The sequence below is a fragment of the Nyctereutes procyonoides genome, unplaced genomic scaffold, assembly GCF_905146905.1.
Source record: "Nyctereutes procyonoides isolate TBG_1078 unplaced genomic scaffold, NYPRO_anot_genome, whole genome shotgun sequence".
NCBI lineage: Eukaryota > Metazoa > Chordata > Mammalia > Carnivora > Canidae > Nyctereutes > Nyctereutes procyonoides.
This window is the reverse complement of record NW_026575126.1, coordinates 54,788,417-54,932,595: the sequence shown is the minus strand read 5'-3', so window position 1 is coordinate 54,932,595 and position 144,179 is coordinate 54,788,417. Positions and strand designations below refer to the sequence as shown.

At 43.2% G+C, this 144,179-nt stretch overlaps 1 protein-coding gene across 2 annotated transcripts; it reads right to left on the bottom strand.

Annotated features, from left to right (window-relative positions):
- Nucleotides 1-73,905: 73,905 nt before the first annotated feature.
- OTOA (otoancorin) lies at nt 73,906-141,439 on the bottom strand. 2 transcript variants are annotated; one of them, XM_055340870.1, is made up of 28 exons: nt 141,349-141,439; nt 140,956-140,984; nt 140,838-140,868; nt 140,695-140,722; nt 139,059-139,146; nt 135,809-135,940; nt 132,457-132,692; nt 129,652-129,755; nt 125,797-125,897; nt 123,480-123,639; nt 120,974-121,125; nt 117,557-117,772; nt 115,356-115,523; nt 114,232-114,372; nt 110,133-110,191; nt 109,812-109,929; nt 106,400-106,473; nt 103,684-103,819; nt 102,476-102,666; nt 101,037-101,130; nt 97,605-97,734; nt 94,243-94,430; nt 90,452-90,607; nt 84,203-84,345; nt 83,844-83,980; nt 83,202-83,299; nt 79,992-80,187; nt 73,906-73,976 (listed from the first exon to the last, which is right to left on the bottom strand). In XM_055340870.1, exons 1-28 carry the CDS (start codon nt 141,437-141,439, stop codon nt 73,906-73,908), a joined length of 3,468 nt encoding a protein of 1,155 aa, XP_055196845.1. The 2 variants fall into 2 exon arrangements, with proteins under 2 accessions (XP_055196845.1, XP_055196846.1); XM_055340871.1 differs by having other exon boundaries at nt 120,974-121,097; nt 123,500-123,639.
- Nucleotides 141,440-144,179: the final 2,740 nt, after the last annotated feature.

The window sequence follows — 144,179 nt, the reverse complement described above, 5'->3', positions numbered from 1 at the left end:
TAAAGAAACAAAAGGCATCCGAGGGGGAGGGGCCCCGCGAGGAGCCGGGCTGAGGCCGGGGCGAGTGTCCCCAGGACAGGAGAGCCCCGTCCCGGAGGAGCAGGAGCTGCACCAACCTTCCCGGGCGGGCGGAAAGGGGCTCGCAGGGAGTTGGAGCAGGACCCAGGAGGGCGGGGATGCCCTCGGGCTCCCGGGGACACTAACAGACACCTGCGCCCCCGGGAGAGTGCGCCGAGCTCCCTAAGGGCAGCAGCGCGCACGGCGGGGCCGGAGCAGCTCGGAGGGGCTCGGGCGGCGGCTCCGCGGGGGGGGCTGCGGGGCGGGAGCGCGAATCCACCAGCGCAGGCCCCGGAGCACAGGGCGCCGGGACACAGCCCAGGATCCGGCCTCCCCCGGGACAGGCAGAGGCCGGGAGGGCCCAGGACAGCGAGGACGCTCCTGCCCCGAGCTGAGCAGATCAGCGGCCCCGCCCCGGAGCCTCCAGGCCCTGCGGACGGAGAGCCGAGAGCCCCGAGCCCCGTAGTTCCTGCGGGGGCTGACTCCAGGCTTCCAGAGTTGCCATAGCAACTGCTGCTGTTCCTCCTGGGGCCCCACGGGGTAAACAACCCCCGCTGAGCCCGGCAGCAGGCAGGGGCAGAGCAGCTCCCCCAAGTGCTAACACCTGAAAATCAGCACAGCAGGCCCCTCCCCCAGAAGACCAGCTGGACGGACCAGTGATACTCCCCCGTGTTCCAATACAACTTGTTTTTGGCCACTCTGCACTGAGCAAAATGACTAGAAGGAAAACCTCACCTCGAAAGAAAGAATCAGAAACAGCCCTCTCTCCCACAGAGTTACAAAATCTGGATTACACTTCAATGTCAGAAAGCCAATTCAGAAGCACTATTCTACAGCTACTGGTGGCTCTAGAAAAAAGCATTAAGGACTCACGAGACTTCATGACTGCAGAATTTAGATCCAATCAGGCAGAAATTAAAAATCAATTGAATGAGATGCAATCCAAACTAGAAGTCCTAACGACGAGGGTTAACGAGGTGGAAGAACGAGTGAGTGACATAGAAGACAAGTTAATGGCAAAGAGGGAAACTGAGGAAAAAAGAGATAAACAATTAAAGAACCATGAAGACAGATTAAGGCAAATAAATGACACTCTAAGGAAGAAAAACCTACGTTTAATTGGGGTTCCCGAGGGCGCCGAGAGGGACAGAGGGCCAGAATATGTATTTGAACAAATCCTAGCTGAAAACTTTCCCAATCTGGGAAGGGAAACAGGCATTCAGATCCAGGAAATAGAGAGATCCCCCCCTAAAATCAATAAAAACCGTTCAACACCTCGACATCTAATAGTGAAGCTTGCAAATTCCAAAGATAAAGAGAAGATCCTTAAAGCAGCAAGAGACAAGAAGTCCCTGACTTTCATGGGGAGGAATATTAGGGTAACAGCAGACCTCTCCACAGAGACCTGGCAGGCCAGAAAGGGCTGGCAGGATATATTCAGGGTCCTAAATGAGAAGAACATGCAACCAAGAATACTTTATCCAGCAAGGCTCTCATTCAAAATGGAAGGAGAGATAAAGAGCTTCCAAGACAGGCAGGAACTGAAAGAATATGTGACCTCCAAACCAGCTCTGCAAGAAATTTTAAGGGGGACTCTTAAAACTCCCCTTTAAGAAGAAGTTCAAGTAACTCTGAACGTGAATGGGCTTAATGACCCCATCAAAAGGCGCAGAGTTTCAGACTGGATAAAAAAACAGGACCCATCTATTTGCTGTCTACAAGAGACTCATTTTAGACAGAAGGACACCTACAACCTGAAAATAAAAGGTTGGAGAACCATTTACCATTCAAATGGTTCTCAAAATATACCCTAAAAACTACAGAACACTTCTGAAAGAAATTGAGGAAGACACAAAGAGATGGAAAAATATTCCATGCTCATGGATTGGCAGAATTAATATTGTGAAAATGTCAATGTTACCCAGGGCAATTTACACGTATAATGCAATCCCTATCAAAATACCATGGACTTTCTTCAGAGACTTAGAACAAATTATTTTAAGATTTGTGTGGAATCAGAAAGACCCCAAACAGCCAGGGGAATTTTAAAAAAAGAAAACCATATCTGGGGGCATCACAATGCCAGATTTCAGGTTGTACTACAAAGCTGTGTTCATCAAGACAGTGTGGTACTGGCACAAAAACAGACATATAGATCAATGGAACAGAACAGAGAACCCAGAAGTGGACCCTGAACTTTATGCTCAACTAATATACGATAAAGGAGGAAAGACGATCCACTGGAAGACAGTCTCTTCCATAAATGGTGCTGGGAAAATTGGACATCCACATGCAGAAGAATGAAACTGGACCACTCTCTTGCACCATACACAAAGATAAACTCAAAATAGATGAAAGATCTAAATGTGAGACAGGATTCCATCAAAATCCCAGAGAAGAACTCAGGCAACACCCTTTTTGAACTTGGCCACAGTAACCGGAGAAGGACAAACAGTGTATGTTCTCATTCATTTGGGGAATATGAATAATAGCGAAAGGGAATATAAGGGAAGGGAGAAGAAATGTGTGAGAAATATCAGAAAGGGAGACAGAACATAAAGACTTCTAACTCTGGGAAATGAACTAGGGGTGGTGGAGGGGGAGGAGGGCGGGGAGTGGGGGTGAATGGGTGACGGGCACTGAGGGGTACACTTGACGGGATGAGCACTGGGTGTTATTCTGTATGTTGGTAAATTGAACACCAATAAAAATTAATTTATAAAAAAAAATAAAAAAAAAATAAAAAAAAAAATAAAAGACAGTGTTAAGTACAATGAAAAGACAAGCCACAGACTGGAAGAAAACATTTTCCAAACACAGATCTGACAAAGGACTTGTATCCAAAATAATGAATGGTTACAATTCCATCATAAGGAGATAGACAACCCAATTTTTTTTCATGGGCAAGATATTTGAATGAACACTGGTCCAAAGAAGATACACCAATGGAGTAATAAGTGTATGACAAGGTGTGCACACCATTAGCCATCACAAAAATGCAAAGTGAAACCACAATGAGATGCCACAACATATATAGAAGGGCTAAATTAAAAGGATGGATAAATCAAGGGTAGCTACAATCTTCATACTCATAGTGGGAATGTAAAATGGTAAAAAAAAAATACTTTGGAAATAATTTGGCGGTTTCTTTAAAAATCATTTAGCATACAACCCAGTAATTTCTCTCCAAGATATTTACTCAAGAGAAATGAAAACATGTACACAAAGACATGTATGCAGTTATGCATAGAAATTCATAACAGCCAAAAACTGGACAGAGGATCCATCAATTGGTGAGTGGGTAAAACGGGGTGTATGTCCATGCCAGCAATGAAAGGCAACAAACTATGGATAAGCGCAACAACACAGACCGATCTCAAAACCACAACTAATTAATTAATCAATTAAGTGAAAGAAGCCAGCCACAGAAGACTATCTGTTGTATGATTGGATCTACAGGAGATTTCTAAAAAAGACAAACTGTAGAGATAGAAACCCACTGGTGGTCGCCTAGAGCCGGCAGTGGGAGCAGGCAACAGCCATACATGGAAATGAGGAAGCCCTGGGGAGTGATGGAAGTATTCTAAAACTGGATTATGGACGTAATTGCGCAATTATATAAATTTGCTAAAAACTAATTGGACTGTACATTTAAAATGGATGAATTTTAATGCATGTAAATTGTGCCTCGATAAAGCTTTTAAAAATAAGCGATAAACTATGAAACCAAAAAAAAAAAAAGAAACAAAGAAACAAAGAACAGGAAACCAATGCTGTTAGCTGGGTTTGTAGAGAAGAACACAAACACACACTATCCCATTTGATACAGTAGGACAGTGAGAAACAGTGACATGCCCGATGTCGCATAGCTAAGTAAGTCACAGAACCTAGATGCGAACCTCAACTCTTTGGCCCCAGACCCATGCTGTGGACCCCTCCATTGAGCAAACTTTCTTCCCTGTTGCACGACCTGCCTCCAGTCAGCGCCGCTGTACGTAGGCCCATCATGAGGGACTCTGGCCACATCGCAACATGACCAGAATGCCCATCTGAATGACATGTAAGCAAGAGATACTCAGAGGCCTGATGTCCTCGGACGGTTCATTTAAGTTGTGGTTGTTACTCTCCTTTGAGCGTGGTGTGCTCGGGTTCATTTGGTGCTTTTTGTATATTGCTCATCTGGCAGAGAATTACTACTCTACTCTACAAGTTCCCACAGATGGCTTTATTTTCCATTGCTATTAAATTGGTTCTGAACAAGACATAATTCTTCAAGTGCCTAGTGAGCTCTCTGGGTTTGCTCAGGCAAGATTCCATAAAAATGTAAATAATCGGAACACCTCTGGGATTATTTATCACAACTGACTTGCAGCTGTAAATTTATGTATTAATTTCAGCTATAAGCTTCAGTGGGGAAAAGATGAACAGTTGAAAATAGACTCTCCCACCTAACATCCTCTCTATGTCCCCATTTCCCTTTGGCTTCCAAGGAACATAATGTAACGGCCCACATATCTGGGTCTGAAAGATACTGGACAGGATCAGAAAGAAATTTGGTGGCAAGCAAGAAAAAAAAATCACCCCTCAGCAAGCTACAAGCTGGTCTCTTACCATTCCCCCTACTCTTGGAACTTTAGCCACATCATCCTTCTTTCAGCTCCTCCTGCTGATTTCTGCCTCAGGACCCTTGCATGTGCTCCCCTGGTTTACAACATTCTTTCCTCCCTTTTTTGGCCTGGCTCAACTGTGCTCATGCTTCAGCTCTTGCCTCAGCATCACAAAAAGCCTTCCATGCTCAGCTATCCACCACACCAGGTCTACTCTGGTGGTAGCATGCCTTTCATCCATAGCATTAAACACAACCGGAATTCCTCACTCTAGTAGGCTTTTTAAAACTTAATGTCTGTCTCCCTTACTCAGCCTTTAGACTGCATAAGGGCTGGGCCCATGTCCTTTGTTCCCTGTATCCCCAGAGCCTGGCACAGGCTTAAAGATGAACATGTGCTGAATGAATTGACAGGTCCGCTTAAGAGTAGGAGAACATAGCTGGGCTTTCAGGGCTCTACCCCCACACACTCAGATCCCTTTATAATTGCACACAAGCACAGGTGTGCAGCACCAGGTGTGTCCTCACTCAGCCAGCACCTGTATTTCCTTATCAGAGGACTGCTCTCATTTTGCCTGAGTTTGCCAAGAGCCTGAAGTGGCCAGGAATTTCCATTTAGGGAATTCCCTTTAGCCCTCAACCAGCTAGTGACAGGTAAGGTACGTAACCTCACCAGCTCTCATCTCTTTGGGAAAACTGTCAGACGTTACCTGTACTACCTGTAGAGCTCCCTTGTGGGACTGAGCCAAGCTGACACTCCATGGGACCTTGCTTGATGACACCACCCTCTTCTTGCATCTTCCAGTCCTCATCCCCCTTTTCCACTTCTCTACCAGTGTTCCCTGAGAACTCCTGATAAATCACTTTATACAAATCCTCATCACAGGGGCTGCTTCTGAGGAGCCCAACCTAAAACAGAGAGCCTGCTGCTGCTGGAAAAGTTTCTCACTGAGCTGTGATTAATATCATAAATTTTAGTGCATGAAAGCACTCCAGCCAGACCATTTGCTGGTTCAGATGAGGATAGGTCCTGCCAGTAACTCTCTAGCTGGCAAGAGTCATGTCTATAAAGAGAGAGTATGAAAACTCTCCACTTTACAATCTTCACCCTATGACCCAGTTCCCCACTAAAAAGGAGTTAAGGAGGCTGTGGCCCCTGGCCTCCCGACCAAACTGGATATGGAAGCCGGCTGGCAAGACTGTCTTGAGGGTAAGCCAAGATCATCTCTACCTACTTCTTCTCCAGGGTTTCAGCTCAGGCCAGGCCGGAGCGGGACCGAGCCTGTGAGTGGAGAGGAGGAGACCCGTCTGGTTAGAGGATCTTAGGGTGAGGAGAGATGCAGGCTGTTAAGGTCTGTGCAGTAAGGGTGCCTTCAGTTTTAGAATACACAGTCAAAATAAGTTTAATAATGGAGCACATTATTGAGGAATTTACAATAAGGCAAAGTCACATGGTGTTCCGAGAGGAAAAGATCAGGGGAAACCTATATAGATGGGGTTGGTTGAAAGACCTGAGGAAGTCCATTAAATTCAACACTAGAGAGTTAGCTACATTGAGAAGTACACCACCCCCACCAGAGATGCCCATGTCCTGATCCTCAGAGCCTATGAATCTGTGACTTCCCAGGGAAGAATGCACTTTGCAGATGTGATCGAGTGTAGAACTGTGAAGTAGGGAGATTATCCTGGATTAGTCCATAGGGCCCACTCTAATCACAAGGGTCCTCATGAGGAAAAAGGGAGGCAAGAGAACAATAGCTGTGACAAGGAAAGCAGAGGTCCAAGTGATGTAGCCAGCAGCCAAGGCATCCAGGGTGCCTCTACTTCTGGAAAAGACAAACAGATTCTCTCCCTAGAGTCTCCAGAAGGAGTACACCTTGATTTCAACCCACTGAGACCCATCTGGGACTTGTGACCTCCAGAACTGTTAGATAAGAAATGTACGTTATTTTAGGCCACCGAGTTTGTGGTTACAGCAGCCAGAGGAAATGAATACAAGCACTGTTACACAGGGGACAGTTGTGTACAAAGTTCAAAGGCAGTGGCCTTTTAGTGTTACTGAGAAATATGAGGGTGACCAGTGTGGCTGGAACCCAGTGGGCCCGACCCTATGACAAGATAAGGGGTAAATGGGCCAGATGATGTGGGCCTTAGAGACCACCGTAAGAAGTTTGGATTTCATTCTAAGATTGGTGGGAAGCCATTAAAATTTTTGATATCATCTAATCTGCATTTTTCCAAGATCACTGGCTGCTTCATGGAGCAATGGGTGGGGAGCTACATGAGGACTAGAAAGAGAGGCACAGAGACCATGAGGGCAGTGGTCCAGGCACCACAGAGCGAGACAGTGAGACAGTGATGGTCCACATCAGGGCAGTGGGGATGCAGGTGGGAGAAGGCTGCAAGATATATTTCAGACACTGATTTCCTGGCTCTGAAAAAAAATCAAATAAAATAATTTGGACATCTTAATGCCAGAGGCCCTTCCATCAAATAAGAGCCAGCTTTTCAGAGACCACATGTTGGCTCCTGACAGTGACAAAATGGTATCACCACAGAAGTAATCCCAGAGCAGAGACTTGGAGATGTTCCAGGTAGAGCAGAGAGGAGTAGAAGGAGAATGTATGTACTTTCCTAAGTGTCCAGCAACAAATGACTGCCTAGTAAGAAAGAAATTTAGCCAAAGTGCAGAAGGATGATCTGGCCACACTGTGGACCCTGGAGAAGTCACATGTTATTTATAGGGACAGTGACTTATTCTCCAAAACAATTCTAAAGTCCTGACCTGAATTCCATGAAAACCTCCAGTTCAACTTCCAATCTGAAGTTACAAAAATAAGCATGGATCCTTCAGGAATTTAGATTTGATGTGAAGTATATCCAAAGATCTGCCAACAGATGTTACAGCATCTTAGAAATGTTAAAGACTTGTGCCTGCTGACAGAAGTGTTAAGTAGAATCAGTGTTCAGGATTTTTTTTAAGCTTTTATTTATTTTAGAGGGAGAGAGTGAGCATGAGAGGAGGGGCAGAAGGGGAGAGAGAACCTCAAGCAGACTCCATGCTGACCACAAGGCCCAATGTAGGGCTCAATCCCATGACCCCAAGATCATGACTTGAGCTGAAACCAAGAGTCTGATGCTTAACTAACTGAGCCACCCAGGCACCCCTGATTTTCTTTTAAGCCAGGATGAAGGGATTATGCTTGTCCTGGGGTGACCTTCCTGAGTCTCTTCTGTTCCTCACAAGAGACAATAATCATATTGATTCTAACAACAAACCAACAATAAAGCTCACATTTCTTGAGCACTTACTATGTACAACAATCCTGTAGACCTATTATTACCCTGTCTTAGATATGAGGAAACTGAATCTAAAGAAGTCAATGTCCTGCAAAGGAAGCAGTGAAGATGGGTCTAACTACAAAATCAAATTCTAAACCACAGATCTGCAAACTATGGCCTGAGGGCAAAATTGCATCTGTCACCTGTTTTTGTAAATAAAGTTTTATTGGAACATACCCACACCCATTTATTTACGTACCGCGTATGGCTGCTTTCACACTCAAGGGCAGAGCTGAGTAGTTGCAACAGAAACCATATGGCCCACAGAGCCTAAAATATTTATGTGGCCTTTACAGAAAAAGTTTGCCAACTCCCGTTCTAGATCATACGTTACACTGGAACGTTACCTCATAATGCATTCTCCTACTCCTTCACGCCACGTCCACAAGTTAGAACCTATTCCACAGCACTGAATAAAATATCCGGGATCCTTCCACTTCCCAGATGCCTCCCACTCCCATACTTAGTGTGGCAAGACCCCCGGCAACCTTCCTCTTTGGCCTGCTCTGTGTTGAGAGGAGGGTAGGGTGAGGACTCCATTACTGCAGGCAGGATCCCTGGTGCCTTTTGCCTCCAGGACCAGTTCCACACATGAGAGAATGAGCCAGAGCTCACTGGGGGACCACTCACTCCAGGCATGGTTTTTTGAGAAGCATGAATGCTATTTATGAGACCATTTACTCTTCTAGCCAACCATAAAGTCCTGACTTCTAGAAGTTCTATGAAACACCCTTAGCATGATTTCTATTACATGAAGACTTTCCATTGGGGGGTCAGGGGGTGGGCCTCCTAGAAAGTCCTAGGAGGTCTACTCAGCCAGAGGGAGGTGCAATGAAGATGGAAGGGCAGGGGTGCTTCTGACTATCTTGTAGCCCTTCCCTGAAGCCAGTGTAGGAATAGAAGCAAAGGGAAGATGGGAGTCAGAGTCAGACACTGTCCTTCCTCTCACTGACTGATAACTATACCCACAACCCATGCTAGCCTTAGTTGCCCTACCTGGTTCCTTCACTCCAGCTTCCACTCCTCTCTGATTTTTAAAAGGTTATCTTTGCATCATTTGTTTTCCACTTACCATCCTTGCTGATTGTTAAGGGATACACATTAAGTGTTTGTTCCACTTACCTAGTTCTGAATTCTTGAGCCCTGCCACCCTGTTTTCATTGTTAGAGCTTTGTAACACATTATTGTATCTGGTGTTTCAAGTCCATTGTTAGGACTCCTTTCCCACATTGTCCTCACTGGACCACAAAATTATTTTCTTAGGGTAGTAAACAATGTAAATTCCATGTGTTAATCTGTAGGCTAATCTTGGAAGAATTTAAATCTCTTTAGGCTCCTATCCAGGCAATTGATACATCTGTTTATCTAAACCATCTGCATTGCTCAGTAAATTTTTATTTTTGTTTTTTAGAGAGACAGAGTGGGCATGCACACACGTGCGCATGAGTGAGGGAGGAACAGAGTGGGAGGGAGACTTTTAAGCAGGCTCCATGCTAAGTGTGGAGCCTGATGCAAGGATCGATCTTAGCACCCTGAAATCATGACCTGAGCCAAAATCAAGAGTTGGCTATTAACTGACTGAGCCACCCAGGAGCCCCTCAGTAAATTTTTATAGTTTTTTTCATACACTTCTTCTCTTACATTCTGGTTATTTTGTTGTTGTTGTTGATACTGCAAATAAGACATGTAATAATAGCTTTCTTATTGGTTATTGATTTTTAAATATCTATGTGAGATCCAGTCATGTTCCTGAACCATCCTATTGACAATGTTCTAGTTCTCATGATACATCACTTATGAACGATATATTGGTCTCTTTCTTTCTCATGGTTGTACTTCTTATCTCTGTAATATCATATAGTTATTGACCAAACATTTCACAACACATGAGTGTATGGGTCTGCTCAGGCTGCCATAACAAAGTACCACAGACTGGGTGGGTCAAACAACAGAAATTTATTTTCTCAGAATTCTGGAAGCTAGAAGTCCAACATCAAAGTGTCAATAGGGTTGGTTTCTTCGTAGGGCCATTAGAGGAAGATCTACTCCAGGCCTTTTTCCTTGGCCTGCAGATAGCCACCTTCCCTGTGTCTTCTATGTCCATTTCTTCTTCTCACAAGGACATTAGTCACACTGGATGAGGGTCCATCCTAGTGACCTCATATTCACTTAATTACCTCTCTAAAGACTCTCTTCCCAAATACAGTCCCATTCTGAGGTTCTGGGGGTCAGGAACTCACCATATAAATTGGGGGGGGGTGGAATTCAGCCCCTAACAGTAAACATCATTATCTCTTATGAGAACGCATCTGATAATATTTCCTCGGCAAGTCTTGATGGGTACCTTGTTCAAAAGAGATAATTTTATCATGCTTCTATTTCTCCATTTTCAAAGAGTTTTTTATCAAAAATGAATCTCAGGTTCTACTGAACGCCTTTTTGGTATCTATTGACATATCATACGAGATATATTTTTTTACCTATTTCTCTGATGTATTAATATATTCCTTGTTATTAGATAGCCCTGGATCAACAGAACATGAAAAGAAATCCTACAAATCAATAGGAAAAGGATTTTTTAATCTAGTATAAATTAGACAACAGGTGTAAAGAGACAATTCACAGAAAAGGAAACACTCTTGATCAATGAACACTGGAAAAATCAGGAAGACACAAATTAAAACAGAAATAAATCCATCCCACACAAGACTTAGCAAGGCTGTGGGAAACAGAATTCTCACACCCAGCAGATAAGAGAGTAAACTATAACCTTATTCACACTGCATGTGGGGAAAAGTATGTACTGTTTGTGGTAGCATTGTTTGTAACAGCTACTAAAATAAGGGAAAAGACCTAAATGTCCATGTGTAGAAAATAAAAGATAAATAGGGGTGACTGGGTGGCTCAGTCAGTCAGTTGAGCTGCCTTCAGCTCAAGTCATGATCCCAGGTTCCTAGGGATCAAGCCTCACATTTGCAATGGGCTGTCTGCTTCTCCCTCTCCCTCTGCCCTTCTCCCACCCCACCCCACCCCCCACCCCACTTGTGCTCTCTCACTGTCTCTCAAATAAATGAAATCTTTTTAAAACAAAATGAAAGAGGGACTCCTGGGTGGTTCAGCAGTTGAGTGTTTGGCTCAGGACATGATCCTGGAGTCCCAGGATGGAGTCCCGAATCGGGCTCCATGCATGGAGCCTGCTTCTCCCTCTGCCTGTGTCTCCACCTCTCTCAGTCTCTGTGTCTCTCATGAATAAATAAAATCTTTAAAATAAATAAATAAAGGAAAATGAAAGATAAATAAAATATAGGGCATTTGTATAATGAACGAGCTAGATCTACTTGTATCAACATGGATAAATCCTGAGAACATAATGCCAGGGGGAGGGGGAAAAATCAAGTTCCAGAGGGACACATTTAGAATAAAGCCAGTTATGAAATTTTAAGGACATACAAAATTATATGTAGCTGATTATTTATGGACACATAAAAATTGTAGGGGTACAAAACATAGATTAGAAGGCTAAATACCAACTTCAAAATAGTTGTTTTTGCAAGGGATGGGGGATAGAAGAAAGGAAGGTGGGCAGAGAATGAAATCCAGGAGGAGTGCCAAAAAAGGTGCCTCAACTAATCTTATGATATTTTCTTTTATTTCTTTTTTAATAAAATTGATCTGAAAAACAAAAGTCTTTGCATTCTAGGGCTAAATCCTACTTGGTCATGGTGAATGATTCTATTAATGTATTATTGAATTCTGTTTGCTATTATTTTATTTAAAGTTTTTCATCTAGTGCCTTGGTCTTCTGTCCCCACCCCACCCCACTCCCCACACACACCACTATAGTCTTCAAGATTGGATTTCAGGGTTGTTCCATCCTCATAAAATGAATTAGAGAGTTTTCAATGCTTTTCTATAATCTGGAACCGTTAGTCAAGTATAGGAAAAATCTGCTACTGGAAAATTTGGGGAAAAAAACACATTAGAAAAATCTCTGTTCAAAGAGGCTATTTTAGAGCTACCATTTAGTAACACTTTAACTTTTTAATTTTTATATGGTGATTTTTCTCTTCACATATTACTTTTTCATGAGTCCATTTCTGTCGTTGAGACTGCACAAAAAATCTGCATCACTCGGATTTTTTCATTTCTTTACAAAGACTTATGCATAGTGATATCTTGGGTTTTAATCTCCCACATGCCTTTTTGAGTTCCTTATTTATAATTTTGTTTTGTTTTTCCTCCCTTCAGTCAATATGCCAGAGGTTTATCTGTATTATTGGTTTTCTTCCAAGAACCACTTCTTGGATGCATTTATTATATCTTGAGCTTTCTGTTTTTGAATCCATGGATCTCTGCTTTGTTCTTGAAAAGATTTATTATTTTTTTACTTCCTGAAATTTTTTTTTCTAATTTTCATACTTCTTGATTTTTAAAGCTAACTTCACTCATTTTTATTTTCAACAATAAAAAGCAATTTAAGGGCTTTGGCTATATCCTGTAAGTTTTCATATGTATGAGTCACATTGTCATTATTCTCTAAGTGGTCTTTGATTATATATTTTATTTTTCCTTTGACTCAATAATTACTTGGGAGATTGTTCTTTTTTCTTTATTTCCACATAGTAATAGCTGTTCAGTACCAATGTGAAAAACACAAAGTACAAGAGCAAGGCCAATGATGTGCCTACCACAGTGCCCAATATTCCATAAACATTTGCTCGATAGATGCACTGGCTGGCCATGACGCAAACATGAAGCCTAGAACCCTGAAAAATAAAATAACTTCAACCCTAGTTATGTCCCAAAAGTGGAAGTAACAAAACAAAATAAAAGGAAAAGAAGCAGAGTCGAAGCCACCTGTCCTTTAGCCCATCACACAGTTTGAATATTAGGCTCTACATATGGTCAATAGATAACCTTAACCCACAACAGGAGCATCACACAACCAAATGAGGCCACTCAGACCTAATGAAGGCTAAAGATCTTTTGGCAACCAGGGCCTGACCTCATCCTCTCTCCATCTGCAAGATAGCATATTTGCTGAACATAACATGCGTGCCCCTACATGACCTAGTGTATCCATTCTTCAGATGGAAGGTCCATCATAACCAGGGTCAGTGGATGATACCATCCCCTTGTGGCAGAGTATGGCAGCACAAACATCACAACCAAAACTGGCCAAGAAGAGCTTTTACCAACCGCATATGAAATAGACCCTTGATAGACTGCAGATCCCTACTAACCCCCCACCTCCATCACACCTACCTGAAGATTTAAGATGGCACTCTGTTGGAAGTCCAAAGTCCATCTGTTGTTATTTGTTTCAGGGACACAGATATACCTTTTGCTTTTTAAAATATGCTTCACTAAATTTTCCTCTCAAACTATAAAAGCAACATATATTCAACATGAGCCCTTCCCTTCAAAATAACTAATGTCAACTATTTGGTATGTATCATTCACATGAATAGATTTTCTTTTTTGTCAAAAATTATATCATCCTAAAAAAATTATATCATCCTATACAAATTTGTTTTCCTTAACAAGACATTCTAGGTATATTTCTATGTTTTTCCCCAATAGCTGCATAAAACTCCAGAGTATGAAATAATCTAATTTAAAAAAAAGAAATAATCTAATTTACTCAATAATTTCGTATTTTTGTATATTTGGACTGTCTCCAGATTTTTGCAAGTATCTGATATGTTGTAATAAATATTTTTCTATTGATCTGGTATTTTTATTTGTTTCCCCAAAGTGAAAAGCTAGGTCAAAGAGATGTCTGTTTTGAATTTCAGTAGCTACTTCCAGATTTTTGTTTAACCAATAGCCTAACTTAAACAAATCACATATTACTTTAAATGGTTAAAACAATTCTTACTCATGCCAGCAAAGTATAAGAGTCCTTATTTCCCCCACATAGTCAGAAGTCATGGATTATGAATCATTTCCACTTTGGCCAACCTAATGAATTTTTAACATGATCTTACTGTCTTTTTATTTACATTTTCCTTATTCCGTAAGAATGAACATAATTTAATTTGCTTATTGGCCATTTGCATTTTCTCTCCTGAAAACTGCCCACTCCTGTCTTTTGCCTATTTTTTCTTTTTCTTCTTAAAAGACTTTATTTATTTATTCATGAGAAACAGAGAGAGAGAGGCAGAGACATAGACAGAGGGAGAAGCAGGCTTCATGCGGGAAGCCCAATGTGGCACTTGATCCCGGAACCCCAGGATCATGCCCTGAGCCGAAGGCAGACGCTCAACCACTGAGCCACCCAGGTGTCCCAGGATTTCTCTTTTAGATTGCATGCTCTCTGGAAAACTCCTGAGGGACGCCTGGGTGGCTCAGTCAATTAAGCGTCTGCCTTCGGTTGAGGTCATGATGCTGAGGTCCTGGGATCAAGCCCTGCATTGGGCTCCCTGCTGAGCAGGGGGCCTGCTTCTCCCTCTCCCTCTGCCTGATATTCCCCCTGCTTGTGTTCTCTGTGTGTCAAATAAATAAATAAAATCTTTTTTAAAAAGAAGAAAGAAAGAAAAGAAAACTCTTGGAGCTACAACAAAATATCTATTTGTAGCAAAACGTTGCAATATCTGTAGCTATATGTCCATAACAGACAGTTTCTGAATTATAACCATTCAACCTACAATTTTTTGAATTTACAATGGTGCAAAAGCAATACTCATTCAATAAAAACCTTTCTTGGAATTTTGAATTTGGATCTTTTTCCAAGCTAGCAATATGCAGCTGGATCCTCTCTCATGATGCTAGGCAGTAGCGGCCACAGCTCCCATTCAACTACACGATCACAAGAGTCAACAGCCATTCTGTACCTGTACAATCATTCTGTTTTTCACTTCCAGTAGAGTATACAATCAATACATGAGATATTCAACACTTTACTATAAAATGGGCTTTGTGCTGGATGACTTTTTAATGTTTCTAGTTTTTATTTATTCATTTTTTACGATTTTATTTATTCATGAGAGACACACAGAGAGAGGCAGAGACACAGGCAGAGAGAGAAGCAGGCTCCATGCAGGGAGCCTGACGTGGGACTCGATCCTGGAACCCCAGGATCATGCCCTGAGCCGAAGGCAGATGCCCAACAACTGAGCCATCCTGGCACCCCTCAAGTTTCTATTTAAATTCTAGTTAGTTGACATATAGTGTAATATTAGTTTTAGGAGTAGTATTTAGTGATTCATCATTTAAATATAATACCCAGTGCTTATCACAAGTGCCCACCTTAATCCCCGTCACCTATCTAGCTTATCTTCCACCCACCCCCCTCCAAGCAACCGTTTGTTCTTAATAATTAATATGGTCTGCTTTCCTCTTTTTTTCTTTCCCTTATGTTCATGTTTCATTTCTTAAATTTCACATAAGTGAGATCACATGGTATTTCTCTTTGACTTATTTCACTTAGCATAATACACTCTAGCTCCATCCACATTGTTGCAAATGGCAAGTTTTCATTCCTTTGGTGGCTGAATAATATTCCATTGTATCTTTTTTATTCAATCATCAGTTGATGGACATTTGGGCTCTTTCCATAACTTGGCTATTATTGATAATGCTGCTATAAACATTGGGATGCATATGCCCCTTCAAATCAGTATTTTTGTATCTCTTGGGTAAATACCTAATAGCACAATTGCTGGATTATAGGGTAGCTCTATTTTTAACATTTTGAGGAACCTCCATACTGTTCTCCAGAATGGCTACACCAGTTTTCATTCCCACCAACAGTGTAAGAGTCTTCCCCTTTCTCTGCATCCTTATCAACATCTGTTGTTTCCTGTGTTGTTAATTGTAGCCATTCTGACAAGTGTGAGCTGGTATCATTATAGTTTTGATTTATATTTCTCTGATGATGAGTGATGTTGAGCATCTTTTTATGTGTCTGTTAGCCATCTGGATGTCTTCTTTGGAAAAATGTCTATTCATGTCTTCTGCCCATTTCTTAACTGGATTATTTGTTTTTTGGGGTGTTGAGCTTGATAAATTTTTTATATATCCTGGATACTAACCCTTTATCAAATATGTAATTTGTAAATATCTTCTCCCATTCTGAAGGTTGCCTTTTAATTTTGTTGATAATTTCCTTAACTGTGCAAAAGCTTTTTATCTTGATGACTTTACCCAATTGTCAGCTAATGAAAGTGTTCTGAGCATATTTTTAGGCAGGCTAGGTTAAACTATGGTATCTAGTAGGTTAGGTGTATTAAATGTGTATTGAATTATATTTTTAACTTACAACAGGTTTATAGGAACATAACCCCATCCTAAGTCAAGGAAGATCTATACTTTCTAAATGTGTAAAAATAGAAAATGCAAGCTTCTTAAAACTCCTCCTAGATGTCTGCTTTAATCACAATTTGGACTTTCCTCACTACCCCCGTTTTCTGTCTGTAACACCTTTCTATAAGAATTCTCATCTTTTTACTTTATTTATTTTAATAGAACTTTCTGCCTCCTGGGCATAAAACTCTTTAAAGTGCACATTTGGCTCAGAGTGGTTGTGCATGTGTGTGTGTGTGTGTGTGTGTGTGTGTGTGTGTGTGTGTTTTCCAAGAGAAGTTTCAAAACCTTCATTTTGCATTCAGGAATAAATGAGAAGTGGTGTTATTTATAATTGGCTCCTTCTAATTCAGACTAAATGTAGATTAATCCTAATTGATAACACATAAAATTTAATTAAACCTTAATAAAGAACCTGGGAAAGAGTTCTCAAAAGATAATATCAATGGTAATGTTGGATGCTGCACACTGCAGTACTTGAGATAAAACACAATTCGTAGGAGTATTTTCAGGGCTTTGTGCAAGTCCAGATATGGGTCATTATCTCAAATAGGACATTCATTAAAACTGTGGATAAATCTGAGAGATGGTGTTCTTCGTGCAGCTCACCGATAAGAAGTTTGGGCTGAAAGAATCCCCAGTGACCTCCTCAACCCTCCTTCCTCTCCCCAGCCTGTTGGTCAGATGGATGCTCAGCTCCCTGACCATGGAGCCACCCCAAATCATTGCCAGGAGCTACCATCCCAGTCCACGATGCATCAGACAAATCCCAAACGACTGAATATCTCATTGTGGAAATCCAATTAACAATGCTACATAAACATCATCCCTCTGATCGATGTTCCTATCAGAGAAACATTTTCATTTCATGTATTCACGAATATTTTTATGTGTTCAGGAGTGATTGAGGACTGATCTTCCATGGTCAATCACACCAGCATCTAATTACGTAAAACACGAATAGACAGCCCAGGCAGAGGGGAGACCAGGCCCACAGGAACGGGACACCTGCCTTAGAGATGGGAGCATACACTCCAGCTGCTGGCAAAGCTAAATAAAAGAAGCAAAACCAGATGCCTCCAAGGGCCAAAAGGTAACCTAAATGAGGACAGTGGGTTGGGTTGGGACTACAGCAAACTGGAAAGAGTCTGCCTGGCCCAAAGGGGACAACCATTTCTCCATTCTACCCAAACCTTCCATTAGAGACTGTGGGTCTAACGTTACGAGATCATTTTAGTCTTCATTAGAACCTTTAAATTTGGATTGTAATCTTAAAAATAAAGTCATATTTTTGAGCTAGTAGCAAATCTTTTTAAATTTTTAAATACTCTGCAGGCCTTGTGATTTCTCATGTATAAGTTGACTAGGTCTTTTTTTTTAAAGATTTTATTTATTTATTCATGAGACACACAGAAAGAGGCAGAGGCATAGGCAGAGGGAGAAGCAGGCTCCCTGCAGGGAGCCTGACGTGGGACTCAATCCCAGGATTCTGGGGTCACGCTCTGAGCCAAAGGCAGAAGCTCAACCACTAAGCCACCCACGTGTCCCAGATTCTAAATCTTTAAAGTTTCTTCCCTTTGGTTCTCTCCTTTTTTTTTTCCTTTTTTGAGAGAGAGAGAGCACGCACATGGGGAGGGGTGACGGAATGGGGGATAGGTAGAGAGAGAATCTCAAGCAGGCTCCATGCTCAGCACAGAGCCCAACACAGGGCTCAATCTCACAACCCTGAGATCATGACCTGAGCTGAAACCAAGAGTTGTATGCCTCACTGACTGAGCCACCCAGGTGCCTCCTTTTGGTTCATTCTTTAACAAATATTTAATGTTCTTTTGAGCATTCTAGAAAGAAGGAACAGCCCATGCAAAGTGCCCAAGAGGAGTATGCCCAGTGTGTTCAAGAAACAGCAAGGGGGTGCCTGGCTGGCTCAGTCAGTAGAGCATGAGACTCTTGATCTCATGGTCCTGAGTTTGAGCCCCATGTTAGACATAGAGCTCACTTAAAATAAAAAAATCAAAGTATAAAATTAAAAAAAGAAACAGCAAATAAACTAGTGTGACTGGAACAGAATGAATGAGGGAGAGAGTAGAAAGTGAGGAGAGAAAGGAACGGGAGAGGGAGCAGATCACACTGAGAGAAGCCTGAGCCCCTCAGTCACTGGAATGACTTTGGTTTTTAGTCTAGGGGAGATGGCGAACCACTGGAAGGTTTTGAGCAGAGAAGAGACATGGGCAGATTTGTGTTTTTACCAAGATCCTTCTAGCTGCTGTGTTGAGAAGACCGCTGGAAATACAGAAGCAGGGAGACCAGTCAGGAGGCTGTAGCAGTATCCAGGAGTGAGAGGTCAGTGTCTCAGACAAGAGTAGTAGCAGTGGAAGGGATAAAGAAGTAGCCAGTTTCTATTTTAAAGGTAAAGCCAACAGGAATACCTAATGCACTGGTTGTGGGGAGTAAGAAAAACAGAAGATTCAAGGACAATTCCAAGCTTTTAGCTTGACTATTTGGGAAGATGACAGGTATCAATATATACTTCCCAGCCCAGATGATTTCAAGCAGCCAGGACACCACATTTATCATCTCCTGTCCAAAAATAATAATGATGTTAAATAGTATTATCTTTTTATTGAGCTCCTACTATATGGCCACACATTTTCTATGCATTATTGCATTCAATCCTAAATACACTCTATGAGTTAGATCATGTTATTTAGTGCGATTTTCTCGATGAGTACAGTGAGATTCAGAGAAGTTAAACAAGTTGTCAAGTTCACAAAGCTAGTCACAGAGCCAGGATTTAAACCCAGGGCCCTACAACTGCAAGCCCATGACTATGACCACCATGGTATCTGCAAATCTACCTTTCTATGGTTATCTCCCATATGTCAAGGACAGGCTAGGTCCTGTCACGTATGTGATTTTACTTAATCTCTCCAACAATCATATGAAGCAGGTCCTCATGTTCCCATTTTCAAATGGAAGCCAACTGAAATACCTACCCAAGCCCTACTTCCCTTATTCAGAAATCTTCATTCTCCAGGAAAATACAATAAGGCAAATGGCATCTTCCCACCCAGCCCAACACTGGCTTGGGTAGAACAACTGAGTAAACTGGAGGAGATATAAAGAGGCAAAGATATTGTCTCCTCTGTTAGGGAGTGTGACTCTCCCTGAGAAGATGATCAGTTACTCAAGGCCAGTCAAATGACACTAGGTCTCAGTATGTGCCTGCCTTCAGCAGGTAGCCTCACATAGCACAGGGAGGGCTTACTCTTTACCAGGCTTTGAGAATAGAAAGATGGACAGGAGGAAGCTCCTACACAATCTAAGGACAATTAAAAATTTCGGAGGCATATGCATTTCTGTAAATGATGTGCAAAGCTTATTTAAATGCATCATAACTGCCACTGAGCCGAGTGTCTATTCCCAGTTCTTTCCCTTAAATGTTAAAGACTAAAGACAGCACTTACCATCTGCTATAGCTTGAGATTGGCTCCTTCCCCCAGGGTCTCCTGACATGGCAAGGTCTGGCTGGCAGCCCCACCTGACACAGCCCACCAGCAACATCTAGAAGCAATCAGAACATCTGCTGGCCTTTTCTCTGCAATATGCAGCTGCTGGAGACTTGTAACCCTTGGCTCTAAGGTCACTTCTGCCCATGGACAATAAGGAACCCAGATCCGAGGGCATTTAGCTCAGTTCTCATCCAGTCTGGGTCCTTGGACTCCTGGCTATTTATTCAGTAAATGTTTACTAAGCACCTGCTAAGCATCAGGTGTGATTATAAATGATACCATGGTAAACGAGAGATGCAGGCGCTTCCTTGATGGAAAAAAAAAATCTAGAAGGGAAACTTTGAATATGTTCAGTGGATATTGGGACGATGTACAGAGTATTTCAGAAACATGTAATAGGTAGATACCAACGTGGGATGTCCTGGAATGAGTGAACTTTGAGCTATGAAATGAAGCAGGCATTAGGTTGGTGAAGGCAGGGACTGGTGAATCATTCCAGGCAGAGAGGACAGTGTGAGGAAAGGTCTTAAGTCTGGACAGAGCACACGATTTTTGAAGAAAAGAAAAGACTGTAGAACAGTGGGAAAGAGTGATATAAAATAAAGCAAAGATACCAGATCATTTAAGGCCTGATCACCATAAAGAGCTCTTTTTATCTCCTGAAGGCAGTGGGGAGCCATTAAAGAGTTTAAGCAATTGAGTGGCTTGATTAGATTTATATTGTTAAAAGATCATTCTGATGGCTGTGAGGAAATTGATGGAAGGAAACAAGAGAATAAGGAGGAGAGGAGTCCAGGCCACTGCAGTGGTCCAGGTGAGAGAGGATGGTGCCAGAAGCCAAAAAGGTAGCAGTGGAAATGAAGAGGATGGGGTCTAGGTCTATTTTTGGAAGACACGACAAAACATAGTGGAGACTGTATGAAGTATGAGAAAAGGTAGAGTTGAGGCTGATTCTACCTTTTAGGAATGATGGTGGTGTTTGTGGTATGGGGAAAAGTGGAAGAGGGGTAAGTTTGGGGAGTAGGGGTGATGAATTCATTTCTAGACATTCTGAATCGGAGAGGACTACAAGAGCAAGAGAATATAAATGTCCAGAAAGAAAACCTAGCCAGCCTCCTATACTGGTTGGTTGGTTGTTCTGACTCTTATGTAAAGATGGCATAGCCAGAAAAGAAAAACTTTCATCCTGTGAGTCCTGCTTGGTTCATGCTGTTGCTTTTGCAAATAAAAACCTACAAACATCCAGTGATGTTTCATGCAACACCTTGGACAGATCCCTGGCTGCCCTTCCCACAAATCTAGGCTTAAATCATTCTATGCATCTTGGTCTATCCTGTCCCTCACTACCCCACTGACCTCCTCAAACACTACTTTCTATGTGTCAATTCATCTCTCCCCCTTACTTATGGCTTAGAATCCAAACAGCATAACTTTGAATTTAAAGTCTTCCACTAGAGGATCCCTGGGTGGCTCAGTGGTTTAACACCTGCCTTTGGCCCAGGGCATGATCCTGGAGTCCTGGGATGGAGTCCCACATTGGGCTCCCTGCATGGAGCCTGCTTCTCTCTCTCTCTCTTTCTCTCTCTCTCTCTCTCTCTCTCTCTCTCTCTCTCTCTCTCTCCCTGTGTGTGTGTGTCTCATGAATAAATAAAACCTTTTAAAAAATAAAAAAATAAATAAAGTCTTCCACTATCTGACTCCTGATGTGAGATGCCATGAGAGAAATCTACAGAAAAGTAGGGTCTGGAGACAGTGAAGATCTTCCCAGCATCTGACAGGGGGTAGAGGACAGAACACCAAACCAGGGAAAGCATGAAGGGAGAGAGAGAGAGAGAGATACAAGAAATCTGACCGAGAAATTAATGACACACAATGGATCCTTCCAAAAGCTAAAGTTTGCTTAGGAGATTAAGACCAGGGTGAGCCCTGCGGGACATGGAGCAAGAAACTGGAAAAAACAACCAGGGATGATCATGGGAGGAAAAGAAGCTGCAAGAGAGGGCTCTTGATAGAGCTTGCAGCAGCACCAAAGAACAACGTATGTTTAAAATGCTGTGTGAGTGGAAGGATGCAGCTTGGTAGTGCATAAAAACACTCCAGTAATGGTATTGATTTAGGTCCACAAGTTCTAATTAGGAGATAAAAGGAAAAGCAAGAGCATAAGGTAATTCTTTGTGTGCCCACATCACATAATGTTCACAATGCACTCTGCTTTGAGAGGGGAGAAAAGGAAAATTTGTGGTACAGAAGGCATAGTAAGGTCTAATGTTTGCACAGAAAATTTAAAGTCTGGCAGGACATACTGTAAACCATTAGCAACAGTACTCTCTGAGAGGTGGAATCGTTGTGAGATTCCACTTTCTCTGTAGTCTAGATCACTGTTTGGCCAGCGTGCACAAGTGCAGCTGTGTGGAGTGCTAAAATACTTCTGACTGGTTGGAAAAAAGTCACTCTCCCAACACCCTGCCCTCAAGAACCTTCCCCAACCTACCCATGATCCAGCAGTGAAAGGTTAACACCAAGTACAGCTGGGGGTGGCCAGGTCCCCTCCAAGGCCAGTGTCCATTCTGATGGATAATTTTTAAAATATGTATTGTTTGCCCCCCCCAAAAAAGTTCATTTTTTCAAAAGTGTGGTATTGACTCCAATCAGAATCGCACAATGACTATGATGCTGGAAGACTTTTAGAACATTGGTTTGCAGTTTTTATTGTGGTCACTACTCACAAGTCAAATGCCATCTACCTAAAGGGCTTACTTTTATAGGATTACCCAAATTCTAAAAATTATTTTTTTAAATTTTTAAAAGAATTGTCCTGCAGAGACTTTGTTTCTTCTTCTTTCTACTTCATCCGGATGTAGCTGCCAAAATGAGAGCCCTGGCCAAGGACTCTGCCTAATGCTGTGTCACAGCCCAAGTGAAGGCTGCTCCTTCCTGAAAACCTGTGTCAGCTCCCTTTTCCCTCTTCACTTTATTCTTGGCCTCTGTTCCTTAATATTTCTTATTATTATGTTCTGTCACTCGGACAGCTTCGTAAGCACTCTGAAGACATATAATTTGGCAGATTTTTTTTGTCCTCGCTCTACCTAACCTACTGCCTGGTTTGTGGAGACTTTCAAGGATATTTATTGTTATTGATACTGAAACGTGTTATTTGCAAAGTGATCCTCTTCCCTGGTTTCTGCCAGAACTGTCCCTGCAGGGTTAGTGCAGTGGAGGATACAAAGCCTGTTGTCAGAGGCTTAAACGTGATGGGGTGGGAAATATTCCCCCTTCTGAAGGAGCAGAAATCATTTGTCTGCCTGCCTGTCCCAAAGGGTATTGCTTTTACAATCCTCTCTTATCTTTAATATCCTTTTCTACTCATCCGATTATCTGGTAACAAATATCATTCTCTTTTCTCTCAGGATGGTTGTTACAGGACAAAAGTTCCTTACCTATCCTCTGTGTTTGATGCTGGATGTTAGGAGTCATTGCTTTTATCAGCATCTCTGTGTCAGGAAGTCAAGAAACCCTAAACCAGATGAAGATCAGTGCCTGGCTGATCAGTCAGTGTGTGGTTAATAAGGGTAATCCATGCAGGTATAATAAGCAAATTCTCAAATTCCAGTGGTTTGGCATAATACGAGCTTATTTCTCACTCACATCAAAGCCCAGGGGGTGTTTCTGGTCAGCAAGCAACTTTTTTCCATGCAGTGACCCAGGGGCCCAGGCTCCTTCCATCTTATAATTCCACTTTCCCCCAAGGCTTTGGATTATCTGCACTCAGCAAAGAAAGAAGAGCAATGGAAAAGGTACTCACTTCTTCAAAGATCCTGACCCAGAAGTTACATGTCACTTCCGCTCATGTTCCCTTGGTAAAGGCTAATCAATGACCACATGTTGATGCAAGGGGAGGTGGGCCTGTGGTCCCTGGTCCCAGGTCCCAGGAGCAACTCCATGCCATCCAAAGGGGATCATTAGGTCTTGGTGGATAGCTAGCCATCTGCCATAGAAAATGAATTTTCAGGGTAGCCCCGGTGGCGCAGCGGTTTAGCGCCGCCTGCAGCCCGGGGCATGATCCTGGAGCCTCGGGATCAAGTCCCACGTCAGGCTCTCTGTGTGGTGCCTGCTTCTTCCTCTGCCTGTGTCTCTGCCTCTCTCTCTCTCTCTCTCTCTCTCTCTCTGTCTCTATGAATAAATAAAATTTAAAAAATCTTAAAAAAAAAAAGAAAATGAATTTTCAAAGGCTTAGAAAATCATCCAATGAGACTCTTAACACCATCTCTAAATGGAGGCAAAGGAAGCATTTTCAGGGTTATTCTCTCCAAGTCCCTTAAGAACACTCCCGTTACTAGCCACAAGATATGAGTTTTCATGGAAATGGGGGAAGTTTTGAACTGGGAGGGGATTATGCAATGTGACAACCCATATAAACCTAGGCTTATAGCATTGTAGGACCTACTTCTGTAAAGCGTGTGGGAATCAGGAAGTAAAAAAAAAAAAATCCTGCAATTCTTTGAACCAAACTGGTCTTCTTTTGGAGTTACCACTGCCCGCCGGAGCATCCCCACATTGTCAACATCCATACATCCAAACCTTGAGGCAAAAATCAAGCCCACGAGAGAAACCTGAAGTAAACTCACAGAACACGTGTCTAATAAAGCTATTTCTTTCAAGAATGTAAGCAACTGCTACTGGTCCATAATGAACATTTTTATTTTTAAAGAATTTTCTTTCATAGGGAAGAAATGTAATTCATTCTTTTCCCAAAAATAATAAAGAAAATTGCTACTGAGAACAGTTTGGCATTTGAAACCTAGTGGGAGATTTCTCCAGCAGATGGTTTTGTGGCAAAAAGCTTTTAAGAATTTCTAACTGCTAGCAAAAAATATATGAGAGAGAGAAAGAGTGAGAGAGAGAGGAAGGGAGGGAGAGAAAGACGGAGGAAGGAAGAGGGAAGGAGAGAGGGAAAGATTGATTTGATATGATCAAGAAAAGATGTACCCAAAGAAAGCAATCCTTATTCAAGTTCTGATGACTCAAATGATCCATAGACTAGGTTGTAGATTCTAAAATCTGGCTGTGCATCAGAATAGAATGGAAAGCTTGTTTAAAATAACCACAGAATCAGAATATCTGTGGGTGGTGACCAGACATGCATATTTTTTTTAAGTTCCATAGATGATTCTGTTGAAATCCAGTGGCCCAGTCTTTTTTTTTTTTTTTTAAACTCTGATGGTGGTTATGCAAACTGGTAGCTAAGTATTCGCTTAGCAAAAATCCTGCCTTCTTGGCCACTTGGCTGTCATTTGCTACATGTGCATGTCCACCAGCAGCAGGCTTTTCAATAGGTCCCTCGTTTTACCACACAAAGCACTTGGATAATGTTCTTAAGAACCCCATGGACAAAGATACCAAAGCAGTTAATTATTTTATTTGGAAGCAAGGGAGACAGATTTCACAGCCAATCTACCCAGCACTATCTGCAGAGAATCAGCTATGCCACAGCCAATGGCTCTGCCAAATACCATTGGCCACCTCCTCTCAGAAGGCAGGGGGGTATCATGGGGGGCTTGGGCCTATCAGCTTTAATTCCCAACACAGCTGCCTGCTAGCTGAAAGCCCAGGACAAGTCCCTCTGACACAGTCTGCTTATTTATAAAATAGTAACTGGAAATTCTGACCCCTGAGTGCTGTGAACTGCAAATGGGAAAAAGGAAGAAAAACCACCTGGAAAAGAATCTGCCATTGAAAAGGAACTTGATTGATGGCACTTTTCTTACCATATTTCTTTTAACCTCTTTCTCCCTGAAAAAAAGGAGAACCAATTATTAAAGGCTGCCAGAAGACATTCACATTCTCCCAGTATTCCATGAATTGTCTACAGAAGGGTTATCCAGGATAGAATTTGGAGACAGGTGTCTATCTCTGTTATTCTTTATGTAAGGCAGCCACCACTAAGTAGACTCTTACTTCTAGTCCCTGCTGTCACCTCAACCAGAAAGCATCTCTTGGTACCTGAGGCCATGGTAGGAAATGCCAGGTATGGTTTTGCAACTATAATATGGGTTATGGGCATGATCTCTTTGAGTCCCACATGGTCAAATACTAAATTATATGGGATTCAAATTAATCATATAGACAGTCATAAAACACCAGACTCTAAATATTATTTACCCAGCATCAAGCAGATGTTTGTTTCCAAAGCTACAATCTCCTCTAATTGGCTGACATTGTGCTGCATAAACACCAATGCAAGCTTATGTTCTCTAATGAATGACAAATGCCTAGAAGAATCCTCTGTGAATTGGCAGGCTCCCCCTCCAGCATGCAAATTATGTGGAAATTCCATCAGCACATGCAGATAAGCTGATCTGCATGATTGGCAGACTAGTGGATAAACACACCCATGGATTCATTGTCCAAATTCAATTTGGTTGGTTCATCTCTGTTTTTAGTGATCATTTGTTAATTTATTCATCCAGCCAACATTTATTGAGCAGCCATTCCACAACAGGCACTGTGTTGGGCTTTAGGAATACAAAGATGACAAAAAATATGGCCCCTCACTTCAAGTAGTCCACAATGAAAGACGGGAGACACGACTGGTAAAGAAATAAAATTAACAATGTGAGAGGTGCAAAAATCAAATGCAGGCAAGCGTCTGTGGTCATACAGAGAGGGAATAAATCAACTCTACCTAGAGGGGTTGGGGACAATTTCCCAGATATTCAAGGCAAAACTCAGAAGACAATCTTAGAGTCAGCTAGAAAGACAAAGCATAGAAAGAGAGGTCGCAGGAAAGAGAATAGCAAGGACACATGATAAAACGTGGCAGGGTCTGGGAGCTGACAACAGTTTGAACTTGATGGAGCATACAGTGCAAGCAACTGTCTGCTGTTTTAGCTCCTTGAAAATGCGTGCAAATACACAGCCCCTTTGAAGGGTAACATGACTGTTATCTATTGAAATTTAAAATGTGCATATCTTAGTTGTATATCAGCAAAAGATAGGGAAAAAGGTGATCCTCTATAAGAGACTAGTTAAATAAACTATGGTAGCTCCACAATAAAGAAATACCACACAAACTAAATACTATGTGAAAAGGCATGGGTATATGCCCTACAAACTTATAGGAGAAGATTTACAGTTATGGGAAGATCTCCAAAAGATACTGTCAAGTGAAAAAATCTTGGGATAAAAAATATAGGATGCTTCCTTTTGAGTAAAAGAGAAGATAAAATACGAATATCTATTCTTCTTTGCTTTTTTCATAAAGAAACCTTGGAAAGATATACAAGAAACTAATAATACCTGTAAGGGTGGGGGAGGGCAGACTAGATGAGAAAAGAGGTGGGGATAAGACTCTGCAATGCAGACCTTGTAGGTCATTTTTAAATTTTTGAACCACATAAATACATAATCTCTTAAAACGTAGGACAAAGAGTGGGGTACCTGGGTAGCTCAGTGGGTTAAGTACTCAACTCATAATTTTTGCTCTGGTCATCATCTCAGGGTCTTAAGATCAAGCCCCACAATGGGCTCCTTGATCAGTGAGGAGTTTGCTGGGAAGATTCTCTCCTTCTGTGTCTCCCCAATCCCCTATCTCAAATAAATCTTCTTTAAAAAAAAAGATTTATTCATTTATTGAGAGAGCAAGATAGTGATAGAAAGAGAGAGCATTGTGCAGGGGGGAGGAGAAGAGGGAGAAGGAGAAGTGGACTCCCCATTGAGTAGAGAGCCTGATGCGGGGCTCGATCCCAGGATCCTGAGATCATGACCTGAGCCAAAGGCAGACGCCCAACTGACTGAGCCACCCAGGTGCCTCAATAAATAAATCTGAAAAAAAAAAAAGGCAGGACCAAATTTTAAAATGTATCTGCCTCATAGTCTACCAGTTCCAGTCTTGGTATCAATCACAATCACTCACATACATGCATAAGGATATTTGTTATAGCAGTTGGGGGGGGCGTGAAAAAAAAAAGAAGAAACTGGAAACAACAAAAATGTCCATAGAAAAAGTATGTTCATACTTTGGACTATCATGCAGCAGTTAAAACGATGAAGTAGATCTTTCTAGTCACATGGACAAATCCAGGACTCTCAGAAGGACAGGATACTTATTACCATAACACACATACCCCAAGTCACACCATGTTATCTAAACTGAAATAATTCACACCAATCTGTTACCGGTGCTTACTCCTGGACTTGGTCTAGAGTGGTAGTCAGTGATCATCTTCTATAAAAAGCCAGTCAAGATTTGTTTTTCCAGACTTACAGTCCTTGTTGTGCCTAATCACATATGGCAAACACAGCCACAGACAATATATAAATGAATAAGCTATGTTCCAATAAAATTTTATTTCAAAAACAGAGAGTGAGCCAGATTAGGACTACAGGCCATAGTTTGCCAACTCCTGATCGAAAGAACAAAGATAGGAGGTTTTGGATAAAGATTCTTTAATTTTTTTTTACAAGGAGAATGAAAGTATCTCTTATTTATCTAACTAAAGTTAATTAAAAACAACATGAGTACATTAGTCGACAGGGGCTCCATAACAAAATACCATAGACTGGGTGGCTTGAATAACATTTATTTTCTAATGGTTCTGGAGGTTACAAGTCCAAGATCAAGGTGCCAGGGTTGGTTTTTGGTGAGAACTCTGAGGACTCTCTTCCTGTCTTGAAGACTGCTGCCCTCTTGCTGTGTCTTCACATGTTTTTCCTCTGTGTGCCTGGAGGGAAAAAAAAGCACTGTGGTGTCTCTTCCTCTTCTTAAAAGGACATCAGTCCTATCAGATCAGGGATCCATCCTCATGACGTCATTTAACCCTAACTACTTCCCTAAAGGCCCTACCTCCACATACAGTCCTATTGGAGATCAGGCCTTCAACTTACAAATTTTAAAGAGACACAATTCAATTTGTAACAGTGTGTCAAGACTTATACCCTATAGTAACAATACACACAGGTTCCTCCTCCCAGAATCCAAAAGAAATCAGTCAAGATCATGATGGTTTTGTGTTGGTTTTTTTTTTAAGATTTATTTATTTATTTATTTATTTATTTATTTATTTATTTAGAGAGAGAGGCAGAGACACAGGCAGAGGGAGAAGCAGGCTCCATGCAGGAAGCCCAACGTGGGACTCAATCCCAGGTCTCCAGGATCACACCCTGGGCTGCAGGCAGCACTAAACTGCTGCACCACCAGGGCTGCCCAAGATCATGATGTTTCTTGACATGAGAAGGCCCAGCTAGGGATTATACTTTCCTTCTGTAACACTCTCTCCTCCTTCTCCCTGGCAGGAATATTCCTCTCCCTGAGGCAGTGCTGCTGTAAAAAGTCTTTACCAGGGATCCCTGGGTGGCTCAGTAGTTTAGCACCTGCCTTCGGCTCAGGGCGTGATCCTGGAGTCCCGGGATCGAGTCCCGCATCAGGTTCTCTGCATGGGGCCTGCTTCTGTTTCTGCCTCTCTCTCTCTCTCTCTCTCTCTCTGTCTCTCATGAATAAATAATAAAATAAAATCTTTTAAAAAAAAAGTCTTTACCACCACCACCACCACCCCTGACTCTGTCTCTCTCTCCCCCCTTCCCTCATCTCTGGATTCCTCCTCACTGTCAGAGGTGCTAGAAGGGCATGTGTTGAGAAAATCATGGCAATAGATCCAGATCCCCTTTGGGACTTATAGCTATATATGTCTTTATCTTCTCATATATATCTATCTAAAATAATCTATCAAGAGAGAGAAATTATAAAGAATTGGCTTATGCAATTATAAAGGCTGAGAAGTCCAGACCCGGGAGAGCCAATGGTATAGTTCTAGTCTGAGTCTGAGTTCAAATGCAATTTAAGATCGATGTCTCGGGATCCCTGGGTGGCGCAGCGGTTTAGCGCCTGCCTTTGGCCCAGGGCACGATCCTGGAGACCCGGGATCGAATCCCACGTCGGGCTCCCGGTGCATGGAGCCTGCTTCTCCCCCTGCCTGTGTCTCTGCCTCTCTCTCTCTCTCTGTGACTATCATAAATAAAAAAAAAAAAAATTTAAAAAAAAAAAAAAAAAGATCGATGTCTCATCTCAAAGACAAGCAGAGAGAGAATTCTTTCTTATTCAGCCTTTTATTCTCTTCAGGCCTTCAACTGATTGGATAAGGCCCACTCACACTGGGGAGGGTGATGTGCTTACTTAGTCTACTGAATCAAATGTTAATCTCACTCAGAAACTCTCTCATAGACAAATCTAGAAATAAAGGGTTTTTTTTGTTTGTTTTTAAAGATTTTATTTATTTATTCATGAGAGACAGAGAGAGAGAGGCAGAGACACAAGCAGAGAGAGAAGCAGGCTCCATGTAGGGAGCCAGATGCGGGACTCGATCCCGGGTCTCCAGGATCACGCCCTAGGCTGAAAGCAGTACTAAACTGCTGAGCCACCTGGGCTGCCCTAGAAATAATGTTTAGCCAAATGTTTGGTACCTTCTGGACCAGACAAATTGACACCTAAAATTAAATGTCACAGCAAGTGACTAGAAACAACTCAAATGTCCACCAGTAGAAGACTGGCTAAATAAATTATGGAACAGCTAAAGGGGACACTGTACAATTGTAAATTTAAAAAAGAGAAGAAAAAAATGAACTTCTCTAAATACTGCTGTGGAAAGATCAAACGTGAAAAAAGCTAAGTGCAGAATATGTGTATGATAGGATACATTTGAGGAGAAAACGAGGAAAAATTAGCATTTATATTTGTATTTTCTTATATATATGTAAAGCACTTCTGGAAGGAGTCATAAGAAACCACACTGCTTTCCTATGAAGATAGGAGCTAGGCACATACAAGCCCAAGAAGGGACGGAGAATTTTTGCAAACCCTTCATATCGTCTGGATTTTGACTCGGAAAATGTAGTATCGATCCAGAAAGATTTTAAATAACTGAGGAGGGGGGAAAAAAAACAAAAAAAAAGTGCTAGGCACCTCAGTAGGTACAATCTGGAAGTCATCAATACCCATCCAGGCAGTAGTGAAAGCCATATAGAAAATGAGGTTGTCCAGGCAAACACGGAGAGAAGGAAAGAATGTGGAAGTCGGACCCTGAGGCACACCAGCATTTCGGGGAGGGGGACAGCAGCAGCTGTGCGGGAGCAAACAGAAAGGGAACGGGACAGTCAGGTGGCCTCGCAGGGTGTGTAACGGTCTCACAATGACGAGAAATATACAGATTTAAGCATTCGGCGGTTGGATCATTTCTGGAATGATATATTTAACCAGATAGTCTGTATTGTGTTTGCACTTTCTGTAGGAAATAGATCATGTAGTTACATCTCTTCCCTGGAATTTCTCTAGCTGCTGTCAGGGCAACCTGATTTGAGATGTAAATAAACTGCGGAGATAATGCGGGGATCTCGAAGCCTCGGCTCTGCCGCCTGCCCAGGACGAGGGCGGTGATGGATGGTGTGAGGGCCGCTGCATAATCTCTTCTGTTTTAATACTCGATTATCATGTCCCTCATCTTCCCCAGAAACTGACTCAACACATGAAAATCTCTTTGTTCCTTCCACAATGCTTGTATCTCCCCTGCATCTCCAGCCTCCTTTAATATTGTTCATTATTGAAATGAACACAGAAAACCAATTACCCGGGTGGCAGCAGGAGCTGGTCATGTGCCTACCCAGCCACACGGGGGGCCTGGCTCCCTGCGGAGATAAACAAGAACCCCCATGCACAGCCGAGCTCTTCACCTGTCCTCCAGCTCCTGGGAGCCACCCCGCCAGCCGACATAGCCGTGGGGTTTTAGACATTCCTGTTCAGCTAATTCAGGGCATGTGTGTTGTCACCAGATGCTATGGGAGGGTGTGGAGTGTCTGAAGTGCCGGACCAGGCAGTTCTGCAGGCAAAGCAGTTAACACAGTGGTGAAGAGCGCAGAGTCTCAGAATACCTGAGTTCAAAGCCAGGCCCTGCCAGCAAAGCTGTTTGACTCTGGGCAAATTCTTAACTTCACAGTGCCTTAGATCCTCATTTGTGAGATGGAAATAATAATAGTGCCTAGGTATTGTGGGTTGAATTGCGCCCCCCAAAAAGTTGGAAATCCTGACCCCTGATATTGAGAATGTGACTTTATTTGGAAAGAGGATCTTGGCAGAGCTAATCAAATTAAGATGAGGTCCTCCTGGATTAGGGTAGTATCTCAGCGTCCTTGTGAGGAGAAAGATTTGGAGCCACAGAGACAGGCACACGTGGGGAAATGCCTCAAGAGGCTTCAGATGGAGCATGGCCTACCCAACCACTTGATTTCAGACTTCTAGCCTCCAGAACTAAGAGAGAATGAATTCCTGTCATTTTAAGCTACCCAATCTGTGGCAACTTATTATAGCAGCCACAGGAAACTAATACATCCCCTCAAAGAGTGGTTTGAGGATTCATTAATTATACAAGCAATCTATTCAAAGTGCTTAGGAGAATGTCTAAAAACCTGTGAGTCTTATAGAAGTGCAGCATTATTGTTATAACTAATTATTATTACTGTGGTAGCCTTGTCCCATAAGCAGGCAAGTGTCCCTCATCACACCGAGTAACAACTGATAAATAAATAGACAGATTGGGTGCTTCGCACCTTCACAGAAACCTAGAGCTTCCAGGCTGTAAGCAAGTCCTCAGTCTACCACTGGAGCAGGTGAAGAGACCAGCTACTCCCATCTACACTGCTTGAGTCACCTTTGCAGGGGTCCTGTGACAGGGAAGATGTCCAGGGCATTTGCACAGGCTGACAACTTTTCAAAGACTAGGCTGGTTTCTGCTATCTATACTGAATCATCCTGGTGGGAAGAACCAATTGTGTAGTCAAGGTTATTGAGGCATGGGAGCAGTGTGGCTACGCATATCGATCTTGGAGTCAGACTATCTGGTTCAAATCCTGCTCGGTGACCTTCAGCAATTCGTTAACCTCTCTGAACTTTAGTTTCCTTATCTGTAAAATGGGCAAAAGCTAGCATAAAGTACATAATAACATACAGGTCAATAATCTAGAAGGTGGGAAAAGGAGCAGGTTGTTCAGAATCAACACAGCCTCTCTTACACACACACACACACACATACAAACACACACACGTGTCTGGTGACACTTCCCAGGTCATTCCTCCAGCCTAGTATAATTATCTGTTCTTTTTGTCTCTCTGTGTAGACTATGTCCTTCAAGATAAAGGATATGTATTCTGAGCATCCCGAATATACAGAGTAGTTGTGACCAAGAACACATATTGAACAAAGTGTCTCAATCCTAAGGCATTTACATTGCAGTTTTATGATTTCTACTATATCTACTTACTCCCTGAATCCTAATTTTAATAAGTTTCTTTATTTTTTTAAAGATTTGTTTTTAATTTTTTTATTTTATTTTATGATAGTCACACACAGAGAGAGAGAGAGAGAGGCAGAGACACAGGCAGAGGGAGAAGCAGGCTCCATGCACCGGGAGCCCGACGTGGGATTCGATCCCGGGTCTCCAGGATCAGGGCCTGGGCCAAAGGCAGGCGCCACACCGCTGCGCCACCCAGGGATCCCTAATAAGTTTCTTTAAATCAAGGGTCAGTAAACTGCAGGCCTAATCTGACCATACTCATTCAAGTACTATCATTCATGGCTGGCTTTTTTTTTTTAAGGTTTTTTTATTTATTTATCCACGAGAGACACACACAGAGAGAGGCAGAGACACAGGCAGAGGGAGAAGCAGGCTCCATGCAGGGAGCCCGACGTGGGACTCGATCCCAGGACTCCAGGATCAGGCCCTGGGCTGAAGGAGTGCTAAACTGTTGAGCCAACAGGGCTGCCCGTCTATGGCTGTTTTTGAGCTACAACAGCAGAACTGAGGAGTTGCAACAGAGGCCACGTGGCCTGCAAGACTGAAGATATTTACTATTTGGCCCTTTACAGAAAATGTTTGTCAACCCCCGCTTTCAATCAACTCATTTTTAATTTAAGTGCATTTTTAAACAGGAAACTTCCTATAACTAATGTAACTGGAAACCAGTATTCCATGCCATACATGGAAGGCGACAATCAAATAAATATGGAACTACTGAAATAAACCACATGCCAGCTAAAAGTACTTACCATGCCTCAGGAAGCCAGGCTGCAGTGCACAAAGCAGAAGGCTCCGATGGAGGTGACATGATGGACGGTGAAAACTGGGTAGACTACTCTGCAGAGGCAAAAAAGAAAGTATGAGAACTAGATCTTGAAGGACAGCCATGCAATAGTGTGGAAGGAGGGAGAATATGCCAGGAAAAGAGCCAAAGAAGAAACATTCAGGGCAGAAGATGAACCAGAATTTGTAAGAGCAGGAGTTCAGAGGACACACAGGCAAAGGGCCCACTGAGAAAGGTAGTGAAGACTCCTCACAGATAATCCCTCACAAAAAAAAAAAAAATTTAAGATCTCAAAGTAGTAAGCATAATTTATAAACTGGATTAGAAATGAACATCTCAGCATATTTATAATGAAAACAGCTGATGCTAATGAGAGCAATAACATTTAAATAGAAATCTGTTTACCTTTGGGAGATTCATACAGAACTTCAATGCTGTACTGATTGATTTAAGGACCAGGGACTGGACTGATTAACCTTCCTGAGTTTTCTGAGTTTAAAGGGTAGCTGGCTGAGGTGCAGAGGCATGCTGAGAACCTAGGAGCCAAACTAACCAGTGACTGGGAGTAATTAGAACCAGGTGGAAAAGAGGTTGCAGCGCCCAACCTGGCCATATGCTCCAGTTCTTCCTTGACGAGCACCAGACTCTTGAAAAAGCTGAAGAAAGCTATGTCCCTCCTTCCCAGAAAACTGCACAGAAATACATACACCAAAACTTTTGCATTTAAATTTTTTCAATATTGGAAATGTATTTCCTACACATGAAGAAAAATTAAAAGCAATCTTTAAAAAAAAACTCTTGGCCTCATTTTTTATAACATGCTAAGATTCAAGGTCTATTTGAGTGGTAGAGGGAATATATCTAAAATAAAACCAAAAAAATTTCAATTCTTCTCAGAATCTCACTTTAATGAGATTTCTGTGATTTCTTGGCCCGAATAGAAAGTTGGAATTGTGAAGTGGTCTTTGATATCCAAATCAAATCAATTTCAAATTTTCATTTAAATGGTACCTGTATGGGATGCCGAGGTGGCTCAGCGGTTGAGCATCTGCCTTTGGCTGAGGGGGTGATCCTGGGGTCCAAGATTGATTTCTGCATCGGGCTCCTTGTGAGGAGCCTGCTTCTCCCTCTGCCTATGTTTCTGCCTCTCTCTCTCATGAATAAATAAATAAAATCTTTTAAAAAAATAAATGGTACCTGTATGGACAAAAACTGCAAACCCCAGAAATGCAGAGGAAAAGAAAAAATTAATATTCTTATTATTGACTTTGCCGACTTAGGGTGGGGTTGTATCAATAAACACCAAATTCTCCAAAATATTTTTAACATTGAATTTATGTCAACTTTTTTCTCTCATCCTGAAGTTAATGAGGCTAAATGGATAAGAGCAGTCCTTATGAATCATGTTTAAATTTGAAGATGGTCTAGGGAATCTGGGTGGCTCTGTTGGTTAAGTGTCTGATTTCAGCTCAGGTCATGATCTCAGGGTCCTGGGATTGGTCTCCCTGCTCAGCAGGGCATCTGCTTTCTTTCTCTCTCTCTCTCTCTCTCTCTCTCTCTCTCTCTCTCTCTCTGCCCCTCCCCTGCTTGTGCTTTCTCTCTCAAAATCTTAAATAAAAAAAAAAAAGTTTTTTGAAGATCGTCTGAGTAACCCGTTAACCTTAGAAATCAAGGTGCCAGTTATCTTACCAGCAAAAATGGGTTTATCTGGGAATAACAAGAGAATTGCCATCTAGGACAAGCACTTCAGCAAAACCGCAAGGCAAATCTGGAGAACAAAGAAGAGAAATGTACTTTTAAAGAGGAAAGAGGGGAGGTCCGGGTGGCTCAGCAGTTTAGCGCCGCTTTCAGCCCAGGTCATGATCCTGGAGACCTGGAATCAAGTTCCACGTCGGGCTCCCTGCATGGAGCCTGCTTCTCCCTCTGCCTGTGTCTCTGCCTCTTTCTCTGTGTGTCTCTCATGAATAAATAAATAAATAAATAATGTTTAAAAAGAGGAATGTAGGAAATGCTGTTCTAAACTAAAAGTCCATTGTAGTAAACTGGGAGTTTGAAGCATAGTGGCTTCTCATTGTCTGTTGCCAGGGCAGGAGGACAGCCTTTCTTCCTCCTGCTGGAGTAAAGTAGTAGCTAGTTTCCTCTGTAAACTGTGACTCTTCCTGTTGGCTCTGCAGTTGGCTGGTGTTGGGCATAGAGTTGCCCCCTGCTGGCCTCCCAACTCCATACTAAACACAGTCCCCTTTTATTGATTTTCATATTTTCCCCCATTTGATTGAGATCTTTCTTTGAAAAGCACTGTTGATCAAGAATCAGGTTTTCCACCTTTAGTGGTTTTGTTCCTCAGTACCAAGGAAGACCTTTGCTGGTTGTGATGGCATACATTGGAGGGAACCTGCATAGCAGTTGGAAACTCCTTAAGGCCATGTTTCAGTAGCAAGGAAGCTTAGGAGGGAGAAACTCTCCAACCCTTCCCAAATGTGATCCAAAATGGTTAAGCACTGGAGATCATCTTGAGGTGTTAAGCCAGCATCACCTTACTGGGTACATCGTTTTGGTTTTTTGTTGTTGTTGTTGTTTTGTTTTGTTTTAAGTTTAAGAGGCAACAAAATGCAAAACCTCAAATAATTATCCAAAATAAAAAGTAACATGACATTCCAAATTGTATGATTCCAAATCAGGACTCTAGGTCTGAAAGTAGGCAACTGAAATACTTATTGGCACTCATTCCAACCTCAGGAAGACAATTCTCCCTATGAAGGCAAATCTGGACTCGTGTATGCCTCCCAGAGGTCTCCACTTAGAGGGGCCACAAAAGCAGAGTAGTGGATCCTGAAGAGCACACTGAAAGAATTTACCAAGTATATTTGGGAAGATGTAGTGTAAATATAAACAGGAAGCTATTGCTGATGAACTTTCTGCAAAACAGCAGCACTCCAAAGACATTTTTAAATAGTACTATTATCACAAAAGAACTCCTTACACCAAGAATTATCAATAATACAGTCTGTAAAGTTGTGAATTCAAAAAACATGAATATGGATAATAATTCAAAGTCAGTGAACAGTTCAAATGACTTTTGTGGATTCCAAACCTTCTAGCCCTTCAGGAAAAGCAAGTGAAAGATGAATTTGTCCTGGGATCAAGATAAGGCTATTTCCAGAAGACCATAATCAAAACGGAGGTTTCTCCCTTTCACCAAGGCTTGGGAAATGCAGACAAGGGTGATACCTTTCCACAAAATAGAGAAAGGAAACAATAGTGAGAAAAAGTATAGAGGCCTAGTGTGGACATCTTGGGAAAGCTGTCTTGTCAGATGTCGCCTGCTTCAATTCTGGGAAATCTTAACTTTCATGTCACCAGATGGTGTGCGGGTCCAGTCAGGGGTGGGTGCTTTCTTTAGATGTTTCATGTGACTCCAAGAGTCTGTTCCCTGGAGTTTGGTGGCACAAAGCAGTTCCTGATAAGGGCTTTTCATTGAGGTTGAAATCTCTCAGGAGGTGTCTTTTGTAATAGATGAAATCTCCAGGTAGGAAGGTGCAATGGCTAAGGTCATTGTCTCCTGGAAGCACACTGTGAAAAAATGGCTCCACCAAAGCATGGTTATTTTTAATAGGAGCAATCAGGCCTCTACAACACTGAAGTGTATTTCCTTTTATCAGCTATGGGTCAAAGGAGGCAGGGGCCAGGTGTACTGGTTCCCCTGCAACTATCTCAAAGGGTGAGAGTCTGTGAGTACCAAAGGGGGTAGATCTGAGATTTAGAAGGACCAATGAGAGTCCCATAATTTGGGTGATATTTTCATCCAAAATATCTGGAAGGTCTCTACAAATTTTACCAATGGAGTCTCAGTAGTGCCATGAGTATGTTCAAGTAATCCTGAGGATTGAGGATGGTGTACACAATGGAAGTGAGGTAAAAACAGCCAAACAACACGGACTTGTTGAAACACCTGACCAATAAAATGGGTCCCCCAGTCACTGTGAAGCTCAAGAGAAGTTTCCCAGATATGGATAATCTTCTCTAACAGAATTTTACCCATAGAAGCTTTGGCCTATCTATAAAAGAAAGCTTTGGTCCTGTAAGAAAACATGAAAACTATGACTAAAACATACATATATCCATGAGACAGCGGAGCTATATAAAATCTATACAAACAGGTTTCCCTGGATTATAGTTAGGACAGGTGGGACAAATGAGGGAGGCGCTTTTCACAGCCTTTTTAATATTTCCCCACCAATACTGGTTCCTAATTGCTATCATTTTGTTAGTAGACCAGTGGTTCAATGCATATAGGTTGGGAAATAATAAGACTTTTAGAATTTCTTGTAGGAATGGATTCTTACCTGGTCTAAACCAGAGTTCTTTTTATTGAGCCAACAACTATTAGATTTCCAGTTACTGTTTTTCCCTCTCTAGGGCCAAGAGTTAGGTATCTCTAATTCCATTTTTCCAAATTATCATTTGGGAGAACATCCCTTTGGAACATGACAGAGGTTTGACTATGAGTTTCCTTGGGAGTGGTGTTTTTGGCAGAAATATCAGAGGGGTAGTTTACTTTGGCCTCCTGGGCTTGGAGTCTGGATTGCCCAGGAACCTTAATGGCCACACCAGCCAGCAAAAAGTATGTCATCTAATAAATTTTGGACACAGGAGCCACTTTTTTTCTTTTTTATTTATTTTTTTTTTTTTTGAGAAAGAAAAAGAGAGCAAGAGTACAAGCAGAGATGGAGAGGCAGAGGGAGAGTCCCAAGCAGGCTTCCTTCTCAGTGCAGAACCGGATGCAGGGCTCAATCTCACTACACTGGGACCATGACCCGAGTCGAAATCAAGAGCCAGACAGTTAATCGACTGAGCAACCCAGGAACCCCCCATAGGAGCCATTTTAAGTTTTATTCCCATTGGAGGTAAGGAAACTTTGTTGTTTCCATAATATTCCAAAGTATGAACTACCCCAAAGGCATATCAACTATTGGTGTAAATGCTTAAGATTTTCTTGGCTAAAGTACAAGCCTCGGGGATCCCTGGATGGCTCAGCAGTTTAGCGCCTGCCTTCGGCCCAGGGCGTGATCCCAGAGTCCTGGGATCAAGGCCCACATTGGGCTCCCTGCATGGAGCCTGCTTCTCCCTCTGCCTTTGTCTCTGGCTCTCTCTCTCTCTCTGTCTCTCATGAATAAATAAATAAAATCTTTATAAATAAATAAATAAATAAATAAATAAATAAATAAATAAATAAAAGCAAGCCTGAGTAGGGGCATATAATTCAGCCTGTAGGACTGAAGTACTCAAAGGTGAAGCTGTCATCTCAGTGACTTCAAAGAGTTGCAATAACATACTCTCAGCACATTTACCATTTTCACCCTTTAAATAAGAATCATCAGTATACCATGAAAAATCTGCATTGGTTAGAGAAGTTTCCTGTAAATTTCCACGGAGAGTCAATAGGTAATCTGTCAGAGTTAAGCAGTCATGAAGGGTTTCATCTGGGTGGAAATGTAGTCCTCCTTTCAAGATCAAATGCCCTAAGTTTAGAACCTAGAGTTTGAGCAAACTGCAATTTTTCTTTGGAAACTTTGTGTCCCTTTAAGGCCAAAAGTTGCAATAGGTGAATGCTGTGTCCTGTGAAGAGGTTTCAGAAGGGGAGCAGAGAAGCAAATCATTTGCATATTTTGACAAAGTAGAGCCTGCAGAAAACTTTCTATCAACCAAATCAGCTTTAAAGGTTTGTGAAAAGTGAAGACCCTGTGAAACCCTGGGGCATTACTGTCCAGCTGTATTTCTGTTCTTACCAAGTGAAAGCGAAAAGATACTGGCTAGCCTTATCAACAAGAATACTAAAAATGCACTGTGCATATCATTTGCAATGAAAAGTTTGCTTTCAGCGGGAGTGGATGTGAGTAGCATATGGGGGTTAGGAAAACAGGGTGTCGAGGGAGAACAATGTTATTTATTGCTAGTAGGTCCAGAACGAACCGCCATCTTCAGCCACTGGACTTTGTCACAGGTAAAATGGGGTGTTTTATAGGGACTAGTGAGGGGATAATGAGGCCCTGAGCTTTGTAATCTTCCAAAAAGGCTCGCTGTCTTGAAGGGCTTCTTTATAGGCTATTAATTCTGGGAAGAGGTTTTGAGGGGTCTATCTGAATCTTGATGGGAGGTGCACAGTGGAAGCTGCCAGTAACAGCTGAGGATTCTGCCCATAACAAAGATGGCAACTGGTCCAATACAAATAAGTGACCAGAGTCCCTAGACTCAGCCATGGTGCAACATCAGAGATGGAACAAATTAGATGTCAAAGGGTCGTTTAATTCCCTCGGTTGGCTATTTTGGTTACCACTGTCAAATTCTAGAATTATTTTTCTCTTCTGGGAGAAAGCAATTCTGGCATATTTATCCAAGAGGTCTTGGCCTAATAAATGAAGAGGGCCAGAGGAACTAAGGAGAAAAGGGTGCATATCTCTCAAAGGGCCTAGAGGAACCTAGAGGTTCAGAGGCAAGAACTTGTTGAGGTTAATTAGAGATGCCCAGTATTTGAACTGTTTTAGTAGCCTGGGGTGGTGGCTGCTTTACGGCAGTGAGGTTGGGCACAGAGAGTGTAGCTCCAGTATAACTAGGGGCTGAGACATATTCATTCTTAATCTGGAGAATGGTTTTCTCCAAGCTGATTAATAGTGGGAATTGTGAAGTTCCTTGGAGCCCATCATTGGGAATTGGGAGAACACTGGAGAGGCTGAGCAGAGGGTTGAAGGGCCTTGAATGCTAATGTTGGTAACATCTTAAGCCAATGCCCAGGCTTTTTGCAATAATAGGAGAAGCTAGAAGAGTTTTGTTTTGGGTTAGGGGCCTTCACCTGCTAGAGATGAAATATTAAGAATTTTAGCAGTCTTCTAGTTGACTCACGTAGGATATGAGAACACAGGTTTGCCAGTTAACTAAATCTGAAGTGCACAAAATTTCCCATTCCAAACACAGGAAAGAAGAAACCAGCTCAGCCCATTAATAAACTTAGAATTAAATGCTACCCTGATGGATTCAATGTCTAAAGGAAAACCAGAATTCTCTTTAAAGGCAATCTGGAGGGATCCCTGGGTGGCGCAGCGGTTTAGCGCCTGCCTTTGGCCCAGGGCGCGATCCTGGAGATCCGGGATCGAATCCCACGTCGGGCTCCCGGTGCATGGAGCCTGCTTCTCCCTCTGCCTGTGTCTCTGCCTCTTTCTCTCTCTCTCACTGTGTGCCTATCATAAATAAATAAAAAAATAAAAAAATAAAAAAAAAAATAAAGGCAATCTGGAGTTGGCTGTACTAGCCATGAAAAGGTTCATCAGGCTTTTGTGTGCAAGCCTGAATCTTATTCCAATCAACAGGCTCAGAAAAGCTACTGTAACAGTTGAGTGGTGCTTTCCAGTGAGTGTTCTAGCATCTTGCCAAAAGTTAGGGGTTTGATTCTCTAAATCCCCTTCAGGATGTTCCCATTGGGCTAGGTCAATCAAATGTTGGCCTGCCCTTCAGCAATAAGCATGTAGAGTCATTGATATAAATCTGAGAAACTAGGTTGGTAAGTTTGGATAACTACGCTAAATTATTGAGCAAATCTATGGGAGTCCTCAGCCATGCTGGGAAACTCTTCAACTATGGCTGCAATTCAGCCTTAGTCCAAGGAACTTAAAGACCTGGGGGTTTATTTGGATTCTCAGAAGACTTAATTTTAAAAGGGAGGTTTTAACAGATTGGGGGGGGGGGTGCTGGGCGAGGCTTGGAAAAGGGAAGTTCTTCAGAGAACAAAAGAAAGGAGGAGGCAGGGCCTGAGCACAGGAGGCTGCCAAATGTTAAGAAACCCGGGAAGGGGGGGGGGGGAGAGGCCTCAGAGACATTTTGACTTCTTTCAATTATTTGTCTGCCTTGGTTAATTTAGAGATACTAGTCTGCAAAGAAGCAAACTTGGAATCCTGAAAACATTTGGAATCCTCAAGGTACCATTTACAATAGGTATCTCATTCAGTTTGTTTTTGTTTTAGGAGCCACGGCTTTCTAATTTGAGTAAAATAAGTTTGGTGAGCTCAGAAGTTCCTCATTATGGCCATTGATGGTCTAAATTACTCTTGGTTAAGTTGGTCCATTTCCTTAGAAATGAGCATGAGGGGATCCCTGGGTGGCGCAGCGGTTTGGCACCTGCCTTTGGCCCAGGGCGCGATCCTGGAGGCCCGGGATCGAATCCCACGTCGGGCTCCCAGTGCATGGAGCCTGCTTCTCCCTCTGTCTGTGTCTCTGCCTCTCTCTCTCTCTCTCTCTATCATAAATAAAAAAAAAAAAAGAAATGAGGAGGGACCATAGTTTTTAAATGACACCAGCACTGTCCCAGGAGGAGGTTACTTTGAAGCATTTGGATGACTAGGATACCATTTTTAAAAAAATATTTTTATTTATTTATGATAGTCACAGAGAGAGAGAGAGAGAGAGAGAGAGAGAGAGAGAGGCAGAGACACAGGCAGAGGGAGAAGCAGGCTCCATGCACCGGGAGCCCGACGTGGGATTTGATCCCGGGTCTCCAGGATCGCGCCCTGGGCCAAAGGCAGGCGCCAAACCGCTGCGTCACCCAGGGATCCCTAGGATACCATTTCTTAAGAGATTTTTCTCTACATCAAAGAGAAAAAATTCCTTAACAGCACAGTTTCGATAGATACAGTCTGGTTCCAGAGGGATCAGACCAAAGGCCAGCACAATTCCAGTGGGCACCACCTGGTCCCCAAAACACGGTGCACCAAAAGCCAAACGAGTACTCTGAGGAAGGACAAAGCCTTTAATAAAGCCTGTAGAGGGGCACCTGGGTGGCTCAGTTAGTTAAGCGCAGACTCTTGATTTTGGCTCAGGTCATGATATCAGGGTCATTAGATGGAGGCCTCACACAGGGCTGGCTGCCTGCTTGGGATTCACTCTCTTCTTTCCTCTCCCACTGCCCCTCCACCACCTCTCCCTCTCTCTAATAAATGAATGAATGAATGAATGAATGAATGAATGAATGAATGAATCCCTTATTGCTCAGACACAAAGAGAGCAGAGCTCAATATCCAGGCAAAAACTTACCTTTGACTCCAGGGCAGGAGAGAAAAGAGTGCGCTCAGTCCGCTCTGTGGGCACCGGCACCTACTTGCTCACCAGCCTCAGAATTGTTAGGGTCTTCTTCATGTCCCCCTGCTGACCACTAACCTTAAAAATAAAACTGCCAGGTGTCTAATGGGGAAAGACAAGCCTTCTCTAGACAAACTACTGCAAGTCCTCAGAACAAAGGACAGGAGCTTTTATTTTTCTTTTTTTTTAATTTTTATTTTTACTTATTTATTTTTTTTAATAGGGGAAAGGAGAGGAGTTAGTGGAGCTGTTGTAAACAGAGTCCACTAGAGCAAACTTGGAGTTCTGAGTATAGTGGCTTCTCATTGGCTGAGTTGTGAGAGTCTCTCATTGGCTGGGCTGTTGCCAGGGCAGGAGGCAAGCCTCTCTCCCTTCCCCGGTGCAAGGTGCATCTCTTCCTTTTGGGTCTGCAGTTGGCAAGGAGTGGTAGAGTGTGAGAGCTCCCTCTGCCTCCTGACTCCGTGCTTTTTTTTTCCCCCCTTCTAAGATTTTATGTATTTATTTGAGAGAGAGAGAGAGAGTGCAAGCACAGAGGGAGAGGGAGGAGAGGGAGAAGCAAACTCCCGCTGACTGGAGAGCCCCTTTTGGAGCTTGATCCCAGGACCCTGAGATCATGACCTGAGCCGAAGGCAGATGCTTAATGGACTGAGCCACCCAGGTGCCCTCTGAGTACATTCTAAGTGAGATTTCCTTTTAGTAATTTTCACACCCTCGAATAAGTTCCCATGATACTATGAGTTATAATAAGAAATATATATTTGGTCTTATCTCATTCCTGGCACAGAGTTTCTAAAACCCTTGGAATTTCCTAAGTGATGAGAGCAATCAAGGTGTTTTTTGTTATGTTACCGAGGTGGCACGTGGACCCACACAGAAGGATGGGGTCTTTTTGCCAGGAGAACCAGTCCTATGATTAGAGGGTTGGAATTTTCATGGACACCTTGGGTGGCTCTTGATTTTGGCTCAGGTCAGGATCTCAGGGTTGTCAGCCCATATCAGCCCCACATAAGCCATGCATTGGGCATAGAGCCTGCTTAAGATTCTGTGTCTCTCTCTCCCTCTGCACCTCCTCCTTTTTCTCTCTCTCCAAGAAAAAAAAAGAGGGTTGGAATTTTCAGTACCACCCCCAACCTCCAGAAAGGAGAGAGGGACTGGAGGTTGAATCAATCACTAATGGCCAATGATTTAATCAATCATGCTTATGTAATGAAGCCTCCGTAAAAAAAAAAAAAAAAAAAAAAAAAAAGACTGGCTTCCAAGAGCTTCTACGTTAGTGAACACATGGAGGTGCCAAGCTTGGAGAGGGTATGGAAGCTCCATGCCCCTTTCCTCAGACTTTGTCCTACACAACCCTTCCATCTGGCTGTTCCTTAGTTACATTCTTTTATAATAGATCAGTGATCACTAAGTAAAATGTTTCTCTGAGTTCTGTGAGCCACTTTAGCAAATCAATCAAAATTGAGAAGGGGTTTGGGGAAACCTCTGATTTCTAGCCATTTGGTCAGAAGCACAGTAACAACTGGGTTTGTGACTGGCATCTGAAGTGATGGGGAGGCAGTCTTGTATGATTGAGCCCTTAACCTGTGGAATCTGATGCTATCTCCAGGTACCTAGCATCTGAATTTAGTTGGATTATAGGACACCCAACTGGTGCTGGAGAATTTCTTGCTGGTAGGGGAATACACCACACACACACATTGGAACTGGTACCAGAATCTATTTAGTTCCTCAGCACTCCTAAGTGTGTTCAGATTTTAACACACCAAGAAATGAATAAGGTTTATCATTCTCAACTCCAGTCTGCAGAAGCACTTTATTTCAGTCTTGTACACTTTGGAGAGGCTGAAAGAGCTCACAGTTTTTCTGCAACATCCGTAATGGTAACTGAAGGACCTTGAGTGGAAATATCTGCTTCATTCAGTTGGCTAGAAAGGCCCTCCAAGTAAATCCAGGGGTGAAAGAATTTGCTGCCACACTGTTCTGCAAGGGGACTTTTCATTCCCTCATAAAGGTGAAAATTCCGTTCAGTTTTCAAGCAAGAGTTTGGGGATTTGTTTTCTAGAAAGGCAACACGCTTGTGCTTAAACAAGATGAATATAATATTATGCATGCATTTTGTGACAAAAACTCCTCAAAAGACCAGCTTTTACGGCACTAGACGAGACTCCTTTCAAGATTTTGGCCGAGTCCTTGATGCCAACGTAGATAGTAATGAAGCATGCAGCATCTCCACTAAAGGAAGGAAGCCATGTGTTGTCAAGCATGCCAGATGCTCCCTTCCATGCCCAGATTTTTTTTTTCAGTTAAAGTTATGCCTCAAAACAAAACAAAACACCTTTCAGCCATTCATGTCTCCAAAGGGACCCACCAAAAGAAAATGTTTCTTGTGATGACACTGGAGGGCACCTAATGGATGAAGAGTAGTAGCTCTGCACTGAGAAGTGTAGGTATTTTCGTGCAATTGCAGGCTGAGGGGAAGGAATGGCTACAATTCCTGCTTTCAAATATCAGGAGGAGATGTTTGTCTGTTAGAGGAGGTGAGGTTGCTCTATTGGTGTCTCTGCTCCAAGTCATAAACCAGTTTGATCATTGCTAGGGCACAGATTTTCCCCAAGACATCCCCTCTGGCACAGATATTCTGCTGTTTGGCAATGTGAGAGGCAGGGTTGTAGAACGGTCCAACACCTGGCTTGGGGGCAGGAGGAAAGGCAAGTTCAGGGGAAGTTTCATCCTTTTCTAATCTAACCTTCTTCTCAGGAAACATACCTACACTGCAGGATACTCTCTGGGGATGCTGACAGTGCTCCTTCAGCTTTGCTCCATGCATCCACTGACAAGTAATTCTCATTCCAAGAACAATTATGGCTTTAGTGACCCATTATGTTCAGTAATGAAACTAAAATCAAGGGATACAGAAGTTGCTTCATGCTTTTATTTCATGATACTTCCCAAATGGGCTAAGCATACGATTTCCTTAAGCACTATGGCAAGGTAAACCATTTCTATCAGAGAAATTAATCTAGGTATCGGCTTGTGACAACCATAAACTTAGTGTATTACCTTACTGAGCAACTGTCCCATTCCGTAGCACAACTGTTTGGAATGAAACAACACCTTCATTATATAATTTGACCACAACTTTTTTTTTTTCCAAAGATGACTTCTATTCAAAACAACAGAAAGAAAACGGGAAGAAAAGTACCGTGCATGCATGTGTACATGCATGTGTATGATTCATAGGACACTTGCCGCTCATCCAAAGGCCCATATCTGGCCCTCCCCTCTCCCTTGTCTGAGGTTAAGAAACTCCAGTTAATATTGACTGGCCTATTGCTGCTTATACAGATAATCAAATGTTGTGAGCTGTTCTGAGCAACCAGACCAAAGGACAGAAATTACAGTCAACATATATTTCAAGCCCAAAGTGGCCCATATTTCCCACCCTTCCCACAACTTTTAGACACTAACGTTGTCCAACTCCCTTTTTATGGATAAGACCCCTCAGTGCTGACTGATACTCCCTTAGTGACATTTGAGACGCCCAGATTGTGAGTGGTAGGACTGTTTTCCTCCAGGGAGGTAACATAGTAACATAGTGTGGTGGTCAAGTGAACACACATGTGCCTGGGTTTGACTTCCAGATCCACCATTTATTTTACTTCTGTCATAGCATGTGGCCTATATAACCTTTCTAAAGCTGTGACCTCATCTGTAAAATGGAAATTAAAGGAGATAACATATCTGTACTAAAGAGTCTGACTCCATTTCTTTTATTTTGACCTTGACATAAGCTCCACACTTTCTCCTTCTGCTTTGGACTCATATCTCAGCAAGCTGATAAACAAGCCTGGGTGTTCCTTCCTTTGGTAACAGTGAGATGTTCACACCACATAATCCCTGGCAGGTGGGCAGGAGCCCTCACCCCAGCCCTACCCCTTCACCAGCACAAAAGCCAAGATAGTCTCTATTCTTTGCTCTCTCAAGACATTTTGTACCTGCTTGGGAAGCTTGCCCTGCTCTTCCCCCAGAAAGCCCTGTTATTTGAAGAATAAACTTTGACATACCCTCTTCTCTGCTTGTACATACGAACTAAATTTGGACTGATGGAGTCCATCCCACTGCTTTAGGGTGACCACAAGAAGTGACACTGTTAGCAGGATGTCTAGGCAACGCCCACCACCAGTGAGAGTCTTTCTTCTCTTGCTTTGGCTTGCAAACTGGCTCTGCTGCCCGCTGGAAGGCATGCATTATGAAATGCTGCCGGCCAGTATGCTCTTTGAGTTATGCTGCTGCCTGCTGGCTAGCTGAACTGCTTTGTGCTATACTTGCTGAGTTCTTCAAGGCTCTGTTATATTTAACCAACCTAAGTCAATAATAGTTGGCATTTAGGAACAGGAATATGGGATTGGGGCCCTCCTTAAAGTAGTTCGGGGCCATGTGTCTTTTATGGGGTGGGGGTGGGGGGTCATGTGTCTTGGTCTTGACCTGTACATGTGTCTTTCAGATTGAATTGTGTCTCTATTCTAGCATAAGCCATTGCTGCCACTAGTTTTAGGGAAATGACTCTTACCCTGTGACCATTATGTGTGTCTCAACCAGGCTTTAGCTCCCTGGAGGGCTCTGGGGAAAAGCTGATGCCCTACACAATATGCATGCCCTTTGGTGGTCATTCATGTAGAAGAATATCCTGAGGTCAACACACCACAGATTCGTGGACCCTCAAAATGCTTTTGCTACTGCCTATGCCTCTGTCATAACAAGTTTTGTCCTCAGAATTATAGGAAAGAACACTCATGGCACCTCTGTGACACAAAAGGTTAAATACTACTTAAATGGGGACACCTGAGTGGCTCAGTGATTGGCCTGAGTGGCTCAGTGATTGAGTGTCTGCCTTCGGCTCAGAGCGTGATCCCGGGGTCCTGAGATCAAGTCCGGCATGAGGTTCCCTGCAGGGAGCCTGCTTCTCCCTCTGCCTGTGTCTCTGCCTCTCTCTATGTCTCTCATGAATGAATAAATAAAATCTTTAAAATAAATAAACTCTATTTAAACTATGGGTCTTAAAACTCAATAAAGCAATCATCTCCCCGGGGGAGACCCCTAATCCTGACAATACTAATTTGAGGTTGTCTGGAGGAAAATTTTTCTAAATATGAGCAGGGTAGAGATGACCTACTCCCCAAAGGATAGTAACTACCACCAGGTGATGATGATGATGATGATGATGATGACGATGATGATGATGATGATACCACCTGGATAGAGAAGGAAACAAAACAACTGAAACAGAGATTTGGCCCAATTGCAAATCCAAAATTTACTAAGTGACTCTAGAATAAAAAGGTAAAAGAGAGTAGATTGGCTTTTATAACCTTACAGCATAGGTTCTGAATTAACTTTAACATCTACTGAGATACACCAGTTGGACTTAGTCAATAATGAGACTCAAATTATACTTATACCTGAGGACCTCACTAAATTAAAATATGGTCCTCCCTATAATCTTATGGGAGTCACTGGACATAAAATACAAGAGCAAAAGGGTGTGCCTCTCCTTCACCGTCAGAAATATTGCCTTGCCTAAATTCCCCATACTCAAAGTGCCCATTGCCCTAAAACATCCCAGAGTGGACATGGACACTCTGATTCAAAGTGTGATAAATTAAAATTCAGTAAAATCTTCACCACTTACAACCAGCTTATCAAAAATGGAGCCCCGGGGACTTCCCTACTCCTGGTTAAAATATTTAATAAGACCCAATATAAATCAAAACAGGGCATTTAAGATGGAAACATGTTATCCAAAACCTATTTAAAGAAGGGAATGATTATGCCCACTACTGCTCCATTTAAAAGCCTGTTCCTAAACATTAGAAGGAATGAATGGTACCTCACCATGGATACTGTAATCTTAATGTCATGGTCCCACCAACTGAGGGCCCCATATCCAGTATTATGTAAATTACTGACTTCATCTAATCAGCAACTGGTAAATACTTTAAAGTCATAGATTTGGCTAAATATATTCAGTGCTTATTTTAACAGCCTCTCATTCACAATTTGTTTTCACCATCAAAGGGACACAATACACCTTTATCTGGCTACCCATGGAGTATCTCAACAGCCCTGCCATTGCACATAATCTTGGCAAGCAAGATCATAACCACAACCAATGTGATGGAACATAGTAGGAAGCTTTCCATCCCTAATGAAGACAGCCCTAAAAAAGGATGGGACCCAAGGATGATCACAATTCATTGAATTTCAGAAAGCTATCTTAGCACTGAATGCCCTGGTTGACAATCAGCCCCATCTGCACACTATTATAGACTTGTGGACCATTGTTAATGGTCTGGCCATCAGTCTTGCCAGTGGCAGAAACAAGTCCTTATCCAAGATTGTCCCCTTTGGGGTAAAGAATTCCATGAATCTCTTGTCTCACAGAGCCCCAAAATGTAAATCAAGGTCACATATGTCTCTGTACATACTAAGCCACAGTACAAGCCTTCACCAAGACATTTTTTATCTCCTTTGAAGTTTTGACCAAAGCACTCATTTCAATTCTCAAAATACACAATGCTGGGATCTTTAATGATTCATTCAATGAAACTTTCATCTCCCCTACTGATCTCAAGATACAGGCTCATAGAGAACTATTAGTGCTTAATTAAACATGCTCAAACTCAATTAAATGAAACATAGCACATTTCAGTCATTAGTCAAACATCAAGGGTGAATTATAATAAAGAGTCTGCCTTCATTTCTGATGTTTGACTGCTGACATCTCCCAAATCTACCCTCCCTCTTCCCCTTCTGCCCCAAATCTAAGCAAGCTGGCAAGGAAGCCTAAATGCTCTCTCCTTTGGAGCCAGCTAAAAGTTGCAAGTCACACAAGACCCCTCACTCCAGCCCTACCCCTAACCACCATAAATACTAAGCCAGTCTCCCCTCCCTCCTCTGTCAAGCCATTTTTGAACCTGCTTGAGACTCTGGCCCTCCCTAGAAAGTCTCATTATGTAAGAATTAAAACTTTTTCCTCTTTGTACATGTGTGGCATCATTAATCTTGACATCTGGACTAAATTGTGGGGAGGAGGTGTCCAAGTCATTTTTGCTAGGTGACCACAATAGTAATGGACGTATTGTGTGTTTAAGAGATGGAAATTAATGTTGTTTTTATTTCCCTATTTAAATTGATGCATATACACAAACCTGACAGCTATCATATTTATGCTTGGATACAAGAGAGACAATGTATTAATCAAAGTGATATCCTTGATGCTAAAGATGTCAGAAACCTACTGTGCCAGTGGCAGATCCCTCATGTCACTGGATGCTAAGAGCTCCCAATAAAGAGCACTGAATGAAAGCTTAGAGGATAAATATTTCCCGATTGAGGGAGAAAGTGGCACATCCTGGGCATTCAATAAATAGTTTTAAACAAATGAAACATTTTTTGAGTGAAGAGACCTAGTATGTGGGATTTGAGAACTAATTAGATATAAGGAAGAGAAAAGGAACAAGTCCAAAATAATTCAGAACACAAAACCTGCCCTGATGTGCTTCATCCAGGGGCACTTGGCAAACTTTAGTGATTAAGAAAATAATGCTTTTAGAAAAAGTTTTTGCAGTGAGACACTCAGGAAAATCTATCAATAAATAGCAAGCATGGTCCTTTTTAAGACACTGTGTAGAAATAATTCCAAAAAGATTAAAATCAGTGCAGAAACCAAGGAACCATTTTTTTATATCATATTGATCATTCCAAGTGGAACTGTTAGCTATCTCAGAAAAATTGTGGTTCTGAATTGCTTTTGCCTCTAACTCTGGACCTCTGTTCCTAAAGGATTGTTTCCTAAAGGAAAACATTCAACCAGAAAATTTTAGCACATCAGAATCTCTCTAAAGATTAAGAAGTCTGTGTTGGGCTGAATGTCTAAATTGAAAAGTTTTTGCTGTCACATTCAGGTATAAATGAAATAGTTCTTCATATCCCCTTCCATTCTGTCTGTAGTTCACCTATGTCAACTTTTCTCTCAGAAGTGAAATAAAATTAAAGCCCATGATACTGAGTGTCAGTCATGGAGGGACACATCTCCAAGTTGTTGTTGTTGTTGTTGTTGTTGTTTGCTAAAGTGTTTCCAGAGACAACTGTCTCACACTAAGTCTCCACTGTACTTCTCTTCTACTCATTTTCACATAATCCAAAAGTCATATTTCAGATGCACAGTTCCCACTGGGCCAACCTCATTAGGCCTGGCCACCTCTGTAACTGTTAGAGAAGTCTCTTACTTGAATGATTAGTCCCCCTCTCCATACTGTGTGGGTTGAGTTTCTCTCCATCCAGGGTTGCTTGAAACAAAAATAACTACCTCAGATCCTTGTCACTACAGCAAGAGGAGGTGGCATTAGATTTCTCAGAACAGGATGTCATTACAGGTTTTCCTTACAGGTAAGACATTTGAGTGGTCCTCCCTCTGCTGACCTTGCTACACAGTCTTCTCATGTCTGGCATTTGACCTTCAGAGTCCTACCAGTAAAGGTACTGAGAGTCTAGCAACTTAATGACTATAGAACACAGGGGTCTGAGCCCCAAAGTTTAGCACTCCACTGGTTTCTTTTGTGCAGCTTTGCTTCTGCGTAACTAAGGGAAGGCTTTTCAAAACAGCAGTCCACCATCTCAGTTGTTTGTTGATCTGAATATGTAAACCTCATCCTCCAAATCCAACAAAAAGTCAGCTATTGGATGGACTTGCCATGGAAAAGCTAGGTTTTGTTGCTGCCTTTGGAACCCTCAATCCTGGCAATATGACATGTAAACTTGGGATATAAGAAAATGCAGGAAATCTGACTTTGTGGCTTTGATTCTTGATTCTTCTTTGAAACCAAGATAATTTTGCTGCTTAAAGTGCTATTTAGAGTAATGAGCAAGATGGACGTGCCTTGCTTCATGCTTTCAGACTTTCAGGACCACTTTCATTGTTTTGGCTATATACCATTTGTTCTATGATTTGCTTAATATTGTTCTTTAAGTCAGCTCATTATTAATTTATATTTTTAATCTTAAGCAATCATATCTAAGAGCTATTGAGTTTGGTGTGTTATGTATATTTCTTTTCATAATACACATTATGCTAAATATCCATTCAAGAATTTTTCAAGTGTTCAACTCGGTACCATTTAAAACAATCCCATATCTCATATGTAACAGTCAAAATTCAGGCAGGACAACAGAAACTGCACAAGTTTATCTTAGAATTTTTTAGACAGTATGGGAGAACTAAAAATGCAAAAAGAGAACACTTGAGTTAACACAGAAATAGTAACTGTATGCAGCAGTTACTGACAGAATAGAGGGAAGAATATAGGGTTATTAGAACTCAGAAGCTTGGAAGAAGAAACCCTCAGAGCTGGAACTCAAACCTCTGAGGCAGAGATGATGTCCAGACAATGCCAGTCTCTGAGGCTGGTTCTAGGAGTATGGGGGATAAAATTGGGAGCTGGAACAATTGCTGGTGTAACTACCTGCCCCTGCCAAAGTATTGCTGGAATAATGGTACCAAAAGAGCAAGCAAAGGAAGGCATCCCTTCTTCCTCCTTCCTTCCCCTCTCCCTATTCATGGAGCATCTAGCTGGCAAAGGAGAAATGTAGTTCAAAGATCCCCAGCCCCAGCATCACAGAGTAGAGTCTAGAAGGATGCTTTAGTTGAAAGATAATATCCTAACAAGCAGCGTACTTTACTTGGCCGAATGCAGTAGTTCCCCCGTATCTGTGGTTTCAGTTACAGGCAGTCCAGAGGCAGATGACCTTCCTTCTGATGTATCATCAGGTGAATAGTCTACACTATGTCATGACGCCTATTTTCATTCACCTTACTTCATCTCACCACATAGGCATGTTGTCATCTTGCATTACCACAAAAAGAAGGAAGTACAGTAAGATATTTTGAGGGAGAGAGAGACCACATTCACAGAACATTTATTACAGTATATTGTTATAATTGTTCTATTTTATTATGTATTATTGCTAATCTCTTACTATCTCTGATTTGTAAATTAAGCTTTATCATTGGTATGTAGTTATAGGATGAAACATAGTGTATATATATATATATATATATATATATATATATATAGTGTTTGGTACTATCTGTGGGTTTGGGCATCCACTGGGGGTCTTGGAAGATGTACCCCACCCATAATGGGGGTACTGTGTACTTCTCTAAAAGATGCTCAGAAGAGAAATGCCTGTTTGGGCAAATATGCTTGTGTGTTGTAAGAGAGAGAAGTCGGAACAGGCTTTCCAGACCCCCTCAAGGCCCAACAAACAAATTATAATTTAGACGAGTCTGGGATTCTTCACAGCTCAGCTTGTGGTAAGGGTATTAGCTTCACAACTCCAAACAAGCTAAGCTGTCTGTGCGAACACCCTCAACAGCACCTCACTGGGAAGCCTGGAGGTGCTGAAAACATAAAGCTTTCAGTTCTTGTTTCCAGCCATGGGAGTTGAGCTGGCAGATGGGTTCTATTCAGCCCTGGGAAAGGATACCACAGATCTTGCATCCAAAGAGTTTATAACCAAGATGGTAAGGCAAAAATTCTCAAAAGTTTCCAGCACAGTGCAGTACAAATCACCTTAGTCATTTGCCCTATTATTGCTAGTTGCTGCTTAAAAATCTCCTCTGCCTTCCAATCACACAAATTCCTTACTTGGTTGCAAAAATGCCCTCAGTTGTTCATCCCTCCTTATACCCCATTGTTTACCATGTGACTTCATAGCTCCTCCTATCATGAGTTGGTGTCTACTTCCTCACCCTGTGAGCTGCCTGTGATGACTTTCTTTGGCCAACAGAATGTGGCAGAAATGATCGAATGCCAGTTCTGAGTAAGTCAAGAGGTCTTGCAGGCTTTCACTTTCTCTCAGAACCTTGTCATCACGTGACCAAGCCTGTCCAAGCTAGCCTAACGGAGAGTAAGGGACCAGATGGAGGACAGCCAAGCTTCCCCAGCCAGCAGCCAACATACTTCCAGAAGCAGAGGCACCTGCTGACTCCATAGCTGACTACAGATGCAAAAGAAAGCTTAGCCTCGATCACAAAAACCACCCACCTAGGTCCAGCCTAAATTGCCAACCTGATGAATCATGAACCAATAAATCATGAGCCTAAATTGCCAACCTGCTGAAACATGAACTATTTTAAGCTACTACATTTTGGAGTAGTTTGATATGCAGAACAGCTAACTGCTACACATGGCCAATGAGGCTATAAGAGAACTTTCCTGCCTCTCTCTCTCTCCAGCCACATTATTTCATTTCTCTCCCCCTCATTCACTGTTCTAATCTCTCTACCTGGACCCTCTTTCCCCTCACTCATCTGCCAACCAACTTCCAACACGCATCTATTTTTTGGTCTTAGTTTAAGTAAGATTTCCTCTGGGATCCCTGGGTGGCGCAGCGGTTTGGCGCCTGCCTTTGGCCCAGGGCGTGATCCTGGAGACCCGGGATCGAATCCCACGTCGGGCTCCCCGTACATGGAGCCTGCTTCTCCCTCTGCCTATGTCTCTGCCCCTCTCTCTCTCTGTGTGACTATCATAAATAAATAAAAAATTTTTTAAAAAAGTAAGATTTCCTCTAAGATCTCCCTCAATCTCTAATATAAGTTAGATGCCTATCTCATACTTCCCCATAAAATAACATTTCCTTCAAGGAATGTATCAGAATTTGTAATTATATATCTAACTGTAAGGTCTTGGGTTAATGTCTACTTCTTCCAGTCTCCTGGAAGCTCTGCGAGCACCTCTCCATACCCAGCACCTATCCAGTGCTTGGTACATAGCTGGTGCCCCATTTGTTAAGATTTTATTCATTCACTCATTTATTTAAGAGACGGAAAGAGTGCATGAGCAGAGAGAGAAAGAGAGACAAGCAGACTCCACAAGATTTGGGCACTCAACCAACTGAGCCATCCAGGCACCCCTAGATACCAGATTCTTAAAGGAAAGAAGCCTATTTGAAGGATCAAAGAAGAAAGTGATGCCATCTCCTTTTCTTCACTATTTTGCCTATTCCTGACACCAGTTCAGAATGCTTGGAACGGATGTGACTGATTCTAGATGCAGAATTATTACCTTTCCTGGACCATGATTCTTCCAGACTCTGATCCTATGTAGCAGAGATAGCTAATTATCCCTCACCATCTATCCTGCCTTCTTCCTTTTATATTCCCAGTTTTAAGAGGGCACATGGCTGGCCTACTGGAATCTCACTTCTCAGCAAGTAGATATGGCCATGTGACTAAATTCTCACCAAGGAGATGTGAGTGCATCTTCAGCACTTTTCTTAAAAGGAAATTGCTGGTCTGGGGTGTCTGGGTGACTCAGTTGGTCAAGTGTCTGCCTTGGGCTCAGGTCATGATCCCAGAGTCCCAGGAACGAGCCCTGTGTTGGGCTTCCTGCTCACTGAGGAGTTTGCTTCTCCCTCTGCACCTCCACCCCAGCTCGTGTTCTCTCTCAAAAAAATAAAATACTTTTTTAGAAAAATAAAATTACTGGTCCTTAACCTTATCTTTCACCCTTCCTACGAGCTGGAGCAAGCTGGTAAGTAAGCTTCAACCACATGAATAAAAGCAAAACTCCAGGGAATAGCAGAGCAATAAGACAAAAGAAATCCAAGACTCTGAATAAGTTCATGGAACCACGCTGCCTACAACCTTGAACTAACCCGGACTTGAACATGGGAAAGAAAGAAGCCTTTATAATTGTATTTTAAGACTTCTATGCCAGCCAGCCTGTAGTCCAACCAATACAACTCCTCAAGTCTCCTGTTCTTGGGGAATCAGGACAGAAAAGTGGATGTAGGACATAACTCCACCAGCCTTGGTTTGTGAGCAGAGTTCAGAACTTTACAATGTTCCTTCACATTTCCCCCATCTAGCTTCTGTCATCCGATAGAACAAATTCCCACTGGTCCTTATCCTTCATAGCTTTTACATTAGACCTGAGATCTTAGCTTTCATTGCCCTGAGTCCTCCTAAGACTCATTCAGAAAAGCAGGACACATAGTCATTGCTAGCATAACACTTTATATTGCTGAGGCTGACACTTTAACTAATGGTAGGAGCTAAAATATTCTAATCACCAACTCATGACAACTCATACAACAAAAAAAAATTTAAGATTTTTTATTCATTTTTAAATTTTTATTTATTTATTTTTTTATTTATTCATTTAGAGACAGAGCATGCACACAAGCTGAAGAAGTGGCAGGCAGACAGAGGGAGAGAGAGAGAAGTCTGCTCACTGAGCAGGGAGCCTGACACCTGGTTCAATCCCAAGACCTTAGGACCCCGGGATCATGATCCAAACTGAAAGCATGCACCGAACTGACTGAGTCACCAAGGCACCCCTCACACAACAAAATTACTTAACTCATTATACATTTTTAAAAAAGATACCTAATGTCTTAACCTAAACAGATTCAGTACTCTGGAAATTCCAATTCCATATACATGGACACTTGCTCTCTTGAACTTTAAGAAAATCTCCATGACACCAACTTGAAGGACTTTCCACTTCTATCAAAGTTTCCTTAACTACATAGGAAAGAGAATTTGTACCCAAAGACTTCTGGATTTAGCATAAAGTAGCCCTCCACAAGCAGGGGATTTCTGTAACATATTATATTTATCTTTAAATTCCAAAAAAAACAAAAACCAAAAAACAAAAACAAAAAAATAATAAATTCCAATGCAAATCATTTACATTCTACTTATTTTATTTTTTTAAGTTGTTGCTTTTTTAAAAAAAGTAATCTCCATATCCAACGTGGGGCTCAAACGCACAACCCAGAGATCAAGAGTCACATGCTCTACCAACTGAACCAGCCAGGGGCCCCAACACTCCACTTATTTTAATACAAAGCAATGTTTCCATTTGCTTGCCATCATTTTTAAGCAGTTGGAGATATTGTTCAACCTCACTCATAATAAAAAGAAATGTAAGTTAAAACTACAAGACAAGCAAATAAAGTTTAAATGCAACATTTAAATTGATCAACCATTCAGCCTCTGGGAATTTACTCTCCAGATACTCTTGCGCTTGCATGGAAAGACATGTGTGCAAAGATGTGCATCCAACCCTAGCTACAGGAGCAAGAGTGAAAGCAAGCTAAGTGTCAATCAGCAGAAGGCCAGATCCAGGAGATGCAGTGTGTGGGTATGTGTTGGGTGGGTTCTCTGAAAGGCAGATGTTGAAACAGAGGGCAAAATGTATATTGGGGAGTAAACACTATGAAGAAAAAGGAGAGGAAATAAAATTGGGTGAGGGGGGTGCCATGAGAGCACAATCTAGGACTAACAAAGTCTCCACCAACCCAAGGGGAAGCAAAGATCATTTGTTAATGAAATAGCCAGGCCCACTTGGGTATCACCAGTACCATCATCCTGCCTGGAAAAGAACATGACTCCAATTCAACAGGTGAGGGGGGGACCCTGAAAAAGCTGCCAGCTCCCCAGTCCTTAGCTGGGCAGCGAGCTCTTTTTTATTTTTTAAGATTTTTTTAAAGTAATCTCTACACTCATCATGGGGCTCAAATTCACAATCCCAAGGTCAAGAGTCGCATGCTCTGTTGACTAAGCCAACTAGGTGCCCCACGAGCCCCTTTTTTAAAGGAGCATCTAAGCAACTCATTCCTTGGTCTGACATAAGAGTCATTTAACCAATAAAGATGAAAGAAATAAGCCTATATTTCTTAGCATGGAACAGTCTCCAGGATATATGTTAAGTGAAAAAATAAAGTGCAAAAAAAGTGCACAGTGTTTTAGAACTACATAGAGGTACAACAATGTGAATGTGCTAAATGCTACTGAATTGCACATTTAAAAAACTTTTTAAAGATTTTATTTATTTTTTTAAAGATTTTATTTATTCATGAGAGAGGCAGAGACACAGGCAGAGAGAGAAGCAGGCTCCATGCAGGGAGCCCAACGTGGGAATTGATCCCGGGTCTCCAGAATCACGACCTGTGCTGAAGGTAGAGCTAAACCGCTGAGCCACCCGGGCTGCCCCATATTTATTGATTTATTTTAGAGAGAGAGCTAGAGTGTAAGCAAGGGGAGGAGCGAAGGGAGAGGGCAAGGAAGAGAAACCCAAACAGACTCCGAACTGAGCACAGAGCCCAATGTGGGACTCAATCCCACAATCCTGAGATCATGACCTGAGCTGAAGCCAAGAGTTAGGTGCTTAGCCAGCTGAGCCTCCCAGGCACCCCTGAATTGTCCATTTTAAAATGGTAAATTCTGTTAGGTAAATGTCACCTCAGGTTATTATTTTATTTTTTATTTTTAAAGATTTTATTTATTTATTCATGAGAGACACAGAGAGAGAGGCAGAGCTGTAGGCAGAGGGAGAAGCAGACTATCCATGGGCAGCCCAATGCGGGACTCAATCCCAGGACTCTGGGATCACGACCTGAGCGGAAGGCAGAAGCTCAACCACTGAGCCGCCCAGGAGTCCCTCACCTCGGGTTTTTAAAGCAAGAACACAACGTGCTATCATTGTGTTAATAAACAAGGAAATGCATTTACATGCACACACGCACAGAAAGGCGTGCAAAATTGCTGGAAGGAGCCACAAAACATTGGTGTTGTGGCTGATACTGAGGAGAGAGACTCAGTTTTCACTGAACATGCTTGGTACTGCTTAAATTTTTACCACATGCCTGTAATTACACCCCCTCGAAAATGAACATCATCAAAGATGTTGTCTAATTGTTCTGATGAATGAATTACTTGCCATCAGGAAAAACAAATGAAAGATTCCCCACCAGATTACTATTAACAAGACCCTGTAATACTGATCTTTCAATTTCAGAAAATTCAACCTCAGTCGAGGTGCATGGACATCACATTCCGGGTTCAGTTCTGCCCTTTCTCAGGGTCAGAGTACTTCAGGAACGTAGACACAGTAAATTTCTGGAACCACATGATGAATATCGATACTTGCTGGAAAAGGAGAAAAATGATATCTTACTGAAAATTCCTTCAGCAGCTGCTATACCATGCAACACTGAGCAAATTAGCATGGCTTCATGGACTTCATTATTTTAAAGATGGTAAAATGGCCAAGTCACTGATGTCTCCCCTTTCATTAAAATGTAAAGGACTGGCTGCCTCCGGGTCTCTCCACCAATTGCTCAAGTAGGTCTTTTGAACCCATTTGATGGTGTCACTCTGTAAGGGCACCTTTTTCAACTTGGCTGCCTCTTTTTGACCCAAAATAATTTCAACCATTTCTACAGCTCCAGGCTCCCAGGTTTTCTATTACTACATGTACCTTTCACGGTGATTCTAAGCTGACCTTGAATGAAGAGACAAACAATTTTTTATCTGTTTGCTTGATTGTACTTCTCATGTATTGCTCCAAGACTTTTCTTTTGAGTTGCAAAAAACACTAGTGCTTTGCCTCTAAAGTCACACAAGTGGTTTTCCAATGCTTTTGCAAGTGTTCTGTTTCATGCAATCAGGGCTCAGATTTTTCTCGATGGAGAGACATATGGTTGGGCCCATTTTAGCAACTCCATAATAAAACCAATTACAAAAATAAGCATCTAAGAATATCTTATGCTTTTAAGATTGACACCACTGCTCACTACTCAATTGCTAGTTGTGGTTAACAGTGCATCATGCAGTGTTTTTGTGGTCAAGTTCACTGTGGCAAACTCAGAGGCAATGTCGGATCATAGCTCAGGAACTTTGGGTTGTATGGGATCCATTCACTATGTGGCACATGTCACAGATTTCAAGATTTTGCTTCAAATTATTAAACCTCCTAGCTGGAAGTGTGACTTTAAACTTACTACTCTTTAAGAAAGTAAATGAAACTGATATAAAAATCCCCAAAGTCCGAATTGTGAGCAATCTTATATGTATTATTCATTCATTCACTCATTCGTCTATTCATTTATTCATTCAGCAAATATTTATCAAGTGCCTGTTTACATGCTAGGCACTGTGTGGGGCCCTGGCAGTATAGGCGTGAGTGATAAGAACAAGTCTCTGGCAACATGGAGCTTATGATCTAAAAGGAGATCTAGATGTGAGATAAATCAACAAACATATAATTATACATTGTGAAAAGTGTCCTGAAGAAAAATATACTACTCTAAATGAATACAGGAGATCCACTTTATTTATTTATTTATTTATTTATGTATTTATTTATGTATTTATTTATGTATTTATTTATTTAAGATAGGGCAAGAGAGAGAGCACACGAGAGAGCGGGGAGGGACAGGGGCAGAGGGAAAAGCAGGCTCTCCACCTAGCAGGGAGCCCAACGCAGGGCTCAATCCCAGGACCCTGGGATCACAACCCGAGCTGAAGGTAAATGCTTAACCGACTGAGCCATGCAAGTGCCCCAGGAGACCTACTTTAATTTGGAGTTAGAGAAGGGACATTTGAGGCAAGACCTTGTCTTAGTGTGTTTGAGCTTCTCTAACAGAATACCACACACTGGGTGGTTTATCAACAACAGAAATTTATTTCTCATAGGCCTGGAAGCTGGAAGTTGAAGATCAGGGTGCCAGCATGGTCATGTTCTGGTGAGGACCTTCTTCCGGGTTAGAGTCTGCCAACTTCTGGTCATGTCCTCGCATGACAAAGAGCAGGAGAGGAGGAAGCATGCTGTCTCCTCATGACCTCATCAAATTCTAACCACCCCCAAAGGCCCCACCTCCAAATACCACCACATTGGAGGGTAGGATTTTACCATATGGATTTGGGGGCAAGAACACACTCAGTCCATAACAGAGAAGTAATTTCACAAGGGCGAAGTGGAAGGAAAAGTGTTTTAAGCAGAAGAAACAACACAAGTGAAGACCCTGGGAAGGAAAGGAAAGGATGTAGTCAAGGAAATGAAGGAAGGTCAACATGGCAGAGGCACAATAACTAAGGAGGGTTACAAAGATATTTCTGAAGAGGACGGCAGGGACCAGACTGTGCTGGGGGTGTGAGCCACAATGGTAACTTGAAGGAAGCCTTTGAAGGTTATAATGAAGGGACTTGCTTTAGCAGACATGCCATTTGTTTGACATTTCTCTGACTTTGTTGAAAGAACGGACAAGGTGAGAGGTAAAGAGGAAGTGAGGGTGTACAGTTGAGACGTGATGGTAGCCTGGAGTGATGACAAGGTAATGGAAAGAAGTGGATGAATTAGAGGTCTGTTTTGAAGGTAGAACAGACAACACTTGGAAAGAGATTGGCTGTTCAGAGCAGAGGAAGAGAGGCAGAGTGTCAAGAATGTCAGAAGAACAGCTAATTGACACCCCCCTGCTCAAAACCCAGCCTTCTCTGACCATCTCCAATGTCATATCCAAGCCTCAACGTCCCTCTCTGTGAAACAGGAACATTGTTACTCACCTTGTCAGGTTGTTATACAGATTGAAGGGGTCAAAGCATGGAAAGCATAAATGGGTAATTCTCAAAATGGCCCTCTTATGATTATCCCCTTTGCACCCCATATCTTCATCTTTGCCCTTGGAAATATCACTATTCTTTGTGTGGACCATACTTTGTCCTCTCTTTGCCCATCCACTGACTTCCATATAAATTTCCTTTCTCTTCTTTTTGTGCAAAATTGAGGTCATGCCTTCTCAGTTCATCAATTCCCCATCATCAACTTTCACATCCACAGCAATTTCTTCTGCAATGCTGAGCAAGGAGTTGGGGTCTCTTCCAGTATCCACGGGTCCTTTAGGTATTATGATCTATTTAACAGTCCCTCAGGTTTTATTATTTTGCATGGCAACTGAGTCAGCTAGACATGGTCTTCTGTTCTCCAATATGGCTGCTAGTGCATTTGCTCCAGCCGATGAAGAAAAAAATGCCCTCCAACAAGGTATCGCGGACATCCTCATTGCCCATACAGATGGTTCTCAAGGAAGAACAGTCATGATGAGGAAACTCACATTAGTGCCTCACAAAAAGCTGATGTCATCATGGGAATTTCTAAAGGATAAGTGGCTGGCTGTTGTCACAGAAACTAACTACAACTTCTTGGGCCAGGAGTTCCAAAGTTTGTGGTACTGCTTCTAGATAACACCCCAACTAAATCAATTAAGGATTAAATAAGTAAATGAAGCTTTAAAATCAACTGGAATAGGATCATGCCAACATCAATCTCCTAGTTTTAACAATGTAGTAGGGTTATGTAAATATCACTGGGGGAAGATAGGTGGTGGGTGTACAGAAAATCTGTAACTCTTATGCATCTTACACTATTTCAAACTAAGAGGCTATCATTTTTAAAATCAAACGCAACTCAAAAGGTTAATTATGGCAATCAGTTTTGAAACGCTCTATGATTGTACTTCTACATGCTTTAAGGAAGAACAGAGTGCCTCATGAGTCATCAAAGCTGCAAAAGCAAAATGTAAGTCATGTGAAAAGCCAGGTAGACACAACACTATAAAAATACCTCCATTGACAGAGTCTGAGTTTCTAGCCAGTTATCTCAGAAGCTGGACTGGCAGTGATGCTCCCCAGCTCCTGTGACAAGGTTATCCCCTAATCTGGGAGGTGCTCTCAGGACTCCAGTACAAAGGCCTTCCACCAAGCCAGCTAGCCACCTTCCTCAGCCTAAATCCTAAAAAGTTCACTGGATCAAAAGGTCAACCACACATTTATTCTCCCAGAAGCCTTGGCACCAATGTCCTCAAATATGCCTGGTAAGCTCATAAGCAGTAAAGCAGTAATGCAACGAAGAGTAACAGCTAACATTGACTGGATACTTCCAAGCCCTTAGCATCCACTACCTTAATTTTCATAATACAATCAAGAGTTAGATAAAACGATCTGCCATTAAGACAGAAATTCTAAACTGGTGATTCTTCCCATGCAGCAATTAGGACCTGTCTCCCACCTCCACTTTCATTCCTAACCCTTCTAGAAATTATCTGCCCCTCCTCCTCTGAGGTTGAAGAATTTCTAAGTGAAAAATCACCCCATTTTTCTCAAGGGTGGAGGGAGAATATTCACAGCCACCTTCAACCAAGAGTGTGAAAAATAAGCTTAGCCAAACCTGAGATAAACTTTGTAATGCTGTTGAAAAGATGTATAAATCAAACAGCATTTGTCCGCCTCTCTGCTCTTCAAAATTATCATGCATGCACCTGAAGTTTAAGCAAAGAAATCCATTAAACAAACCGAAAATCATGAAACCCAGATTTAGAGATGTATCCCCTCGTTCTAATGAATGTCCAATTCTGAATACCATTTTGTCTTCAAAAAGCCCTGAAGGTTCTCATCTTTGTTATCTTTCTGTTCTGTTAGCAGAAATATTACATCTTTGAAAAGGAAAAAAAAAGCATTATTCCAAGAGCTAAAACCGAAAAGTCTTTGAACTATTTAGAGATAAATCAACTCATAGTTACCAATAAACCAAAAAGAAAAAAAGAGACTATTTCAAACCAAGCAGGCCCCTCTTTACATATATTCAAATGTTAATTTCCAAATCATCCTTAGACTATCCACATCTACATTCACATTCTGCTGAAATGTCATACAAGCCTCCATTCAATCAGTTACACAATTTAATTCTTTCTCTAAGGAAGGAGCCGGGTTGTCAGATAAGCAAACCTCAGGTAAAGCTTCTCGACCCTGATTCAGGTAGATATTACCAGTCACATATAACCTCTTTCACCTGGATGGCATTCCTTACGATTCATATACAAATGGACCTGCACTTCATTTAAATTTTAAAATGCTTCTCTCAGCTGTCTCAGTTGCTGAGTTTTGTAATGAGGAGGAATAGCAGGAGCCCTCAGGGCCTCCAAGCACACTTGGGCTGTGTGTGTACTGTACAAAGGCACTTAGCCAAGGTGATGAGTGGGGATAGAAACCCAGTCCTCCCTCTGATTACTAGTCAAGCCGTATAGCCAGCCTGGTCCAAAGGGCGTCAGGCAAAGGAAGGGATGCCTTTTACTAATTAGTCCCATTACCCAGAGAAAGCACTGTTTAAAATCCACCTGTAGGGGTGCCTGGGTAGCTCAGTTAAGGATCTGCCTTCAGCTCAGGTCATGATCTCAGGGTCCTGGGATACAGCACCATTTCGGGCTCCCTGTTTAGCAGGGAGTCTCCCTCTGCCCTCCCCCTTTTTTCTCCCCTCCCCCACTCCCATGCTTGCTTTGTCTCGAATAAAATGGATAAAATCTTTTAAAAATAATAAAATAAAATTCACCTGTAAATAAGTGGCACTTCTTTGTAATCTACCTGAAAGAATTACAGGTGCCAGTTGAGGCCCCAGACATCAACCACCTGCAGCCTGCCCCCTTAAAATGATCTACACTACTTGTATGTAGAACTGTGCTTTGTCCACAGACTTCCTCAGCTCCAGCCATTCCCTACTCTTCTCAGGCTTCACCCTTATTTTAAACTTTGGACTTCCAGTTGTATACACTGCAAGTACAAGACCCATTCTTTCTGATTCTTATTTTACCTAGAAATTCAAGTACAGATGTTTCCTGGAATACTCAACCCTCGAGATGTATAGATTGTTTTGTAAAGTACATAATACAATTTCAGAGATGAAGAAAATGTTGCATTACAGACTGAACACACAAAACAGTCTGGTGCCCAAACGAATACCAAAGAACCCAGTATCAGTAAACTGAATATATTCTTACTCAAACCTGATAGGGCATGGCTAATCCGGCAACTCTACAAAATTTACGGTTTTCATACATGCCTTCTTTTTTAATATCTGTCATTGAGATACAATTTGCACACCACAGAATTTACCCACTTAAAGTATACAAATCAATGTTTCTAGAATATTCACAGAGTTGTACAACCTTCACCACAATCAAATTTAGCACATCCCCATCACCATGAAAAGAAACTTTAAATACCCATTAGTATTCACTCTCTGTTCCGTCTTCCCCCCCAATACTGGCAATCACTACTTTATTTTCTGTCTGTAGATTCTAGACATTTCCTATAAATGGATTGATACAATAGGTGGTCTTTTACGACAGGCTTCTTTCACTGACCATCATGTTTTCAAGGTTCATCCATCTCATAGTGGGTGTCCATCCTTCATTCCACCATATGAATAGACCCTATTTTGTTTGTCCATTCTTCAGTTGATGGGCATTTGGGTTGTTTCCACCTGTTGACTATCATAAATAACGCTCTGACTTACCTTTTGAAAGTCTCATTCTGGTGGTTGTGTTGAAAATAGAATAGAATGGCACATCTGAGACAGGGAGAACAGCGAGGACATTCTTCCAGAGATCCCACTGAGAGGTTGGGTGGCTAACGCTGGGGTAGACAAGTCACAAATGGCCACATTCTGATGTATTTGCATAGAACCTGCTTCTGAAGCTTTCCCTGCATATTTTTTCTTTTCTAAGCCATCACTACCAGTACTTCGGTGTATTTTTGCCAACTTCTTGGATCACATGTATAACACCTTGATGTAAACACCTACGTTTATCTTTCTTGCTGAGTATGTGTTAGGCATTTAACAAAGTCTCAGCTCCCCCAGGGTTTGCCTGCATGAACCAACCAAATCAAAATCTGCAAAAGGAGAATTCTCTAATGTCTCTACAGTTTCGCTGTAAAGATTTCACGGCCTCATCCTCTAAACTTATTTCATCAAGTTCAATGGATATGTGTTCTTTAATTTGTTGCTAGCCCATTTTTTTCCAACAACATTGCTAATGATATTTCTGTAGCAGACTTCTTGTCTAACATACCAGTTGAAATGTCAAAAAGTATAGGGTTTAAAAAGCTTTTCTCTGATGGAATATACTCCTTCAGACATACATGGTAACTTGATTTGAACAATGTCAAAAGGGCATTTTCTTGGTTAGATTAAAATTTTGTTTGCATGCATTTTTCAATAGCTTTCAGCTGTTGAGTAGTGGCATCTGTAAGAAGTAACTGGGAGACTTAGGTAATAGATATTTGGTATATATAAAAGCAGCACAGCTCCCTGAGAAAGCTGGTCTCTGACAGAAGAGTGGACTTTATTCTGCTGGGCACCTGGAGGAATTTGTCAACAAGTTTGGGAGTAAAAGTCAGAAGGAGCTAGAATTCTCTACAGTTAAGGTGGCAACCAAGTAAGCAGTATCCATCTTTATGCCATGAACAACAAACTTGATTAAATAAAATAGGGCAGCATTAATTGACCTGACTTGGGCCATGCTGGAAGTAAACAACCATCTCAAATCAAAGGGATGCTAGAGAACCCTCCTAGAGGGTTCCTAGAGGAAATGGAGGACACACTCAAATGGGGTTATTGAGGACAGTTTAATGAAGACATTATTACAGAGGTGAGGGTAGGGGTAAGAGAAAAAAAAAGAGATGTGAAGTATCTTGGAATTGTCATCACCCCTGTCTAAAAAGGAAAGGGGAGAAAGACGTTTCTGGAACCCAGGGGGCAGTAGCCATAAGAAAGAGCTGTTTTCTTCAAGTTGGAACACAGCCACTGCCAACCATCAGGCTGGCAGGAAGGGAGCTGGGACTTTCCAACGCCCTGTAAGCAGGGCCCTGGGGCAGGTGGAATTGAGAAGAATGGAGAGTGGATCCAGAGGTGTAAGTAGAAAGTATTCAACACATAAACAAAAAAAGCCAGGCAGCTTGATCTGAGCTTTTAAGAAGTGTAGAAGTTGTAAAAATTCTCCTGGGAATGAGCAGGCAAGGCAGGCTCTCAGAAGCTGGTATTCCAAGCAGCATGGAATATCAAAACAGCTGTTAAAATTCAGGTCTTCTCTGGAAGAGAAAAGGTAGGTATGCCTGGCAGTATGCTTACTGCAACTACCCAGAGAGGATTTCCCAGAGCCTGGAGCAAGGTAAACACTGGAAGCCACTGGAAGAAGCCATGACTGCCCAAAGGTCTTCTGGGAAGTGCAGTCCCAGCCACTAGAAGGAAGATTTCTGAGCACACCCCAAAGATGCCACAAAAGTGTCGGGTTTCAGGGAAATGTGAGGAGCCAGAACCTTAAAAGCATGTGTAGGGGGATCAGTCAGTATTGGGGTTCCACATCATTCACATCATCTCCAAGCTTCTGTTCTTTCATTTCTATAGCTAAATAATTGACAAGACCAATGTGGGTGTTTGATTATGGGAACCGTCATGGGCCGTACAGCAACAAAGAGAAAAGCCCCCTGCAGCATCTGTGCAAAGATCAGAGAGGACTTCATGAGAAGTCATGTGACAAGGCGCTGCAGGATGCCACTTAGAAAAAGAGACTTGGAAAGAGCAAGCTGCTGTGTGAGTGAACCCAGAGTATACAGGACAGCTAAAGGCCCCTCCCCTGCACCTCAGAATTCTTGCCCTGCACAGTGCTAAGTTAGGAGGAAGAAAAACAAGAGGCAACACTGGCCGCCCTCAGGGGACAGAAGGCATAGGCTCTGTTGGACAAGCAGATCTCCCTGGATCCAGACTTGGGTCCCTGGAGTCAGTCAGTATGATTCAGTCCCCGAGGCCAAATTCCCAACAAGGAAGGCCACTGGAGTGCCCAAGAGCAAGTCTCTCACCCCCCATAAGAGTTGTCTTCCAAACAAGCCCAGGGCTCAAGGCAAAATTCTTAAATACCATTTTGCTATGTTATCATCTGTGTAAAGACATTTTCAAAAACAGAGTCCCTGTAACCCACCAGACACTAAAGTGCACCTCAGCTGAATTCAGGGTAAAGCTTAGTGCTGTTGGGGGCCCTGTGAAGCCAGGATGTCCATGTTCTACTTGTTAACAGAGAAAACAGCACTTTGTGATCAGTTGTAATGATAAAAAACAATTTTCAGGCATCCAAAAATTAAGAAAGTGAGAAAAGCCATTTCTAACCAGCTGGACATACCAGAAAATCCAACCTAAATTTGTTCATGTAACTGAATGGACATGGGGCAGATCTGCAGGTATGGTTTGATCCAGGCTTTAAGAGCTTTTACCAGAACCCGGGTTTGCTCACACTTTTTTTTTTTTTTAAGATTTAATGTATTTATTTGACAGAGAGAGAGCCAGAGAGCACAAGCAGAGAGAGAGGGAGAAGCAGGCTTCCCGCTGAGCAGAGCCCAACCCAGGGCTCGATCCCAGGACCCCAGGATCATGATCAGAGCCAAAAGCAGATGCTTAACCAACTGAGCCACCCAGAAACCCTGCTCACACTTTTCTTACCTCCATTCCTTCATGGCTTCTCTTCTCACGATTTTAAGATGATTGGCCAGTTCATGTCCAGAAGGAAAGAGAGTCTGTCTTTCTCTCTCTGTACTTTCTCCTTCCCTTCCTCGCTCTCTCTGTGTCTGTTGGTGTGCCCATCTCTTTCTTTCCTCTCTAGTAGTTGAATAAAAATCCATGGCCTGGCTCTCACTGGCCCATCCCTGAATCAATGCCTGTGGCCTGAGGAATAGGACATCCTCATCGGTTTAAGAGAATCAGAGCCTAGCCCAGAGCTGAAGGTGGTACTAATCTGACCCAATCCATGTGAGTGATGGTCCCAGAGGAAAGTTTCCCCGAGGGAAATTCAGTCTTGTGGGTAAGGAAGAATTGATGCCCAGTCACTATAAATGACAAGTGCTAAAGATGAATGAACATACCGGGCCCCCCTCTTCACATGAAGTAAAAAGATCCCCGAGAGAGAAACTGAAAATGAATAGGATGCTCACCCAGAGAAACTTCTTCCTAGGTAGGCTTTGTGCACATGGACAGGTAGCCAGGTTAAGCTTGCATTCCAGACCCAGACTATTTCAGTCAAAGATGGCTGCCTGTTTCTCAGCTCACCTTTGCCTATCCTGCGCTCATTTTCTCTCACTCTGTGTATCCATAACTCTGGAGCTCAGGAGGTTAGAAGTCTGAGCATGGTTCAGTTGGATTCTCTGCTCAGGATCTCACTGGGCTGAAAGCATGCTGGGGCCAGGGTCTCCTCTGGGACTTGGGTCCTCTTCCAAGACTTGAGTTCCTTATGGTTGTATGACTGGAGGTCTCCATTCTCTTACTAGAGGTCAGCCAGGGAGAGACCTCTAAGGTCCAAAGGCCCACACCAGGTCCTTGCCACATGGTCCCCTCCATAGGTTCTCTTACGCTGAATCCCTCTGATTTCAGAAAAAGCCTAGTTCCTTGTTTTTTTTTTTTAAATATTTTTTTATTTATGATAGTCACAGAGAGAGAGAGAGAGAGAGAGAGAGGCAGAGACACAGGCTCCATGCACCGGGAGCCCGATGTGGGATTCGATCCTGGGTCTCCAGGATCGCGCCCTGGGCCAAAGGCAGGCGCCAAACCGCTGCGCCACCCAGGGATCCCAGCCTAGTTCCTTGTAATGGTGCACTTAGTTAAGTGAAGCCCACCCAGATGCTCTCCATTTTGATTAAGTCAACAGATTAATAAAAATTAGAGGAGTGACACTGCATCACACCCAGTTTCCACCTGCGTTCGAGGGAAGGAGATTACACAGGGTGTGCAAGGGGAGGTTGGGGCCATCTTAGAATTCTAACACAGTTCAGTTACCAAACTGATTACTGATTCTTCTGGAATCAGCCCTTTCCTGTTCAGTCTATGTGATTTGAGGTAAAGTGTATCATCTTCCAGTCCATAGTATGGAACCAGCACTGTGAGAGGAGGACATGTTGAAGACATGGTGTGTAAATCAGCTTTGGCTGCAGTAACAAATAACCCCAAAGTCTCAATGGCTTCCTGTAACAATTATTTCTTGCTCCTGAGTATTCAGGTTGGCTAGGTTACACAATCTGGTAGCAGAGTTGACACTGAAAGATGAACCAGAGCAGCACTGCTTCCCCGCATGCAAGGCTGGGTTCACGTCTGTTTCATGTGTCTCCATCTACATGTTCCCTCACATGGAGAAGCAACTACTAACAGGTCAAGCCAAATCATGTGAGCCCATTTAAGACCACTGTTGGTGGAATCTATCACTTCTGCTCACATTCCAACAACCAAAGCACCAAGTAAGCAGTGTTGAGATGCATGACAAAGTAATATGGCAAAGGCATGGAATGTAGAAGCCTAATAAAGGGAGTAATCAAAGGAATTGGGAACAGTCATTTAGGCCATCACACTCAGGAGTGTTTGAGAGGGTTTCAGAGACTGAAGGCAATTCCTAGTCTTCTCCCATCTAAGGATAGCTCTTCCCTCCAGATACCATCAGCCTATGGCTGGTCTGATTATCAAAGGCCAGGATGGAGGTGAAGGCCAGGAAGGTGTAGATATCTGTCCAAAGGTCAGATAAGCCCATATCCCTTTCTGAAACAATCAGTAACTGAGGCAGTAAAGGGAAAGAAATATCAATGAATCCCCTCTGATGACTGAGGATCCCAGATGTCAATGGATGCCTGGGATGGATTTATAGAGTGGGTACTCACTCCAAAACACACTTTGGAGATGTCCCACCTATTCATGGTGTGGCCTGGCAATTCTGCAGGCTCTAATTTTATTTTATTTTTATTAATTTTATTTTTTACTTAAAAAAATGTATGCATGTATGTTTTCCAGGGAAGTAATATAGATGTTTTTAAAGGTAAGAATGGGCAACAAACTTTTAAGGATAAAGAAATATCAAATATTTAATATTAAGTTCCTTATTGTGTTGTCACTCTCCATCACAACAGCATTTCTTCAATAGAGCCAGGTAAACATGCGTACACACACACACACACACACACACACAGCCTCAAGACACAGCCACCTCTCCTTGGCTGGGAAGCCCATCCCCAGCAGCTGTGGTGACTCCCTGGACACCAGGACTAGAGAGAATAATGTAATTCTAGGTCCCACAGGATGGCACGCTGAAGCTGCAGGAACATTCCCAGCCCCCATCAAGCTAGGTTCAGCGTCTGGAATGGGCCTGAAGGTGGGGGTTTCACCATAGGAACCTAGCTGGGGTGATATTCAAATATTTGATACCCAGGATGGTGCAGGTCCTGACCAATCAGGACCATGGCCAGCACACTATGATCTGCATGCCAGTGAAAGTGACCATGATCCCTGCAGGGGCGGGGGGAGGGGAGAGGCTGGGAATCCAAAGGCAGGGTTGACATTGAAAGGTGAATGGGTCCTGCCAGCATGACCCGCTGCTTCCCTGCATGCAAAGGACTGTGCATCTCAACCTGAGACCCCAAGGGTCCTGCAGGGCATAAGCTGGATTTGTCTTCCTGCCTGAGGCAATCACCAATTATGTGTGCTGTGAGGCAAGCTGGCCTCCCGCCAGAGGAGGAGGTGAAGGGATTTACAGACTCTCTCTCTGATCTAACTTATTGGAGAAGTTAAAAGATACTCATCCAGGAGGCAGCAGAGCGAGAGGTAAAAAGGCAAGATCCAAATCCTTACTATCCAAGAAGCCTTAGACCAGAGGTCCTTAACCTCTCAGGCTCAGTCCCCTCATCTGGAACATGGGAATCATAATTGCATCCACCTGGCAGAGTCTTCATGATGATGAAGCTAATGATACAGGTAAAGTCCTTAGAGCAGTACCTGATGCAAAGCTGGCCCTCCAGGAGTCACTGTTGTCATCCAAGGTGGGAGGACGGTCCAGGAATTCAATCAAAACCAAATGATCAGGAGAGAAGGGAAGGTGGGGCACCTGGGCGGCTCAGTTGATACTGACTCTTGATTTCAGCTCAGGTCATGATCTCAGGGTCCTGGGATCAAGCTCCATGTCAGGCTCTGCACACAACCTGGAGTCTGCCTGGAGTCTTGATTTCAGCTCAGGTCATGATCTCAGGGTCCTGGGATCAAGCTCCATGTCAGGCTCTGCACACAACCTGGAGTCTGCCTGGAGTCTCTCTCCCTCTGCTTCTCCTCCCACATGCGCTCTCTCAAATAAATAAATACATCTTTTAAAAAATGAAAGAAGGAAAGGTGAAGCACCAAAGCTCCATGACATTGGCAGCATGAAGTCTGACTCAAAGGAAAGTTGTTTTTATTAATGTTCCCCAGGAAAATCCAAGGCCAAAGGAAAGCAGATATATTGAGCTGGATCCAAGGCTGCCTGGACCCGATCGGAACCTGTACAGACTCATTCTCAGGCAATACCCGTCTCTGATCAGCCAGTCTGGCCCAGCTAAGCTGGGGGGGACTGGTGCTGGTGGTAACAAGATCAAGATCTGTGATTGGGAAGCAACATGAGCTGCCATTTCCCCGCCAGGATGAAAGGAAAACCAAATCAGACCCTACATAACACCTGCAGGGCCACACCTTCCATATGCCAGTCTTTTAATGTTCTATAATAACTTCATGTGACATCTGAAAATACACCAGTCTCTACAACACCTACCCGTGCTGCTTTTTAAAATCCACCCACCTCTTATGAACACCAGAGATTTGGGGGAACTCAGGCAAGCTTTTCTTCTTATCTAGATGAGACATCTATTGCGGATGCGTGACCAGGAAAAGGATCCAGGGCGTGCTGATAGCAGAACACAAGTGCTCTAGATGCCTAACTTGCTACCTGAGGGAAGTCATGAGAAACAACTCTGATTGCTATTTTTGAGATGGTGTAACGCCTGGGAGGTGGCAAAGCACACTGCCGTCCCCCTCTCCTGAGCCAGAGGCAGAGAGCATCTTGCAAATTTCCAGAAGTAACTCCATCCCTCTCAGCCTCCAAAGGATTGGGCCGGTGGGCTTGCTTTGCTGGGCTATAATCACATGGGTGACTGACTTACACTATATTCTTTTATTTCAACCCATCCCCAAAGCCCAGAGCAACTTAAAACCTGAAGAGCCAACACCTTCATCAAAAAAAGAATTTTTTGAAAGCTTAACTGATAACTCCACAGCCATTTATTCAGCTGACTCCCAAGGAAATGGGAGGCATCTGGAAAATGTATTTAAAAATTGATTTAATGTTGAGCCATGTTAAATGTTTTAATTTCCAAGCAATGCCATGCCCACCAAACATCAATTAGTCCCAGCAATCGGGCAGGAATATTGGCTTCTGTGGAGGGATTCATTTATTTCAGCTCTGCTAAATATCTAAGGAGAAATCCAATACAGCCTGTAGCTCTGAGTAAGGGACATTAAGCCAGATTAGAAGCCAGATCAGGCCCTGGCTAAAATGGTGCCTTTGCCAGCTCCTGCCACTCCCCAGTATCTCTCTCTCTGGAAGGAGGGCAGGAAATTCTACATAAAGTCCTCATGCTGGGGCAGCCCAGGTGGTTCAGTGGTTTAGCCCTGGCTTCAGTCTAGGGCGTGATCCTGGAGACCCGAGATCGAGTCCTACGTTGGGCTCCCTGCATGGAGCCTGCTTCTCCCTCTGCCTTGTGTCTCTGCCTCTCTCTCTGGGTCTCTCATGAATAAATAAATAAAATCTTTAAAAAAAAAAAAAGTCCTCATGCTGTTGAGAGAAAACACCCTTCCCCTCCCCACCCCCACAGTTTCTCTCTGTCTCTGAGCCAGAAAGCAAGAGAGGCTGAAATGGGGCAGAGAATGGCTCCCTGCTGAGGACACAAGCCAGCTTGAGACCTTTTAAAAATCATTTTTATTTATTTATTTATTTTTTTAATTTTATGATAGTCACAGAAAGAGAGAGAGGCAGAGACATAGGCAGAGGGAGAAGCAGGCTCCATGCACCGGGAGCCGGACGCGGGATTCGATCCTGGGTCTCCAGGATCGCGCCCTGGGCCAAAGGCAGGCGCCAAACCGCTGCGCCACCCAGGGATCCCTAAAAATCATTTTTAATAATTATTCTTCCTTTTGGTGCCTTTTAACTTTCAAGGCCCTGGGGTCTCCCTGCCCCCAGGGGAGGCTGTGGGGTGGGGTAGGGGTCTCACAGTCTGAAGTGCTCTGTTTCCACACAGTGGGGCCAGCTGCTTGGGCACCAAAGGCGGTGTGCACACGCACTCACCACATGGTCTCAGGCACGATAACCAGCAGAGGACAGCCAAGCCAAAGACCCCAGGTGCTAGGGGCTCCTAGAAGGAAACAGGAGAGCACAGGAGGTCTCAGCAGCTGGCGACAATGGGCAGACACAGCAGGGCAGGGCAGCTCCCTGGGTCTCCCTCTGGACCACTCATTTCATCTCCTGGAATGCTATTTGCTCTTCTCTGAAACAGGAATAGTGGCCCCAAAGCAGGGGGTCCGGGGGTTGGGGGCAAAGAGAGTGGCAGGGGAGTAAAAATTAAATGATATTGTGTGAATAAGCTTGTAGCTGAGCTGCCTTAGTCGAGTCACCTGAGGAGACTGTTAAAAATACCAATTTCAGGGGGCACCTGGGTGGCTCAGGTCATGATCTCAGGGTCCTGGGATCAAGCCCATGTTGGGCTCCCTGCTCAGCAACCTTGCTCTCTGCCCCTCCCCCTTCTGCTCATGCACATGCTTGCTCACACACACTCTCTCTCTCAAATAAATACAAAATCTTAGAGAAAAAATGCAAATTCCAGAATCATCCCCTGGAGATTGTGATTGAGCAAGCCTGGGATGAGGCCATGGAATATCTATGTTAAGGATTTCTCCCAGGTGATCCTGATAATGCAGCAAATTTAGGATACAAGAGATTAAGGAATGCCTCGACCACAGGAAGGGCCTGTGGGGTGAAGGGAAGGAATCCAGGGTCCAGTGGGGACACTACTCTCTGACACTGCTGGATCAAGGGAAAACTGATCCTGTCTCTCTATAGGAGATGTGGCAATATCCATCAAAATTAAAAATGCAGGGGGGGAGGGGCAAGATGGCGGAAGAGCAGGGTCCCCAAATCGCCTGTCCCCACCAAGTTACCTAGATAACCTTCAAACCATCCTGAAAATCTACGAATTCAGCCTGAGATGTAAAGAGAGACCAGCTGGAATGCTACAGTGAGAAGAGTCCGCGCTTCTATCAAGGTAGGAAGATGGGGAAAAAGAAATAAAGAAACAAAAGGCCTCGGAGGGGGAGGGGCCCCGCGAGGAGCCGGGCTGAGGCCGGGGCGAGTGTCCCCAGGACAGGAGAGCCCCGTCCCGGAGGAGCAGGAGCTGCACCAACCTTCCCGGGGGAAAGGGGCCCGCAGGGAGTTGGAGCAGGACCCAGGAGAGCGGGGATGCCCTCGGGCTCCCGGGGACACTAACAGACACCTGCGAGCGCAGGAGAGTGCTCCGAGCTCCCTAAGGGCTGCAGCGCGCACGGCGGGGCCGGAGCAGCTCGGAGGGGCTCGGGAGCGGCTCCAGGGAGGGGGCTGCGGGGCGGGAGCGCGAATCCAACAGCGCAGGCCCCAGAGCACAGGGCGCCGGGACACAGCCCAGGATCCGGCCTCCCCCGGGACAGGCAGAGGCCGGGAGGGCCCAGGACAGCGAGGACGCTCCTGCCCCGAGCTGAGCAGATCAGCGGCCCCGCCCCGGAGCCTCCAGGCCCTGCGGACAGAGAACCGAGAGCCCCGAGCCCCGTAGTTCCTGCGGAGGCTGAATCCAGGCTTCCAGAGTTGCCACAGCAACTACTGCTGTTCCTCCCTGGGTCCCACGGGGTAAACAACCCCCGCTGAGCCCTGCAGCAGGCAGGGGCAGAGCAGCTCCCCCAAGTGCTGACACCTGAAAATCAGCACAGCAGGCCCCTCCCCCAGAAGACCAGCTAGACGGACCAGAGATACTCCCCCGTGTTCCAATACAACTTGTTTTTGGCCACTCTGCACTGAGCAAAATGACTAGAAGGAAAACCTCACTTCAAAAGAAAGAATCAGAAACAGCCCTCTTTCCCACAGAGTTACAAAATCTGGATTACACTTCGATGTCAGAAAGCCAATTCAGAAGCACCATTATACAGCTACTGGTGGCTCTAGAAAAAAGCATTAAGGCCTCACGAGACTTCATGACTGCAGAATTTAGATCCAATCAGGCAGAAATTAAAAATCAATTGAATGAGATGCAATCCAAACTAGAAGTCCTAACGACGAGGGTTAACGAGGTGGAAGAACGAGTGAGTGACATAGAAGACAAGTTAATGGCAAAGAGGGAAACTGAGGAAAAAAGAGATAAACAATTAAAGAACCATGAAGACAGATTAAGGGAAATGAACGACACTCTAAGGAAGAAAAACCTACGTTTAATTGGGGTTCCCGAGGGCGCCGAAAGGGACAGAGGGCCAGAATATGTATTTGAACAAATCCTAGCTGAAAACTTTCCCAATCTGGGAAGGGAAACAGGCATTCAGATCCAGGAAATAGAGAGATCCCCCCCTAAAATCAATAAAAACCGTTCAACACCTCGACATCTAATAGTGAAGCTTGCAAATTCCAAAGATAAAGAGAAGATCCTTAAAGCAGCAAGAGACAAGAAGTCCCTGACTTTCATGGGGAGGAATATTAGGGTAACAGCAGACCTCTCCACAGAGACCTGGCAGGCCAGAAAGGGCTGGCAGGATATATTCAGGGTCCTAAATGAGAAGAACATGCAACCAAGAATACTTTATCCAGCAAGGCTCTCATTCAAAATGGAAGGAGAGATAAAGAGCTTCCAAGACAGGCAGGAACTGAAAGAATATGTGACCTCCAAACCAGCTCTGCAAGAAATTTTAAGGGGGACTCTTAAAACTCCCCTTTAAGAAGAAGTTCAAGTAACTCTGAACGTGAATGGGCTTAATGACCCCATCAAAAGGCGCAGAGTTTCAGACTGGATAAAAAAACAGGACCCATCTATTTGCTGTCTACAAGAGACTCATTTTAGACAGAAGGACACCTACAACCTGAAAATAAAAGGTTGGAGAACCATTTACCATTCAAATGGTTCTCAAAATATACCCTAAAAACTACAGAACACTTCTGAAAGAAATTGAGGAAGACACAAAGAGATGGAAAAATATTCCATGCTCATGGATTGGCAGAATTAATATTGTGAAAATGTCAATGTTACCCAGGGCAATTTACACGTATAATGCAATCCCTATCAAAATACCATGGACTTTCTTCAGAGACTTAGAACAAATTATTTTAAGATTTGTGTGGAATCAGAAAAGACCCCAAACAGCCAGGGGAATTTTAAAAAAAAGAAAACCATATCTGGGGGCATCACAATGCCAGATTTCAGGTTGTACTACAAAGCTGTGTTCATCAAGACAGTGTGGTACTGGCACAAAAACAGACATATAGATCAATGGAACAGAACAGAGAACCCAGAAGTGGACCCTGAACTTTATGCTCAACTAATATACAATAAAGGAGGAAAGACGATCCACTAGAAGAAAGACAGTCTCTTCAATAAATGGTGCTGGGAAAATTGGACATCCACATGCAGAAGAATGAAACTGGACCACTCTCATGCACCATACACAAAGATAAACTCAAAATGGATGAAAGATCTAAATGTGAGACAAGATTCCATCAAAATCCCAGAGAAGAACTCAGGCAACACCCTTTTTGAACTTGGCCACAGTAACCGGAGAAGGACAAACAGTGTATGTTCTCATTCATTTGGGGAATATGAATGATAGCGAAAGGGAATATAAGGGAAGGGAGAAGAAATGTGTGAGAAATATCAGAAAGGGAGACAGAACATAAAGACTTCTAATTCTGGGAAATGAACTAGGGGTGGTGGAGGGGGAGGGGGTGGGGGTGAATGGGTGACGGGCACTGAGGGGTACACTTGACGGGATGAGCACTGGGTGTTATTCTGTATGTTGGTAAATTGAACACCAATAAAAATTAATTTATAAAAAAAAATTAAAAATGCATACACCCTCTGACCCAGCAATCTCACTTTGAAGATTTTATCCCACAGATCTACTCAAACAGATGCAAATGATAAAAGGCTATTCCCTGAAGCTTTGTTTGTAATAGTTTTAAAAAAAATAGAAAAAATGGAAATATCCATCTGTACACATCTGGTTAAATACAATTATGGTGTAGCCAGAAAACCAACAATTGCATGGCTCCTAGGTACAAATACAGAACTGTCTCCAAGATAAACTGTTAGGTGAGCTATGCAAGGTACAGAACAAAGGGTATAACAACCTTTTATGAAAATGCAGAGATAACAAAAAAGAAAAGAAAATGCAGAGATAATCTATGGATAAGTCTACACTATCTCTGGACAAATACACAAGCTGGTAACATTATTGGCCTTTGGAGAAGGAACTAGGTGACGAGGGGACAGAGAGACGTTCTTTTTCTGACCTTACACTTTTGAATCCTGTGCATTACCTCATGTGTGTTACGTATTACACACAAAACATATTTAAAAATAATTTTTAGGGGCTCCTGGGTGGCTCAGTTGTTAGGTGTCTAACTCAATTTCAGCTCAGGTCATGATCTCAGGGTCATGAGATCACTCTGCACTGGGCATGGAGCCTGCTTAAGTCTCTCTCGTTCAGCCCCCTGCCCCACTCCCACCCCTTTCTTTCTCTCTCTCTCTCTAATATAAATAAATAAATGCATATTATACTTCAGTGAAAAGTTTTTAAAATAATATTAAATCAGGGGCACCTGGGTGGCTCAGTTGGTCAAGCATCAAACTCTTGATTTCAGCTCAGGTCGTGATCTCAGGGTTGTGGGATAGAGCCCCGATTTGGGCTCCATGCTCAGTAGAGAGTCTGGTTGGGATTCTCTCCCTCTCCCTCTGCCTCTCTCCACCCCCCCCCCAAATAAATAAATGAATCTTTAAAATAATAATAATAATACCAAATCAAAGGTAATGGCTCCTGTTTGTAAGTGCCACCTCTGGCCACTTGTAGCTGTAGAAATTGGGAATCTCCCAGTTCTTCAAACCCAGGGAAAGGCTGGGGGCAGATGGAGGGAGATATTCAGGTCAGGAAAAGGTAGAGTGGAGGTTTTGAGCATCAAGTTCTGGATGCTCGCTGGGTATTCGCTCATGCTGCTCTCTCTACCTGGGACACTGGCCCCATGGGGCGGAGTCCATATTCTCCCCAGCTTGGGCTGCAATTTAGCTATTACTGTCTTTGGGGAATTATGGGGCCATTCCCTGATCCCCCAAGCCTCGCTTAGCGCCTCGCCCCCGTGTTCCCTTAGTGCCTGTGTTCTCTGTCATACTGCTTCATGGTCGCCTGGCTTTGTATGTCTTCCCTCGCCCCCATGCTCTCCTGAGAGCTCAGTGAGGGCACATCTAGCTTGGTCACTGCTATCTCCCCAGAGCCCAACATCACACTTAGTCCAAAAATGGTGCTCACTAAAGATAGAAGGGGTCACAGAGAAGTGACATAGGGGGAGGGAAGAGAGGAATAAGAAAGGCAAGGAAAGCCACACGCTCCCGACCCCCATATCCTAGCTCAGCCCTAGCCACCACCACCTCCCTCTGCCTCCTTCCTTCCTGGTCTTCCCAGGTGTGAAATCATCTTGTTCATTCAAAAGACAGCCTTACCTGTCTTGCTCACATCTGTATTCCCAGCCCCTGCTGCAGGCCTGACACCTAGTAGGTGCCCAATATATGCTGGTTGGATGTATTAATTAATTCTGGTCGGGGGAGGGGGGGTGGGGGGGCCTGGGTGGCTCCTTCGGTTGAGCATCTGCCTTTAACTCAGGTCATGATCTTAGGGTCTTGGGGTTGAGTCCTGCATCGAGCTCCCTGCAAAGCGGGTAGCCTGCTTCTCCCTCTCCATCTGCCCCTCCCCCTCCCTGCTTGTGCTCTCGGGCTCTCTTTCTCTCCTTAATAAGTAAATAATAAAAATTAAAAAAAAAAAACTGGTCAGGGAGAAGGAGGTAGGATAGGATGCAAAGGAACCGCTGAAATGCATTTAGTCCCGAGAGAGTCTGATTCCATGAGCTCTGGGTGGGGACCGTGAACCCGGCTGTTTTAAAAGTTCCCCCAGGTGACCTGACCGCGCAGCCGGAGGGGGTCATTTACAGAGCTTGGTAGGGACTTCGGATTTCCCTCCGAAGGCAGAGTCTCCAAAGACAGTGAGAGGCCCCACTCTGAATCTTAGGAACCTCCCCGCCCCAGGCCGGGCAGAGGGGGTACTGAGGGGCAGGGAAAAGGGGGCTAGGGGTGGGGGCCGGGGCCGAGGGTCCCGCTCACCAGGAGGAGAACCCGAGGAAGGGGCCCAGGTGGGCCGGGCGCTCGCGGGCGTGTCCGGCCAGGAGCGAGTGTTGGCGCCATCTAGCGCCCGCCGGAGGCTCTGCAGCTGCACCAGGCTGAGCTGCCGCCGCTGACCCGGGGTCACCGCCGCCGCGTTCTCGGGGCCCAGCCATGCGATCTGCTCCGCGGACAGCTCCTGCAGCGGAGAAAGGGGCCAGCACCCTCAGGGGGTGGGTGGAGGGGGGCCCTCCTCGGCCTTCCCAAACCGCAGTCACCCGCCGAGGGCCCGCACAATTTTGCCACACCCGTGTACCATTTGTTCTCCTCTTGGGAATTTTCCTTAAAAATCACTTAGCTCTTTTCGCTACTAGAATAAATGTACTTTAAAAAAAAAAAATGTAAAACGTTAGGTGGAAATCTCCCCAAAAATGGAAGACCAGAGTGACTTTGCCATCAGCAATCATTAACAATAAGCCAAAAGGCATGAAGGTTACTGAATTCTAGCTGGCTTTGCTGGCCAGCAATGTCTGAACCCGAGGCCTCTTAAAAAAATGATAAAGAGAAGGAGCCTTGAAATGTTATGGAGGTGTTTAAGACGTTTTAGCTCCAAACTGAGACTCCCTCCTTGAAGTAATCAGCATTAAAGGAGAGTTGAAAAGAAAGTCATGATTTTCTCACTGTGTGACTTAGTGTTAATTCGGGGCAAGACCGAATTAACATTAAGTGGGGTGTGGTACCTCCCCCTCACCCCAGGCTTCACGTCCAGGACCAGAGAAACACTGATGGAGGAGAAAACACAGGCCTAACAGCCAAAGGTCTGATGTGTCCCAGCTCTGCCATAGGCTAGCTACGTGATTTTGAGCAAATTTCACAGCCTCTCTGGGCCTTTGGACTAGATGTGGGATGGCACGAGAACTCATCGCCCATGTGTATTCTGACCCTCTGGCATGCCTGCCTGCACTCCACAGGGTTGAATCCTGTAAGGGTCTCAGCGGAGGAAAGGCCTGGTAATCCATTAGTGACGGCCGCCATGGACACCGGAAGTGGGAACTCCTGCCAAGCACACTGCCTTTGAGGACACAGAACAAGATGTTACTCAAGGTGCTTCTAGCTCAGAGGACTTGGTGGCTAGTTTCAGTGGGTGTGGAATAAGATGGGATGGCAGGATTCTGAATTTGTAGAGAGGCTTCTAAAGTCATGCTGCTTATTTTCTAAGGGTCCCAAAGATTCTGGGAAAGGGGTTATGCCTCCCTCATCCACTCCTCTCTTTCTTCCTTCACCTTCTTCTTATTCCCTGTCTAGGGAGATGTTTCCCTCAAATTGTGTCATCCCCCTTAGAACCTTTCCCTTCCCCTTCCAGGACACAATTCCAGCTCCTGAATGTGGCAATGGGGCCTCCATGCTTTGGGCCAAGCCCACCTGTCCAGCTGCCTTCCCACCAGCACTCTTCACTTGCAGGAGAATGAACACCCATATTTGTAGCCCTCAGGAGGAAGTACCTCTGTTGTGTGCTTCCTTCTGCCTAGAACAATATTCCTCCCTTGACCTAGTTAACCTGTCATGCAAGGCCAGCATCACCTCCTTCCCCTACCCCCACCTCCTCACACATACACATACACACACACACACAATACAGGTACTCCTCTGGCTTACACCTTACATCTACTATTAACACAGAGTCTGCATTATAAAAATTGCCTATTTTTCCAGTATGGCTGACTGGCAAGCCAGAGGCCAGAGTGAATCTCTAGGCCTACTGGATTGTGTTTTAAAAAAATAAATTCAAAGTGGTTGCCAACATTTAATTATCAGCAGGTTTCACACAAAAATGGAGACCTCTGATATCTTAAAAAAGAAAAGGAAGATCCAGTAATACTGGGCCCATATTGTCATATGCACTGCACTGATGTGATGTGCCAAAGATGAGAAGCAGCTTCTCCTTGGATAGAGCTAAGTTTACACACTTCAGCTCAGACTCTACCCAGGCCACTGCACCGTCATGTTACTCCTAAAGCCCCAAAGGCACTGGGTTATATCCCTTCACCAGGGCATCACTGGTGTACCTCGAAATTTCTAAAAAAGACAAATAGCTGAACAAGGAAAGAACCACAAAGAGCACTCTGAACAAGACCAGCGGAAAGTGCTCAGCAACATGCCAGCATCCAGAACCAAGCCACCTATGCCATGTAGAGCCCCCCAAACATCTATTTCACCTACTTTGTGCTAGAAACTGTCCTGTGTTCTAAAGCCACTCAAGGTCGGCTAACCATCTTGAAACGAACTGGTGATGAGACATCATGGGAGTTTGTCCGACCTCGTTTGTGCGTCTTGCACAGTTGTGGTGGATAGAACTTATTTCCAAGTTACTCAGCAAGCAAGAACACCAGGGCCACTACTCATCGGAGCAGACTGTCCCCACCAAACACTCCCCTAAGCTTGTATGGGGACACAGAGCAAGGACCCCTTACCGACTACCCTATTTCCCTACCTTAGTTGATCCAATGCTACCTCCTCAATTTTTTTCTATAGCAGTTTATCACCTGTCCTGTCGAGGTTTTCTCAATACTTCTCTTTAAATCAACAAAAATATTTTTACTTTGATTTATTTAAAAAGGAAATGTTATACAGGTCCATAATACCTCATCAGCAATTCTGAAGTCCAAAAAAAATCTCAAAACTGAAGGTTTTTTCCAAAGTTTAAGACACACTTATCTGCCTGCAAAACCTGAACTGATGTAAGGTCCTTTAATAGTCTCTATTTATTCCAATTAGTGTGGCACCACTGACTTCTTCACAGAAATATTAATGTATAAGGTGCTTTCCCAGACACTGCTGGGAGTGTTAAGTTATACTGCAGATTCAGAGTGATCTTTCTAAAATCTGAAAAATACTGAATTTGGAAATGTATCTATCTGCCCCCAAGGGTTTTGGATAAAGAAATATGAACCTCTCATACCACCATAAATAGAAAATCAATACAGCTTGCTATGAAGAAAGGAAATACAATTAAAGCATAAAATTTTAAGGAAAAAATGTGTTTAAACCTAAAATTATCTCATGACCCATTCATTGTTGGCATACAGTTCTCCTCTGGCCCTATCAGCAGAAATCTGGTTGCAAGCCCCCAGAATCCAAGGCCTGCCATCTGTTCCCTTATGTGATTTGAAATGGGGTCAAGCTCCTATTTTCCTTGAGGAACTGAGTACCTACTTTGAATATCTCATCAGGAAGGCATTTGATTGCTGATGGCTGGAAATATGGCATCAGATCCTTGTCCAGCATTTGGAGCTCTTCCTTAGTTAATCCAGCTGGGGAGAAAAAGGAATCATGAGGGTTTAGTTCAAGCCATCGGAACTCTACTTGTTTTATTAATGGTGCTGCATAATGTACAGATCTGTGTGTTCTAGGCAAGCGTCATTCCTTACAAAAAGCCCTGAAAATCACACTGGAAAATCAAGTTCCTTAATCAACTCCAATTAAAAAAAAGAAAGTGGGTCACATTAGCCCTGATTGGTCTCTTACAACGAAAAGTATGCCCAAAAGGAGCTTCACTTTATGCAATTCAGATTGTGTATAAAACTATTTAGAAGCCAATTAAATCACATCCTAAACTATTTTAGTGTCACAAGAAGCACCAAAAGAGCCCGTTTAAAGAGCAGATTTGTAGACCCTACCCTCTGCAACCTCAAGTCATGAATCTAAGATCTACTGTAACTTTAGAGATGTTCACTACATACAGCCAAGGATTCTTTTGTTGTTGTTGTTGTTATTATTATTATTATTATTATTTTGTTTTTGTCCCGAGATTTAAGGTTGGAAAGGGAGAGAAGGCATGCTCAAGGTGCCTCTTACCTGCAATAGTCCCAAGCTCCTGCAGGACAGAGCTGGACCACTTGGTGGGATGCCCAAATACAACTTCTGCCTTCCTCTTAAACTCAGCCAAGATGTGGATGCTGCAGAGCAGGGTCCCAATTCTGGCCATTACCACCCTAGTTAAGAGGGAAGAATACAGTGTGAGCCTGGGGGACTCTCCAGACACAATGGGTGCGCAGAAGGTAGGTAGGCTCAGCATCCAGAAAGGATCCAGCTGATTCCACTCCTTATTTTAGCCCCGAAAGGTGACAAAGCATCAGGAAGTACAGAACATCTTGCTGAATGAATGAGCTGGTCAATCAATCATTTGCCATTTTGAACACTACTGGTTTACTTACCTGAATTCTGAGATTTTTATAAGTGAGATTTCGGTGATGTTCATAGCACACAGGGTTGTACCAAGTCCTACTAAGTGGAAGCTCTTCAGATCCTGGACACTGTAGCCCGAATCCTCCAGGAACCCTTGGAGAATGGATTTAGCCTAGAAAAATAAGGAAGAATAAAAGATGAATGACCCAGGGATGCCTGAGTAGCTCAGTGGTTGAGCATCTGCCTTTGGCTCAGGATGTGATACCAGGGTCCTGGGATCGAGTCCCACATCAGGCTCCCCACAGGGAGCCTGTTTCTCCCTCTGCCTATGTCTCTGCCTCTCTCTCTCACTTTCTCTCTCTCTCTCTCTCTCTCTCATGAATAAATAAATGAATAAAATATTTTTTTAAAAAAAGACGAATGATCCAGGGATGATGAAAATCCAAGGCCTGAGAGGATAACTGAGCTACAGCAGTAGCCTCCTGACCAATCCCCACTGTCCTTCTCTGGACACACTCCTTGTTCCAAACCATCCTAGCCACTGCATCCAGGCTCATGTTCCTCAAGTGCTGCTTCGAGTGAGTGTGTGAGTGTGTCCCCTCATCCAAGAAAGTGTGTTTTGGCAGTGAAACTCTTGTATCCTTTACCAGCATTATAGAAACTGTATCCCATGTCTGTGTCTGCTAGCTTATTTTCTCCAGTCACTCATGACCTTCAGATAGTTTGCTCATTTAAGTTCTCCTGCATCAGGATCCAAACTTTCCCAGCATCTGTTTCCAGAACTTTCTGACAAAACCTTTTAATAGTCTGCTTTTCTGCCTTTGCTCAAATCATCCCTCACATCTGAAATGTGCTTCCTGCCTTTCCAACTGTTAAAACTCAACCATCTTTTTATTTAGGGGGGTTCAAGTCAAATGTCACCTTCTTCATGAAGTCTTCCCTGACTATCTCAGCCACAGTGAATTTTTCTTTTTTTAAAGTCCTACATAAATAGGTTTGTCCCTCTCTCTTCAATTCTAGATAGTATATCAAATGCTTTGGTACTGGAAACCACAGGGAGATCTCTTTAATGAGCTTTAAGACGGCTGCAGTGTAGAATCCCTGAAATTCTTGCACAGTGGCCGTTCACTATCCGTGGCTTTCTCTGGAGAGCCACCCCTCCCACACTCTTACTTCATGGGGTTCAGTTGGAGCTAACTGCCTTCTGAGTTCCAGGGGTGATGCTACGGCTGAGTCCTGACTTGTCTTCCCTTAACCTGGCTCCCATGATTTGTTCTAGATTGGGCATGTGATCCAATCAATCCAGGATTTTGACTGGAATAATTAGGGGTGTCCTAATTGAAAGAGGAGAATAAAACAGTCTTTTTTCTCTGGAAGAACATTCTTTACTCTGGATTGGAACTTGGAAGGATAAACCTGAATCTGCTAGAATTCACCACATGGCATGAGCCTGCCACTGACTGAAGCCAACACAAAGGAAAGCAGAGTCAAAAAATGGTGAGAGACAGATTCTTGATCATAATATTGAAGACTCAGGATCCAGCCATATCTAAACTCTACCCTTGAACTTTCCAATTATGGGAGCCAATACATTTTTTTGCCTGGTCAAACCACTTTAAGTTGGTTTTTCTTCCACTTGTAATTAAATGAACCCTGAATCACTTGCTCTACCTATGTTGCACCTGAGGAAGGATTCAAGTCACTCCTTTGGAGATGAGCTATATAATAAAGTCTGGATCCCTCTGTGCTCATAGGGGCAGGTGCATAAGATTACAAGAGGACAAGAGCTCACAAGACAAAGATGGGGATAAGACATCCAAAGACAAACATCTGAATGGGAGTGAGGGTCACAGGGATACTATGAGTCTTCCCATCTCCTTTTATCAACAGTTCATCCCATCACACACTGAGAATCATCACAGTATGGAGAGAAAGTGTTGGCAAAGATTCACAGGGTATAGGAAGGGAAGCTATTGGAAATAGGAGGAATAGGAAGAATAGATTCATGGAAATAGGAAGGGAGGCTATTTGAAATAGGGGAATCAGGCAGGCTTCCCTGGAGAGGTAGAATTTAAACAGACCTATGGGAACAGGCTATTGGAAATAGGAAATAGGAAGAATAGATTCATGGAAATAGGACATGAGAAGTGGAAACCCAATGCATCGGGTTTCCACTTTTCATGTCTATTGCCTTCCCATCCCCCAGTTCTGTTTAAATTCTACCTCTCCAGGGAAGACTGCCTGATTCCCCTATCTCAAATAGCCTCCCTTCCTATTACCATGAACACCTTGCCCACTTTCTGTTATCAATTATAACAATTTAAAAACATTTTTCACTGGGTTCAGTTTTTTGTCTTGTATCACCAAGTAGAATTCCCTAAAGACACACAATATACCCAGCTCATTCCCATCATAACCCAACCACTTGGCACAAGGACTTTTAAATGAATGAATGAATATCTGAGTGAGTGATCTACAGAAGTTGTAGGCAATATGTACTCCTTTGAAATGGCATCGGATTGCTGCTTCCACATGATGGATTGACTTTGGGGACATTTCCTGTTTCTGCAAATCAGACTGACCAGTGTCTTCATGAAATTGCCCTCAGGGATTACAAAGCCTACAGGTTCTATAGGGGAGTTTCAGTAATATCACACTCAGACTTAAATGTCTGACTGGGAATGTATGTCCAAAATAATAATAGCTAATATTTACTGAATGTTTGCATGTGCCAGCACTTTACATTTACATATACATATAGCCCTCAACTACCCTGTGAAATTTTTTTAAGGTTTTATTTATTTATTAATGAGAGACACAGAGAGGCAGAAACACAGGCAGAGGGAGAAGCAGACTCCGTGTGGGGAGCCCCACATGGGACTTGATCCCAGGACCCTGGGATCACGACCTAAGCCAAAGGCAGACACTCAACTACTGAGACACCCAGGTGCCCCTACCCTGTGAAATATTAATATTATTCTTATTCTCATGGATGAGGAACAGAAGCACAGAGAGGAAAGTAACTAAGCCACGGCTACACAGCTGGTAAATAATGGTGCTAGGATTAAAACCCGGGTGGTCTGGTTCCAGAGCCTGTACTCTTAGCCAGTGAAGATATTTGGGTATGAAGAGAAGAGATTTGGGGTTGTTTTTGAACTTTTCCTATTAAGGTTTCACAATCAGGTTTCACTAGTTGACTCATAACAATTTGTGCTCCCCAACTATCAGGCGTGCCCATTTTAAAATGAAAGTGCGAAAATACAATTCAAATAAAATTACTTTGAAGATGCAGTATTAAATTGTCTTGCCACTGGAACCTGGAAAATGCAAGCTCAGCCTGCAAGGTGATAAGCCAAAATATATTTGCTTGAATGACTGGACCAGTATATCCGTAATGATTCCAAGACAATTAATACTAACACTTTTAGGCAATATTAACCCTCTGAAAAATGAATAGCTGGAAGATTTCAATCTCTCTGTTCATCCCTCTGGCTTCTCTAATAGTTTTTTCTCCCCTTATATTGGTTTTTAAACTGAACTCTGTTAATGTAGTTCCACCAGGTCTGACTATTAATCTAGAAACATGCATTTAAGGGTTTGATTGGGAGTGAAAGTTGAGGAACTGACTGCAAATGATATATGCAAATGTTAGGTTTTCATAAGCTCTTCAAACATATTGATAAATCTCACTGGCATCCACGGGAATTAAAATTGGTCCAAAGGGAAAGAGATACTCTAGTTTCTAAGTTGGATATATTTTTCTGTTTTCTCCCAGACTGCAAATAGAAGGATTTTAATATCCAAAGGGTGATGTGGCACTTCTCAAACAGTCAAAATCAGTTATTATAGAATGTCAGGATGGAAAGAACCTCAGATTGCTGAGTTTAGACCATCTTGCAAATGAGGCCAGATGCCAGAGAGAGGAAATGTGGTGTGATGGTGGTGGTGGTGATGATGATGATGATGATGATGATAGCATCAGTGACTACAACAATGAAAACAATTCATTTTTATTGAATAAATACTATGTGCCAGGCATTGTTCAAAATGTTTCACATGTATTGGCTCACATAATCCTCATGGCCAGGGCTCCCATGCTACCCAGCTCTGGTGGGGCAGGGGAGCGGGGAGTGCAATTCATACTGTGTTCTGTTTGAATACCACTCAGAGTATGGTATGGGACATGGCAATCCCGACTCCAAAAAGCTCATGCGAGTAGAGGACATGCATTGATTTTGCCTACCCAGCACCCATCTTCCCTTTTTTTGAGAACACCAACAAAGGGAGGTTTCTTTGCTGCTGTAACAAATTACCACAAATTCAGTGGATTAGAACAACACAGGTTTATTCTCTTACAATTTTGGAGGTTCTTAGTCCTAAAGTGGATTGGCAGGGTGTGTTCCTTCTGGAGGCTCTAGAGAGAATTTATTTCCTTGCCTTTTCTAGCTTCCAGAGGCTGCTTGTAGCTGCATCCTCCAACTTCAGAATCAGCAGCCTAGTGCTTTTAAATCTTTCTCTGTATCCTGCTTCCATTGTCATATGGCCTCCTGTATCTGTGGCCTTCTGTCTCCTTCTCATAAGGACCCTTTTGATTACACTGGGCTCATCAAGAGAATCCTCCCAACTCAAGATCCTTAAATTAATTATTCTGTAAAATTCCTTTTGCCACCTAAGCATTTTCAGAGCAAGCAGGGATTGGGACATAGATGTCTTCGGGGGCCTTTATGCAGCCTCCCAAATTCCCATGCCCTACTGTCAGTTCACAGGGTCATGTTGAGATGGACCCCACTCCATGATGCTTTCCTAGCCAACTAACATATTCTACTTCTGACTGCTTGGGGTGGGGAACTGCATAACAGGAGTCAATGCTGGAGTTTTTTCAAAAATTAGTGCAAGGGGGACACTCCTTTGTGATGCTAATTAGATAAAATATAAACCTGGTATTGAAAATGACCACTGGGGGATCCCTGGGTGGCTCAGTGGTGTAGTGCCGCCTTCGGCCCAGGGTGTGATCCTGGAGACCCGGAATCGAGTCCCATGTCGGGCTCCCTGGATGGAGCCTGCTTCTCCCTCTGTGTCTCTGCCCCTCTCTCTCTTTCTCTCTCTGTGTCTCTCATGAATGAATGGATGAATGAATGAATGAACGAATGAATGAATGAATGAATAATGACCACTGAGGAAGGGCTACCTGAGCATGAAGATACCACTGAGCTGCTAAGATTCCCCTTTCTAGCAATACAGTGGGTTAACCTCCCTCCCAGTTGAAACAATTAAATTCTGGAGAGAACTTCTTCTTTAATGCATGAAGGATTAATTGACACAGAAATCACCTTCTCACCATAAGCAATGAGAACACTGAACAAAACCTATGAAATAACTGTATTTATACACTAGACAACAGAAAACACAGGACTATGACCCTGAGAGAGGGAAAATAAATAAGGAGAGCCCAAAAATTGCCCTTGCTTACTGCCCAGAAGCAGCTTCCAGGCCAGGGAGCAGGAAAGGGAACCCAAGTAAGTCCAATGGTCTGAGTTGAGAATATAGAGATCCCACCTGTAATCTGAGGGGGAAAGTATTGGAGGATTAAAAACTTTAGAGACAGAGAACACAAGAAGAGAAATCTGACAGAAGAGAGAGAGGTCTTCCCCTGTCTGGCTGAGTACTGACCTCTCTACATAGGCCAGGAGTGAAATCCACAAAAATATCTGGGAGAGGCGTTAAAAAGTGATAGGCTGAACAATTTTCAGAGCCTATGTGGAGTTAGAAAGAGATCACTGCCCACCAGCCAGAGCAGAGGAGTCTTGAAATACAGACAACATTAGGCAGAGTCTCTAGAATGAGTATGTCCAAATAATGGAGATAAATTAACTACATAATAAAGGTCACTCTGGACTCAGCCTAATAATGCTCAAAAGGAAGCCACAAAAGGATCAAACTGATTTGAAAGTAATTTAAATGTATGCCAGAACAAACGCCAATACTCTTCAAAGGAATACAACTAAATCAAGCACTCAAAAATGTAAAATTCACAATGTCCATCAGCCAGTCAAAACTGCCAGTCTTGCGTATAAAAAAAATAAGAATACATGGCCCATAAATAGAAGAAAAATTAGTCCATTGAAACAGACTCAGAAATAAATGATGATGGAATTAGCAGCAAAGATTTTAAAGCAGCTATCATAAATACTGTATGTTCAAGGACATAAAGGAAAATATACCTAAAATTAAGACAGACATGTAATTTTTAAAAAATCAAGCAAGCAACATCTACCTACCTGTCCAGGAGTCCACTCTGTCTGCTGGCTTAGGGAAACCACAGTGTCAATGGAGCGGAGATCCAACTGCTCCAGCTCACTCTCATTAAGAGCCAGAGCAATGCGCCCCAGGGAGGCGATATGGTGCTCCTTCCAGTAAGAAGGCATGTCCCATACCTGGAAGTGAAAAAAATCCAGATTAGACTATTACTAAAAATATTTTTAAACAGACATAAGGTAAATCTCTCTAATATTTAAGGTTCTCTTTTATTTATTTATTTTTTAATGATTTTATTTATTTATTCATGACAGAGAGAGAGAGAGGCAGAGACACAGGCAGAGGGAGAGAGAGAGAAGCAGGCTCCATGCAGGGAGCCCAACGTGGGACTCGATCCCGGGTCTCTAGGATCACATCCCAGGCCGAAGACGGCACCAAACTGCCGGGCAACCAGGGCTATCCATATTTAAGGTTCTCTTATAAATCAGTAAGAAAAAAGATGACTGCATTTGTTTTAATATATACATATACACAAAAGAAGTGAACAGAACAACTTCATACCATGGAAAAGGACTGGTTTGATTTCTTGGCCCTCATCTTGAATTGGCCACATACAAGGCCAGTGAGTGGACTAAGGCTTTGTCTAAGATGACAAGGACAACTTTGGGGATGTGGAGAAGGGCACTTTTCTCTTCCCTATTGTAGTTTGAGCTTTTCTGGCTAAAGAGGCCATTTATCTTTGTAAACACAAAACATTTTTGCTTTCTCCAGTTTTCTGTTAATGGTGAAAGAATAGAAGCAATAAAGTTTTACTGAATTTTGAAAAAAAAAAGATATGAACAAGAAATTCACAAAAGAAGAAACAGGGGGAAAAGTTCAGTCTTGGTCATATTTTTTAAATTGTACCTTAACATCAATCAAAGAACATCATGTTAACTGCTCATATTGACAAGGAATAAAAAGAAGGATCAGCTGTGGTCATCAAGACAGTGTGGTACTGGCACAAAAACAGACACATAGACCAATGGAACAGAATAGAGAATCCAGAAATGGACCCTGAACTTTATGGTCAACTAATATTCGACAAAGGAGGAAAGACGATCCACTGGAAGAAAGACAGTCTCTTCAATAAATGGTGCTGGGAAAATTGGTCATTCACATGCAGAAGAATGAAACTAGACCACTCTCTTGCACCATACACAAAGATAAACTCAAAATGGATGAAAGATTTAAATGTGAGACAAGACTCCATCAAAATCCTAGAGGAGAACACAGGCAACACCCTTTTTGAACTTGGCCACAGTAACTTCTTGCAAGATACATCCACGAAAACAAAAGAAACAAAAGCAAAAATGAACTATTGGGACTTCATCAAGATAAGAAGCTTTTGCACAGCAAAGGATACAGTCAACAAAACTCAAAGACAACCTACAGAATGGGAGAAGATATTTGCAAATAACATATCAGATAAAGGGCTAGTTTCCAAAATCTATAAAGAACTTATTAAACTCAACACCAAAGAAACAAACAATCCAATCATGAAATGGGCAAAAGACATGAAGAGAAATCTCACAGAGGAAGACATAGACATGGCCAACATGCACATGAGAAAATGCTCTGCATCACTTGCCATCAGGGAAATACAAATCAAAACCACAATGAGATACCACCTCACACCAGTGAGAATGGGGAAAATTAACAAGGCAGGAAACAACAAATGTTGGAGAGGATGCGGAGAAAAGGGAACCCTCTTACACTGTTGGTGGGAATGTGAACTGGTGCAGCCACTCTGGAAAACTGTGTGGAGGTTCCTCAAAGAATTAAAAATAAACCTGCCCTACGACCCAGCAATTGCACTGTTAGGGATTTACCCCGAAGATTCAGATGCAATGAAACGCCGGGGCACCTGCACCCCGATGTTTCTAGCAGCCATGTCCACAATAGCCAAACTGTGGAAGGAGCCTCGGTGCCCATCGAAAGATGAATGGATAAAGAAGATGTGGTTTATGTATACAATGGAATATTACTCAGCCATTAGAAACAACAAATACCCACCATTTGCTTCAACGTGGATGGAACTGGAGGGTATTATGCTGAGTGAAGTAAGTCAATCGGAGAAGGACAAACAGTGTATGTTCTCACTTATTTGGGGAATATGAATAATAGTGAAGGGGAATATAAGGGAAGGGAGAATAAATGTGTGGGAGATATCAGAAAGGGACACAGAACATAAAGACTTCTAACTCTGGGAAATGAACTAGGGGTGGTGGAAGGGGAGGAGGGCGGGGGGTGGGGGTGAATGGGTGACGGGCACGGAGGGGGACACTTGACGGGATGAGCACTGGGTGTTATTCTGTATGTTGGTAAATTGAACACCAATAAAAATTAATTTATAAAAAAAAAAAAAAAATTAAAGCATTCAAAATAAAAAAAAAAAAAAAAAAAGAAGGATCACCTATGGTGTTAAAAAATATGCAGCAAAGGATACCCTCATTTCTGATACAGAGAATATAAATTTGGAGGGGGATTTTGGTTATGTGTATCAATAGCTTTTAAACTATTTATATGATTTGACCCCAAAATTATACCTCTGGGAATTTAGCCTAAATAATGAGACAAGTGCTCCCAAAAATATGTACAAATATGTACCTTGAGGCATTTAAAAAAATAAGTAACCTAAAAGTCTACCAATTTGCTAAATAAATAAGGACTAGCAAAAAAAGGACCAACCATAAAATGAAATATTAACTATTTAGAGTGTTGATATAAATTTATATTTCTGATATGAAAAAATATGCATTTATACTGTTGGGTGTCAATAGGAAGTTACTGAATACTGGGTGATATATAATAATATGTAATATGTATGTGTGAGCATACATGAAATATATTCATGAAATCTCTAAATATACTTTATAGACATATACAGAAGTCTTGGGAGCTTCAGGTGAATATAACAAAATATAACAGTGCTTTTCTCTGGGTAGAATATGATCAATTTTCTTCTTCATTATTTTCTGACTTTTCTACAATAAACTTGGGTCATTTATATAATTTTAAGGATCTTACTGTCTTAACCTCACAAGGGTAACCAGATATTCTATGGCCATCCTAACGGCTAAAACAAGCCACTCAAAGTGTTGTTTATAAAGATGGAAAAAGACTTTGAGTCCCCTTTTTACTCTTTCCTGCTATGTTTTCAGACAAATTTGCAACAGATTCTGAGAAAACCTGCTATAAGCATCAGTTGAGGTTCTTCAAGTGGAGAAAGAAAAGCACAATTCCTAGAAACCATTTCAGTCAGAAGCACAGAACATCCACAGAACTTTTTTATTTATTTATTTATTTATTTATTTATTTATTTATTTATTTATTTATTTATTTATTTATGAGAGAGAGAGAGAGAGAGAGAGAGAGAGAGCAGGCAGAGACACAGGCAGATGGAGAAGCAGGCTCCATACAGAGAGCCAGACGCGGGACTTGATCCCAGGACTCCAGGATCACGCCCTGGGCCAAAGGCAGGTGCTAAACCGCTGAGCCACCCAGGGATCCCCACAGAACTTTTTCTGAGTGTCCATTAGATGCCAAGACACATACATCTCTGCTCTCTCTGCCACAGCCCTGAGAGGGAGGAACTAGAAATTTCCTGGATGTGGGAAGCACACCAATGGTGCTGAGTTGATACAGAGAAATTGCAACAGGAAAATGCAAGTGAAAGCTCCCAGAGGCAGGGGGCTCTATGCATAGAAGTGCTGGGACCATCATGCTGGGGTTTTCCCTCTGTTGGATGTTTCCTCCCTGAGGTAGGTTTTACCTGTACTGCCTTCTCCTTTAGGGTTACCAACTGAGGCAGGCTGAAAGCCCTGACGGCCCCCAGAAGCTCCACACTCCTGATGAACGTGTGTTCCTCCATGCAGAGCAGGTCCTCGGGGGCCCAACAGGCATTGGCTTCTGCCAACTTGAAGATGTCACTGGAAGAAGGAGCCATGACACCATGGCAACCTGAAGAATGGGGGAGGAACAAAGGAAAGAGAGCTTCAGGGAATGTTAGTCTTTATTGAAATGAGTAAACTTGTCCAGTTGGATTTATTCATGAGAGGCAGCACAGCACAGACACTGAGAGCTGGCATGCAGGGAGTGGCTTGAGTCCCATTTCTGCCTCTTCTTGCTAATTACCTTGTAGCAGAATCATGGAAATGCCAGCTTTTGCACTGACAGCCACATGCACACAGTAGGAGCTCTGCAACACTGCAATGGGGCTCCAAATTGCCTGGAGGACAGTGATAACCGGTGGCCAACAGTTCTGGCTTTAGGTTCAAATCCAGACCTATTTAATCCCTCTCTGCCTCAGTTCTCTCATCAATAAAATGAGGATAAAAGTGCCTCATCGAATTTTGGGAACACTAGATATATTATTATATAAAAAGCCTGTAGAACAATGCCAGGTATAAAGTAAGCACTCAATACATGTTAGCTATTTTTATTAGTTATGTTACCAGCAGGTGCCACTTCATGCCTTTGAGTTTGCAACCCAGAGTTAAGGCTTCCAGAATTACAAGGAAGGAGCACTCCTATCTAAGTGTGGGAGGGGAGGGGTGCCTGGGTGGCTCGGTTGGTTAAGCGTCTGCCTTCGGTTCAGGTTATGATCCTGGGGTCCTGGACTGGAGCCCCGAGTGGGGCTCCCTTCTCAGCAGGGAGCCTGCTTCTCCCTCTCCCTCTGCCCCTTGCCCACACATCCACCCTTCTTGTGTGTGTACAAGTGCATGCAAGCACGCACACACTCTCTGAAATCACTAAATAAAATCTTTAAGTGTGGGAAGGGGGAATAGTTTCCCATCATGGAGGTTATGGCCTTCCCACTTCCTGAGAAAGAGGAGAAAGGGGCTTGTTGTACTTTCCTTTGCAACAGAAGAAATCCATCCATTTCAGTCTTTGACTAAGTTGAATCTCACCTGGTCAAACCAGTTAACATCATCAACACAGATATGAGCTATTTCTCCCTGACATGCCCCACCTGGGAGAAGGCTCCTTGTCTTCAGAGCAATCCTGGCTTTCCGGTCTTAGAAGCTGCCCACCTGAGGCACACAGACTCACCAGCACCACCTGGGCGGCAGTAGATCCAAGCCCTGTGGCCACTCCCTTCTCATTGCCTCTCAACAGCAACTCACTAGACTCCAGTCAAGAGGCGAAAGCAGACCAGATCAGGGTTGCCACGTGCAGTCCTCAAGCACCTTTACCACAAAAGACACATCCTTCCTAGACCCCCCCACTCCACTCCACTTTCCATGACAACAGCATCCAATGATAGTAAAAATTAGAGAGCAAAAAAATTGTTAAACAGTGCAGCAGGGACTTGGTCTTATCACTGGTATAGTCCCTGCCCAGCACATAGTAGGTGTTTAGCAGATATTTGTTGAATAAATCAACACACACACACAAATTAACTAAAACAAAACCAATGAGTAATTCTGCTAATCCACTAATTACTACAAGCACAGCAGTAATGAATACCCAGAGCCACTAAAGAAAAGTCCGATGATGCACTCATAACCGAGCATCCTCTCCAGAGTGTGGCAAGTCTTACTCTCGCATACCCACATGCATAGGGTAGGAGCGCTGGCACATGACAAGTGCACTGCTGCGTTGTGAGGGCAGGAGGAGCTGTATCACCAGCTCTGGGTACAAATCCAAGGGCTGCCACTGCTCACTCTGTAACTTTGGCCAAGTCTCTTAATCTGTCTCTAAACTTCAGTTTCCCTCGTCAAGACAATGGGAGAAGCACAGCACCCACATCACAGGACAAGATGAGGATGAGACAGTGCATGAAAAGAGGACCACCCAAGAGAAACCTAAATCAGATCGTGACACTTCTTTGCTTGCCAACTCCATAAGACCCCAACCCAAAGACAAAGTGCTTAGGGCTTCCTTTATAAGGGCCCTCTGTGGCTTTGTCTCTCATGCACTCCAGCCACACTGGCCTCTCATTTTCCATTCCTTTTCTGCTCCTCTTACACTTCCACTTGCCTGGAAGACTACAATGCCACCTGTCCACATAGTCCATGCCCACACTCCCTGGGTCTTTCCTGAAATGTCACCTTCTCAGTAAAACCTACCTCCACGGTTCTCTTTTCATTTTTTTTTTAAGATTTTATTTATTTATTCATGATAGTCACACAGAGAGAGAGAGAGGCAGAGACACAGGCAGAGGGAGAAGCAGGCTCCACGCAGGGAGCCCGACGTGGGATTCGATCCCGGGTCTCCAGGATCACGCCCTGGGCCAAAGGCAGGCGCCAAACCGCTGCGCCACCCAGGGATCCCTCTCTTTTCAAATTATAATCCCCCACACCCCACACTCCCTGACCCCTTCTTTCCCTTCCTTTATCTTCCTTCTTGGCACTGAATCATCACAAAAATACAAAGTCTTTTACTTACTGTATGTGATTTATTGTCTGGCACCCACCCCTACAGCCCAGCCCCTTGAAAGTAAACTCTGTGAGGACAGGGATTTTTGTCTGTTTTGTTCATATAGTCAGTGCTCAATAATTATTTGCTGCAGGAAAGAAAGCAAGCACTGATTGCCAGCTATTATTATTACAATTATTAAGGGGTCTGATTAACTTTGCTGCCTCCTGCTTGTTACAAGTGGTGCACAAAAATCATAAAAATATCTAACACTTATGGAACAGGTTTCCTATATGCCCAGCACTGTTGTGAACAGGTTCTGATCCATTATAATCCTCATAATAACCTAATGAGGTAGGGACTTTCAACGTCCCCATCTTACAGAAGATGAATACAGAGGCACAGAGATGTTTAAGGGCTTACCCAAAGTCACAAAGCCAGTAAGCAGCAGATCCAGGGTTCACACCAGGCCAGCGTGGCCCCAGCACTGCAATGCACAGTCACTTAGCCCCTTACACCCTTTAAGAAAACCCTTTTGAAATTTGTTTGTTGCACATGTTCACCATTTAACTCCCTGGCCTGGGTAAGGAGCACAAGACGTGATTCCAAATCACTTTACTAAAGGTATAATTCTTTGGCCTATGGCTTTTTGCCATTCTACTGCTGTGCAAACATTTCATCCAATGCCCTAGGCAAGGAGGCCTCTTGATGCCAGGAAATCAAACCAAACACAGCTGCCATGGATCTGGCTCAGATACCCCCAGAAACACTCACCAGGGCTGGGGTGAGAGCTTGGGTTCCTCTCACTGCTGTTCCAGACAGATTCAAAGACAGCCCAGAGGAATTCTGGCGGGGGCAAGGTCCCTGCTATCTTGAAAGCTGTTTGCTGAAGGATCTCAGGAAACTGTGTGCAAGCAAGAAGAGGAAGGAGGAGGAAGAAATAATAATTAAAGCACATTAAATGCAGATTTAAACTGTGATACTACTTACTCCCTTAGGGGCTGTTTTTCTTCTATAATAGCTTCTTATATAAATTTATCCCCTAGCTCAACTAATTTGGTCTCTACAAAGAATCATATAAAATAATACTTAACCCCATTAGCAATCCAATAAATGTTCAATAACACAAGTATATATTGCTTTTCACCCTTCAGATTGCCAAAAATAAAAGAAAGTGATAACACCTAAAAATAAAATGATGATACTTAAGGCTGAGCAAAATGCATTAAACATGCACACTTGTTTTTCTATGGGACTGTTAAATGGTACACAATTATTGGAGTAACCTGATAAGATCTATAAAAAGCATAGGTGAGCCTACCCTGTTCTGGTATTGCTTTTACATTTTTACTAAACTTTATATTCATCATAAAAAGAAGAAAGAGAGGGGAATGCCCGCATGGCTCGGTAGGTTGAGCGTCTGACTCTTGATTTTGGCTCAGGTCATGATCTCATGGTTGTGGGATCAGGCTCTGTGCTCAGCTTGAGATTCTCTCTCCTGCTCCCTCTGCCCCTTCCCCTGCTTGTGTTCTCTCCCTCTCTCTCAAGTAAATAAATCAATCTTTGAAAAAGGGGGAGAGAAAGAGGATTATCTCTGAGTGGAGACTAGCAATGAGGGAGCTTCCAATTGCCCTGGAGAAGGTGCCATTTCTCATCAGAACCAGTGCAATTTGTCAAGACCCAGGATATTACTGGTAGGCTTGACCATGAGTCCAGAGCATTTATCAAACTGTCTCACACAGCTATGAATCACTGTGCCCCACTCTCTCCACAGGTTATACAGCCCCTCTTTCTATTCTAACCTTCAGAAGTAGAGTCACACTCTAAACCACGAGTTCTTCATCCCCGCTGTGACAATCAACTGGGAAATCTCCTGACACCCAGGCCCCATCCCAGAGATTCAAAGACCATTGGCCTGGGGTGGGGGCCCTGTAGATGTCCATTTAGAATCTCTCCGGTGATTGTCATGTGCGGCTAAGGTCACAAACAACCCACAAGAGACATGGTTAACTTTTAGAAAGCAAAATGCACAGCAGAATAAATGGTATTTTCCATTTTGTATGTTTTAAGGGAAGAACATATGTAAGCAGGAGGAGGATTTTTTTCTGAAAGGATGCAAGAGATTCTGGGAAGAGTGATCACCTCTGGGGAGACAGGCTGGAGACCTAAAAGTGGAGGGGTGGAGGGAAACTTTGTCTTTCTGTAGCTTCTGGTATAGTTGCAATCTCTTAGCCAGGAGCATGTATTATTTGTCTTATTAAATATTTCAGTCATTGAATAAAAAAGTAGAGAGAATAATAAAACACAACACTGATGTACCCACAACCTAATTTAAGAAATAAAACATCACAAATATAATTGATAGATCCTTGCCTGACTCGTTAGTCTCCTTCCTTCCCTAGAAATAACCATCACCCTGAATTTGGCATTAACCATTCTCATGCACTTTTTTTTTTTTAGATTTTATTTATTCATGAGAGACAGAGAGAGAGAGAGAGGCAGAGACACAGGCAGAGGGAGAAGCAGGCTCCATGCAGGGAGCCCAACATGGGACTCAATCCTGGGACTCCAGGATCAGGCCCTGGGCTGAAGGCAGCGCTTACGCCGCTGAGCCACCCGGGCTGCCCTTCTCACGCACTTCTAAACTTGTCTTACATCTAGAACTGTTTCTGCATGTGCTTAAAATTAATGTAACTATTTTCATGGTGAAAAAAAAAAAAACAATCCACCACCACTCAAGCATTTTCAGAGTGAAAAAAAAAATTTAACTAGTATTTATTTATTTAGTATCCTACTGTATGTATTCTTTTGCAACTCACCTTTTTTAACTCTGCACTGTGGTTCTGAGATTTAATCATATTGCAATAAAACTTTTTCAGTTTTGGGCAGCCCAGGTGGCTCAGCGGTCTAGCACCGCCTTTGGCCCAGGGCGTGATCCTGGGGACCCGGGATCGAGTCCCATGTGAGGCTCCCTGAATGGACCCGGGATTGAGTTCCATGTCAGGCTCCCTGTATGGAGCCTACTTCTCCCTCTCCCTGTGCCTCTGCCTCTCTCTCTCTCTCTCTCTCTCTCTCTGTCTTTCTGTGTATGTCTCTCATGATTAAATATATAAAATCTTTTTTAAAAATACTTTTTTCAATTTCAAAAGTTGATCTTCAGAAGATTGGATATGTGTATACATGTGCCTCTGCTACTTTTAACTACATGTCTGGACACCCCAGAAGATGATTTCACTATGCTTGGACACTGGAATGTGTACTCTGCGTCAACCTGGGTGACATGCCGTGCGTTCATGTCCTGCTGAGCACACATGACAATGTACATCTCACATGCACATATACAGGGGTGAGAGTGTGCGGATGGGCCTTGCGGTCCGTCTGTTTTGTCCAACAAATATTTACTCCCTCTCCACCCTTTGCTTCTGCATAAAGGAGACTACTTCCAGCCTCACTGAGTTTGAGCTTGGTCATGTGACTTGCTTTGGTCCAGTGAAAAGTCACAGTGTGCCATTTCCCAGCGTACTTTAGTGCTCTCTTTTCTGGAGTCTCAGAGCTCCATGGTAAGAAGAATAAGCTCCAGGTAGACTGAGCCCCAGAAGCCGATTCTAGAAGCAGAGCTGTCCCAGTGACCCACAGACTGGTCACCAAGAAACTAATGCTCATTGTTGTATGCCAATGAGATTGTGTGGCTTCATTATACAAGAAAAAGATGAGAAATCTGTGCTCATTTGGCACAATTGTTGGCCTACACTGTCTAACTTTTGGAGAGTTGTTCCAGGAAAAGTGTGTGCCCAAAGGCAATGCTCCATGAGGATTTGGTTTTGGATTCAATGTGTTTGCACGTGGGATTGCACACACTGGACATACATGTGTATGTGCATATGGCAGTGCTGAGTGTAAGCCCTTGAACAGGCTTGCATGTGGGAAGCACACATACAGCAGGGTGGTAGCTAACCTACAGTTTCCAGTCTGTGCACACCTGCCCAGAGTGCCATTTGAAAAGCCCAGAGTTAGTTTCCCTGCTGCCTCACTCCAGTGTCCCAAACCCTGGGCATCCTAGAGCAGAGCTGGAACATCTGAGCCCTCTGAAGCAGGGAGGAAGTTCCAAAAAGCAAATGGGCAGTAAACACCAATGGGGTCTAACTGACCACACTTTCTCTCCCCTCCAAACTCCTTCAGTCTTCCCAGGGTAGAACACAGAGGTACCTTTGTGGCAACAGAGCTTAGTTCGTCTCCTGAAAAAAGTACTAGAAAGGGTCCCAAGTCCTTCATCATCTCAGCTGTCCAGTTCCGGGGAAGTCTATGAAGAGATGATAAGTGGTAAACTGAAACACCATGCTGTTGTCCTTGTCTCCCAGCATCCTTTTCTTGCAGGAGCAGACCAACTTCATACCTGGACAAGTCCCACTTCCCCCAATCAGGACAGCAGGCACATGATGCAGGCTATCCCACGCAGGACACTAAGCCACCCTCAGGAATTTTGTTGGAATTACTAGAGAAACCCTCTTTTTCCTGATATCTCTAGCACTAAAGAGAATATAGGAAGTCATTCCCAACACCAAGAATCGAGGCCACACCAATGAACACAGAGCTGAGAGACAGGAGGAGCATAGTCCCGACAACATCACCTGAGCCTCCAGACCCAGTCATGCCTGAAGTATATCCCTCGAGTTTTCTGTTACATTCTGTTTCTGAACTCAATAAATTACCATTTCTTTTTCTAGCTTGAATTGTTGAATTTCTGTCATATACATCACAGCCTGTCCTTCCTCCCTTCCCCTCCCATTACTGTCCCAATTCTATAGATGTAGAAATTAAAGTGCAAAAAGATTAAGTAGCTTTTCCCAGGTCACACAGACAATACACAAAATTTTAACCCAAGGAGTTGGTCTCCCAAGTCCATGATCTTAAATTCTATATAAAAGGACAGTGCCGGGCAGCCCTGGTAGCTCAGCAGTTTAGCGCCGACTTTGACCCAGGGTGTGATCCTGGAGACCCGGGATCGAGTCCCATGTCAAGCTCCCTGCGTGGACCCTGCTTCACCCTCTCTCTCTCTCTCTCTCTCTGTGTGTGTGTGTGTGTGTGTGTGTGTGTCTTTCAAGATTAAATAAATAAAATATTAAAAAAAAAAAGGACAGAGCCTAAGCCACTGTAATTACTCCAGAAACATTTGCTATTTAACTGCTGACTGACGGTTAGGCCCTCCCTACTCAAATGCCTACTCTAACTTCGGAAGATTCTATAAGAGAAAGAATAGTTGTGTCTGCCCCCCACACACCTAGAGCTCCCACAGACCCAGAGCTGACAGTACTTTGATTATTTGAAGTATTATTATTGTTGTTATTTCACAAGAATAAGGATGCCACCTCCTTGCATTTATAAAGTGCCATCTTTTCAAAACTCTTGCCCTAAATATCCCAAGAGGTACTGGTGACAACCATGTGAGGTCTGCGGAGCCACTACTGTTCTGACTTTACAGAGCATCTGAGGCCCAAAAAAAAAAACATCTTATTTCTAAAATAAACATAAGCAGCTAACCTTACCCTAAGCTAGAGACTCTCTCTGTTTGGATGACAGGAGCACCAGGGTTTGGCACCCCTTGGCCAGCACTTTCTCCCCAGAGTAAAGCCCTGGCTCCTCCTCACCCGTACTGTTCCAGGAGCCTGAGCCTCACCGCAGCCTTCTGCTCAGAGCTGAGGCCTGGGCAGTCTCTTAGTCCGTGCAGGGCTGTGGCCCAGGCCCGGGCAGAGATCCCACTGTGGATGATGGCTGCGGGCAAGTGGCAGAGCAGTTTCCCCACGATGTCTACCGCAAACTCATCGGCAATGGAGTTGTTCTGAAACCAACAAGTGAAGCTGATGGGAAGATCGAGCAGGGTTCAAGATCCTGACCCCTCAACAACACATCCTGATCCCCAATCTTGTAAAGGTTCCAGGACCTGAATTCACCCACCATACCATGGACTAGTAGAGACAGCATGGAGTCTGATATTACCCTAGGGATGCAGGCCTCAGCAGTCTAGGAGGCCCCAGCAGGGAGCCGGTGTGGGCAGAGGAGTTGGCACATGGTGAACACTTAATAAATGAGGACTTATGTCATCAGTGGTGTCACTGCTCTGAGGATACCCCAGAGTTTAACAACCATGCTAATAATACTACAGCAAGAATAGAAACAGCACCTCAAAATTTGTATGGGACTTGAAAGCATTTAAAGCTCTCTCTCCAAATGACAAAAGTAGATAACATTTGAGTGTTTAATACACATCAGGCAGTGTTCTAAGAGCTTACAGGTCTTAATCTTCATCTTCAAAGTAATTGTAAGAGATAAGTACTAATATCACCCTCTTTTTAAAGATAAAGAAGCTGCCTGCTGGTGGCAAGGCTAGGATTCACACTCAGTCAGTCAGTCTGCCCTTTGGGCATTGGCCTTGAAGAACATATTGCCTATTTCATGCCCTCAATAACCCTGTGCTGAAGGTGTGCTCTTGCACCCATCTTAGGGATGAGAAGACTGAGACTCAGGGAGGGGAAGTGACTTGGGCTGAAGCCATATAACCACACACTGTCAGAGGCCAGCCTAGATGCCAGACTCTGTGTACTTTGATCTTCCTAGTCCCCAAGAGCAGCCTCCCGTCATTCAAATGCCAGGATGGCAGTCCTCAGAACCAATGGCCAACACTGTCCCACCAAAGGTCCCAGGGCCAGCTTTGAGACCCGCAAGTCAGGTTTCCGGCCATTGCCACAAGCTCAAGATCCCAGCCAGACCCCCTCCCCAAGGGCTCCCCAGGATGGCCACAGACACCCAGAGAGGAAGCTACATCAAAGAAAGTATCACCCAGGAAGAGTTTCCTTACCAGGCACTGCTGTACCTTCCTAAGGACCGAATTCTTTTTGTGGGAATCTAAAACCAAGGAGTCCAACTGATTCTTCCCCAGGCTGATCAGAAAGGGCACACACTGGGAGGCTGGGACAGAAGCCAGGTGGTGAGCCCTGGAGAGAGACAGGAAGAATGAGAGGAGGAAAACAGTGGCTGCTCTGCATATGCCCCTGACATCAGCCTCCACATGCCCAAGAGCTTATCCCAGGGCCGTTCTCTAAATGTTTGTTCTCTCCCCAGTGTTGCTGTGGCTCCCCTTGGGAGGAAGCAGGCCTCCCCCTCCCCATATCACACCCCTCTTCTGTGAGTAGGAACACAGATTTCCCATCATGCCCCTCTTCTTCACCCCTGTAGCATTGATCAGAGATGGGGTCTCTATAAACATATGTTGACTGGGGTACTGGTTGAGGGGAGATGAAGAGAAAGAAAGAAAAAGTAGAAGTTAGAGATAAGAGAGAGAATAAAATAGAAACTGAGAAAGAAAGACGAGGAGAGAACAGGAGAAAGAGAAATGACACCTGATTCTGGCATCTCCAGTCCAGAACCCGCCCCTAAACTCTTGGCCATGTATTCTTAACAGAGGCGATGTAACTCTCTAGGGAGAAAATCTGTTCAGGTAGAGAGAGGGAACAAAAAGAAAAAAAAAAATCTTAGTTCCTACAATGATTTGTGACTCACTAAGATCAGCCATATTCAACAAAATCTTATTCCTGGTAAATTCTCTCACTCAGGAGAAATTAAATTGTTCCCTTTAGGGAGGCAATACTGAAACAAAGGTTGAGAAAGACTGCTCTAGACCCACATGGCCTGCTCATCATGACCACCAAACTGTTCCAAAACCACATTCTGTGTGTTCTCCCTCCTATACGCCATCCCGGGTGTCTTTTTCCCTTATCCCCAAATCTGTCGTTGCTACTAGCTTACTATTGCTCAAATCTGTTCTTGCTTCTCCATTCACGATACTGCTATCTTATTTATCACTCCATCCTTTCAGCAAGTATCTGTGCATGCCAGGCACAGTACCAGGCACCAGCTACAGCCATGAACAGGACATGAGAGGCAGGTCCCTGCTCTCAGAATGCTTCCTTCCAGTAGGGTTAAGACAACAGAAACTGGTGAATAAAACAGGCCATTTCAGCCAGTGATAAATGTAAGGAAGAAAACAAAATGGCTCTGCAATGGAGAACGATGGCGGGGACGGCTGGGAGCCTGTTCTAAGGCACAAGTATTTAAGCTGAGATGTGGATGAGTGGAAGGAGACAGCCATGCCAAGATCCAGGCTCTAGAAATAAGCTTCCATGTTCCCCTCCTTCCAGCCAGACCCCCTGCATTCCATTTGCTATGTGGACAGAGGTAATGATCTCTCTGAAACAAATCTGAGGATCTGTGCCCAGAATACAGGTGAAACACCTCATGGTGTCACACAACCCTTCCCTGATTTGACTGTCCCTTACCTCTCTGGCCTTCTGTCTCCCAACTACCCTGCAGATACACACCATGCATTCCCCAGAGTGCTTTGCTTTCCTTGCCCACTACTGGACCAAACATCCCTTGTGCCCCTGTCTGGAGTGTCCATCCTGGATGCTGAAACCCCAGCTCATTCTCTGAGCTTTAGTTTAGCCTCCTCTGACTTTTCAATCTGAAGAAGATACAACCCCCACTGTGCCCTGCACCTGTCACCCTTTCCCATGGTAACAGCATCAGGCTTTCTTGGAGACTCAACCCCTTCATTTGAAGTCCTTGTGGTTTGGGTGGACTGCACTTCACTCTCAGCTCCAGGAGTACAATACCAAACTAAACCAGTCAGAGTTATCCATCCCCCACAACCCCAGGCAAACCCATGACTTCCTGAGAAAGATGGGAAGAAAAGGTCTTTTAACCAGGAAGATATAACCTTGAATCTGCCAGAGACCACCACAAAGAAAGAAGTTGCCTGATGCAGAAGCCTACAGAGGAAAGCAGGGCTAAAGGACAGATGGCTGACCACTGAGCCCCTGGATCCAGCCATGTCTGAAATCTATCCCTGGACTTTCCAGTTACCTGAACCAAGATTGCCTTTTATTGCCTAAGCCAGTTTGAGTTAAGGCTCTATCACTTTTAACCAAATATCAACTTGACATTATAATTGGCTTCATACTTTTATATTCCCCCTCCCAGAGACTATAAGCTTTTATAAAGGGGAAAATAAGTTATCTTTGAGAACTAGTACGTGGTAAGCACTCAGTACATATTTTTCGAATAAATGAAGACAGTTAACAGCAAGAGAAGGAAGAGGGAAATAAAGAGAAAAGGAATATCCAGACTGTGTTTGAAAAGCAGGGCTCCACTTCCCAGGCCTGAATGCTTACACATACCAGAAGTCCCCATGACTCACATCAGCCCTGATCACCCTGGAGCCAGGCGGGAGGCCACCCAAGATGGGACCTGCTTCACTAGCACTCACTCAGCCTTGGATTGCTTTGGCTTTGGTTTTTAAATAACAGGAAAAAAAAACAAAAAACAAAAAACAAGAAATTCTGCCTAAAATTTCTATGTGGGACTCAGAATTTAAATCCAGGTTCACAAGGGCTTAATTCTGGAAGGCACTCTCCACTCTGTGTCTGGTTCCTCACTAAAACCTGGGGGTGAGATGACTTGGATGACTCCCACAAATCTCATTGTTGAGCCAGAGAAGAGAGCCAATGTTCACTTACGGGAGTGCAGCCAAGAGGAAAGGTGGCATAGAGGATCTGGAGACCTCCCAGTATTTCCACGCCAAACAATTAACCTGAAAGATTAAAGCAGTTCTAGGAATTTAGCCCAATAATCATAAAAGCAAATATAGACTGTGTGTTCTGTGGGTCAGGAACTGTTCTAAGTGCTCTACATGTGTCTACTTATTAAATAATAGTAGGCACCACTTCTGTGTCCAGTTTATGGATGAGGCAATCACACTGAGGCAATCACAAGGTGAACACAAAAATTTAAGTCTGGGTATGTTCACCTTGTTTTGTTTATAACTGCAAGAAAGTGAGATGTTAAATTAATTAAGCAAGGAGGCCATTAGAGTGAAGTGTCCCTAAATACGTGGCACCTTATGTAAGCACACCAAAATCTAAGTCTACAAATGCTTCAAGGTTATTAAATCAAAACACTGGCAACAACCAATCACCAAGAGCCAACTACGCTTTAAGCTATAACCAAATAATTCCTTTCTCTGCATCTGCACTTTCTCTATATAAGTCTTCCCCCACACACACCCCACCCCCCACCCCACCCCACCCCCGCCAGAGCACTCCAAAACACTTCCTGTTCGGCACTGCCTGATTCCAATCGCTTTTGTTAAAAGAATTCTTAAAAATTTTAATATGCCTAGGTTTACCTTTTTTTTTTTAAGGTTTTATCTATTTACTTGAGGGAGAGAGAAAGAGCACAAGCAGGGATGAGGGGGCAGAGGAGATGGAGCAGCAGACTCCCTGCTGAATAGGGAGTTGGATGTTGGGGCTCAATTCCAGGACCTTAGGATCATGACCTGAGCTGAAGGCAGACCCCTAACCAACTAAGCCACCCAGGTGCCCCCTAGATTTGCCTTTTAACAGAGATACAACTTTACTGTCCCTCAGTTTGGGATTGGTTAGGTAAGTTATGATATATCCACACAACTGAATGCTGTGCAACTATTTTGTTTCAATAAGGTAGATTTAGATCTATCAACATGGAACAATGGCTACACACACACACACACACACACAGAGCTATATATATACATATAATATATATAACTATATGAGCTATATATATAACTTTATAACAGTTGTAACGTTAAACAGAACAATGTATATAGTATGAATTCATTTGTATTTTTTAAATTACACATAAATACGTTTTTGTTGTTGTTTTGTTTTTGTTTTATTTATTTATTTTTTTTTTTAAATACGTTTTATATACACAAAAAAAACCTCTCAAAGTTGATAGCAAACTTCTCCTCATGGTCAATCTTAAGAGGGACTCTCGGGGCACCTGGGTGACTCAATTGGTAAAGCATCTACCTTCAGCTCAGGTCATGATCTCAGGGCCCTGGGATCAAGCCCTGCCTCGGCTCCCCACTCAGCGAGTGTCTGCTTGTCCCTCTGCCCCTCCCCACTGCTTGTACACTCTCTCTTTCATTCTCTCAAATAAATAAATAAAATCTTTTTAAGAAAAGAAAGAGGAATTCTCAATCTCCACACCTTTGAGATTTTGGGTTGGACAACGCTTTGCTGCGGGGCAGTTCTCTGCATTGTAGGAAGTAAGCAGCATCCCTGGACTCTACTCCCTAGATGCCAGTAGCATCTCCCCCCAGGAGTGACAACCAAAAGTGTCTCCAGATAGGGCCAAATAATCCTCCAAGAATCACTGCTCCAGGGGAAATTTTACTCTTCATATATTGTTTTATGTTTTTATAATAATTATGTGTTTTCAGCAATAAGGTAAACAACAAAGGCAAATTTTCTAATTAACTGGTATTTGAAAGCTCTGAGAATTGAGGGAGTCTCCCTAAGGAGCTCTGTTGGAAAAATCCTTCCTCCTTGCACATGGAGTTCTTCTTCAAAGCGGGTCTGACCTCCATCATTGGATCAGTTTGATGAGCATAAAGGAGACAGCCATGCCAGGGTCCAGGTTTCCAAAATAATTTGCTTTCCTCCCTGCTGGGGCAAGACTTTTAATACAGTTCAATAGTTCCCACCAGGGAACTGTTAGAAATGTCAATTATCAGGCTTCACCCTAGAAATTCCAAGTGAAGTTCTGCAATCTGTGTTGTCTTTTTTAATCTGTGTGTTTTTTTAACAGCTTTATTGAGGTAGATTGATACGCAAAGACCTGCACATATAATGTGTGTGCTTTGATAAGTTTGGACATATGCAAACACCCGTGATACCAACATAATCAAGGTAATAGACACGTCCAACACCTCCCACAGTTTTTTATTCCTTTTTGTTTTTGTTTTTGTGGTAAGAGCCCTTAACATGAGATCTACCCTCCTAACAAATGCTGAAGTACACAATATCACATTGTTAAGTACAGGCACTGTGTTGCACAGTGGATTTCTAGAATTTATTCATCTAGCAAAACTGAAACTTAAAATACCCATCAAACAACTCCAGCGTTCCAGGCAATGTTGATGCTCAAATTTGAGAACCACTGATAGAATGTAAGGGAATGACAGGGCTTTGTGAAAATTTTACCTACTCCTCTAAAGACCTCAAGGGATTATACACCAAGCTTTACACTTACTTCTTGGCTCTCAGGGAAAGGATCCACTTATTTGGAAACTTTTCATTCATATCTATAACACCGCAGGCCTGAGTCAGGCAGATACCTTGTATCTGCCCTCTCAGGACTCTGGGACTCTGTACCATCAAAAGTTTAAACTCCAAGTCCAAATGCTGTTCTCAAGGCTTGATTTTACTTGCTTAGATCCAGTGAAAATCTGGATCTGCCTTTGGTCTCCCCAGAGGATTAAAGAGTCTCCCTAACCATTTGGAAAATGAAGTATTAAATGAAGAAGAAAATACTCTTATTAAAATATTATTCCCATTCTAGGCTACCTCTGGGAAGGACAGGAAGGAGGGAATGACTGTCAGTCTCAGGAGAACATAATTACATGCCAAATGATACATCCAACAACTGTATTTTAAAGTTCAGATCTGAGTTTACAATAATCAATCTGGTGAAGCCCTGGCTGTAGAGACAGGAGTTATCTGGAGCTTTTTTAAAAAAGAAACTGGTGGCAACCCGGGTGGCTCAGTGGTTTAGATCCGCCTTCGGCCCAAGGTGTGATCCTGGAGACCTGGGATCCAGTCCCACATCAGGCTCCCTGCATGGAGCCTGCTTCTCCCTCTGCCTGTATCTCTGCCTCTCTCTCTCTCTCTCTCTCTCTCTCTCTCTCTCTCATGAATAAATAAATAAATAAAATAAAATAAAAAGAAACAAACAAACAAACTGGAGAAAACCAATACTTGGCTCCACATCCTGACTTGCTTGGGAATGATCTTGGCACAAATATCTTAAGCTGGCACAGTCAGTCCAGGCCCACAACTGGGGCAGGGAGAGAAAATCAGAAGCGCCAATATGCTATGATGGTACCTGATATGGTGAGAGCACGGAGAGGTTGTTCTCAAAATAGTGGAAATGGGCCAGAAAGGAGTCCGCACTCATGGCATCAATGTGGGAACATGTCATACCTTTGACCAGCTGCCCTGTGCTGTAAAACAGAACAAGGGACCCAGAAGAAGAAGGGGTTTGAGAGGGGAGAGGAAGGCACGGGGTTGGGAGGGGAGAGGAATGAAGCGGCAAGAGAAAGCAGGTCTAATGGGGCATGGGTATAGACAGGACTGTCCAACTGTCCTTCCTAGGAAATTAGGCTCTGAAGGACTCATCAGCCCCAGACAGATTACATTCACCTACCTCAGGAGCTCCTCAGGCCTTCTGGTTGACTTTGACAGAAGCTCATACAGGAACAAGGCCTGAAGGAAGAGAATGATTGCTGGCATGGATGGAGCACTCACTCACTCACCATGATGAGCACATTGTGTGCCTAGCAGCTGGAGGCCCTACTGGGAAGACATACTACTCACCCATTTTATAGATGGGTAGATGGAGGCTTAATAGGCTATGTTATTCACCCAGGCCACACAATTGCTAAGTGGTAGAGTGAGGATTTGAACCAGTGTCAGAGTGATTGCAGAACACATGCTCTCACACCTGGAGGATCCTCGATGCTTTAGAACATGAATGAGAAGCAAAACCATTGGGCAGCAAGGCTGGATGGAGGTTTACTTCCTATGATTTGTAAAGCTACTGACTAGTTGAGGACCCTCCATAGTGTCTATGCCCGTGCCCACCTGCTAGCTTCCAGGAAGCAAAAACAGAAGAGTTGGATGAATAGACCAAAATGTGCTAGAAAGTACTATCAATTAAGTAACTCCTGCTTGCAGCACATGCTCTCCTCCAATCCTCCCAGATGGGCACTCTAGAAGAACAATACCTAGGAGGCAAGGGAGCCATTTGTTTTAAGGAATGTAATTTTACAGAATACCGAACTTGCAGATGTGATCAAGTATGACATTCATCTATTTTATAGACTCTGAAACTTTGAATATAATTCCCCAAGCAGAATAAATTATGAGCCAGCATTAGGCAGTGGCATCTGACATGGCAGGCAGGCCCAGGAGAAAGGAACAGCTAGGGAGGTAAGTCCCTGAAGCTCCCTGTGTAGCCCCAGATATTTTCTCAGGCACAGGATCAAGTTCTGTGACCCCGCCCCATCCCAGTCTTCCCTGTCACAGGAAACAGCAACTCCATCAGCTCAGCTGCTGAGACCAAAATGTCTGGAAGACATCTGTGGTAGGATGTGTTTTCCAAAGTGGCCATAAATTTTCTATCCAATATGCTCTTCTAGGACCTTCCAGAACTACTACCCCATCAAGAGGTAGAGTCTGTGTCTTCTCCGCTTGAGGCTGGGGAGAGGGGAGGCTTGGTGACTGCCTCTGCAGATAGTGCAAGGCAGAGGTGACGCTACGTGACTTCCAAGGCGAGGTCACCAAAGGTGACACTGGTTCTCATGGTGTTTTCCCCTGGCAATCCTGAACCACCCACAGAAAGCCAGCCACCCTGAAGCCACCATTCGGAAATGTATGCAGTTCCTGGGGCTACCATAACGAATTACCATGACCTTGATGGCTGAAAATCATAGAAATCATTTCTTCTGAGTTCTGGACACCAGAAGTCAAAAATCAAGGTGTCAGTGGGACAGGGCTCCCTCCAAAGACTGTAGGGGAGAATCCTTTCTTCCCTCTCTCAGCTTCTGGTGGCTCCGAGCAGTCCCACCTTTGGCTTTATCACTCAGGTCTCTGCCTTCATCTTCACATGGCCTGCTGTGTGTCCGTCCAGTCTCTTTTGTCTATATCTCTCTGCTGCTTAGGTCACCCTTCTAATAAGGACTCTTGTCATTGGATTTAGGGCCTGCTCAGATAACTGAGGCTGGTCTCATCTTGAGATCCACAACTGAATTAAATCTGCAAAGACTATTCTTCTCAATCAAGGCCACATTCCCACACACAGGTTTTGGGTGGACCTTTATTTGGCAAGGGCTCCATTCGGCGATTACACGGAGAGACCACACGCAGGTGGAGGGAGATGCCCCCAGCTCTTTGAGGGTGCATCCAGAATGCAGCCATTAGTTACCACCTGCATTGCCACCACCTAGTCCAAGCCATTGCTGTCTCGTCTGCATTACACAATAGCCCCCTGACTGATGTCCTTGCGTCTACCCTTGCTCTCAATTCTGTCTCCCTGCAGCAACCTCAGGATCCTCTGCAAACAAAAATCATATCAAATCCCTTCTCATATCCTCCAATGGCTCCTTTGTTCACCCACATGAGCAGGAAGTCCTCACAGTGGTCCCCAAGGTCCCAAAGATCAGCCCCTCCATAACCTGAGAATGGGGAGGTCATCTCTGGTTACCCCATCTAAAAGAGCTCACTAAAAAAATAAATAAATAAATAAATAAATAAATAAATAAATAAATAAATAAATAAATAAAAAAAAATAAAAGAGCTCACTGCCCACCTTCTTGAGCTCCTTCCCCATTCTGAATTATGTCCTCCTTAGCACCCATCAGCACGTAGAGGAGCACGGGTTTTACTTACTAATCTTGTGTCCCATCTGTTTCCCTCAATAGAGTGGAAGCTCTGAGAGGGCAGGCATTTTGGTCTATTTTGTTCACAGCTGCATCCCCAGCACTGCAAACAGTGCCCAGGATGAACATTTGATGAGTGAATAAAATGCAGAGCTAACTGAGTGAGAAGGAAGTCGAGAGAGCTGCAGTATATCAGCTCCAAAGCATAGTCCTCCCCAAGTGGCCTCAGCACTGGCAGCACGTAATGATACATGCAATAAGCACTAACAATTCCAGTACACTGCCATGTGCTGGGTGGTACAAAGATACACCTTGTAATCACTGATTCTCATGAAACTATCCCCATTTCAGGGTGCCGGAGTGGTGCAGTTGGTTAAGCGTCCAACTCTCGATTTCTGCTGAGGTTATGATCTCCAGGCCATGAGATCGAAGCCCATGTTGGGCTCTATGTTCAATGTGGAGTCTGCTTAAGATTCTCTCTCTCCCTCTTCCCTTCTCCTCCCCTCCCCCCCACAGGCATGCGTGCTCTCTCTCTCCCTCAAATAAATAATTTTTTTAAAAAAAACTATCCCCATTTCACACATGAGAAAACTGAGGCCAAGTGAGAAGTAGTAACCCCAAAATTAATCAATGGCAGCACCTAAATACATGCTCAGATCTTGGTCAACTTCTTAACATTACACTGTTCTGCCTCCTGAGCATAATCACACAGAAATAATTTTTTTTTACCAAATTCACCTGGAAACAGAACTTTCCCACAAGGCAGAGAGTCATAAATCCAGGGACAATCTGGGCATCATGATTGTGACATTCTAATTTATAATAAGAAATATGTATTTGGGGGCGCCTGGGTGGCTCAGTTGGTTAAACGTCTGCCTTCAACTCAGGTCATGATTCGTGGGTCCTGGGATCGAGCCCCATGTTGGGCTCCCTGCTCAGCAGAGTTTGCTTCTCCCTCTCCCTCCCGCTCCCCTTGCTTGTGCTCTCTTGCTCTCTCTCTACCAAAAAAATAAATAAAATCTTAAAATATATATATTTTGTCTTATCTCCTTTTCTGGCACCAGCTCCTAAAACGCTGGGAATTTCCTAAGTGAGGAGAGCAATCAAGCCCTTTTCTGGAATGCACATGAGTGTGGAAGGATGTCACTGGAAGAACCAAACACAGTATTGGGGGTTTGGAACTTTCTTTTTTTTTTTTGGTTTGGAACTTTCAATCCCACCTCCAGCCTCCAGAGAGAGGAGAAGGGCTGGATGCTGAACCCATTATCAATGGCCGATGATTTCATCAAGCATCCCTAGGTGATAAAGCCTCCATAAAGACCCAAAAGCACTGGGTTGGGAGAACCTCCACTTGATGAACATATGTAGGTGCTGGGAGGGTGGCACATCTGGGGTGGCACATGGAAGCTCTGCATCCATTCCCCAAACCTCATCGTATGCATCTCTTCCATCTGGCTGTTCCTGAGTTATATCCTTTTATTTTTTTTATATCCTTTTATAATAAACTGATGATCTAGTAAGTAAAATGTTTCTCTGACTTCCACGAGCCACTCTACCAAGCTAATCAAACTGAAGTGGGGGCAGTGCAGTCACTGGAACCTTCAATCCACAGCCGGTAGGTCAGAAACACTGGATACAATGAGGACTTGTGACTGGCATCTGAAGTTGAGGGGCAGGGCATGAAGTATTGTAGGACTAAACTCTTAACCTGTGGGATCTGATGCTGTCACCAGGTATGCAGGGTCAGAATTGAGTTGAATTGTAAGGACACCCAGCTGATATCAGAGTATTCATCATGGGCGTGGGGAACCCACATGCTGCCAACACATGCATCCAAATTGATGTCAGAACCCTTAATGGTCATACCTGACTCCTCCGAAGCTCCTTTTCCTTTAGGACTGTAGTGTTAAATCCAGGTTCCCTCCGTAAATTGAAGAGAGACACTTCCTTAAAGAAAGCCCCTTGTATATCCACAATACCTGAGGTAGTATCTCCTGCTTCAATCATCTGCCAAGAATGAGAATAAACATAACAACCTTGTGGAAGGTGCACTGAACTTTGGGTAAGGGCCAGGCATTGTGTCAGTGCTTCATGGCCCATAAAATTCACCATATCTGCTCAGCAACCCTATGAGGTGGGGGACTATCTTTACCCCCATTTTGCAGGTAAGGAAACTGAGGCTTAATAAGTAATTGGTTGAAAGTTGGTAAAGAAGGTTTAAGCACAAGTCTGTCTTACTCCAGAACCCATAGTCTATTTTAACCAGATGTGCTATTGTTATCTGCAAGATGTTAGCATTTTAAGCCAAAATCCTTGGGTTTGGTTTCCTGACAGATTTTGCAACTGGATGCAGCAGGTCTTATAGAATAGGATGCCCAAAGACCCACTGCCAAGTGAGAAAGAGAAACATAGGTGTGATTTTGGATCATGGGAGGGGCTTTCAGAAGCACTCTGGGAAACTCAGATTTGAAAAACAAACTTTCAGAACATTATTCTATCAAGAAACATTATTCTATCAAGTCTTCCAGATTCAACTGGTAAGGAAAGCACCAGGGTCTGGGAAAAAAATATAGCATGATCCTTGGGTCGCTTCGGTGGCACAGTCAGCTAGCATCTGACTCTTGGTTTTAGCTCAGGTCCTGATCTCAGAGTCAAGAGATCAATTCCCATATCAAGCTCAGCATGAAGTCTGCTTGAGATTCTCTCTCCCTTTCTCCCTTTCCCTCTGCCCCTCCTACTCCTGTTCTCTCTCTAAAATAAATCTTTAAAAAAAATAATAAAAAGAAAGAAAGATCTATAGCATGACCCAAGAGGCTCTTTCTGGAAAGGAAGGAAGGTAGGGATCAGGGGAAAGTTTAGAACACACCCTTACCAAAGGCTGGGCTAACCCCTGCCCGAGTGAATGGCCCAAAGTCACAGTTCAATTACAAAACCCCAAAATCACATGCTCTGGGAGCCACGCGGCTAAGGATCAGATGTCTTCCTCTCACCTTGCTGAGGACACCTTGCTTCTGGGCAGGTGACAAGTCAGACACATGCAAGGAGTTAGTGCTTCTCAGGACCTGCAAGAGGTCCCTGCGATCCATGCCATAGAAGGCCTGGGTGCCAACCCCAGCCAGCAGCACGCCCATCTGGCTGACATTGTAGAAAGACAGCACCTGGGAAGACCAGCCACAAGGGGGATGAGGTTCTTCTATGGTTCCTCATCTGGCAGACACTTACCCCACTGCATGCTGGGTATCTGGATGGGCACTAGGGAGCTCTTCCTTCCTTCTATCAGGAAAGAGAGTCAATATCAAAATCTGACACACGAGGCAAGGGCTTTACCAGGGGAGTACTATGCTGTCCGAGGCCACCGCACAAATATCACAAAGTGATGACCCAGGCACCACAGCTAGCCAGGCAATGGGCTTTTTTGTGTGTGTATTTAACTTGAACAAGCTGACAATATTTTTTAAGTTGGGGAAATTTCCAATAAAATCCAGGTTTGAGTGACTTGTTTTTTTAGTTTGATTTTTTAAAAAGAATTCTGAACACCAGGCAATACAAGGCCTACTTTAGCAACAGCTGGCAAGAAGTGACCAGCAGCTGCCCCTTGAGGTCAATGGTGGAGCTCTCAGTTTACCAAGCCTCACTCCCTCGTACAGTGCCCCAAGGCAGCCCATTTTTCTCATTATGTCACCTGACATAACAAAGCTCCATGCTCATCTATCACCATATAGAAGCTTCTAGTTGAAATGCATGTTTTGAGATATGGGTCTGGTATTTTATGACAAATATGATTATAGCTGTCTGCCCCATCAGAAACTCTACTCATTTTTTCTCCTTTCTTTAGAGTAAAGATTCTAGATGGTTTTTCATATAATCAGTGACATTTATTCCTTAGTCCTATAAGAAACCAGTTGAGTGTTTTGCCTGCTATGCTCTATAGAATGCATAGTCTCTACTGTCCCCAAGGAAGGCAAGACCTTTTGAGCTCTTGGTTTCTTCACAACAATCACCTCACAACTCTGTAGGAAAAGTTGGACACTAGGAAAGAGACAAGCCACTTTGTCCAAGGCTAGAAGGAACAACACAGTCTCCCTCAGGTCCCTAAAATCGAATGCACAGAGAACTGTGCAAATAGATTCATGTGGCCCAAGTCAAAACAGAGGAAGGCTGCAAAGCCTTAAAACTAAGTTGTCATGAGGCTATAAGGGACAAGAAGAATTGGCTAGCCTTGGCCTTGAGTCAGAAAGTAAGAATGGATAGACCATGGTCATGGTGCCATGGGAGTTAAGCAAGCAGACTCTGAAGCCAGACATCCTGAGGTCAATCCCAGCTGTGTCCTTTTGTGGAACACAAAAGGAATTTGGCAATTCCCTTACACACTATGTGCCTCTCATGAATGACATGGAAAATCAAGGTTATAACACACTACTAACCTCAAAGGGTTGTTGAGAACATTGAATGGTTAACTCACACCCAAATCTGGCACACAGGAAATACCTAATGAATATTTGTTATTATTGTCATCTTGGAATTGGTTCCCAATCCAGTCCTCATGAACTAGACTGCAGCCTGGGACATGACTATGAGACAGAGAGAGCAGAACACCAAAATGTTTAGGGACTCAGGGCTCTGGAGCCCCTTCTACTGAGTCCAGGGCAGACGGATGATTTCCCCAGGATAAAAGACTCATTTCCCACCCCAGGAGCATCCAGAGGATGGACTAAGGCTCCTGTCTCATCTAAATAAGACCTTCTGCAAGGACAATTCCCTCCCTGCAGCACAAAATGAATAAAATAGCATTATGTCCCATCCCAGGAAGAGTGATGTGTTTCCAGGCTCAACAAGCAAAAAAAAAAAAAAAAAAAAAAAAAAAATCCTGGGAGGGATCCCAACCTTTGCTCATAACACAACAGTAGCTACCACTCATTGAGCTCATACTCTAGGTCACATGTTCCAACCTCTTCCTGTGTACTGATCCACATAATCCTTGCAGCCATCCTACAGGAAAGGTGCTATCATTATCCCCATCCTACAAATAGGGAAACTGAGTCAAAAAGAAGTTAAGCCAATTGTCCAGCTAGTAAACAGCAGAGCAAGTCCTCTTTGACACTATCTTCTTACTAACTGGCTATCCTTGTGTATCACCATGGGTCCTTGGGTCTCAGAGGATTTAAAAAAAGAGTTCAAAGCTCCAACTGACCTTCTCATGGGCCAAGTATTTGGCAGACAAGATGATGACCTGGCTCTTGGCCCAGCCTGAGACCTGGTTGAGGGTGGAGATGGCACCATGCACAGCCTCAGGGGAGAGGGATTCCAGTTGACTATGGGTCAAGCCCACAACCGCATCCGACAAAGAGCCCAGAGTCTCATTGAGGGTCTGGTTCTCCGTGGCAATGTCCAGGAGGTCAGCTTTGAGCTAGAAGGGGAGCAAGCTGGCATGAGGGTGGACAACAAGCAGGAGAGTGACTCCCTCTTGCCCACGCCCAGAGGTAGTCACAACACCCTTCCCCATCCGACCCCCTCATCGAGCCCTGGCCAGACAATGAGTTGCCCTGGACTGAGAGGACCACTTCCTCTGGCCTTGACCTTAATCGGCCACAAATTCACTTTGTGCTTCATTTAAATATCAATTTGCTATTAAATCAACCTTGAAACATGGCAGAAGGAAATTTTGTTCATTTTGTCCATAACTCTACTACACACACTTTCATAATATGTGTTTTCCTTTTGTGACCTTGAACTCTGCATCCATATACATGGCTGTTCTTTCACCAAATACCCAGGGTGTTCTTCATGATAATATATTTAATCCTGGTAAAAATAATTTTCAACAGTAACAAGAAAGTAAAAGTCTCTGGAAACTCCTACCTCATAAAAAGAACTATGATTGGGGCGCCAGGGTGACTCAGTCGGTTAAGCAGTCAACTCTTGATTTTGGCTTAGGTCATGATCTTGGGGTCCTGGGATCAAGCTCTGCATCAAGCTCCCTGCTTAGCAGAGGGTCTGCTTCTCCCTCTGCCTTTCCCCCTTTCCCTGAACCCCTGCTCATGCTCATTCTCTTTCAAATGAAATCTTTTAAAACAATAAGTAAACTACAGCATGTAGCTTTTGCATAGTCGTACTATGAATGGCAGTGCAATTTTCCATATTTTTTACTTCTGTCTTACACAGATTTTCTCGTAACTGGGATCGCCTTAATGATTATTTTATTATGCTATGCCTATCTAGTTATAATTAAGTGTGCTTCCTAACCACTTCCAGTAAAGAAGGTGATAAAGTCACCTATTGCAACATGACCTCTGTACCTAAAAATGAGAAAGGTTCATGTGTTAACACCTGAAGTTGTGGGAACAGTATATTCTTATTAGAAGAGTGCACACAAGTGTACCAGGCAATACTGAAATGGCCACTGGGGGGCAGCAGCGTGAAGTGAAAGAAAGCTCTCACAACCTCTGGGTTCTCCAAATTCTGCAGCTCCTCTTCCCAGGGGCTCAGCTTCCACCTGTAAGACGGTGGCATGTGCTAGAGCAGTGCTTCTCAAAGCACTGTAGTCCTTGACCAACAACATCACCTGCAACCTTGTTAGAAATGCAGATTCTCAGGCCCTACCCTGGTCCTCCTGAACCAGAGACGCTGAACGTGAGGCCCACCAAACTGTATTTTAACAAGTCCTCCAGGTGACTCTGATGTACCCTCTGGTCTGAGAAGTACTGAGGTAGGTGATCTCAAAGTATACTCTCATATCTTAGTTGTACTGGACTTTCTTCTTGGTCAGGGAGGCCACAGCAACGCCTGTGGCTCTTAAATACATTCACTTTCTGATGTTTCATTTGAGTTTGCTTGGAAGGGATCCTTTTCCTTGAAAATAAATATATGCACTCGTCACGATAATGATGACTATGTGTGTGAAAAACTACTTATGTGTGAAAAACTACTGCAGAATTATTGATGGTATTTTTTTAAGATTTTATTTATTTATTCATGAGAGACACAGAGAGAAAGAGAGAGAGTCAGAGACACAGGCAGAGAAGCAGGCTCCAAGCAGGGAGCCCGACGTGGGGACTCGATCCTGGGACTCCAGGATCAGGCCCTGGACTGAAGGTGGCGCTAAACAGCTGAGCCACCCGGGCTGCCCAATTATGGATGGTATTATCAAAATTTTCTTTTTTTTACATTTTAAATAGGCTCCATACCCAACACGGGACTCAAACTCAACTGTGAGATCAAGAGTTGCATGCTCCACCCACTGAGCCATCCAGGTGCCCCAAAATTTTAATATTGCTCTCACATCACCTTTTCAATAAAAAAAAAAAATGGAAAGGGCCAAAAATGTAAGAGAAGCAGGTGGAATTGACATCTTAAGGGAAGAAAGGATAGGGAGATGGAGAGAGAAGGGAAATGAAAAAGGCCTTCTGCGCCAGGTTGTCCAGAACTTTGGTCTAGGAACTCAATAAATACACTCTAATCCAGTGCTCTCAACCCCACCTGCACTGGAATCATGTGAGGATCTTTTTAAACATACCATTCCCTGACCAATACCTCAAGAATCTCTGGGGATGGGAGCACCTAGGTGGATCAGTTGTTGAGTGTTTGCCTTCAGCTCAGGGCATGGTGATCCCAGGATCCTAGGATCAAGTCCTGCATGGGCTCCCCTCTGGGAGCCTATTTCTCCCTCTGCCTATGTCTCTGTGTCTCTCATGAATGAATAAATAAAATTGTTTTTAAAAAAGAGAGAAACTCTGGGGATGGAGCTGGTAGGGTGCTACTAATGCAAAGCCAGGTTTGAGAACCTCACATTATCTCCTTGCTGTTCCAAGCACAGTCACTGGACAGCTGCTTCAGCATTGCCTGGAAGTTTGCTGGAAGTACAGTCTCCAGAGGCACCTGGGTGGCTCAATTGGTTAAGTGTCTGCCTTCAACTCAGGTCCTGATCCCAGCGTCCTGGGATTGAGCCACATATCTTTGGGCTCCCTGCTCCTCCCTCTCCCTCTGCTCCCCCCACCCACCCACTTGTGTGTTCTCTCTTCTCTCTTAAATAATAAAATCAGAAGAAGAGGAAGAGGAAGAGGAAGAGGAAGAGGAAGAGGAAGAAGAAGAAGAAGAAGAAGAAGAAGAAGAAGAAGAAGAAGAATCATCTCCACTCAGACCCACTGAATCAGAATCCACATTGAAGACCCCAGGTGATCCTTATGCACAGTTAAGTTTAAGAGGGCCACTCTGAATTTTCATCTATCACAGGTTTTCCCTTATATTGCTTTATGTCATTTCTTCCCATTCTAAGCTCATCCCAGGATTTGGGATGCCATCTGCCTTAGCTGGACCTAGATCCTGATGAAACCTACATGTTTTCTCTCAAAGGCCAGACAACAGAACACCTGGGTGGCTCAGTGGTTAAGCATCTGCCTTCAGCTCAGGGCATGATCCCAGGGTCCTGGGATCGAGTCCCACATCGGGCTCCCTGCAGGGAGCCTGCTTCTCCTTCTGCCTATGTCTCTGCCTCTCTCTGTGAGTCTCTCATTAATATATAAATAAAATCCTTAAAAAAAAAAAAAGGCCAGACAAGACTCTCCTCCCCATTTCTCTGGCCGTTTTCCCAGGGCTCTGCACCCCATCATACCTTCTGAACCCCAGCCTGGAAGCCCCTCAGATGGCTGCACTTGATCATCTGGTGAAGGAGGACTTGGGCCACTGTGGCGTCCAGCAAATCCAGGTCATTGTAGAAACAGACCAGCAGCCCCAACCTGTGTGGGAATATAAGGGGACTCGGAGCTGGGGGCTCAGAACTGAGAGACACAGACACAGTCCCTCCCACAAAGAACCAGGAGTCAAGGTCAGAGCAGCTACTGCAAGCCAGGGATTGTGCCGAGCCCCATGCCCGGATCACCCCATCACAGCCACCCTACGAGGTAGATGCCTTTATCAAGCCCATTTCACAGAAAGGCAGACAGACTCAGAGCACGCAAACAACTTGCCCAAGACAAGTAGAGAAGCCAGGACTCAAATCAAGACCCATCCAACTCTGTCATCTCTCCTCCCAGGGCAGTAAGGGGCACAAAGAAAGCATGATGCTGACTTAGCCACAGAAAACTCCCCATATTCCACATTGAGGTAAAGGGTTTGCCCACCCTGACGGATTCTCTGAGGCAGATTATTTCCAAGATGGTTTACAACCTACACCCCCAAATGATGATGACTTTGAAAGGAAAGAGAAAGACAAGATGCATAACAGTGTTAAGGACAGAGGTAGGATTTGAACCCTGGTCTAGCTGGGAGCACTGTACTTAGTAGTTAAGAGCACAGTGTCAGGGACGCCTGGGTGACTCAGAGGTTCAGCGTCTGCCTTTGGCTCAGAGCATGATCCCAGGGTCCTGGGATTGAGTGCCATACTGGGCTTCCTGCAGAGAGCCTGCTTCTCCCTCTGCCTATGTCTCTGCCTCTCTCTGTGTGTCTCCCATGAAAAAATAAATAAAATCTTAAAAAAAAAAAAAAAGAGCATAGCGTCAGGCCAACAAGAGTTTGAAGCCCAGCTGTAGGGGATGTTTGATCCAACAATAAACTTCTCTGCAAGCCTGCTGCATGCACAATTGAGCAGTCCGCACTCTGTGCTACAGTAATCATAATAAATATGAACGGAGGAATCAGGAGTACTGTGAGGGTTCAATGGGAAGAGCCACAGGAACTAATCAGCATTCTTCCTCGTGGATGCCAAGCACTCCTTCATTAATGGATGCGCTTAGAGTTAATATGAAATCTATTCAGTGCAGCATGGCTGGACCGCCTGGTTGACCATGCTCAACCTGGATGGACACTCTCAGAAAGACACTGACAAGCTCAGACATGTCCACAGGAGAGCAGTCAGGTCAGCAGAAGGATTTGAAACTGTGTCGGATGAGAAAAGACTGAGGGGATGTGAAGACTGAATATTAACAACCACATTAAGAATAATTAATATGTCATGAGCACCTACTGTGTGTCAGGTGGGTGTAATCCTTACTAGGACCTTAACGAGGTAGGCAGATAGTTATCTCTTATTTTATACATGGGGAAATGGAGGTCGGGAGAGGTAAACTGACAGCCAAAAATCACACAACTAATATGTGCCAGAGCCAGGATTATACTCAGGAGGGCTGGCTCCACGTTCCATGTTCTGAACCACTAAGTTACTTTTATACAATCACAGAAAAAGGGGATCCATGCTTATAGGTAAAAGTTACTAGGGATGGGGAAGAAGGTATCATAGTTTCATATAAGAATATTCTCTACAAGTGACTTTTTGACAAAATTTAAGGTACTATGGTGATGCCAGAGGAAGCACTGTGACATGTGCCCTGAGAGACTGACAGATAGACAGTGCTCACCACCCTTCCCCACTGCATGTTCCCTCCTGCTAATATTCAAACCCCTCCTGGAATCACCAAGTACCCAGCTCTTGGCCCTCCTCCCCTGCTGGAAATCATTCCTGGAGGGTCATGTTTCAATCACTGAATTCTAGAGCTGATGTCATCTGTGGGTCCCCCCACCCAAGAATCTGGATAACAAGAGGTTCACAAATATGGGGACCCAAAAGCTCTTTCCAATACTCAACCCACCCTAATGGAAATTACACATTGACATGGAATGGACAGAGTACTGAGTATTTAAAATATTCTATTTCCATGCTCAGAGCTGGAATCTTAGCACTTGAAAAGGCTGCATAAAATGCCTGGCACAGAAGATGCTCAGAAAACCTTAGTTCACCCCACGCCACTTCATACCCCCTGCAAAGGGTCTTTCTTTGGGGGAAATGCCTTGCCTCATGTGCACAGAGATGTGGAGCTATTTAAAGAGATGAACCAGAGGCATCTGGGTGGCTCAGTAGGTGAGCATCTGACTTTGGCTCAGGTCATGATCTCAGGGTCCTAGGATCGAGCCCCGCATTGGGCTCCTCACAGGGAGCCTGCTTCTCCCCTTGCCTATGTCTCTGCTTTTCTCTGTGTGTCTCATGAACAAATAAATTTTTAAAATCCTTTTTAAAATTAAAAAAATAAAGAGATGAACCAGCCACTTCCCTTCCCTCCCAAGGTCCTCTGCTGCTCAGAGGAAGCTGGTGCTTAGGTCACATTTTGGGAAACAACTCTGAGGACCCAGAGCCCCTGCCCCTTGCCTGTGAATGGTGGAGATATTCCTCATGTCAAAGCTGGAGGAGCTGATCCTCTCCAAAAACGCCTGGGCCAGTTCAGGCGTGATGTCATAAACTGTGTCCAGCTGCTTGGTGGCATTGTCATAGCTGATAAACAGCCCAATCTGATGGACAAGGACAGGAAGATCAGTGAGGAAGGGTGACGTGACCCCAAGCAGCCCTGCCCCAGTGGTCCATGCTGTGACCCATCCCAGAGACTCAGAGATGCCCAGTTCCCATTGGCCCTGATTTCTCAGTGGTCTGTAACAACTGTTTTAGCTTCCTCTTCAAGCCAACTGTTATTTAGCAAAGTGCTATATTTTAGTATCCAAGCCACTGAACTCTTGGAAAGATAATGTTTGCACATTTATTTGTAGATTTGTTATATTGAGGTCAGAGAATGTGGCCCACAAATGTTGCACTTGGGGGAATCAGGGTTTTTTTGTTGGTTTGTTTTTTTAAGCAGATGAATGAGTTTACAAATGGGCCTCAGGTAATGAAAAGAGAGTGTGTTCCGTTGGTAAGATACAAATATACAGGTAGATAGATTCAATTTTGTTTAATATACCATTCAGATTCCTTCTGTTCTTGTTCATTTTCCATCTATGAGTGCAAGGGTGTCAAGTTGAAATCTCCTATCTCTCTATGCATTGTTATTCTGTGCTGGTAAAGTTGTCTCTCCCTTATGGATTCTACTCTTTATCCATATAAAAGTCGCCCTTAGCGTCAGTACTCTGTGGCTTCACCTCCTTTCTTCTTTTTTTTTTTCCTTCACCTCCCTTCTCTACACTTTTTTTTTTTTTTCCTTCTCTACACTTTTAGATGATGAAGAAAAGTTGCAAATGACCACTTGATCTTAGAGATTCCTCCCCAGGGGTCCAGCTTTCTAAGAATTTAATTTCTATCCAACTTCTGGGAGTTCACTCATTATTGGGAGAGCAAAACTGAGATTTAATCCATTTTAAAAACTTAGGATTATAAAATTGAAAGATGTTTGAAATATTCTCAACCTCTGAGGTGAAAAGAGGAATATAGATATGTCAACTGTACTTCAATTAAAAATTTTTTAAATTTTTCTTAAAGGACGCCTGGGTGGCTCAGTGATTGACCATCTGCCTTCGGTTCAGGGTGTGATCCTGGAATCCTGGGATCAAGTTCCACATCAAGCTCCCCACAGGGAGCTTGCTTCTCCCTCTGCCTATGTCTCTGCCTCTCTCTCTCTCTCTCTCTCTCTCTCTCTCTCTCTCTCTCTCGGTCTCTTATGAATAAATAAATAAAATCTTTAAAAAAATTTTTTCTTAAAAAGGACAACCTGGCTCTGTCTTCGGTTTCATCATAAGCAGACATTGTTGGATCAACTGGCCCTTGAACAAGCCAGTTGTTTGATACAAACACTTCTCTCACTGGCCAGGAGAAAGGTAAGGCACATATGATAAAAATTGCAGGCAAGCCCCAAAGTCTTTATGAATGCCTCCCTGTTGGCAGCATGCTTTAGAGGCTGCATTCCAGAATCATGATGCCCAAGGGATGTTAGTGTCATTAGGTCAACATCAAGAGGACAGAGACAGGCTGACCAGTGAGTGAAAGTAACCTTACAACTTGTTTATTTCTCAACTGTAAACTCTACAGTTAAAATCCAATCATTCCTCATGCTGAAATAGCTATCAATAGAAGTAGCTATAAATTGAAATTGTTAGTAATCCAGGATTCATTTGACTTGAAGGACCAGAAACTCTATAGCTATTGTCCTTGGCCTTTCTTGAATACAAAAATACCCTGAAATGATTTTTGGTTCACAGCCAACATTTTCTTTATATCATGTTTGTTCACATCAGAGCTTTCTTTTTTTTAATTTTTTTTTATTTATTTATGATAGTCACACACAGAGAGAGAGAGAGAGCCAGAGACACAGGCAGAGGGAGAAGCAGGCTCCATGCACCGGGAGCCCGACGTGGGATTCGATCCCAGGTCTCCAGGATCGCGCCCTGGGCCAAAGGCAGGTGCCAAACCGCTGCGCCACCCAGGGATCCCCACATCAGAGCTTTCTTTATCTATAATTCTTTTTCTTCTCTTGGCTCTTCTACACTAAACACAACCTGATGACCAACCACTTGAGGCCTCATCCTGAGAGTTTTCTTCAGAGACTCAAGATATATTGGCTGAGGTGGGTATCCAGTTTTCCAGGACCTGGATACTTGGCTGGCTGAACTTGAGAGGTTTAGAATACACCTTACCCCAGATGGCTTGGTGATGGGACATGTAAATGTACGTTTCCAACTTACTTCCACGGGACTAATTTTCACAATTTCTTCAAGTGATAGGTGAACCATGTATCTCCCCAAAATCCACAAGTTTTCTGCACTGACCCATGAAACAGAGTCATCTGCAAAAATAAATGAATACATAAATGGAGAACTATGTAAATAAATAAATAAATGCCTCTGCCTGGTATGGATAGTCAAAAACATCTTTGATATCAGGACCTTCTTATTGTATTCATTAATTCATTCAACAACCATTCATGGACAGCCTCCTACCTCTGAGACATATGTTACACACTGGCAATCACAGATGCCAGCCCCCAGAGGCCTTTTTCCGCAGCAGCATGGTCCACCTGGGAACTTGTTAAAAATGCAAATTATTTGGGGGCACCTGGGTGGTGCGGCTGGTTAAGCCTCAGACTGTTGATTTTGGCTCAGGTCATGATCTCAGAGTCGTGAGACTGATCCCTGCATCAAGCTTTGTACCCATTGTGGAGTCTGCTATGTCCCCCTCACCCTCTCTCTGCTCCTCCCCACCCCTCTAAAACTTGCTCATTCTCTCTCTCTCTCCCTCTCTTTCTCAAATAATCTTTTTTTAAAGATTCCTTTTTAAAATGCAAATTATTTTAATAGTAAAAAATCACAGAATATAGTTTTACTTTTAGTTCACTTAGTTACTAAATAATCTAGCAATTGACTCTCTTTTATTACCACCAGTAACAATCATTATCAGCCTTATTGATTAGCACCAGGTTATTGTATTTGAGCCAAACCACCTACTCATCCTTCCTCATATGACCCCAAATGTTCTCCAAATCTTCTCTCACAGACCCTTCTCATCTACTATAATGCCTTTGCCCTCACTCTTCTGCTCCAAAATCCTATCTTCAAAATTGAGCTCAAACATTTCCTCTTCCCTAAAGCCTCGTCTTATCTCCTCAGCCATCAGTAATAATATCTCCATCCTCTGAATTCCCAGAAGGCTCTGCCACTCTGTTCAGGCATCTGAAATTGCTCACCAGAGAGATGTCAGTGGGACTGTAAGAAAAATCTTGTCCAGGATCCATTTGCCCCCATTGCCTCCAATTCTTTGGTAAAAGATTCTTGGACACAACACCATTATGTTGGTGGCATTTTGGAGAAATGGAAGAAGCAGAGGAGCAGGGTACAGTGACTCCATCACCAAGAATTGTTGCAAAAAGCCAAGGGCAATGACTCTCATGCCCAGACCAGATGGTGAAGTCAGCTGCTATATGGGTTGGGTCACAAGAACAACAGGGTGCCTTCCCAACCTGGGAATCAGAGCTATGGGGGAACACAGGTACACACCCTAGGATCCCCTAGATGAGATGACATCTCTGGACAATTGACTCGGTTATTAGAAGGGTAGTCCTAGAAGGCTAGAGAATTGAGTGGGGGCAGGGGGGGAATCACTAAATTCATCAAGAACCAAGTTAAGGGACGCCTGGTGGCTCAGTAGTTGAACCTCTGCCTTCTGCCAGGGAGTGATCCTGGGCTCCTGAGATCGAGCCCCACATCGAGCTCCCTGCAGGGAGCCTGCTTCTCCGCCTTCCTATGTCTCTGCCTCTCTCTGTGTGTGTCTCTCATGAATAAATAAATAAAATCTTTAAAAAAAAAAAACAAGTTGAACTGTTAATTTTAAATTCATTATAAAGCATGAATTGTATTTCTGCAGACCAAGGACCCCAAAGATTTGGGTATTTTCAACACCCAAAGTATTTCCAGTAACCTCGAGGAACGTCATGAAAAATAAAAAGTTTAAAGTCCAAACAGAATTCATTTTAATTCACTCTAGTATAATAATGAAACACAGCATATAGGAATTTTAGAAGGAAAATCTGTCTCTAATTAAATTCTGGCAATAAGGACTGAGGGAAGTCTAGAGGGTGAGTGGCTCTCTCAGGGCTACACAGTGCGAGATTCCGATTTCTGGAGGCCGTAAATATGCATCAGGCAGAGGGAATTTTGCTAGGCACTGAAGACATTGATTATTCTGTTGTTGAACGCCCCTTATATACACAGCTCAGAGCTCAATTCCAGGAAAAGGATTGATTGGCCCTCACTATACTCTGATCCCACAGGCTTCCTTTATGTTTCCCCAAAACACTGAGCTCATTCCCACACCAGAGCTTCTGTGTTTGCTGTTCCCCTGCCTGCAACACCCTTCCCTCAGACCCTCACAGCACCCACTCCATTTCTCATTTTGGTCTCAGTTCAAATGTCAGGTCCTCTCTGATTTCTTAATCCAAGGCTGGCAAACTACAGCCCACGGGCCAAATTCAGCCCACCACCTGCTCTTGTAAAGGCTGCGAGCTTGGCTTTTTACACTTTTAAATACTTGGAAGTAAAATCAAAAGAAGACAATGTTGTGGCATGTGACAATTATGAAATCTCAATTTGGGGGCCCTTAAATAAGGCTCAGCTATGACACAGCCATTGCCTGCTCATCTGTTGTCAGTATCTGCTTTAGAGAGGGAACATCAGAGTTGATTCACTCAGCCAGACTACAGGCCCATGGAGCCTAAAATATTTACACTGACTCTTTATAGAAAAGGTTGGCCAAGTTCTATTTTATTTTATCCATTTTATTTTCTTCATAGCACCTACTGGTACCTGAACCGTCTCTCTCTCTCTCTCTCTCTCTCTCTCTCTCTCTCTCTGTTTCTCTCTCTCTGCCTCTCTTTCTCTCTAATTTGCTGGCTTAAAATGTTTTTCCCCCATCCCTCCCCCAATAAAACAAGAGCTCTATGAGAGCAGAGACTTTGTCTTATCTTCCTCTGTATCTCCTGTGGCTGATACACAGTAGGATTTGGTAAGTGTCAAAAAAAGTGTGTTCTGTTTACATGACTTACATTAAAAACTCAACAAATGGAAGCCATGTGAGACATTGTCTGCATTACTAATCTACACAGCCATTCTTTCCTCTCTTTTTCTTCAACTGTAGTAAAGAAAACATAACACAAAATTTACAAATTTAACCATTTGTAAGTGTATGGTTCCATGGTATTAAGTACATTCACTTCGTTGTGCAACCATCAACACCATCCATCTCCAGAACATTTTCATCTTCCAAAACCAAAACTCTGTCCCCAAGAATTAACAACTCCCCAGTTTCCCCTCCTTCCAGCCCCTGGCAACCACCATTCCTATTTTCCAGCTCCATGACTTTGACTCCCCCAATACACATCTGCAAAATAAATGAATCTTGACCTATTCCTGCTTTGGCTGCCAAGAAACTTCGCGCTAAATTTCTGTACTTTATTGCCTAGATTTCCTTTTAAAAATTGATCGTGTCCCACTTTAATCCAGATTTATGATACAGATTTTTGAGCCTGAAACCTTACTTTAAAGGTTCTCTTCGAATCTAAGACACTGTCATTATTTACATTCCACTTACAAACTAGGACAGCCCATTGATTGTAAGATGCAGCGGCATTCTTATTTTGTAGACCTGAACATCTGGAAAGTGTATAGATGGAATAGGATATGTGGGGTTTTTTTAAGATTTTATTTATTTATCTGAGAGGGAAAATGAGAGAGAAAGCACAAGCCAGAGGAGGGGCAGAGGGAGAAGCAGACTCTCTGCTGGGCAGGGAGCCCCACCTGGAGCTCGGTCCCAGGACCCTGGATCATGACCTAAGCCCAAGGCAGATACTTAACCAACTGAGCCACCCTGGCACCCCTGGAGTATGTGTTTTATTCCATAGGCCACATCAAACCCTTTTTGCAAGGTGGGAAGGATGGGTAAAAATCATAAATGACAATGAAATCAAATCCCTACCTTCAGAAAAGAAGCACCACTTTTAAGGATAGACACTCCCTGAAAAGTGATCCTACCTAGAACCCCAGGCTCACCAGTAGCATTGAAGGACATCTGCAAAATCCCAGTCATCCAGGAATAGAGAGCTCTCTGGGAATGAGCCGAGGTTTGGTCGTAGAGATCTTTGAATACCGCAGATCTAAATGAGAAACACAGGCATCAAGTTAAGGAACAAAGAGATGGACTTGAGACATGGTCAAAACAGCCCAAACATACCCAAAGCTGTCTTGTGTTAAAAAGCCTTCCCACTCCCTTGCTATGACCAACACAGGCATCAAGTTAAGGAACAAAGAGATGGACTTGAGACATGGTCAAAACAGCCCAAAACATACCCAAAGCTGTCTTGTGTTAAAAAGCCTTCCCACTCCCTTGCTACATGTAGCTATTGTCCCATTTCTCTTTTGTCCTTCACATCTAAATATCTTCCAAAGAGTTCTCTCCACTTCCTCACCTCTTAGTCATTTCTTCTTGTTTTTTTGTGTGTGTTTGTGTTTTTAATTTTTTAAGATTTTATTTATTTATTAGAGAAAGAGAGCACAAGCAGGGGGAGCAGCAGAGGGAGAGGGAGAAACAGACTCCCCGCCAAGCAGGGAGCCCAATGAGGGGCTTGATCCCAGGATTCTGAGATCATGACCTAAGCTGAAGTCAGATGCTTAACCCACTGAGTCACCTAGGCGCCCCTGTTTTTCTTTTTTTCTAACAGCTTTATGGAGATATAATTCACACACCAGACAATTCACCCATTGAAAATGTACAATTTAATGGCATTCCCAAGTGTTGTACAACCATCACCATGTTTGATTTTAGAACATTTTAAGCATCTCAGAAAGAAACCACATACCCTTTAGCTACCACCCCCAATGACCAATCACCCCAACCCCTACAAACTAGTAACTTACTGTCTCCATAGATTTGCTTCTTCTGGATATTTTAGGTAAATGGAAGCATGTGATATGTCATCTTTGTGACTGGCTTCTTTCACTCGCCATGATGTTTCCAACATTCATGCATGTTGGATCATGCGTTACCACTTCACTCATGGCCTTTTCACAGCCAAATACTATTCTACTGCTTGCACCCACCACATTTTGTTTATCTATTCATCAGTTGATGGACCTCTGGGTTGTTTCCACCTTTTGTCTATTATGAATAATACTGCTGTAAACATTCATATGCCAGCTTTTGTGAGGACAGACACTTTGATTTCTCTAGGGTAGATACCCAAGAGTGGAATTGCTAGGTTAGATGACAACTCTACACTTGGCCTTTTGAGGAATTGCCAGACTCTTGTCCAAAAAGGCTGCACAATTTCACATTCTCACCAACAGTATATGAGATAATAACCTACACTGGTTAGTATCTGACATTCTGGGTTTGGGGGCTTAAGTTTTTAAATTCCAGTTAGCTAATATACAGTGTAATATTAGCTTCAAGTGTACAAATAAAGTGATTCAACACCTCCATACAACACCTAGTGCATACCTTAATCCCCATTACTTATTTAACTCATTCCCCCACCCCTACCCCCATCTCTTCTGATAACCATCAGTTTGTTCTCTGTAGTTAAGAGTCTGTTTCTTGGTTTGCCTCTCTCTCTTTTTTTCCCTTTGCTCATTTGTTTTGTAAAATCATATGGTATTTGTCTTTCTCTGACTTATTTCACTTAGTATAATACTCTCTAGTTCCATCCATGTCATTGCAAATGGCAAGATTTCATTCTTTTTTATGGCTGAATAATATATATATAAAATAATGTAACATATATAATAATAATATATATCATATAGTATATATGTAATGATCACAACTTCTTTATCCATTCATTAATTGATGGATACTTTGGTGGTTTCAATAATTTGGCTATTGTAGATATTGCTGCTATAAACATTGGGGTACATGTAGCCCTTCAAATTAGTATCTCTGTATCCTTTAGGTAAATACCTAGCAGTGCAATGCCGGATCATAGGGTAGCTCTATTTTTAACTTTTTGAGGAACTTCCATACTGTTTTCCAGAGGGCTGTGCCAGTTTGTATTCTCACCAACAGTGCAAGAGGGTTCCCCCTTCTCCACATCCTTGCCCACACCTATTGTTTCTTGTGTTTTTGATTTTAGCCATTCTAGTTGTTGTGAGGTGATATCTCATTGTAGCTTTGACTTGCATTTCCCCGATGATGACTGATGTTGAGCATATTTTCATGTGTCTATCAGGCATTTGTATGTCTTCTTTGGACAAATGTCTATTCATTTCTTCTGCCCACTTTTTAATTGGATGATTTGGTTTTGGGATGTTGAGTTTTAAAAGTTCCTTATATATTTTGGATGCTAACCCTTTATCAGATATGTTGTTTGCAAATATTTATCTGACATTTTTATTACAGATACGCCCCCTTGGGTGTGAAGTGTCTCAGTCACCTCTATCCACTACAGCTTGTTCCCCTCCTACCATACCTCTCCTCATGGCCCAGTCAGCAATGACCTCCTTGTTGCCATATACAAAGTCCCATTTGGTCCAAATATGACTTGACCTTTCAGTAATGATATCAAAGTTATATTTTAAATAAATTTTAATTAAAAAGAATGAATCACTATAAAGAAAAAACATGAGGTAAAGAAAAGTGTACCAATGATGTACTGATATGGCAAAAATTGTGAGGATGGTACCAGAATGACTGACATTTGGGAGGCACTGTTTTAATCAAACCATCTCTCTAAATTCCACAGATGTTAAGCTCTGCTCCAGACCTCACATGTTGACCTGCTCCCCCTGCTTCCTTCCCTCTGCCATATATTACTTCTGAGGAATGGAGAGTAGGGTTCAAGGGCTGGGGGAAGCACTCACAGGTTCTTGAAAGCGTCCTCACGCAGGTCCTGGGGGAGCTTCTCTAGGATGTCTGGCTGCAGAAGGCTGCCTGAGGAGCCCCTCAGGACCCTGCCCAGGATCTCCACACACTCTAGGGAGTTCAGCACCTGGAAACACCTCTCCAGTGTGATGAGAAACAGGCTGCGGTTCACGCCAGGGCTCTGCAAGGCTTGTTTCCGAATCTCTCCCAAGTCAATAACGATGTCTTCCAACTCCTAAAGTAAAGAAAGAAGCTAGTGTTGTCTTGAGAGAGGCCTCTAGATTTGGAAGCCCTGGGAAGAACCACACTTAGCAGTGGGGAAATTCAGGACCACTGTTTAATAGCACACTATGTCAAACCTTCTAGAACTTTCCATCTCTTACAGAACAAAGTCGAGGCCTTCACCTGCCTCAACACACTAGGCAACTTTTTAGGTGCATGCTTGAGCTGGAATTCCCTCCCCACTTCCTTCCTCTAGCAAAACCCAGCTCATCCCTCTTGGACAAGCTCAACTATCATCACTTTCTTGGTGAAGTCTTCTCAAGTGCCCTCCTACTTTGGTCAAATCAAATCTCCCTCCAATAAGTGCTCCTAAGAGCACCTTGTGTGAAACTCTGTGGTTCATTACAGATGCTTATGGACCTGTCTTTCCTCCATGTCAATGGTTCTCAACCCTGGCTGCAAAATCACTGGGAAGTGATCCCAGCACCACCATTCAAAGTCTTATTTAACTGGTCTTCAGTGGAGCCCAGGTACCTGACTATACATACAGCAGGGGTTGAGCCAGGAAAGTCCTTAAGGCTCAAGCCATGTGCTTAGTGGAATTCCTGGGTCCCAAAAAGAAAAAAAAAACATTGAGAAAGCCTGCTAGGATGAATGAATGAATGAATGAAAGAATGAATGACTCTTTTGAACCACAGAACCCAGGAATGCTGACAGGGCTTAGTCACAATTTGATTGGCACCACAGTCTTTCACCCAGCTCATCCTACAAACATAATAACCACAATGACCACACACTAGGCATGTAGGGACCTGACTCCTAGTGAACACTCAACAAATGTTATATGGGGGATCCCTGGGTGGCACAGCGGTTTAGCGCCTGCCTTTGGCCCAGGGCGCGATCCTGGAGACCCGGGATCGAATCCCATGTCAGGCTCCCGGTGCATGGAGCCTGCTTCTCCATCTGCCTGTGTCTCTGCCTCTCTCTCTCTCTCTCTCTCTCTCTCTCTCTCTCTCTCTCGTAAATAAATAAAAATTAAAAAAAACACAAATGTTATATGTTATTATTATCTCAGTATCACAGGTGAGGAAAACCAAAGATAGAATAAGCAACCTGCCCACGCTTACACAGAGCAAGGATCTGAAACAAGTATATCTGCATCCAAGCCCACACTTCTAACTATGGCGGAGTGTTTCCTAACTTTGGTCATTTACTCTTGGGGGTGCTAAACAGTGTAGTGGTTAAGAATCCAGTTTAGGAGTTCTGAAGCAGAGGTCTGTGGCTAGAATGTGAACGTTAGGGAAAACTGCACCTCCATTTTACTGCCACAGAACTCATTTCCAGCATTTCCTTCAGGAACTAATATAGACAATAAGCCACCAAAGCAGTAGCGGGACCTTACATTTGTCATCAATAGAAATCAGACACTTTCATAACACATTATAGTTGTCAAAGATATCTTGAAATCTCCTTTATAATCAATACCTCGTAAAAATTACAAAAGCTACTTGACTCACAGCTAAATTTCGTTATTGGATGTGTTAAGCACATAAATCACTACGCTCCAAATGTGTGTTTTATTATTCTGATAAATGTCTTTCAATAGCATTGGCCTCCTTTGTATTTTATTTTATAGATTTTTAACATGTTATGCTGAAAAGGGGCCCATAGGCTTTACTAGATGCCAGAAGGACTCACTGCTGGAGTCAGGAGCCCAGGTTCTCACCTCAAATCTGCCACTTTTGAGCTGTGTGACACAAGGTTACTCATTCAACCTCTCTAAGACCATTTCCTCATCTGAATATTGAAATGGTACTATTATTGTCCTTATTTCAGAAGATCCTGGAAAGGATTCATTCAACCCATGCATGTTAAACCCTTAGAACAGTGTTGGCAAACTATGATTCACAAGCCAAATCTGGCCTACTGCCTGTTTTTGTGAACAAAGTTTTATTGGAACAGATCCATGCCCATTTATTTACCAGCCACCTATGGTTGCTTTCCTGCTATAACGGCAGAGTTAAGTAGTTGTGACAGAGAATACATGCCCTGCAAAGCCTAAAATATTCAGTATCAGGTCCTTTACAGAAACAGTTTGCTGACAATTCCCTTAGAATAACACCTGATGCATAGTAAATCCTCAATAAACATTAATCAATATCATTTTCATAGACCACCATCCTCAGTTTTGCCATATCTTTGCACTGCCTATACTATTTACTTCAGTATTATTTACTTCATTCATTTTTTAACTGACCTTTTTTTAACTAAAATTCATTTCAAAAGGAAACATTACATCTCTACCAAACTCACAGGTTGGATGTATCCATTCTATTTTAGTAACACACATTAAAGTAAGTCTGTGACTATTAAAATGTTTACAGGTTCAACTTCTTCTAAAAAACACTGTTTCACATTAAAGTATCTCTGATAAAGAAAACTCCAGGGGTGCCTGAGTGGCTCAATTGGTTATGTGTCTGCCTTTGTCTCAGGTCATGATCCTGGGGTCCTGGGATCGAGCCCTGAGTCAGGCTCCCCGCTTAGCAGGGAACCTGTTTCTCCCTCTCCCACTACCCCCTGCTTCTGCTTGCCCACTCTCTCTCTTTCTCTCTCTGTCAAATAAATAGATAAAATATTTATAAAAAAAAAACACCTCTAAACCTCGCCTTTCTGGGTCCCAAAGATTTTCTGGGTCTCATAGACCTTGCTCTGTGATACTCTCCGATCACCAACTTTGTTTTATAGAAATTTGTCTATTTCTGTTTTTTTTTTCTACCCCCAGACTATAAACTCCTTGAGGGCAAAGGTAGCCTTTCATCTTTGTACCCAGTATCCACTGATGCACAGCAATCATTCGTGGATGTTTATCAAACCAAACTATTAGAAGCTCCTCAGTACACCCCCCCCATTTCTTAGTTCCCATGAGAATATACAGTATAAGACTCTTCATTTGAGCTTTGTAAAAAGTAAGTGAGAAAACCAAGGTCTGCAACTCCTGGAGAGTTTGTGAAAGGAGAAAGTGGTAGGAAGACATAAAGAAGGACTGAGTCAGGCTCAGTTCAATTCAACTCAACAAATACCAACTGGCCCTGGATTTCCCCTACTCTCAGGGTGCCAAGAATGCCTCACCAAGAGGTCCTTCTTGTCTTCTAAGAGGCATTTCATCACAGTGTGGAATTGCTGAGCATCTGTGTCCCTCAGGTCCTCTAGCAGCTTCTGGGGCTGATACAGACGCTGCTTCAGGTGGTTTTCCATGGCTGCCTGGATATGGGGTGTTGAGAAGAGTCAGTGAGGACAGGACAGGAGCACGTGGTCAGCACCATGGCCAGCAGCCCAAGCAGGCCGCCTACTTCCCTGCAGAGCCCACAAGCTGGCAGCTTGCAGACATGTTTGATTTGGCTAGCTGCAAAATTTTTCATTAGCTGCCAACATTTCAAAGTCAGGGGATTCCCCACAAAAATCCAGACTTCCAATTTCTCTTGGAAAACACAAAGATTTGACAATGCTAAGCATATCCCCTTCCTGGTGATAATTGCAGGCTGAGGGGCAGCTGTTCCCTGTAATTACACTCCTCTTCACCACCCACCCAGCCAGCCGATTTCCCCATGGCCTGCCTGGTCCCTATGGGTGATTGGGGTTTCACGTCCAGACCAGTGGGCAGTTCCTCTGTCCAGGAAGTTTACCACCCCCAGACTGTCACTCCTCAAACCCCCTCCCACGCCCCAAGCTACCAGAGTAGAAGCAAAATTCAGGCAGCATGAACAAACTCCCTCTTGGCATCCCCTCCAAAGTGAAGAGGAGAGGACAACAGCCTCTCCTAAAATAAATTACCTCTGCTATCTGGGGAATTATTTTCTAAATCTCCACTAAATAAAAATGCTCTATAGAGGCAGCATATTGTGATATCACGGGCAAAAGGTGGGCTCTAGATTCAGACAACTCACGTGTACATCTCCACTTTTCCACTGACTAGCTGTGTGGCCTTGGACAAGTTAACCTAACTAGGATTGATAGGTAAAACACAGGATGCCCAATTAAATTTGAATTTCAGTTAAACGGTGGATAATTTTTTAGCATAAGTACATCCCCAAATATTGCATGGGATATATACTAAAAAAAAATATTCATTGGTCATCTGCAAATCAAATTTAACTGAGAACACTGTATTTTTCTTTAAGCAACCTCTACATCCAAGGTAGAACTCAAACTCACAACCCCAAGATCAAGAGTCGCATGCTCCACTGACTGAGCCAGCCAGGTGCCCTGGGAATACTGCATTTTTATTTGCTAAACAGACAACACTACTTTGGGGTCTCAGTTTTCTTAGCTGAAAAATAGACACAGTAGAGACTTACTATTTGGGTTGTTATGAGGATGAAATAAATGTGTGTAAAGTGTTTTCAATACTGCCTAGTAGACAGTAAATGGTCAGTAAGTGTCACTCATCATTCCCTACCCTAAATGAGTTGAATAATTATTTACTCAGTGACTCTCCCTCTAGAATGCAAGGCCCATGTGGGTAGTAACGTGATTGTCTCATTCTCCTCTGAGTCTCCAGTGTCTAGAATGGTGCCTAGCAGAGATAAGAGGCTAGATAAGTAGATACTGAATGAATAAATAAATTTATACATGGGAAGAAATAGAAGATATCTATTCAACAGGTTAAAATATACACATCTCATGAGAAAACTTACTGCTGGAGAGCAAAGGGGCTGGCATTACTTGCCTTTAGATTGCCACAGACTGAGGAACAGAAGAAAGAAAGCAGATGCCATGAGGCCAACAGCCACCTCCAGCTAGTGGGTGTCCTGCTAAAGGGTTAGCAACCAGCTCTCTGAATGTAGTTCTCACGTGAATGTTGGTTAATATTTTCATTATCATTATAAAGTAAATAAAAATTGAAACAATAAAGACATCAGAACTTCATTCATCAGGGACGCCTGGGTGACTCAGCGGTTGAGCATCTGCCTTCAGCTCAGGGTGTGATCCTGTGGTCCCGGGATCGAGTCCCACATCGAGCTCCCTGCATGGAGCCTGCTTCTCCCTCTGCCTGTGTCTCTGCCTCTGTGTGTGTGTCTCTCATTAATAAATAAAATCTTCAAAAAAAAAAAAAAGAACTTCACTCATCAAAGACGTTATGACTTCTTTGCTGAATCAAGTAGTTTTTTAATAATAAAAGAGTATTTCCTCAATTTTCTGTGCCATTCACAGTATAATGGCAAAGATACAACATACCACACCGGGCTGATGACCACGTCAATGAGGCACATGCTGTCCAGTTTGCCACAGTCCCCATCATGCCCTACCACTCACAAACATCATTGCCCTCTATCAACATGCCTATGCTACTGTTCTTCTTACAGTAGTGTTAAAAGGGAAGAAAAATATTTCTTGGTCCCATGACCAAGAGACTGATAATTATACCCAAAGAGCCAGTCTCCTGTAATTCTGTTTAGCAACAGAATCCCACAAGTTTTAGCTGATCACATGGCTTCTCAGATAGGCCTCTCTTCTTCCTCCTCTGCAGTAACATGAGACTGTGGACTGTGAGCCAATGGCACATGAGTGGGAGGAAGTGAGCAACTTGCAGGTCATGTCCTTAAAGAGAAAATGCTCACTCTTCACTTCCTCTTTCCCAACACTCCCTCTCCTGGGTTGGAGAATGGATGTGCTGTTTCAATCATGTGAGCAACAACTCCCTAGAGGATGACAAAGCAACAAGATAGAATGAACCTGGGCTCCTGGATAATCTTTTGAAACAGAGCTTCTGAGTCACCTGGGGGCACTCAGTGGTTGACCATCTGCCTTTGGTTCAGGTTGTGATCCTGGGGTCCTGAGATCGAGTCCCACATCAGGCTCCCTACAGGGAGCCTCCTTTTCCCTCTGCGTATGTCTCTGCCTCTTTCTGTGAGTTTCTCATGAATAGATAAATAAAATCTTTAAAAAAAAAAAAGATTTTCTCGCTCTCCCTCTGCCCCTCCCTCTGCTCACTTGTTCTCTCTCTGAAATAAATTAATCTTTTTTTTTTTTTTTTAAGAAATAGAGCTTCCTCTCCACTCTGGATCTCCCACCTAGCTCTGAAATATAACATGAAATAGAAATAAACTACATTGTTTGTGCTGCTGGAATTTGGGGTCTCTTTGTTTCAGCAGCTCAGCCTACATGTTAATACACCAAGTCTTCATCAAAGGTAGAAAGCTGGAAAAACACAAAAGAGCTTGTATCATGTTTCAAAACAACTGGACAGAACATGTTTCTTTCTGGAAGTGAAAACTAGCTCTATACCTAGTCCACTTCTCCATCCAGCCTGGCCCCTGAGCTTATAACCCTTGAGAACTGGGAGGAGAATATGTGATAGGGATGAGTCTCAGGTACACACCTGCAGGCTGGGGATGGTGAAGGTGACATTCCGTGAATTCAGATAGGCCAGGATTCTGTGGCACAGGTCTGCTGTCCACCCATGGGAGCTTCAGTTGAAGACAGGAGAAGGTCACGATGACAGGTTCCCCTGTGATGAGTAGTTCCCCTACTTGCTAAGTGGCCAGAAGACCAGAGTTCAGAGAGGACATAGGGAATGGACCAGGGATGCTAGGAACTTTGTGTTTGGAAGAGGTAGGAGATTTGTTAACCTGGCACAGTGGTGGGAGAGTTTCTGAATCTAATAATCTTCCTGGATCCCATTCTCTCAAAGACAAAGATCCATTTCTGAGCTGTGAGCAATATTCTAATTTCTGTAACAATCCACTTGGATTAACTACAAGACAAACAGATTGACTTGGAAAGATGACCTTACTATATTAAATTTTAAAAGCAGATATAGTATATACCATGAGAAGATGAAATGGCATAGTTAAAGAGTGTGAGCTCAAAACCTGGATTTGAATCCTGGCTCCACCACTTAACTGTGTGGCCTTAGGCAAATTACTGAGTTTTCCTGTGCCTTAATTTCCCTCTCTCTGTAACATAGCTTAAAATTGGGAAGAGTTTATTTGTTCACACATGTAAAGTCCTTAAAATGGTACCCATCACATAGAAAATGCACAATTTCATTCAGAACAGTCAAAAATTAGAAACAATTCAGATGTCCAACAAGTAAAAGGTTAAACAAACATGGCATGTGCATTCAATGGAATGTCATCCATCAATAAAAAGGAACAAGTTGGACTTTAGCTTCTAGCTATGACAGAGTAACTGGCAGCAGATAAATCCTCCAGCCTTAAACAATTAGAAAGTCTTTTATAATCCTGTTTTTGTTACTAAATAAATAGATGAATGAATAAATGAACACAAAGATAGATAGATGATAGATAGATACATAGATAGGTAGATGATAGATAACTTTAGCCTGAAATAGTATATCCAAAACTATTGACTGGAGTTAAAGTTACATGAGGAAGAAGAATGTGTATGGGGACTCTCACTTTAACATAATTGAGTACCCCTGTCATGGGCCCCCAAGCCCCTCATTTCTTCTCCCTCATAGTATTCATCATATTAGAATGATCTGTTAATATTCGTCTTTCCACAACACTCTCTAGTGCCCTGGCCCACAACTCCAGTATCTAACACCAGCCCATATGCTGTATACAACATCAAAGGGCAATGGGTCCTAGAGCCCTGCTACTAGATACACACCTCAGCTCCACCACGCTTCCCAGATGCATGACCCTGATTCACCTGCCCCGTGCCTTAGTTTCACTATTCTGTCCAAGGGGATAACAACACCTTCCCTGGGGGAGCTTTTGAGGACTGGACATGTTTCTACACACAAAGCACTAACAATGGTAGGCTGTTGCATAGTAAACTCTCAGTAAATGTTAACACCTGTGCCAGAGCAGAGAGGAATAAAAGTTTGTGAAACACATGTAGCTACTTTAAAACACTTGTACCCTGGTTGATATTTTTTCTAATGAATACCTAGGTATGTATTACTTTTTACAATTAAGAGATTTTCACTTAGGAATTTTTATTAAACATCTATTCCATCCCTTCCCCTCCCCTCTGGAGTAGGTTACCTTTGAAACTGTATGAGATCCAGTAATGCTGCATGGGAATAAAATGAAAAGACAACTTTAAAGAATCATTCCAGAGAAATCACAGGCACATTCTATTTGAAATTTTTAGAAGCAGCAAAGTGGAGAAAGAGTAGAGCCATTACCATTCAGATAGCTTCCATCTATTATTTCTTCCTAAAAGGTAAAGAAATATCGTCAAGCAAAACATCCAAAATCTCTTCAGGAGAGGAAATTTTGGTTAAAAGAAAATGAAATACTCACCGCCAATTTTTGCAACAATGGATGCAAATCTGTAAGAAAGCCATCGAAGGTATAACTAGAATTGAATTGTGTGATCCGCAGAAATATACATATGAGTTAGGAAAAGATCCCCCCCAAAAAAAGTCACTCATGAAGAAAAATTTTAGTAAATTTCAATTATATCTGTGCCCATATGTGCCCAATGTGAGAAAACTCTGGTTTGAAAAATCCTTTTAGAATAATCCTGAAAATCCTACACATATGTGTGCAAACACACACACATGCACACACATACTCACACATATGCATACATCCCAAACACTCTATAGTATCATGTACCTAAGCTGGTCCATCCCATTACATTCCTTAAGATGTGTGGTAACTATGGCAGATTATTCCTCCCTCAGGACTTACCCTGCCTGGAATCTGGAACGCTATGACTTGCCACTCCATGGCTCAGAAAAAAGAACAGGAAAAGAAAGTATGTCCTAGGTTCCTGGGACATCATCCTGTAGTTAATTCAAGCACAGAAGTAATTCAGGTTTTTATTTTTAAAATACACTTAAAAACATTCAGAAGACTTGGGGCACCTGGGTAGCTCAGTCGGTTAAGCAACCAACTCTTGATTTCAACTCAAGTCATAATCTCAGGGTGCTGGAATGGGGACCCCCGAGTTGAGCTCCATGCTCAGCGGGAAATCAGCTTGGAGATTTCTTTCCCTCTCCCTCTGTCCCTCCCCCTGCTCATGCTCTCTCTTTCTTTCTCTAAAATAAATAAATGGATCTTAAAAAAAAAAAAAAGGAACATTCAGAAGACAAAAAAAAAAACAAATTGACTCAGAACCCCTTGAAGTTTTTTTAAAATAAATTTTAAATTCCATGTACTTTGCTCTATCTAAACCCCCATGCTAGTCAAAGACACAATCATCTCTCTCCTTGATGACAATGGGCTGTTTATATTCTTACAACCCTTTCTCATTCCCTTCAGTCCAGCAAAGAGGAGTGATTAGAAGCATAGGCTCTGTTATATCTGACAAACAGTTTATATCCAGACTATAAAAAGAACTCTTACAATACAGTAAGTAGAAGATAAGCCAGAGGCAAGAATAGATACAAACTTAAGCTTCATTTTAAACAAAAGAAATGGCCAGTAAACTTACAAAATATTATCAGCATCATTAGTTATCAGGAACATGCAAATTAAATGCACAATTAGCACTACACCTAGCTGGCTCATTTGGTAGAGCACGTGACTCCTGATCTCGGGGTCATAAATTTGAACCCCATGTTGGGTGTAGATATTACTTTTTAAAAAAAGGGTACCAGGGATCCTTGGGTGGCTCAGCGGTTTAGTGCTGCCTTCAGCCCAGGGTGTGATCCTGGAGTCCCAGGATCGATTCCCACATCAGGCTCCCTACATGGAGCCTGCTTCACCCTCTGACTGTGTCTGTCTGTCTGTCTGTCTCTCTCTCTCTCATTAATAAATATGTAAATCTTTAAAAAAAGGGGGGTATCACTACCTACACTGGAGTGGCTAAAAGTTAAGTAGACTGACAGCACCAAGTACTGGCGATGAGATCCTAAAAGAAGGAAGACCATGAGGTTATAAAAAATATATATTGATCTCTGCTCTGAGTTCCTGGCACAGAGCTCCTAAAACCTAATAAATTCCTAAATGGTAAAAGTACTAGTATCACCTTTTTTCCATTGAGGGGACTCTGGGTGGGCTCCTGGTTGGCTCTAGCCCCACCCCCATCCTCCCGAGAAGAGACAGGAGCTGAAAATGGAGTTAATAATTGTGCCTATGTGGGCAGCCCCAGTGGCTGTGATCCTGGAGTCCCAGGATCGAGTCCCATGTCGGGCTCCCTGCATGGAGCCTGCTTCTCCCTCTGCCTGTGTCTCTGCCTCTCTCTCTCTCTCTCTCTCTCTCTCTCTCATATCTCAAGAATGTGCTTTTCACTTTAATAAACTTTCCTGCTTGTGTGATCCAACCACTATGCTGTGTGTCTATTCTGGAGTTCATTCTCATGACAAGACCAAGAACCTTCGGTGACTGCTTCAGGTCTGACTGGGTAGAGGCCCTATGGTCCCCCTAGTTCCCCTGGCAACACAGCCATGTCACCCAGAAGTTGTGGGTGACCTGGAGACCTACACCATGGACGGGTACTGAAGCAGGGTGAGAGGGGAACAGTATCATGGGACTGTTCTGACTTCAGGCAGATGGTGTCTGAGTTAAACTGTAGGGCACCCAGCTGGCATCACAGAATCACATGGTGTGAGGAGAACCTCCACGTTATTTGGTAACCAAAAGCATCACAAGTCAAGTAAGTGTCTGGTGTTGCATGCTTTGTGCAAGTGGTAAAGGACACACTTTGGTCTGAAAGACTCACAAGAACAAGAACAAAGAAGGAGCTGGAGAACCGGGTTCCCCCGCTCAGGAGGAAAAACCAAGGTTCTTCCATATACAAACACCAACAAGCTGGCCCCTGGAAGTCCTCCAGCTGGCTGCCTGGAGTTTGCTTCCTGGAGTTCCTCATGTGGGATGGTGGGCACAGTGCACGTTCCAAGGACAGGAGAGGGGATGAGGGGGCTCCTATTACCCAGTGCCAGCTCACAGGTCACCCCCCAACGTTACATTATCCCTCAAATGATCTCCTCCAACAAGGGGTCACCAAACCACAACCCAAATTCAAACAAGCCACCTGGTCTTACGTGGCTCACAAGCTAAGAGTGTTTTTTCCATTTTTAAATAGTTTAAAACACACACACACACACAAGTGCTATCTCTTGACACATGAAAACTTCATGTATGGAATTTAAATGCTAGCGTCCCTAAGTAAAGGTTTTGTGGAATATGGGGCCAGGCCTGTTCACGTCAGTATTGTCTGTGGCTGCTTCCAATGCTGTGGCAGCAGGGTTGAGTCAGTGCAATGAGACTGTTCTACGAAGCTGAAAATATTGATTCTCTGTTCCTTTGCTGAAAAAGTTTGCCAAGCCTGCTTTTAGAGCTACACACTTCCATATTTACAAGAAGAAATGTGGGGTTTGAAATGGCTTCAAAATAATAGGGGAGGAAGGAGGTGGTTATGAGTTGCCAATGGAAGCTGAGTGATGAGTACATGACGTTCTATATATATATATATATATATATATATATATATATATATTTTTTTTTTTTTTTTTTTTTTTTTAATTCATAGAGACACAGAGAGAGAGGCAGAGACATAGGCAGGGGAGCCCAATGTG

Bases quoted from the DNA above. Each gene is read 5' to 3' on its own strand.
- OTOA (XM_055340870.1), bottom strand. From the start codon at position 141,439: ATGTCCCAGGAACCTAGGACATACTTTCTTTTCCTGTTCTTTTTTCTG. The intron at 114,373-115,355 runs GTGAGAGGAAGA...CATTCTTGGCAG, and splicing joins AGCAAGGTGTCCTCAGCAAG to ATGATTGAAGCAGGAGATAC. The intron at 109,930-110,132 runs GTAGGTGAATGT...TCTGTTTTACAG, and splicing joins AGGCCTGAGGAGCTCCTGAG to CACAGGGCAGCTGGTCAAAG.